We start from the raw sequence: 121,896 nt of genomic DNA on the forward strand, positions 1-121,896 counted from the left end.
TGGCAAGGTCTCATTGCCTGCTGCCAACATGCTGTGTGGTTCAGGCGTTACAGACATAGAGGGGCATCCTGGACGTTGCTACTTCACTGTGGACACTGCTGCTTCATCGTCTTCCAGCCTTGACGTCCTCTTGCTGCGAGAACTCAGCACAGGTGACCGACTCTAGCTGTCTTGTACTCTGCATGAGCCCGTGTTCTGCCCTAGAAGGAGGAGTCCAGCGGAAGTCCTGAGTGGGGCTTCCATACTGCTGGGTGCCAACTGACCAGAGCATCTCTTGGGCCTGGGTTTGAGCATGACTCTTCAGCTCTGAGTCCTTACACTTAGGATTGTTTGCACTTACCCTGAAGGTAGAACCAGAATGAGTTTGCACCTTCAGAGAGGAAATCTGAATATGACTTAATAGCTTTAGACAATAATGTTTCCAATGAGTTTCTATTAAAAAAAAAGCCAGGGCTTTTTAAGATAATGGATCCAGAGGGCCTTCTTTACCTTCTCAAATGCACGTGTGGTAAAGAGTGCTTATAACACTAAGTATTTTTCCCATTTGTTGTCCTTCTTTTATTCCAAGAGCCTCCATGGAATCACGTGTCAGTCCAGGTTGACTAGAGTAACAAATCCAGAGAAATTCAAATATAGGTGTGTAAGAGAGCACTTTATATCAAAGATCAATTGTACATTAAGAAACCATCCCAGCCCAGTCTAGATCAAGTCCATAAGTCCGGTATTAGCCCATATGTCTGATACCAGTCTATAAGTTGCTCTTCAGACTCATGCAACACATGCAATGACATCGAATGCAGGAAGATCACAAGCCAGTGGGTGGAAAGTCTTGTGGATCTAGTGGCGGTGGAAGCATCTCAGCGCCGACTGGGGTCTCTGCGTGGCTTCTCCAGCTTCAGTGCTCTTGCATAGAGCTCCAAAAGTCTTGTCAGCCGGAAGACAAAGCAGAGAGTCTGTGGGTATCTGGCCTCCAGTGAGCTATTTATCTCTGTGGCGCCTTCAAATGAGGTCACCAAACTGACTGACAGACTAGATTCTACCCCTTCACAAGTCGACACCAGATTATGTAACTCCCACACATAAGAAGGTTAGAATTCCTGGTCACTCCTTAAGTAGAGGCAGGCCAGGCAGAGGGGAGCAGGCCAGAGATGAGTCCTGTGTCTGGGCTTGACTGTCCTCTCCTTGGGGTTGTTTCACCTCCATGATGGGCCCATCGAGGGGGAAAAGCAGACAGCCTTTTCCCTCTTAAAAATGAAAACAAATGGCAGCAGATTCTTATACTTAGTGTTTTCCAAGTGCCTTTTGGAGAAATTCTCACATTGGCTACTTAGGCACCGGGAAGTTGAAAGAATGATCCCATTTTCTAAGGGAAAACAAAGGCTCAGAGAAATCAAGTGAAGCATAAGGCAGTTGCTTCTGAGTGGAGAAGCTGAGAGGCCAACCCGATTTCTTGAAGGAGGATTCCGCCCCCCCCCCCCCGCTTTACAGGACCTTGTCTGAGGCCCCTACGGATCATGGCAAGAGGTCGCGCGCCTCTGAGCCTCAGCCAATGCTCCTTTGCATGCCAGTTTCCTTGGAAATGCTCATGCCCATCTGATAAGCTTTTCACCTGCGGGCTGTCAACTGGCTCTCTCAACATGGCCAGGACTGGCAATCATTTTTGATGCCCTACTTTGTAGGGATGTTTGCATTTCCTCCAGGGGGACCCGGGGTGGGGGCAGGAAGGCACAGGAGAAGTCAGGCTTGGTGGGATTGCTTGAGTAACCTAAGGATTTTCTCTGTGTGCATGATGTCCATTTAGCAGGCATGTTGTTTTCCTGGTGTGATAGGGTTTCTGGTGTTGACGGTGCAGGAGGACAGGAGGCAGAGCTGAGGGTGGGGTGGGGGGCGTATCCTGTGAGCAATTGTGTGGGTCTTGCAGCTCTTGGGGGTAAACCCCCAGACCCCTGGGATAGAGGCCCCGCAGGGCGAGCTGAGCACAAGCCCAGCCTGTCCTTTAGACCATCTTTCCTTTATTCCCTCACCCACTTGGAAGAGGCCAAAGAAAAAAAACAACCTGTTTCTTTATTAATGATGCTTTCTGCAGAGTTAGATTAAGCGCTGATTAAAGGAGGATGAATCCAAAGGGTAAATGTAAGTACCTCTCAGTCACTTCTCCAGTTACAGGATTTCCTACGAGATTCTTTGCAGTCATTTTGGCTTCTTTCCCGCTTGCCATCGTCCTCCACACTCTCTCCGCCCAGCTTTGGAGCTGCCCCTCCCTGAAGGGCTCAGATTGCCCAGGGCTGGAGCTCCGGCTCTGCTGAGCTTCGCTGCTCTGTGGAGAACCTCGGGAAGCCTCGCTGGGACCATTGTCTGCAGTGGCCTTTCTCACGGCAGGTAAGTCCTCCGGGTGAGCGGGGAGCCTTGCTCTTCAGTTAGTTCAAGGATGTGACTGCCACTTTGGAACTTGGAAGGCTGGCCTTTTTAAACAGGGTGGAGTAGATGTTTTATAACATTTTTTAAAAAATGAGACTAGATGCACAGTACATGGCTTGGGTGATGGGATCCATCAGGTGGCTCTCCCTTCTTTGAGAGGGCACCACTGGCAACCTGCTAGGTGCTCCCAACCCTGGAGTGTCGGGAATGTGATTTTTCCAGAAGAAAAACAAAAACAAACCAACCAGAAAACCCAACCCTGGTGCTGTCAAGTCAGTTCTGACTCACAGCGACCCTGCGGCACAGAGCGGAACCACTCTCTGAGGTTTCCGAGACTGTAAATCTTTATGGGAACAAACAGACTCATCCTTTCCCCATGGAGTGGCTGGTGGGTTCAAACTGCTGACCTTGTGGTTAACAGCCCAAGGACTGTAGGCCACTACATCACCCATGCTCCTAAGAAGGAATTCAACCCCCTCACCCTCCCCCACCCCCCCACCGGGGTGGTAGCGAGCAGAAAAGACGTCCTCAAATCTCTTCACCATCTGAAATGGTGGTACAGCTGTCAGGTTTTTTTTTTTTCAGAATTCCCAGTGGCCAATTTCCTTAATCAGAAATGGATGGAAGATGGGTTCTTTTCTGAAGAGCTAGCAAATTAATCTGGGATTGGCTTCCAGTATGGATCGATTATGTTAAAGTCTGTTCATGTTCACTAGCTTCTTCTTTTCTTATGGCATCTCTCATAGAGAGGACAAAGAAGAATATTGTGGGTTTTTTTTATGGTCTCCAGCGAGGTACCACCATGGAGACGTTGCGAGGTACCACCATGGAGACATGTAGACCACCACACAAATGAGAGAGAGGACATCCTTGCAGACCTTATTTGCCATTGAGCCATTTAGCTGGGAAGTCAGGGTGGGGCAATGAGATGACTGCGTGTCCGGTAGATGAGTGGGGTGGGGGTGGTGGTAGAAGTGGGGGCTGATGCCCTGAGGCTGTCGCACATTGTTAGGGTGCCACAGACCAGACCTAGCTCCAGCTGGAAGTTGTGGCTTTGTCCTCTCGATTCCTTTCTCCCCACTGCCTTTGGGAGATCAGAGATTTAGGTATTAAGAAGGGTAGGCAGGATTGCATGGAGGTTCAGAGTATGGGCCCTGGAATGGGACTGCTTTGGGTTGAGATCCTGCGGCAATTGGATGACCCTAGACACATCCCTCCATTGCTCTGAGCCCCCAAATAGTCTTTGGTCAATGGGCATCGTATAATAATAACCACTACCTTGCGGAATTTTTCTGGAATGAGGAACCTTGGTGGTGCCGTGAATTAGGCATTGAGCAGCCTAGGAGCCACCCCATGGGAAAAAGATGGGGTTCTCTGTTCCACAGAATGACAGTCTCGGCAACTCTAGATAGGTTCGCGATGAGTCAGAAGCATCTTGATGGCAAGGGGGTTGGTCTTTGTGTTGATCGGAGGTGATTGATGTAAAGCAGCAGGCACTGTGCTAACCCTGTAACTCCAGAGACGGTCACTCCTAGGAAGCTCAGCCATAGCTCTGGAGTTCCACATGGCGCGAGTGGAGCCTTGGTGACACGCCCCAGGTGTGCAGTGGCAAACCTGTTACGGATTCCCCAGGAGCTCCTCTTCCTGGTTGGGGTAAAGCAAAGGGTTCGCGGTGATCAATTTGGCTTCTGGAAACAGGTTATTCTCACTTCCTCGATGAAGAGGCGCAAATCTCAGGCAGGACCTGCCTGCACATCTGGGAAAACTTCCTACTCACATTGATGTGAAATGTTGCCCTGGGAAGCAGTTCTAAATGTTGATGGATCAGAGAATGGTCTGGCATGCATTTCATTAATCACCATTGATTCTGATGCAGGTTTCCAAGGAGCACAATGCCCCCGCTCTTGACACACACACACACACACACACACACACACACACACACACACACACACACATGAAATATTCTGTTCAGCAGAAAGCGTTGGCCTCTTGGCTTGAATATGAAGTCTTTTGACTCATTTTGTGCTGGAAACTGGAGAGACAAGTATGTCTTTGCCGTTAAAAGGTTGTTCTTGGAGCTGAGGGTGGATTTTATCTATGAGGAATAGCTTATTCACGCAACAAATGTTTACTGAGAAGCTGTCGTGAACTGCCGTGTACCCACTGAGCAGGAGCAGGCCCTTGAAGAGCCCACCGTCTGGCAGGAGAGTCATGAGTGTGTTCCAACAGGGATGATCCAGGCTGAAAAGGAAAGTGTCTCAGGGGGTTATGGGAACAGAAGACAAGTAGCCTCAGCTCTGCCCTAAGGCTTCTCAGAGAAGGTGCTTGAAGATCTTCTTCAGTTTGGCAGGATGAACAGAGGCTTGGTAGTCAGAACTGAGATTCTGGTAATGGGAAAGGAGAGAGGCAGGGGGTGGGGGTGGATTTGAAATGTGTTTGGACAGCCAGGTTGAGGGTTGTTGTTTCTCTCTTATTTGCGAATGGATGGATAGGGATATTATTAGCCAAGAGAAGAAATCCTGCCAAGCCGGGTGATGACATTATATTAACCTGATATCACAAATGTGGGGAACATTATCCCAAGACCTCAGAAATAGCAGAGGAAGCTAGAAAAATCCCAATACCACAAAAGAAGGCAGAATAACTCCCCAAATAACCCTACTCTTAGATAAGAAAATGAAGATGTCGAAGAAGGTTTACAGGGTCTAGAGAGAAAATGCTAGTCAAGGAAGGCACACCATGAAAACTTCTGCCCTTGGAGAGGAGTCCACAAATAATTCATTTTAATTCCAGATGGGTCATCCTTTCCAGAAATCCCTTTATCTTACAGGATTGTCCTAAAGGATGTTAATGTCAATGCACCCAACCTTTGATCTAGACTGGGACACAAAACCCTAATGGCTGTCAAATTGATTTCAACTCATAACAGCCCTACAGGATAGAGTAGAAACTGCCCCATAGATTTCCCAAGGCTGTACGTCTTCATGGAATCAGATGCCCTCATCTTTCTTCAGGGCAGTGGCTGGTGAGTTCAAACCACCGACCTTTGGGTCAGCAGCCAACTGCATTTATCACTGGGTTCAGTGATAGAATTCTCTCCTTCCACGCAGGAGATGCAGGTCCATTCATGGTCACTGCAGCTCACAAAGAGCTGCCACGCATCCGGTGACAGGGGCTTGAATGTTGCTATCGGCAGAGTCTCCAGATTCAGACAAACCAGGAAGAGAGGCCTGATGATCTGCTTGTGAAAATTAACCACTGGAAACTCTCTGGCTCACAGTGGTGCCCTCCATAACTGACCATAGGGAATGCCCGAGAGCAGAGGGTTGTGCGTGGAGCCGTCCTGAGTTGGGGTCCACTTGTCAGCAATGAACAACATCATCCTTGTCAAAGTGTTTGAGATACCACACTGCATGCAGAGGTCGGATGTACAATTGTAATGCGTGGCCATGGCAGCTATGTAAAATATATGTGCCAAAAATTGGCCGAAAAGAAATAGATGCAAATGTGAAAACCTGGATGTATTAAGTGGTTTTGGCTTGTTGGGTAATCATTTCCTTCTGTTGTTTTATAAATTTCATTTAATGGATGATTCTTTCAGCCAGGGCCCTGGCAGGAAACAGATGGAATATTCAAATGGGGCATTTGGAGGATATTTTATTAAAGGGGTTCTTGAAAGGTGTGGGCAGAATTTAATAATGGGAACTAATGATTGTGAAGTTCCTGTAGCTAGTGATAGTGGGTGTCATGACCCCCCACATCTGACCCAGCAAGGGGAGGCAGGTGCTACAGAATGAGATAAAGCGCTGTGGGGAGTGGGTTACCGGGCGGGGACTGAGATCTTGAGCGGAAGGATGCAGCCATTGTTTGGGAACTGGAGGCAGAAACTCCTGGCTTCACTCTCCTTCCATCCTCTGGGGCTCCTGCCGGTGTTCCCATTGGACAAACCCAGCCAGACGCCAGGTTCTAAGGGATCTCAGCTGTGGGATCCATGTGGATCAGCTTCAGGGTGCTGAGCTTAGGGGAAGGGTTGGAGAGGTGATCCAGAGGACAAACAGAGCCTGTCTATGCAGCACATGAGGTCCTGTGAATTCATAAATAAGAAACAAGCCTCTGTGCTGCCTCAGTAGATTTACACATATGACCCCTTCCATCCAAGACACCCATCTCTTCTCTCATCAAACGAGTTCTGCTTCCTCATAGCTACCCACTCCTCGGCTCCCACCACATCCGACATTGACCCACAGAGCAACCATCCTCACAAGGCAGTTTCACCCAACACTCATCTGCCTGGTCCTCCACTAACCTGAAGGACCCTCGCCTACCTAGCACCTGACACAGTGTCAGGCACCTAATAACAAAACCTAAGCCAAACCCACGGCCAACAAGTCAATTCTGACTCACAGCACCCCTAGCTGGGTTTCTGAGGCTACCACTCTTATTGGGAGCACACAGTCTCATCTTTCTCTATAGGAGCCCCTAGTGGGTTTGAACTGTCAACCTTGTGATTAGCAACCCCTACCCAACACCGCCACCAGGGCTCCTTCTGGTGCATAATATAAAATCCTTTTAAAGTCAAAGTCACTGCCATTGAGTAGACTCCAGCATAATGGCTTATGAGTTGGGCTGCAAACCACAAGGCCAGCAGTTCAACTACACCAGCCAATCCTTAGGAGAAAGAAGAGGCTTTCTGCTCCCATAAAGTTTGACACTCTCCCCAATCCAACTGGGCCCTTCTACTGTGTGCTCTAGGTTGCTATGAGAGGATGACCCCTAACAAGGCTCAGTCGATATTTGATGAGTGAATGAATCCATGAATAAGGGGAAATCAGATCAAAAGACCTCGATTAAAAAATCATTTTATTGTGGGCTTGTACAGCTCTTATCACAACCCATACAGATATCTATTGTGCTAAGCACATTAGTACACAGGTTGCCATCATTGTTTTCAAAACATTTTCTTTCTACTTGAGCCCTTGGTATCCGTTCCTCATTTTTCTTCCCTTTCCCACCCTCCCTCATTCCTGAACCCTTGATAATTTATAATTTTTTTTCATGTCTCACACTGACCGCTATCTCCCTTCACCCACTTTCTATTGTCCATCCCCCTGGGAGGGGGCCATACATTGATCATTGTGATTGGTTCCCCCTTACTCCACCCTCCCGCCCCTGTTACCCTCCTAGTATCAGTACTCCCTTATTGGTCCTGAGCAGTTTATCTGTCCTGGATTCCCTGTATTGCAAGCTCTTATCTGTACCTGTGTACATGTTCTGGTCCAGCCAGATTTGTCAAAATACTTCTATAAAAGAGTCTAGATTTGAAGTAAGGCCCCAAGAGACTTAATCTTGACTGTTGGTGAACTTCTGAGGAATGCAGAGTTTCTTGTTAGGGAAATAAGATGGCAGCGGTTTTTGTTTTGTTTTCTTAGAGAAATAAGGGCTTTGCTTCTTTTCCTAGATGCATGGTTGTTTTTGTTTTCTTAGCAAGAGCAGCCTGGGTACAGTGCATACTGGGAGCAGCGGGAGCAAAACCATTTCTGACAGGCAGCTCCCAGACTACCTTTCCAAGCCCACCCATCACCTCACCAGCCTGCTCGAGGCTGGCCGCTTCCTAGAGCTTCTGTCACGCAGATAGCACAGCAGACACGCAGGTGGTTATGTTCAGCACAGCGATTCATTTCCTAATCACTCTGTGGACTTTAAGTTCACATCAGGGTCTTTGGGCTGTTGGTGCTTTCCTTGTGGACAGCTGTGTGATTTCTCCTTGTCAGGTAGGAACTTGTGTGTCGCGGGCCAGCCTGACTTAAAATTACAAATCGAGGTCATTCTGTCTTCCAAGAATTTACACACACACACTCACACACACACTCACACACACACTCACACACACACTCTCTCACACACACACACACACACACTCACACATACACACACACAGTACACACATCCACACATACCCATACACACCCTGTATTAGTCAGGATTGACTAGAGAAACAAATCCAGAGACACTCATATGTGTGTAAGAGAGAACTTGACATCCAAGAGCAATTGTACATTAAGAAAACATCCCAGCCCAGTGCAGATCAAGTCCCTCAGTCCGATATTACCCTATATATCAATACCAGTCCATAAATTTCTCTTTAGATGAACACAGTCATGCAATGACACTGAATTCAGGAAGATCGCAGGCCAGTGGGTAGAAAGTCTTGTGGATCCAGTGGTGGTTGAAGCCTCTCAGTGCTGGTGTGGGTCTCCATGTGGCTCCTCCAGCTACAGGGCTCTGGGCTCTATCAGCGTAACTCCATGTGGCTTGTTAACAGAAACGTCTCACAGGGAGTGAGTCTATATCTGGATTCCAGTGAGCTGTTTATCTCTGTTGCGCCTCCAAATGAGGTCATCAAGCTGTGACCTGATTGATAGGCTAGACTCCACCCCTTCACTGTTAATAGTCTTAAGTTGACACCAGATTATGTAACTACCACCCCCACCCCCCACATGCATGTACACACACACACACACACAAGGATAAGGCCATACACATGGGGGGCTTTCTGGGAGACTGTCATGTTTGGATGAGCTGGGCTGGGCAACTGGGTTTTGCGTGCTTTTTCCCATGTGTGTTCTACTCCATCATGAACACCAAAAACAGAGGCCAGGATTTTAAAGCCAGTTATTTGTACTGGATATTCTGAATTGCGGGGTGATTTGAGTCCCTGCAGGATAGTTGTAATTGTTTTATAATGCAGTACAATTCATATGTGCACATAATTCTGAAATTCAAAATAATGTCAGGAAGGGTATACAATGAAAAATAAAATGTGTTCCCCTACACATAGACCCTCGTGTTTAACCATTTCGGCCAGTCCTCTGGTCATTGCGTCTCTTATTCCAAGCCACTTGCATCTATGTCTAGTTCTTGATTTATCTAAAGAGAAGTTGGCTCTGGTGGCACAGTGGTTAAATTGTTTGGCTGTGAACCGAAAGGCCAGTGATGGGAACCATCAGCTATTCTGCGGAGAAAGCTGTGACAGGAAAGGCTGTCTTTGGAAATCCCAGGGAGCAGTTCTACCCTGTCCTGTAGGGTCCATATGAGTTGAAATTGATGGGATGGCTGTAGTTGAAGTAGAAGTTACTGTCCTGTAAGAATGTGGTTTTCTGACTAAAACTCTGTTCCCTTGCCTATATACCCCCCCAGAGTTAGTACATACTCACATGTGGTTCTCTACTTGATATCCTTTATAATTTCAAGTACGAATTTACACCTAAGTTGTTTGGTCCCTCCATTTTCCCTTAGAGTGTTTGACTCTTGAGTGTTTAAGATAACAAAATTGGATCCCCTAAGGGTCGAGATGAGGCTTCTTACTTCCATAAACATGTGCAATCTCAGACACCCACAGGGGTACTTCTTGAGTCGGAAGACACTCAATGATGGTAATGAGTTGAGTTAAAGGGCCCCTCTATGTTTCCCCACCAACTCCGGCTCCTTGCAGAATGTTACAACATTTGCGTCGTATTCTGTGCTTGTGAAACCCCTTCTTGTTGGTTTGGAGGATGATTGTTAAATCTAAAAACAATAGGAAACCCTTCTCATGCAGCGATTTTGTGGCCGTTATTCTAAAATAGCTGATGGGCAGGGTTGGTTGAAGCGCTGCATGGCTAATTGAAAGGTTGATGGTTTTAATTTATTTATCAGTTTCTTTGAGGGAAAAGAGATGTGCCCGTCTGATTCCATGAAGGGGCAAGTCAGCTCTGTCCTACAGTCGCCGTGAGTTGGAACTGACTAGATGGGAATGGGTGGTTCCATTTAGGTTTTACCAAGGCTGTTCCTAGATTTACCCCCTAGAGACCGGGGAAGACTGGTGTGACTGGCTTCTGCTGCTTGCAGAAAAATGTTCTAAATGTTGGAATCAATCAAACTCTCCTTCCTTCTATTCTGATATTGCATCAGCTGCTCATGTACTTTAGTTGGCTTTATATGTGGGCCATGACTTTTTGAAGAACACTTTGTCTTGATGGAGTTCATAATTATAGGCAGTCACCAGGTTACATACACTCTGTAGTTGCAAACCAATTCCATCCTTGTAAAGCTTATTGTATTAAAACTTCATGGTAATACAATAGTTTGTATTAACACTCTCTTTTTTCTAAAACTGTTTTATTGGCATCTATTTTACTTTCTACCACATTGAAAAGAGTTGTACAATCATTTCCACTATCAATTTTAGAACATGCACTTCTTTCTTGTACGCGTGGCCATCAGCTCCCCACATCCCCCCAGCCTTCCGCACCATAACCCCTCAAGAAACCACCAATGCAGCCGCTGCCTCTATAGTTCTACCCATGCTGGGTTTCATAGACACAAAGCTGTAGAAAACAACACACAGGGAAACAAAACAACACCTCACTGCCCTCTACATGACAGCCAGGTCCCTGGTCTTTCGTCAGAGGGGATCCACTGGAGGCTAAATCTGCATGTGGACCCTGCGAATGGATTCGGGGCTTTCACTGCTCTCCACAGCCTTCCCAAACCCGGGTGTTCATTATTTAAGCTCTAATACTCTCCCTCCTTTGAGTTTGGATTTTCATTATTCCCAGTCTTTGGGTCACACAGGCTGGTGTGCTTCTTCTCTGTGGGCCCACTTGATGCCTCACTCAGATGGCTGCTTGTTTGAAAACAAGCCTCTAAGGCCCCAGATGTTATTCTTTATAACAGGGCGCCATTTAGTTTCTTTGCCGCACATTGCTACAGCACCCATATCTCCAGTGATCTCTTCATAAGGGCAAGCATCAAGCAGCACCATGTAATACAAGTAAGAACTGATTTTTCTCATACTGAGGTTATAAGTAAGTGGGAACCTCAAATCCATTCATGTCATCTATGACTTATACATGTCTCTGGTCCACTTTGTTGTTGCCATGGAGTCAGTGCCAGCCCATAGGAACTGTGGCAGTGACGTCATCTGTTGTCAATTCGAGAGTGAAGGGGTGGAGTTCAGCCTGTCAATCAGGTCCCAGCTTGATGACATCATTTGGAAGTACTAAGGAGAGAAATAGCTCGCTGCAGGTGGGACACATGCTCACTCCCTGTGAGGCATGATTGTTGAGAAGACACATGGAGCTACACTAGAGCCCTGGAGCTGAAGGAGTCACATGGAAATGCCTGCCAGCGCTGAGATGCCTCTACCGTCACTGGATCCTTAAGACTTTCCACCCATTGACCTGTGATCTACCCACATTCAGCATTATTGCATGATTGTGTGAGTCTGAAGAGGAATTTATGGACTAGTATTGGACATATGGGCTAATATTGGACCTATGGACTTGATCTGACCTGTACTGGGATATTTTCTTAATGCACATGTACTCTTTGATATAAAACTCTCTCTTCTACACATGTGTGTGTTTATGAATTTGTTTATTGTGTTAGTCCGTGTAGATTAGAGAAACCAATTCATAGAAACTCATATGTATATAAGAGAGTTTTATATAAAGAGTAATTGTACATTAAGAAAGTATCTCAACCCAGTCCAGTCCAAGCCCATAAGTCCCATATTAGCCCATATGTCTGATACCAATCTATAAAGTCCTCTTCAGACTCATGAATACATGCAATGATGCTGAATGTAGGATGATCCCAGACCAGTGGGTAGAAAGTCTTTTGATCTAGTGGCGTTGTAAGCATCTCAGCACTGGCAGGGGTCTCTATGTGGCTTCTCTGGCTTCAGAGGTCTGGTTGCATCAGGGTAGGTCCATGTGGCTTCTCCAGCTCAGGGCATTAGTGTAGTTCCATGTGTCTTGTCAGCTGCAATGTCTCCCAGGGAATGAGCAGCGAGTCTCCCACCTCCAAGGAGGAAAAACCAAATTTCCCAGAATTCTCAGGAGAAGGCCATGCCCACACAGAGGCCTCATTAGCTATGATCTGATTGATAGACTAGACTCCATTCCTTCCCTCTTAATCCTCTCAAGTCCCAAACTGACACCAGATTATGTAACTCCCACATTTCTCTAGTCTAACCCTGACTGGCACAGCAACCTAATGCACAACAGAGCTAAACACTGTCCAGTCCTGAACCATACTCACAAGTTTTCCGATGCTTGAGCCCATTGTTGCAGCCACAATGTCAGTCTATCTCCTTGAGGCCCTGCCTCCTTTTCTCTGCCCTTCTACTTTACCAAACATGAAGTCCATCTCCAGGAACTGATCTCTCCTGACAACATGTCCACAGTATGTAAGATGAAGCCCGGCCATCCTTGCCTCTGCAGGACACTGGTGTACTTCTTCAAAGACAGATCAGTTTGTTCTTTCAGCAGCCCCTGGTGCTTTAAATATTCTTTTCATTGTTTGGGAACATATAGTCAAATAAATATTTTGTAATTTAGTGCCTGAAAAAAATTTCCTTTGGAGACATCAGACAGTGTAAGCCATGAAAAAAAAAAAAGATAAATTATCAAGGATTCATGAGGGACGGAGGGGGAAAATGAGCAACTGATACCAAGGGCTCAAGGAGAAAGCAAATGTTTTGAGAATGATGATGGCAACAAATGTACAAATGTGCTTGACACAATGGATAGATGTGTGGATTGTGGTAAGAGTTGTATGAACTCCCAATAAAATGACTGGAAAAAAAAAAAGAAAGATAAGGGAAACACTTTTCCTTCATACTTCTTTGCCAGTTAGGTGTGGGAAATAATTGTGGTAAGCCAATTTAATTCTTCCATTGTTTTATTTTTTATGCAATGGAATCTATTTCCTATGCAGAAAGATTTCAGGACTAAGTATTTTATGAATAAATTTCACAATAAAGTTTTGCTACATTTCAGATTTCACCAATTGTCATATTGGCCACATTAATTTTCTTAATTATATATGTGAGGGTGTGTGGCCTTAGTTTTTAGGGTCTAGTTTTCATGAGTTTAGTTTCACGAGAGACGATTGGATTCCTCCAGCCTTTGTTTTCGGTTAGTAAGAAAAATTTTGCTAGCTGCGGTTTTATGTTGTCGTTATTTCTGTTGGTAATCTTTATAAAGTCCTGCTCTTTCCTGGGTCAACTTTTGCACTCTTCAACATTACTTTTAAGAGGTGGTTCTTCAGTTATTTATTAGCCCTACAAATTCTATTGTGGTATGGTTTCTTTTTAAAACTATATACTGTGAATTAGGTAAATGTTTACAAAGCAGATCATGAGTTTTACATTCTATTATTCATACATATTTTGTTTCAACTCATCCATCACATTCCCCTCGATGTTCCATCATTTACCCCTCTTTCTCTCTGAGTTCCCTGTTTCTATGTCGCCTTTGTTCTCAGCCTTCTGCTGTTGGGTAAATGCTGCCTTATTGATTGTAAAAGGTTAATCACTAGACCACAGATGGGAGTTCAGTTCCAGGCCGTGAATGGTGATTAAGCCCAAAGACTCGGGGTCCCACTTGTCTCTATCAGACTAATGAACCTGATTTTTAGTTTGGCTCCATTTCCCCCTCCCATTATATCGAGGACCTTCTGATGCAGTGGTTCCCAACCTTCCTAATGCCACGACCCTTTAATACAGGTTCATCCATGTTTGAGGTATTTTGCAGATTTATCATTATTCCACCAGATTCCATCGTGTGCATGTTCCAAAGTTCATTTATCCATTCTTCCATTGCTGGACATTTCGGTCATTTCCACCCCTTTGCTATTGTGGATAGTACTTCAATGGACATGGGTGCACATAGAACTATTCCTGTTGGATTTGCATATCATTAGATTATGTATCAAGTTTAGGCATTGCTGGGTCATACGGTATTTCTATTCCCATCTTTCAGAGGAAGCTCTGTGCACAGTGGCTGTGCTGTTCTACTGTCCCACTGCTGTGCATCTGAGTTTCAGTCCTCCCATGCTCTTCCCAGAACTTTCTGTTTTCCATTTTTTAACTTTGCTATTAATGGTCAGGCGAGGTACTGTTTCATTTTTAAGAGAGTTTGCATCTCTCTAGTGGCTCATGATCACGAGCATTACTTCATATGTTGTTGGCCCCTGGATATCTTCTTTGCTGAAGTATCTCTTCATGTCTTTTCCTTAATATTTCTGTCATTGGAATATTTTCTTAGTGTTCTTTATTAGTACCCATTCTCTTTGCCTAAAACAAAAACAAAAATCCAGGCCAAACATCCCAGGATCAAAACATCCCCACAATCAGAATCCCAGCGGCTCCTTAACAGTGGCATTAGAACTGTTCGTTCCTTATCAAGATGATCAAATCCCAAAGACCGGGTTGTTATGTGAAAATGGCCTTATATGAGAATGGTAGATGATCACATCACCCCATCCCCTCATCTGGACCACGACTGCTAGTCCTTCTAAGCCCCTGCTGAGGTCACCTGTCACCACTGCCTCGCCACCTCCCATGTCATCTCAGGAGTGATCAGCCCTACTGCTGTCCACAAGGGAGAGACATCCAGTCTTCAACTGGGGTGACCCAAGAATTGTCCCCTTTTGTTCTCATCCATGGGGTCCACCCCCTCACCTCCTACCTTGTTTTCAGGAAGGATTGCCCAGACCCATACCTGCAACAATCCTCAAATGCCCTTGGTGGCTTAATTGGGGCCAGCAAAGTTGGGGGCTGGGGTGGGGCTTGGACACCACTGCTCAGACTGGGGTCCCCCATTAGATCCTTGCTCAGCTTTCACTAAACAGACCAGAACCATCTGTCCACCTGTTTCCATGAAAACTGGCAATTTAGAGCATCCTCTGAGGTTGATGGCCAGATCTCCCCTCTGCTCTTGACCTTAAACTGCAGCTGCCTCTGGGCATTCACTCACTGACCCCACTCCTACTCAGATAGCCTTCCCAGCCTGCCTGCACCTGTGTGTGCCTAGAAGTGGGCATCAAGGAAGCATAGGGGTTGCACTGGTGCTGGCCAGGTAACATGGGATCCTGTGAGTCCTGGGAACTCCAGTGCCCAACTGAGAACTCCTCTGGCCACAGTACAGCCTATCACTGCCAGTTCTTAGTGCTTGGGGCTGGGGTCAGACCCCGAGGCCCTACATCCTCCCCAGTCCCCCATAGGGTGGTCCATCTTTCAGACCTGGCTATGTGTCAGTCTGGATAGACTAGAAACAAATTCATAGACACTCATATATGTATAAGAAAGAGCTTTAGCTGATGGTGCCCGGCTATCAAAAGAGATAGTGTCTGGGGTCTTAAAGGCTTGAAGGTGAACAAGCGGCCATCTAGCTCAGAAGCAAATAAGCCCACATGGAAGAAGCACACTGGCCAGTGCGATCACGAGGTGCCCAAGGGACCAGGTATAAGGCATCATGCAAAAAAAAAAAAAGATATAAGTGTGTGTATATATGTATATGTATATGTATATGTATATATATATATAATATTAAATGAAGGGGGAAGTGCAGAGTGGAGACCCAAGGCCCAAGTGTCGACCAATGGAGATCCCCTCATAGAGGGGTTTAGGAGAGGAGATGGGTTAATTAGGGTGTCAGGTAGTATCGATGAAGAACACAGCTTTCCCCCAGATCCTGGATGCTTCCTCCCCCCAACTACCATGATCCGAATTCTACCTTGCAGGGCTGGATAGGACAGAGGCTGTACACTGGTGCATATGAGGGTTGGAGGTACAGGGAATCCAGGGTGGATGATACCTTCAGGACCAAGGGTGTGAGGGACGATGCTGGGAGAGTGGAGGGTGAGTGAGTTGGAAAGGGGGAACTGATTACAAGGATCCACATGTGACCTCTTCCCTGGGAGAGGGACAGCAGAGAAGGGGGGAAGGGAGACTCCGGATAGGGCAAGATATGACAAAATAACGATGTATAAATTACCAAGGGCATATGGGGGAGGGGGGAATGGGGAGGGAGGGGGTAAGAAAAAAGAGGACCTGATGCAAGGGGCTTGAGTGGAGAGCAAATGCCTTGAGAATGATTGGGGCAGGGAATGTATGGATGTGCTTTATACAATTGATGTATGTATATGTATGGATTGTGGTAAGAGTTGTATGAGTCCCTAATAAAATGTAAAAGAAGAAAAGAAAAAAAAATGATTAGGGCAAGGACTGTGCGGATGTGCTTTATACAATTGATGTATGTATATGTATGAACTGTGAAAAGAATTGTACGAGCCCCAATAAATTGTTAAAATAAAAAAAAAGTAAAAAAAGAAAAAAAAAAAGAAGAAAGAGCTTTAGATACAAGAGCAATTGAATTTTGACAAAACGTCCCAGCCCAGTCCAGATCAAGTGCATACGTCTGATATTAGCCCACATGTCCGATGCCAATCTATAAAGTCCTCTTCAGAGCCACCAAACACATGCAATGATGCCAAATGCAGGAGGATCACAGGCCAATGGGTGGGAAGTCTTGTGGATCTAGTGGTGGTGTAAGCATCTCAGTGCTAGTTGGGTCTCTACGTGGCTCCTCCAGCTCAGGGAACTAGCTTAGCTCCATGTTTCTTCTTAGCTGGAATGTCTCCCAGGGAGTGAGCATGTGTCCCACCTCCAACGAGTTATTTATCTCCTTAGTGCCTCCAAATGAGGCCATTAAGTGGAGACCTAATGGGCAGGCTAAACTCTACCCCTTCACTCCTAAGTCTCAAATTGACAACAGATGATGAAACTACCCTAGGCTGCCACTGCCCTCGTGTCAGCCCCTGTGGGCATGCAGAGTCCCTGAGCAGTGCCTTATCTCTGCTGGCCCCACTCCAGCCTCCATTCCTCTCTGCGTAGCCCCTTGGGGGCTTAGGCACACTATCTCCCCTCTCTCCTCCCAGGTGATGAAGTGCTGTGCAGTATGAACATGCTTTCTAAACGCACACGGGGTCCACCGGTCAGGGCGCCATCCAGGGTCCCAGCGTTCACTGCTGCCAGCTGTGCATCCTTAATCCACAAAACAGTTGAATTTTTTAACGATTGTTGTAAATTTGAAATGTCATACCACAAGATAATGAAAAGTAAGCGTATTTATGCAGTAGCCGCCCCTCATCCCCACCCCCACCTCACTTCTCTGAAACCCTTCCTGTAACGTAACACAGGCCTGCTGTTGACCATCAGGATCCACCTAGCATCCTTATGCCGTTGTCCACACAATAGTTCATTCTTATTTTCAATGTCTTTCCTTAGCTCTAGAACCAAATACTGTCCAGCGGAGGTGGCAAACATTTTTCCTGCCAAGAAAGATATCGATAAGGTCAACCTCAGACCAGACTGGTCAAACATTTAATTAACACACACTGAATGTGATGACTAGGCCTGCTGCTCTTTGGTGGGGTTCCTGGGTTTGATGGTTTGGGGGCCTCGTAGAACCCATGGGCCAGATGTGCCCCATCCCTGCTGTTAAGTCTCATGATGTACACACCCATCTTATTTATAAAAATTCTGTCGTGCATGTTTATGAGAAAGAGAAGAAAAGAGAGAAAGAGAGAGGAAGGGAATAATTTAAATCGTTTGGTCCATACCGTCATCCCATTCTTTCCAGTAAAGAGCCTGACGCGACAAAGAGTGTCGTCAATGCTAATGAGTTGTACAAGTAGAAATGATTGTAATGGTCTAAGTTTGGTGATGTATATTTTACCCAAAATAAAGTTTAAGTGAATGTGGGATGGAATATAATTAGTCTACACTCTTCCATTTGGTTTCAGTTGACATATGATGGGGTACTCCCCGTTTTTTCCCCAAACTATGTATTTTAATTTTTTTAACAAAACAACCATTTAATCTTCAAAGTGCCCTCCATTACACTTAATACATTTGTCAAATCTATTATTTAATTCTTGGAAACATTTTTCAAACTCATATTTGGATGGCTGACACTTCCTTCGTTTTTTTCTTCACCTCCTCTATGTTGTCAAATCACTGTCCTTTTATGTCCCTCTGCATTCTCGGAAACAAAAAGAAGTCGCATGGAGTGAGGTCATGTGACAAAGAAGCATTGTTTTTTTTGCCAGAAACTGGTGCACTGAGATAACTGCGTGAGCAGGTTCATGGTTGTGGTGGCAAAACCAGGCCCCTATCTGCCACACATCAGGACTTTTTTATAGCACACTGTTACACAATCTTTTCAGAACCTCTAAATAGAAAGCTTGATTAACAGTCTAACCTGGTGGAACAAACTCCAAATTCACTACAAGTCTACATTTTCATACATTCGCTAAGTTGACGGGCATCCAGAATGAGGTTTGTCATCCATCGATATTTCATTTTTTTTGAAATGAGGAAAATCACTTGTATATTTGAGCTTTTCCCATAGTGCTGTCCTTGTAAGCTGTGTTCAACATCACAGTTTCTGTGGCATTTTTTCCTGAGCAAGAAACAAAATTCCACAGCCGCATGCTATTCCCTTAAATCAGGCATCACAAAAATACGAAAAACTGCTTTTAAAAAAATAGTCACTATGACTAGAAAGAAACTTCCCAGGTGACGCCACTGGGTCTGCTTGATGCTCGCCTAGTGGGAAAAATGCATACTACAGAAGCTCCATCTAGTGCAGCTTTTTTCCACTTTTGGGGAGTGGGTACCCCCTTGCAGATCTCCCCCACCACATGGCATTGATTTCAAATAGCAGCAACCCTTAGGGCAGAGTAGAGCTGCCTCTATGGGTTTCTAAGACTGTAAATATGCAGGGCAGTAGACAACTTCACCTTTTCTTCTGAGGAGCGGATGGTGGTTTTGAACCGGTGACCTGTGGTTAGCAGCACTAGGCATAGCCCGCCATGCCACTAGGGCTCACCTGAGTCTTCAGGTACCGAAAATGGTTTACACTTGATTGCTAACCGATAAAATGGCGATTCCTATACACCCAGCGATACCTCAGAAGGAAAGTCTGGTGATTGCCACCAAATGAATTTCAACCCCTAGCTACCCTACAGAGGATTTCTGAGTCAGTGAGTCTGTCTGAAGCCACAGGCCTTGCAGTTAGCAGCACCACATCCAACCCACAGTGCCTCCACGCTCCTTTCACAGCTGAGAAACAGCCTTTGCCCCATGAGGGGTTGCCATGAGTTTAAGATCAATTTGGGAGAATAGACAGTCACACCAACGTGGTCCCAACCATAGTGCCTCATCCTGTTGGTGTTGGTAGACACACAAGTTGCTCGAGAGCGGCTGAATGCGGATCGGAATCCCCTTCATTCAAGTGCCTCCTAGTTCTCTTCAGTGGTAGGTGCCACAAGCAGTGTGAACTCTCTATGCTAAGCTGCATTTCGCTCCCAACACTTTCCCCATGCTCTTTGTCTCTGTGAGGGACCCAAGCCAGAGCGCTTGGCTCTACACTGTCCCTCAAGTCCCTCTCTTCCCATGGACTGCTTACCCAGGATGTTTCTTAAGTAGCTCCCTAAGTCATCTACTTGACTCCATCCATTCTGCTAGGTCATCTGCAGTCGTTTAATCTGCTGCAGACAATTCCAAGTTCATCTTTCCCGTCTCCTTTCCATCCCACTTCTTCCAAGTTCATCTCCTTCTATCCATTTTAACCAAGACAGAGGGATCTTTGAAAAGACAAAATGTGAAAATGAACCAAAAACCTGCAGTGTTATTCCTATGTAATAATAATAATAATAATAAAATTCAAACCCTTTAGCAGATCTTCGTGGTCTTACCAGAGATTACAGGATCTCGACACTCTTCTTCCGTAAACTAGTTCCTATCTGTCCATTCCACTCCGTGAAGTCTCCATTCCTGGAAAACAGGACCTGTGGGTGGACATCATGTTCTTTCTTACTCAGTTTGTGCTGCTTATTTTCCCTGAAACCATCTGCATACCCTGTTTTTTCTCTTGTCTAACGCTTACTGATCCTTTAGATCTCAGCGTAGACATTAAAGCATCAGGAGGCTATGCTTGATACCCACTTTCTGTCCCCCTCCCCCCTCCCGGGCCGCAGACTGGCATGCTGCCTCTCCTGTCCACAGATCTGGCACACTCTACCTTTCCCTGCTGTGGCATTTGTGCCATTGCATTAGAATTTCATGTCTTTTCTCTGGATGGCACACCTTCATCTCACGTACTTTGGACACGTGGTCATGAGAGAGCAGTCCTTGGAGAAGGACATCATGCTTGGCAAAGTCACGGGGCAGCAAAAAGAAGGACGATCTTCAACAAGATGGATCGACACAGTGGCTGCATGGATAAGGGCTCACACATTAGAACAATTGTGAGGACAGCATAGGACCAGGCAGTGTTTCATTCTGTCGCACACCGGGTTGCTGTGAATCAGAGCCGATTCAGCAGCACCTGACTTCAGCAGCATCATCGTTTTTGTTTTCTCTCTGTCTTCACCACACCAGGTCAGCATAACTGCAGGACCCAGGAGATAGAGATGCCAGCCTTTCACCATAGGGGCTTAGTGCCATAACTAAACCAGGTACTGGGCACATATTAACGCTATGTTGGATGGTTGCTGTTCGGTGCTGTCCAATCAGTTCCAACTCAGAGCACCCCATGTGGTCCAGCACAAAGCACTCCCAGGTTCTGCATCATCCCCACGACTGTGACTCTATAGGAGTCCATTGTTGCAGCCACTCTCAGTGAAGGTCTTCCTCTTACCCTCTGTGATCTCTGGTTTGACAGTTCATTTAGCGTGTAGCACAGTAAAATAACAAAGAACGAGGATGCTTGGTATGGCGGGTAGAACACTACTGGTTTTTCTCACAGTCTAGTTTTAACCCTGGAGTCCCTGCGTGGTGCAGTTAACACACCTTTTTTTGATCATGGATGTCTAAGTCCACCCAGAGGCAGCTCAGAAGGAAGATTTGGCGATGTCATTCCCAAAAATTAGCCATTGAAAACAATTCCAGTCTGACATGCAAGAGCTCGCCAGGAGTCCAAGTTGGCTTGATGACAGCTGTTCGGTTTCTATTCTGGGCTGTTGAGAAGCCCTTGCAGAAAGGGCTGTCAGGGAAAGGGAACTGAGAGCATCTTTCCTTCCTAGACCAGTGACCTGATTAACTTAGGCAAACCCTTTCTTCTTTCTTGGGGTTTTACTTCTGTCACACCTGGATTCTAGAAGTAAGAGTGCAGACATGGGATTACTGAAACATTTTTGCGCTTGTGTGTATGGCTCTTTTGTTTTGATTCAAATACATACGCCATCATGAGGTGTTATCTGGACCGGGTAACAGGCATTAAAGACCCCAAAACAAACAAACAAACAAACAAACAAACAAACAAACAAACAAACAAACAAACAAAACAAAAAACATATTGTTGAGAACAGGGGTGGAGGGTGGGGGGAGAAACCCAAAGTCCATCTGTAGACAATGGGACATGCCCTCACAGAGGGATCACAGGAAAGGGATGAGTCAACCAGGGTGAAGTAAAACATTGATGAAACACACAATATTCTGGTTCCTTGAGGTTTCCTCACCTGCCACTATCATGACCCCAGTCCTTCCTTTCACTTCGGGTTAGATCGGAGCGTGTGCACAGGTGCAGATAACAGAGAAGCGCTCAGGACACATGGAATTCAGGAGCAGGAATGGGAGGAATAGCAATACCAGAAGGGTTGGGGGAATGTGGGGAGGGGAGGGGAGGAAGTGGGAGCTGATCGAAATGATCGACACATAACCATCACCACCACCCCTGCCTGAGGGACGAACAACAGAACCCATGGGGGACAGGAGAAAGCGACTGGTGTAAGATGTGAGAGTAGTAATAATTTATGATTTATCAAGGGGTCACAAGGGTGGGGTGGGGGTGGGAAAGAGGAGCTGATACAAAGGGCTCAATAGAAAGTAAGTGTTTAGAAAGAATGATGGCTACCTATGTTCAAATCTGCTTGATCCAACCGATGTATGACTTTTATATGAGTTGTAAGAGCCCCCAATAAAATGATTTTTTAATTAAAAAAATTAAAAGACAGAATTTTGCTGATCAAACGAGAAAAGATTGTGGGGGAAACTATTGGCCTCTGTGCCTCCCATCCTGGTTGTCTAAGGAACAGCTCAGAATATTCTCTCTGGAGGAGGTTGGGGATTGGGTGGCGGGTTCTCTCACAGTTTCTTCTTGTCTGGGTCCGCAGCAATTTCCTCTGAATCCGGCATATCGGACTTGGCCAATCCCACCTCTACTTCTGACCTAGCAGGAGGGAGAAAGGCCTCTCAGAGGCCAGCACAGGACTGGTGAACATAGACCTGCCAGCCTCAGTCGTATGCAGGAGGAGCCTGTTGGCCATCGGCCACTAGTTGAGTGTTCACTAGTGAAACGGATCTTGCTCGATCTCTTCATGTGAGTGTGTGAAGTGTGTCCCTGTGTACTGTTAGAATGGGCGTGGTCGTTGGCTGGCAATTATGAACCCTGCCTCGACAGAGAGTCTCACATTTATTTATTTAAAATAGTCTTATGTGCATTCACAGTGGAACCCCGGACCTCAACACTAATCCGTTCTAGAAGGAGCATTGAGATGCGATGCAGTCGAGTTCTGAATCAATTTTTCCCATAAGAAATAACTGAAAACGGATTAATCCCTTCTCGAACACCAAATTTTTACCTTAACCTTGCCTTTTTATGCAATATATTGCACAGAAATTTCAAAGTAAATAAGTTCAGAGTTAAATAATATAATGTAAATAAGAAACACAACAGTTAAAAAGTTTTTAACAAGTACAGTGTAGCCCATACTTTGAGATGGATGACGATCTGGATCTGTGGACACGGATGTGGAGAGGAGGTATGGAGGGAGAGTCCTTGTTTAGAAGGGGGATCCCCATTCCATAGAATCAACTGGTAGCTGCTTACTCAGGAGTGTTTTTTACCCTTCTTTGCCTTTTGTACTAGGACCTGGTTGGTTTTCTTTAAAAAAAAAAAAAGAAAGAAAGAAATCTGTTTAATGTGGTCTCTTGGCATTTCCTTAACTGCTTTCTAAAAGGATTTACTAAATTATCATCAACAATATCGATAACATGGTTAATCAGCACCCTTTATTTATTTAGTTAGTTTTTTTTGTTTTCTGGGGGGCTTGTACAATTCTTATCACAATCCATCAATCCATCCATCCATCCATTGTGTCAAGCACATTTGTACATTTGTTGCCATCATCATATTCAAAACATTTTCTTTCTACTTGAGGTCTTGGTATCAGTTTTTCATTTTTTCCCTCCGCCCCCCACCCTCCCTCCGTCATGAACCCTTAATAGTTTATAAATTATTATTATTTTTTAATGTTAATCAGTTCCTTATCATGATGATTCTTTAGAAAAAAGCCTCTTTCTTAGGGCCCATGTTTTTTTTTAATCTAAACACAGTATGAAAAGCCAAAAAACTAAGGAAATTATAGCAAAACGCTTGAAACACAGCCACAAAGACTTAAACGAAGAGTACTAACAATGCCAACTAATGCCTAGTGACCGAAACACAAACTACTTGTGTTTACCAAAATCACGTGTGTCAGGGTTAGACTCTGATGTTTTGTTCAATACTGGGGTTCCTACTGTACTTCACATCTCATACAATGTAATTGTTTGGTCATATTGAGAAGAGTTGTGCATTCAACACCATAATCAATTTCAGAGCATTTTGTTTTTATACCCATTGTCAGCTCCCTACGCCTCCCCAAACTCCCCTGCCATGCCCGTTGGTAATCATCAATCTAGTTACTATCTCTATAGATTTATCCATCCTGAATTTCGTATACAGAAAATCAAAAGAAACAAAACACCCCACCAATATTGATTAGGCAAAACTGAGAAAAACCTCAATAAAAAACCAGCAGATGTTCTCCTGAAGAGATCACTGAAAATATGAGCGCTATGGTGCAGTGTGTTGAAGGAACAAATAGTGCAGTGTGTTGTCAGAACAAATAGTGTCGGGTGCTTGTGTATCTTAAAGGCCTGTCTTGAAAAAGCAGTTATCTGAGTGAGGCCTCAACTAACTCCACAAGGAAGAAGCATAGAAGCCTGTGTGATTGAAGGATTAAAAATAATAAAATCCAAATCTGAAGGAGGGAATGGTGGGGGCTTAAATTGTGAACATCTGTTTGGCAGAAGGTTATGGATGGCAGTGGAAGCCCAAAATCCATTTTCAAGGTTCACACGCAGGTTACGCCTCTGGTGACAACTCTGTGACCATAGACCACGGGTGTGAATCACCTTGCTGTCGTGCAGAGTGCATTGGAAAGTGAATTGTTGCAGGTGCACTTAGGTTAAAATTGAACACCTTCTAATTTGATCTATTTCAAAATTGTTCAAATTTTTAATGTTTCTGCTCTCTTTTATTGAGAGTTTTCTCTGTTCTACTTTGTTATTTTGTATGTTTTTATGTATATGAAATTCTGGACAGGTAAATCGATAGAAACAGTAACTGGATTAATGGTTTCTTGGGGGCATGACAGGATCTTGGGGAGAAATAGGGAGCTAATAACAATGAGAAAAAGAAAAAGAAAAAGGGACATGTTCTAAAATTGGATGTGGTGATGATTGTACAACTCTTCATGATATGATTGAATAATCAAATTGTATGTTATGTGAATCGTATGCCAATAGAACTGTTAGAAAATGAAATAACAACACTCAAAAAGAGAGCAAACAATATTCAAAACGGACAGCACTTTAAAATGACTCAAAGGGGAGGTAAAATAATAGCATTTCAACCTAACTACATCTGATACAATTGACTTTACAATGCTTTCTGATTGGTAGCAAGGCTATTTAGACCCCTGGACTCTGGTCAGAGGCTTCATTCATATGTGGAACCTGGCGTTTGGACTTCCACTGTCGTGCAGAGCCTTCTGTAAACCAGGTGTTCACAATTTAAGCTCTGATACCATTTCTCCCTTCAGATTTGCATTTTATTATTTACAATCCGTGGATTACATGAGCTGGTGTGCTTCTTCCATGTGGAATTAGTTGATGCCTCACTGAGATGACTGCTTGCTTCACGACAACCCTTTAAGACCCCAGGGACAATTTTTTTTCTGCGCCATCTGGTTCCTTCACCACATTTTGCTATGACTTCCTTATTTTCAGTGATCTCTTCATGAAGGTGAGCACCAAGGAGGGCCACTTCATAAGAACTAATTGTTCTTTAATTGGGGGTAGAATTAAGTGCAAGCCCCAAATCCATTCCTACATCTAGGGTTTATATATATCTCTGGTTCACTTTAGACATATTATTATCATTTTATGATAGATTATCAATCATCCCTCTGGCGCAAAAGCAATTCTATTGATAGTGTCATTAATTTAGCCAATGATATAGAATTTAAAACATGGTTGAGGAAAGGAAATTATACAAACACAAGCGGCTAGCTTCAGACTGTCATACTTGAATTGTTGACTCGTACAACCATTGATTTCTTGAGTACATTATTTATACAACCAATGGGAGTTGGTAATAAGGCATACCTTTCAATAACACTAATTCATAAGGACAGACGCATGCCTACCAGACTAAGGGAGCATTAAAATAGTAATTATATGGTAGTCCTAGGCCACCACTCATTCAAAGCAGAAGACAAAGTCAACGAATCTCCAATTCCGTAATTTTAAGATAGCATTCACCTGCTTCTGCTTACACTAGGGTAGTTTCCCTTTAAGTCCAAGGATGTATGTTAGTTCCTTACATCTGCTACAGGTGAGTTTGAGATAAAGCCCAGTTCACTTAGCGGGGTTTCAATTGGAAATCTTTCTGGTGTGGCCTATGAAGGATATTGTGTGCCTCAAAAACAGTCTTAAGACCCAGTAGACGATAGCTGGGTCACCAAGGGCTGGAAAGAAACTAGGTCAAAGGTGTCCATTTAGGAATATAGTAACAGGCACATTCTCCCCTTGGGTGCTATGTAAGTGTCGCTGAGTCTTTTTCCCGACCGGAAGCTGCTCCACTCGGCTTACCCACCAATAGAAGTGTGATCGCCTTTTTGGAGACATACACGCTCCCCTCCCCCATTTTGACTTGACTTTGCAGTAAGGCTCGCTTATCCCTCTGGTAGGAGCGCCTGTTGATTTGGAGCGACCTTAGCACACTGTTATAGGGCAGTAACTGAATGGTCTTCTCCTTCTCCCCACAGCTTGAGGAACTGACTCTAGCAGAGAAGAGCTCTCTTCCGTCAAAGTTATTTCTAAGATGGACACATAGAGGGTGGGGGATATAGGGTCCATGAACGCCAGGCAGCCCCAAACTTGTTGCTTGGGAGACCAGAGTAGAAGAAAATATGACCTGAGGAGAAGTCAACTTTCATCTTAGTTGTGGCGTCATACAATATTTGTCCTTCTGTGATTGACTAGCTCCACTCAGCATAATGGTTTCCCGGTCCATCTAAGTTTCATTGGTTTCATCACTGCTTTTTAAGGGATGTGTAGTATTCCATTGTGTATACGTACCAGTGTCTATTCTTCTATTGATGAGCATTTTGAGCTGGTCCAGCTTCTTGATGAACTGTGCTGCAGTGAACATGGGAGAGCATACGTCTGGCCGTGTCCCGTCTCTTATTTCTTTGGGGTATATGCCTAGCAAAGGTATTGCAAGGTTGTAGTATTTCTATTCCCATTCGAGTGTTGTCCTGTGAAGATTCACACATTTATAGTGCAGAGTTCATAACCCGCTGGGGCCACTAGACCCTCGATTCCTTCCCCTCCTCGACATATTGTGACCACTTGTCTAACAGTTGCAGGTTCTACTTCTGTAGCTCTGTGGACCCAGCCTTATTGCCTATTGTGTTCCCAGTTATTTTAGGCAGCACTATATAGTTTCCACAATGGTTATATGTATTTACAATTCCACCAGCGGTGTATAAATAATTCCAATCTCTCTGCACCCTCTCTGGCATTTATGTTTGCTGTTTTTTTAAATTGACTATCATTAAGGGTGTAAGTTGATATCTCATTGTTTTGATTTCGGTTTCCTGGGAGAATAGTGATCACGGGCATTTGTTAGCCATTCGAGCATTGTCCTTTGAAGATCCATAGTTTAGCTATTGTAACCCACTGCTACGGCCACTAGATTCCCCATTTCTTCCCCTCCTATCCGCACTGTGAACACTTGGCTAGCATTTGCAAGCCCCGCGTCAGTGTACAATGGATTCAGCCTTATTCTCTTGCCGCTTCTTGGGAATCAGTTTGAGAGACAGACTTCTGTCAGCTTATTCCTGATCTCAACTTATCAACTATGCCCAGCTCCTCTTGGAAGCACGCTCTGCTTTGCTTTTGACTGTGCTTAACGCTCCTCCTACGTCCACACTGGTAGTTACCGCTGACCTTCCCCCCAACCAGTGTTGATGCCCTTCAGGGTATCATCCTCCGCGGGGGGAATCCCATGGAAGGCTGCATTCATTCCAGCGTCTGCAAGCTCTCTCAGGAGATGACGTTTGTCTCTGTCCCAAGGGTGAAGATGGACGACAAGTTCTACTCAGTGATCTTCCCAGACGTGCGGAACTTCCGCCCCTTCACTCCCGACTCTCTCGATGCCATTAATAAGCGGATTGCCATCCAGAAGCAGAAAAAGAAGTCTGAAGATAAGACAGCCGTAGAACCAAATCCTCGACCTCAGCTTGACCTCAAGGCCTCCAGGAAGTTGCCCAAACTGTACGGTGACGTTCCCAGTGAGCTCATAGCAAAGCCCCTGGAAGACTTGGACCCCTTCTACAGAAATCATAAGGTATTCCCGTGGGAGGCTGGGTGGCTGTGACCACCTCCTGGTAACTAATGTTACCAGGTTCTTTAAACATAGATCCCTACTTCTTTGCTAGGATACCCGGTTGGCCTGCGGAGACCCGTTTGACCCTTTTGAGCCACCATTCTCTCTCTCTCTGTAATGCACAACTGCTGGAGACAGCAGTTGCAGCTCCTGATCAGAGACGCAGTCCCCTGTGGGGAGAAGGGTAGAAGGCAACAGAGGAAACACGGAAGGGGTTCTGGAAACAGACCTGGGCTGAGAGAAAAGTTGGACTATGGGTGGGTTTAAGTGATTGGCTTTACGACTTTGGAGAAGTCACTTCATTCCTCTCTACTTCCCCGAATCTGTAAAATGAGAGTAAAGCCTAACTGGCCTTCAGCATAAGCCTTCTATGGAAAGTATAGACTTTAAACTTTAGAAACGGTATCCCAGTATCCAGGATACACACCCAAGTATGATCATTTCCTCAGGATCTACACCTCGTGAAACTCCTGGACCATAGCTTTTCTAGGCTTCCAAGTGACAGAATGACGGCTAATGTCCTGAAGCCCTCCTGGTCTTCCTCATGCTGTGACCCTTTCATACAGTTCCTCATGTGGTGGTGACCCCCCAGCCATAACATTATTTTTGTTGCTACTTCATGACTGTCATTTGAATCGGGTGACCCCTGTGAAAGGGTCATTTGGCCCCCAAAGGGGTCGCAACCTACAGGTAGAGAACTGCTGTCCTAGACCAACCTTGACACATAGCAAGCGTTCAATAAGCAACTTCTAATACAATGGTAATCAGATGAGCACATGCAATTTATATCTGAATTCCCACGGGGTTCGCCATGTTAACACCCCGCGTGCAGCTGTTTAGTGGGTATTTTAGTAAAAGTTCCCTAAAGGGCCCTCTGAGAGAGGAAATAGGAGCTTTGGAATCTTTCTGAGAGCCTAGAACTTTGCAGATGGTCCTCAGCAGACCATCCCTTCTCAGAAGGTGGTTCCCATAGGAATGGACAATTCAGCTCTCTAGACGGAGGTCCAGGAGAATGGAGGCTGGGAGACTTGGGGAGGTGTCCTAGGAAGCAGGACATGCTAAGAGCAATTTTTGTGGCACCCATGAAAACTGATCGTCTCAGAGAAAGGTGGCCTGCATTTCATGCCTTTCAATTGGCATAGACTTCACCATGCCAATCCCAATGGGGGTCCCCGTGTCTAGAGGAACGTGGGAATAGGTGGGAGGGACAAGCAAAGGGAAAAGAGAGGATAGAATGAAAATGCTCCAGTATTTTGCCTCCTTTCTTCTCTGCACGCTCCAGAGCCCCAGAGGCTTCTGGGAGGGGCAGTTGTTGGGGGTGAGGGAGAGCTGGAGGCCTCCCTCTCCCTCACAGCTGGTTAGGACAGTACAAGTCAGGGAGCAACTGGGGTGCCATGGATGGTCCTTACCGGACAGGCTGTGCTCCCAGCGTGGCTGGGTGTTCTAAGAGCATCTTCTCGCTGCTGCAGCCTTCCCTTGGTGGCAGAACACAGTACTGGCCTCCACACCCACCATCTCAGATGGCTGGCACTCCCAGCACTCGTGGGCTGGGTGTGGTTGTCCCTAGCCGTCCACTTCCCAGATGAGGATGTTGAAGCGGAGGTAGAGAGAGTGGCTTATGCCAGTCAGCGGCAGGGTTGGGCTTCCAACCCATGGACTCCTGCTACAGTCACAGGTCCCTCCTCTTTAGGAGCTGCCATTTTGGAGAACGCTACAGGAGGCGTGGACGTGTGTCAGCAAGCGGGCAGAATGAGCTACTACCTACCATTTTAATCATAAAAGCCCTGGCAAGGGAAGTTCAATGCACCATTAGTTAAAATATTTAAAGCAGCCAGCAGAAGCATTAAGGAAATATCAAAATCAAAGGGCATGGAAGCAGAAGCAGATCACATCACCTGTTAATCTGGAGTCATTTGCTTATTCTCTGCCCTAAAACGGTCTCTTTCCAAAGGGGGGTCTTGGCTACCCAGCCTCATGGCTTTTCAAGAAGCCTGTGGTCGATACCAGTGTGTCTCAGGGAGACAAAGAAACAGTCCACCCTGGTCCCTTCAGCCGTTTGGCCCCCAGACAGTTCAGCAACTAGCTCAAGGAAGGCTGATGGTTGGCAGTGGCTGAGAGTCTGTCTGGTGCCTCTGTCAGTCAGTGTCTCTGGGTGATAAGGCCTGCTGTTGTTTTTATGTGAGGGCATGCTGGATTCAAAGGTAAGTGGCATTCCTTGCAAATATGAAAGGGGTAGTGGGAGGGAGCTCTCAGGGTTTAAGTCAGAAGCTTGTGAGTAAGACAGCAGGATGTTTCTTTCTCAGAACTCCAGAAGACAAACTACAGGAAATGAGACAGGTTCAGGGCTCCTCAGTGGACACAGCCAGGCCCTTGGGATGAGACAGTGCATCCTTTTGCAGGTTTGCCCCGCCGTTTCACATCCCTGGATCTACCTGCTAAAGACCAATAGAGTCCCCGGTCATTTTGACATGTGAAAACACCTGTATTAGACAGGGTTCTCTAGAGAGATAAAACCAGATCGCTGATAATTTTATATATATATATAGTTAGATATATAAAACACAAGAAATGAACTGTTAAATGATATACAGATAAATATATAATACAAGAAATGAACAGTTAAATTATAAAGCAGTACAAATGGCTCAGTGCAACTCACTCTTGTGAGAGAATTGTGAGACACTAGCAGTCCTTCAAGTCTTGAGGGCCGCCAGGTAGTCCTCTGTAGAGAGAGCTAGGCTGTCCCAGCACAGGCAGCAAGCAGCAAGGCAGGTCACCAACCATCAGCCAGGTCACCAACTGTCAGTCCCCAGCTCCGGAGATGTAAATTCTAATCGTGTGGTCTTAAAGGGACCTCAATTTACAGCGACACAGTCCACAGGCTAGGCGTCCCACAGGTAGTGTGCCCTTTAAATTGAGGCACAGAACAAACAAGGCAAGCCGCACACTGGTCCGATGATTAAAGAGCGAGAGACAAAAAAGGCGAGGCTCACTGAGCCATTTATCTCTCTGCCCTTCAATTAAACCCACTTGTGTTTATCGGCCAGGCTGGCGCAATAAGCTATCACAACACCCACATACGTTTCCACATACTTTCAGTAGGGGCCATATCCTACTCCCCTGCTGGAAGGGAATCAGGAGGCAGAGTTGTCTCTCAGTTTGTAGCAAGAGTGGCGATACCAGAGGGTGGAGGGAAGGTGGGGTAGCAAGGGGGAACTGATTATAAGGATCTACATATAACCTCCTCCCTGGGGGACAGACAACAGAAAAGTGGGTGAAGGGAGGGAGACATAGGACAGTGAAAAACATCACACAATAATAATTTATAAAGTAGCAAGGGTTCAAGGGGGAGTGGGGAGTGGGGAGGGAGGGGGAAAATGAGGAGTTGATACCAAGGGCTAAAGTAGAAAGCAAATGTTTTGAGAATGATGAGGGCAACAAATGTACAAATGCGCTTGACATACAATGGATGGATGTATGGATTATGATAAGAGTTGGATGAGCCCCCAATAAAATTATTTTTTAAAAGAGAACAGGATAGCAAATTCGAGGTGGCGTCCTTCTTAAAGAGCCTCATGTTATAATTGAATAGCAGGCCTGAGGTGTAACAATACAAATTCTGCAGGTTCTGACCCTGCTAATATCCATGCCAAAGGTTTCATTGGTCATCAAACCAAGGTAAACTAATGTAAAACCCACTCAACGTCAAATTTCAGCCTGCCAGCTCTTCAAGTTCTCCTCTCGTCCTTGTCTCCAGAGATCACAGATGCAAACCGTGGAGGACGTGGAGCCACATTAAGGGTTTGCTTGGCTCTGACAATTACTCTACAGCCCTGCTCTCCTGCATTTTCAAGGTTCCCTGCCCCCCACCACCGGGGCCTCCAAAAGCACCCCAGTGGTGAAGAGTCCACACCCCACTACTTACCTTGGGTGGCCTCCAAAGCAGCAGGGTAGGTTGGTCAGAGCAAGAGCTCTCCAAGACAGCTGGAGTTAACATCAGCCAGACCACACTTCAGGCCACAGGGCACTGTGGTGTCTCTAAATGCACTCCCGGTAAATATTGTTTTGTCAATGTATGTCATTTTCTTCCTCTTTTTTTCTCCCCAGACATTTATGGTGCTGAACAAAAAGAAGACCATCTACCGCTTCAGTGCCAAGCGTGCCTTGTTCATTTTTGGACCGTTCAACTCATTCAGAGGTTTAGCCATCAGAGTCTCGGTCCACTCATATCCTTTTACTATGCGGAGACCGCGGGAAGCGTACATAAGCCCTGGGGTGGAGACAGGAGAGGCCAAGTGCTTGGTTAGAGAGTTGGGCCCTGCTGGCTCACAGGGGCTCCTGGACCTGGTGGAGAAGGGATCTGCAGAGCTGGGGTGAGCCTGAGCTCTATCAGCGGCAGAGCAGCAGAGGACAACGAGATGATGTGGAAGGCAGGGAGATACCTTCTGCTACAGGGGTGGGTGACCGAAGCTCCCCGGTTGAGAGCATCACAGGGCAATGGTGGGGGTGGCTCTGAGCGATCCACAATCTGAGACCCTTTTTGGGGAGCAGTCAGGGCCGCCCTGAGACTGAAGTTGGCAGTTAAAGGAGTTGCCTGATACGTGGCAGATGGGGAGCCGCCCTATGTATTTTAGGGTCTTGGCATCATGTTGCAAAATCGAATTTACTTCTTCTGGTTTGCTTTTATAGCAAAGTCTGCACCATCAAGAAACCCATGGGTCTACTTGTACGAGGAAAGCATCAGCCTCTCTCGCTCTCTCTTGCCTTCTCTCTCCCTTGGATGTGAACACCCTCCCCCCACTCCCCGCCTCTGTCCTTGGACCCAGTTATAAGACTCCAGTCATCAATCGGGGAAATGTCATGGTCCAAATGAGAATGGCACCACCAAGCTGGCATATCAAAATAGCTTATCGTACAGATTTGAGTAAGGAATGAAATTGGTTCCAACAGGGTTTGATTTGGAGTTTCGGCCCATCCTTGTCATGACCTGAGCCCGGGGTACCGTATCCAGGGTCATTCTCATTCCCACGTGCTCTCATTCCCACGTGCTCGGAGAGCCTCCTGCCTCTGCTCCAGGTTCTTCTATCCTCACTCAGCCTTCCAATAGCCCACTTCCCCGCACCCCCACCCCCCTGAGTGGAGACTGGGTGAGGATGGAGGCCGGAGCCAGGGACACCCCCGGGTTGGCCTCCTCCAGCCCTGGGCTCTACTAGGACTGTGTCCACGCAGTACTTGGTGAATGTATGAGTGAACGAATGGATGCCTCATCTGCTCCCTGCCCATTCTTTCTCTCGATCCCTTCCTCTCTCGCCCTTTACACTCCAGGACGGCTGAGCAGTTGACGGCTCTCCAATTCAGTGATCACCCTCACTTCTGCGTTTCCCAAAGTGGGCAAGACTACCTCGTGGGGCGCAGGAATGATCCAAGGGGTCTGCAAAATCAGATACCTACACTTCATCCTGGACGATGGGCTAGATTACAAATGCTTTTAACGGCTAACGGGGCCCTAAGTAATCCACCCCCCTACACCCCGAAAAAAGGGCCAGCAGGCCACATATGTTTGGGAATATAGGTTTAGAATGCTCCCTGCCACTCTGCCTCCACCTGTCTTCTTGGGACGGAACCCATTATTCATCTTTCCCTGCATCCCTGTGCATCTCTCTGAATTATGGTCTCTGAGCCTGGCTCACCTACATACCTCTGCAGTCGCCACAAGGAGGGAGGGGGATGTGAACCGAAAGGTGAGCAGTTTGAAACCGCTAGCTGTTCTGTGGGAGAGAGCAGAGGCTTTCCACTCCTGTAAAGTGACAGTCTCAGAGGAAACACCAAGGGGCAGTTCGCTGGGAGCCGAATTGCCCTCACAGCAGGGGGCTTGTCTTCTTCAGCACCTGCTGCTATCCCGGAAGTGAGGCTGAACTCTTCTCCAAAAAGGAGGCTAATGGGTGTCATCCTAAAAGAATAGCTCACCCCCATCCACCCACCAGCCCATATTGATTGTGTGTCAAAATACTGTTTCATGGCAGGTGCTCCGCTAGGCCCCGGACATACAAGAAATGGGTGAACAAGGCATGGCTCCTGCTCCGATAGCCTGTGGCTTGAAGGGGAGACAGATCCAAAGGCAATAGTTTTCTTGTTGAGATTGGATGGGCGGAGAGGCCCTATGTGTTGGAGGCATTCCGTGTGGCCTCCGTGTTTCTATCCTGGGGAGAGAAACGGTTGCCTTTGTGTCCATTCTAACTCACAATGACCCTGTGTGTGCCAATGTCGAAGCATGCTCCAGAGCTGGCAGTGGGTGATTTTGTAGAAAGCAGACGGCCAGGCCTTTCATTTGAGGTGCCTCAGGTGGGTCTGAATGGCAGGGTGGGTCTGAATGGCCAGCCTTTCAGTTCAGAGTCAAGCATGGTGGATTGTTTGCACCATTCACAGACTCTTCTTGGAGTAAAGGCTGTCGAAGTTGGGACCCCAACCAAGGTTGTCAGCTGGTAGCCAGTGAGCCATCTCCTCCAGCTGGTTAGGTGTTATGTTAGGCAAGGTCCCTTAGAGAAACAAAACTAGGATCCAAACAATTATATATATTTATATAGATAGATAGATAACATAAAGAATAAACAATTAATCTATAAAGCAGTACAAGTGGCTCAGTGCAACTCACTCCCATGAGACAGCTGTGAGACACTGGCAGTCCTTCAAGTCTTGAGGGCCACCGGGTAGTCCTCTGTTGAGAAATTCAGGCTTTCCGGGAACAGGCAGCAAACAGCAAGGCAGGTCACCAACAGTCAGCCAGATGACAGGGCCCGAAAGTTCCCAGCTCAAGAGATGTATATTCCAGCAGCGTGGCAAAGCAGGTCTTGAAGGAACCTCAAATTACAGCGACACAGTCCATGGGTTAGGTGTTCCACAGGTAGTGTAGCTCGCAAGCTGAGGCAGAGAGCGAGCTAAGGCAGCTGCACAGTGGCCTGATGATCAAAGAGCAAGATACAAGAAAGGTGAGGGTCACAAAGCCATTGATCTCTCTGCTCTTCAATGAATCCCACATGCGTTCATTGGCCATCTTGGCACAATTAACCTTAACACTCTCAGGTGTATTGTGTTGCACCTACACAGTACTAAAATATTTTCCCACTGCTGGGAGTCCTTCTGTTAGCTTTTCTTGGAAAAGGGAAAAATGGAACCCCTGTTGTCCTGGATGGCAGACACGGGTGTAGTGGGAAGCCACTACCTCCTTCCATGGACACATGCAAGCTCTCCCTCATCACCTCCTTCCCGCCCCACAGATCAAAGCCAGTCCAGTTCACCCATGGATGTGACTCCAAAGACATTTGACTTTGCGATTTTGCACCAAAGACATTTGACTTTGCGATTTTGGTCTTCAAGGATGAAGGGAAGCAGGCCTTATTGAGCATCTCTGAGGCATACAAGAGGCTGGAAGGGGGAGTCTAGGCTGCGGGAGGTTAAAAAAAGATACCAGATGGCAAGATGCGGAGACTTTAAGGAGAACGATCATGCAAAGCTGCAGGTTGGGTGCCCAGATGCGGACACGGACATTTTTGGTGTTAAGCTGTAGTAGGGAAAGGTCCTTTGAGGAGGCAGAGGGAAGGAGGGACAAAGGAGGTGCCACGCCCAAATGGAATATCAGGGGGAGTATGTTGTAGCCTGACCCCACAGGGAACTCTGGAGCAGGGAGTCTATCACAGGGTTGCCCCACCTTGGCACGGGGCCCTCTGTTTGGCAGCCTGTGGCAGTCAGGTACAAGGAAGGGAGTGTGTCGCCGTGTGGGTGAGGTGGTTCCCATTTTGGCGAGGACGTTTGTTAGACGAGGAACAGTGAGCTGCTCCCAGGCAGCACTCCAGTTAGAGAATGAGGTACCTGTGGGGAATGGGATCCCCGTGGCCTCCATTACAATAAGCAACGACACCTGCCACACGAAGGGTATCTGCCTTAACGATGCTGGTCACGCTGTTTAGCATGTTCATCATCTGCACGGTCATCATCAACTGTGTGTTTATGGCCATCGCTCCTGGGAAAGACGCCAGTAGCACATACGCTGAGTAAGTTTTTCTTCACTCACCTGCCCTCCATTCTCAAATAAGAATTATGATGACATTGGAAAGTTTAGATATCGAAAGACGTGACCAACATCCAAGGCTGGCATTTCAGTTTGATTTTTGTATAGTTACCTCTAAAGGCTTCTTAGAATGATATTTGTTTTAATAGCACACGTCCTATGCTATGTCTAGCTTTTACATGGTTATATAGGTTTTAGAGGATTTTTTTGTGCTTATACGGGCTTTATAGGAATTCACTTAATACTTTCTTAAGGGAATAAACCATAATATACTTAATGACTCTAGTATTTTACTACTAAAAAGTAGCATTGCAATAGGCCTCATTTTGCACAGACTAGTTTTTAAATGTATTATTAGCAGTGAGTCTTAAAAATTGGGTTTACTAGGTCAAAAATGTTAACTAAGTAAACATTTCAATGCATTAACAGTGCAGTGACAAATTACTTTTCAAAAGATTTGTACCAACTTACTCTGCCATCAGCAGGGTCTTCTGACAGCCCGTCATACCACGTTCTTGTCAACAGTACATTTTTTCTTCACAAACTCACTGGGTTAGAATATTTGCATTTCTTTAATTTCTAATGGATTTGGACAGTTTTTGATGCTAATTAGTTGTTAATTATGCTTGCACATCTTTGTCTACTTATCAGCCTCTGTGTTTTTCTTTCCTGATCAGTTTGTGTGAATTCTTTGTATAATTAAAATACAAACTGTTAGTCTGCTATTTTCCACCTGGCTTTTGAGATGTGCATGCTAATTTCTTAAGCTCACAGTGTTCCATATTTTGTTAAATAATCTCTGATGTGGTCATGATTTTTCTATTTCAGTATATTTATGGCTTTAATATTTCAGGAATCTATTGAATAATAAGTTGAATAAATAATAAGAGACCATTTATTGAGGTTGATATGACTCCTTTATTTTTTTAATCATTTTATTAGGGGCGCATACAACTCTTATCACAATCTATATATACATCAATTGTGTAAAGCACATTTGTACATTCATTGCCCTCATCATTCTCAAAACATTTACTCTCCACGTAAGCCCCTGGCATCAGCTCCTCATTTCCCCCCTCCCTGCTTTTGCCTCCCTCATGAACCCGTGATAATTTATAAATTATTATTGTGTCATATCTTGCACTGTCCGATGTCTCCCTTCCCCCACTTTTCTGTTGTCCATCCCCCAGGGAGGAGGCTATATGTAGATCCTTGTAATCGGTTCCCCCTTTCCAACCCACCCTCCCTGCACTCTCCCAGGATATGACTCCTTTATAAGACCCCTCAAAAGTATTGAAATACAATCATGTTATTCTGAGGACCTGGTGCACCTGACCCAGGCCATGCATTTTCAACCACTTCATCTGCATGTGAAAGTTGGATATCGTCTAAGGAAGACCAAAGAAGAGCCCATGCACTTGAATTAAGGTGCTGGCAAAGAATATGGGAAGTGCCATGAGGTGCCCAAAGAGCAAACACATCTGTCTTGGAACAAGTACAGCCAGATTGCTTGTTAGCAGCATGTCCTCTGGACATGCTAGGGCAGACAAGTCCCTCGAAAAAAGGCATCATTCTTGGTAAAACAGAGGGGCAGAGAAAATGCTTTCTAGATCTTTCTCTCAATCGAATCTAAATACCATTCTCCTACTTTGCTGAGAAAAGCTTCAGTATCCATGTACTAGTCATTTGGTTGAACCACTCCATCTTATTTCTTCATGTGAATGGAAATGGTCCGTCGTCTTCGAGATAGCGCGGCAGTGTTCTATATGTATTTAATTGGTGATAGTATGTTGGTGAGCTCTTAGGCTCTCACCAGCTCTTGGTTTGCTATTTGTGTAACACAGTTGAGGGCTGTTTGGGCTGGTGATTTTGGCTATTAATGATCCAGTGGCACTGCAGTGAATAGTGGCTGCAGGGTAGATGGATAAGGCTGGGCTAGGTACACATGGTGTGTATCTCCAGATGTGGGACAAGAGGGGAAAACTCAACAAAATGAAAGAGAGAGAAAGAGAACAGTAAAAAATTAAAAAGTGGTAAATGGTAAACCACAGAAAGAAAAAAGAGAACCGAATAACTGAAAAAGGAGGGAAGAGCAACAAGGGAAAGGAAGCAAAAACTGAAATACAAAAACAAAACTAGGGGTAGAGGAAGGAAAGAGGAGGCTCAGCTGGTGACTGAGGTCAGAAGGAATTCTTTTGGGTCAAAGGACAGCTGGGGACAGGGCAGCTGGTTATGGAAGGATTCCCCACCTTTCTGGAGGTGGCCCAAGTGCCAGCACTGCATGTTCTGCTCCTCTAAGAAGAGGGAGTTTATGCACCTCCACATACTGCGTGATGTAGCTGGCACCAGATCCACGAATACAAGGCTCTGGACGCAAGCAGAGCAGGGGTTGTGCATGGGAGTGCGGGCGTGGGAGTGTCACTCGGTGGGTGAGGGTGATGGCAGATCATACCTCTGGTCACCAAGAGGATGTGGAGAACAAAGATTTCCTCCTTTCTTGTCACAGTCTATCAATCTCCCAGGCCGCTGTCTGGATGGAAGGCTGGCTGCAAATTTCAAGATGGCAGCACCTTATCAGGCTAGCTAACAATTCCCTGGTGTCTCTTCTTGGCTGATGGAATTCATTTTCTTCACCTATTTGGCTTACTATCCACTACCCTAGTCTTTCTTCCGAGGACCAGGGTTCCAGGAATCTCATCTCTATCTGGTGGGCAGGTCTATGACGTGTTTGCTGCGCAGGGTCTATATAGCATGTTTCCCTAGTTTGCCTCTGAAAGTCCCTGCAAGTTTTGTTTTGTGTTAAGATGTTATAAGAAGTTATGGTAGATTGTGGAGGGATTCATTTGCTAAAAACCTTAACAATTTTTTCTTTGGTAATTTGCCTTTTGTTATTTAAAAAATTCTTCCAGATGTGTTGCTGTATCCACTCCCTCATGTGTAATTTTGCCCATACATTTTCTGTCTTTATTTTTGGGTGTGTGTCTAGTTTTGCCAAGGGCTTTGGTGATTGCTATATTTTCTAAGCTCTTCTCTTAAATTCAATTTTGAAACAGAATTTGTTTTTCCTTCTACCTTCTTTCTGTCTTACTTTCATTAGGACTTAATGTTCTTTAGGCTGTTAATTTAAATGTTTTCCTCGTTCCTTTTTTGTAAACAGTGAAAACATTGGTAAGGATCATATCGATGAGTACAAGTTTGGTGCTATCCCCTAAGTTTTACTAAGTAGCATTTCAATTTTTAATATTTTCTAAATATCTTTTGCACACCTGGTTTGCCTCTAACTTCTACTCATTTTTTGCAGAGTCAAATGTAAAGGAGATCGACATGTACGATTCCTAATATTATTTTCAGAAAATTCTAAATGTTACACTTCTTCTCCTGCATTAGTCCCCGCTGTGGATAGAGACAACTATCAGGTTCCCAGAAATTGGAAGAGACCCAGGCAGGCTCAGGTGGAGGCAAAAGCCTCGTGCTTCTAGGATGGTTGATCTGACATTTATGGTGTGGGGACAGCAATGGCCTGGATGCCCTGTCTTAACTTGAGGGACTTAGGCAGCGGGTCACAATGCCTTCACACCACAGGTGTGAACATCAGAGCTGGCCACAGGCGGTTTGTGTCTCCAGCATGGAAGGAGTTATTTGAGAACTTCCAGATCTTGGGGACACTGGTCAGGGGACGGACCGTGCCCGCAGGCTGGGGAATAAAAACAGCGTGACCAGGGTGGGGACTCCAGGAAAGAGGGGCCGGTGATCTGTGGAGACTTTCCTCTTGACTCTGGGTCATGCTGAGTTTTCATTATGCTTCTTTGCAAAGTGGTTTCTTTTGTTTTCTTATTTTCCTATAGCTTTAAAACATTTATTAAAAGATCTTTTCACTGGGGCTCTTACGGCTCTGATAACCATCCATCCGTCAATTGTATCAGCCACATTTGTACATAGGCTGCCATCATTATTTTCTGGACATTTACTTTCTATTGAGCCCTTGGTATCAGCTCCTCTTTTTTCCCTCCCTCCCCAACCTTGTGACCCCTTGATAAATTATTATTTTCATATCTTTAAAAAAATCATTTTCTTGGGGGCTTGTACAAGTCTTATCACAATCCATCCATCCATCCATTAGGTCAAGCTCATGTACACATTTGTTGCCATCCTTATTCTCAAAACATTTGCTTTCTGCTTGAGCCTTGGTATCTGCTCCTCATTTTTCCCCCTTCCTCCCCATCTCCCCTCCTTTGTGAACCCTTGATAATTTATAAATTATTATTATTTGGTCATGTATTACACTGTTCAGCATCTCCCTTCACCCACCTTTCTGTTGTTCGTCTCCCTGGAGGGTGTGTGTGTGGTGATGTGTCAATCATTGCGATGGGTTCCCCCTTCCTCCTCTCTTCTGTCCACCTTCTCCCTACCTTCCTGCTATCCCTCCTCTCATTCCTTGTCCTGAGCGATTATCTCTAATCTGTATCTCCGGTCCAGCCCTCAGTGAAAGGCAGGACTGGGGTCATGATAGTGGGGCGGGGGAAGGAGGAAGCCTCAGAAATCGGGTGAGGAATCTTGGCATTTCCTCATACTCCACCCTTTTCCTAGAGGAATGTGTTGAATCCCAGATGCCATTGCTTCTCTTTCAGTGGGCTCCAGCAATTACGGTTGGTACTTGAGGTGTTGGTCAGATATTAGAAATGACCCTTTCTCTGACCTCTGCAAGAAATGAGCAGATTCATCTGTCCTCGAGGACAACTCTCCCTCCTTGGTGGAGTCTTTGTAGGAACGGCCTCTGTCCATGGCTGGGGAGGGACTTGGAATATGTGTCTGTCCTTTCAGGAGGTCATGGGACACCTATGGGAACAGAAACCACGTGGACACTGTCACTAGAAGAAATGGCTGTCCTTTCAGAATGTTGGCCATTCTGTGTGAAGAGATGCTCCTCCCTGTCTACTGCAGCTTCCCTGGGCGCCTTTGTGATCAGGGGACAGAGCCAGGGAAGGGCCTGCTCCTGCAGCAGTGGTTTTCCCTGACCAGCATTTCTGTGAGATACAGTGAATTGTCTCTCCCCATGACGGGAAAGAGTGGCCTCACTGGAAGTTAATTTGCTCTAAGAATCAAAGGCCATCTTCACTACTAAAAGATCCATAAATTACAGCTCTCAAAGAAGAACTCTAGTCTGTAGGAAGCAAACAAGGTCAAGGCTGGGAGCAGGCCAGCAATGTTCCTTCTCCCCTGGTGGCATTTGGATGGGCAGAGGAGGCCTGAAGGTCGGGGTGGGCAGAGGCTGTTGAAAATGTTCTCCTGAAAGGAGCAATTAGTTCACAGGCTAGTGTCTCTTGCCTTTCCTTTTGTTGGAAAGCATATAACCGCCTCCCTGGGGGATGGACAACAGAAAAGTGGGTAAAGGGAGGCATTGGAAAGTGTAAGACATAATAATAATAACTTATAAATTATCAAGGGTTCATGAGGGAGGGAAGGCGGGGGGAGGGGGAAGGGATAAAAACGAGGAGCTGATACCAAGGGCTCAAGTAGAAAGCAAATGTTTTGAGAATGATGATGACAACAAATGTGCACATGTGCTTGACCCAATGGGTGTCTGGATGGATTGTGATAAGAGCTGTACCAGCCCCCAATGAAATAATTTTAAGAGGGAAAGAAAAGGAGCTTCACCCCTTTGTCCATAGGCCTATTCTTCAACAAGTCTAAAGACCGGGACTTGTCTGAGTGGCCTGCCTGTCTGAGCGCTAGTTGACTGGTTATCAGAATATTCAATACCACATTCAAATGGAAGAAGATATCATCCAGGTCAGAAAAGACAGATGGCTCATTGTTTTACTCATCACTTACCACCCTCTTTCTTGTTCCGAATGATGTGCTTTTAGGTATGTCTTCACGGGGATCTATATTTTTGAAGCTTTGATCAAAATATTGGCAAGAGGCTTTGTTCTGGATGAGTTTTCTTTCCTTCGAGATCCCTGGAACTGGCTGGACTCCATTGTCATCGCAACTGCGTAAGAACATTGAAGATATTTGTTGGGGAGACTCGGGATGGGGGGAACCCGTTTGCTTACCCACAGCTGAAGCATGGCCTCATGCTGCCTGTAGCTTTGAGTGCAGCATTGGGTGGTTAGTCCTGAACAGCACCTTGCAGCCAGTTGGCCTGAGGACTTCATGCACAAATCCATTTCTAGACCAACTTTTTCCTTCTCATTCTCCTAGCCATTCCCTCTCTGAATGCTGCCGTGTTGTAAACTCTCGTGTGACCACAGGAGAGCAAAATCTAGCCGTGGTTTTTACCGTCTTTCTTGTAACAATTGCTGCTTTAACAAAAATACCACAAAGAAATGGCTTTACGGAATGTGCATTTCCCCCCTCATAGTTCTGGATGCTAGCCATCCACACTCTGGGCCTGGCTCTTGGGGCAGGTTTTTCTTGGTCTATTTTAGCATCCAGTAGCTGCTGACAGTCTTTAGTGTTCCTTGGTAACTCTCCGCCCCTGTGTGCGTTTCTGTGTCTAGTTTGCTCATTTTATTACTCAGAAGTCATTAGAGTTAGGACCCACCTTACTCTAGTATCAGCTAATTAACATAACAAAGAATCTCCGATTACTAAACAGGGTACTCAACTAGCATGGAGTTGATTCTGACTCATATTAATGCCATAGAAATGCTCTTTAGGATTTCTGAGACCAAATCTTTATGGAAGGAGATCACTTTCATCTTTGGAAGGCCTGGTGGGTTTGAACAGTTGACCTTGTGGTTTGCAGCCTAGCTCTTAACCCATTGCACCACTAGGGAACCCTTATTTATAGGTACCAAAAAGAAAAAAAAATCCAGTATCATTGAGTTGATTTCCATTCATAGCTACCTTATAGAGAATTTCCAAGGCTGTAAATCTTTACAAGAGAAGGATAACTTCATCCTCCCAAGGGGACGGCAGATGGGGGTGAACTTCTGCCTCTGAAAACAGCACAGTTTAATGCTTACCTGACAGTGCCACTAGGGCTCTTTATTTGTAGGCATAGGGGTTAGGATTTCTACATAATTTGGAGAACACAATTCAATCTATAACATCCTTCTAAAGCTCACAGCCCAGAGAGGAAGATAAATGGTTAATGACCATTACGATATGCCCTGGTTATTAAGGACCCTGGTGGCAATTTGGGGTTGGAATTGGGTAACTAACCAAAGGGTCATCTGTTGAACTCACGAGCCAACCCAAGGGAGAAAACAGCCTGTCTGCTCATACCAACTGTCACTGAGTAAAAACTGACCCGATGAGAGTGAGGTTGATTGAGTTTTACGTTGACTGTATAACATGACCCTTCTGCTGAGTTGATTCTGACTCATAGTGACCTGGTGGCACAACAATTGAGCACTTGGTTCCACAACAAAAGGCTGGTAGTTTGAACCTGCCCAGTGGTCGGAGGAGAAAGACCTGGTAGATTTCTCCTGCAGACTGCAGCACGTGGCGAGAGCTAAGATAGGAGATGCGTACGGATTCAGCTGTCAGAATAAGTATGAGGAGTCAGAGTCAAAAAGTCTTTGGTTACTGCAAGGCTGCAAAGAGTTTCTCTCACGTTTTCTTCTGGAAGTTTTCTACTTTTGTCTCTTCTGTTCAAAACCATGGTCTGTTTGGGCTCAATGATTGGCTATGGTGTGAGGTAAGGACTGAAGCTTTCCCTGAAGAAGGGGCACCCATTTGGCATCTGAATGATGAGACAGTCAGCATGAGAGAGGGGAGAAGAGAGTTCTGGAAAGAAGGACGAGCATGCGTAATAGTCCAGCTACCTGTGCAAGAAAAGTAAACCTAACGCGACGAGATGTGGGGCAGACATTGTCTTAAACTCTCTGCATACATGTTTTCCTATTTAGTATTCACGAAAGCTCTCTCTGGGGTAGGTGCTATTAATTTCTGAGTTTTGCACCTGAGGTTCCGTGGCTGGGTGCTCTTGTTGAGATGGCAAGGGAGCAGGCTCTGAGCTGAGATCACTTCTGGGCTGAGCTGCCTAGTGACCATGGAGAGAGAGGCACATCGATGCTGGGAGCATGGTCACGAGTCAGTAATGTTTGGGTTGATGCCTGGGGTCCATGGATGAGCACACAGTCTGGAGTGTTTCACGAACTTCTCATCTAAGGATGAGCCAAGAGCAGGTTCCTATGCGATCCATCACACAGTGAGGACATTGCCAGGTCCTGAGGTTCAGGTGAGCCGGGGAAGGTGAGGTGGGGTGTTGCCTTGATGGTCCCAGGCTTCAGGACCTCCCTGGTGCCCTCTGTGGAGATGTGTGAGGCAGCTGCGGGACTGAGCAGGCCTCAGCTGTCCCTGTGCTCTGTCTTGCAGGTTTGTGTCCTATTGCCCAAAAACCAACATCAGCTTGTCCTCCTTGCGGACCTTTCGGGTGTTCAGAGCTTTGAAAGCAATTTCAGTGGTTTCAGGTAAGTCCCAGTAGCTCTCAACACTAGCTCATGACTGGAAAGAACATCTTTTCATATGTCAGTTGTTCAAGATATCGTCACCTAAGCCAAAAACACTCTGCTTTTCTCCTTTCTTTGACTTGTCAATGAATATTTATTGAGCACCTAATATGTCTAGGCATTGTGCTGGCCACCCACTTGGGATAGATCAGTGCACAGGATCCTGTCCTCATGGAGTTTACCTTCCAGGAGAGGGATGGGAAGACAGACCTTCATCACCAGCTATAATAAATATGTAAATTATGTTGTATGCTAGAAAGTGATATTTTCAATAGAAAAGGAAAATAAGTAGCATATGGGGTATTGTAAGTCCCAGGGGCTGGGGATACATGGTTGTACTTCTAAATAGAATGAAATGGTCATGGAGGGGGAGGCACGTGTCAACATATGACAAAGACTATTCTGGGCAATGGAAACAGGTAGGGAAAAGACTGAGGAATAGAGAGGATGCTGAAGCAGAGGCGGTGACATGCCAGGTGGTAGTGGTAACATTAAACAGCTCAAAGGGAGCCTTGCAGGAATGGGAGAATTTGGGCTTGACCACAAGAGAAATGATATCCATGCAAGAGATTGGACGCTACCTGACCTGACGCAAGCTTTGAAAAGCTGATGTCAAAGAGTCCGTGCAGAAAAAGAATGTTTGGAAACTGATCGTGGTAGCAATTGTACGTTCTACTTGATGTGACTGAACTTTGAAATGATTTATTCATGCAATCCCAACTACTACAACTACTACTAATAGAAAAACCACAAGTTAAACAGAAAAAGGAAGCTGGGTCCGGCAGTGGGATGGATACCTGGTTGTAGTAAGTGTGGAAGCAGGAAGGTCAAGTAGGAGGCATGGTGGCTGCTGAGGAAATGATCTGCTCAGACCTCCTGCTGTGGAGGGCCTAGTACACTGATGGCTCCACCTCAGTCCATCATGGCAAGGCCATGTGCAAACCCATTCCTGCTCGATTCTTCTAATGGAGAACTGTGCTTCAGAGGCTCTCTATACCCGATGGAGATGCTTCTATATCTGTACAGTCGACTGAGATGTTTCTACATCTGTACAGTCGACTGAGATGCTTCTACATCTGTACAGTCGACTGAGATGCTTCTACATCTGTACAGTCGACTGAGATGCTTCTACATCTGTACAGTCGACTGAGATGCTTCTATATCTGTACAGTCGACTGAGATGCTTCTACATCTGTACAGTCGACTGAGATGCTTCTATATCTGTACAGTCGACTGAGATGCTTCTATATCTGTACAGTCGACTGAGATGCTTCTACATCTGTACAGTTGACTGAGATGCTTCTACATCTGTACAGTCGACTGAGATGCTTCTATATCTGTACAGTCGACTGAGATGCTTCTATATCTGTACAGTCGACTGAGATGCTTCTACATCTGTACAGTCGACTGAGATGCTTCTATATCTGTACAGTCGACTGAGATGCTTCTACATCTGTACAGTTGACTGAGATGCTTCTACATCTGTACAGTCGACTGAGATGCTTCTATATCTGTACAGTCGACTGAGATGCTTCTACATCTGTACAGTTGACTGAGATGCTTCTACATCTGTACAGTTGACTGAGATGCTTCTATATCTGTACAGTCGACTGAGATGCTTCTATATCTGTACAGTCGACTGAGATGCTTCTACATCTGTACAGTTGACTGAGATGCTTCTACATCTGTACAGTCGACTGAGATGCTTCTACATCTGTACAGTTGACTGAGATGCTTCTACATCTGTACAGTCGACTGAGATGCTTCTACATCTGTACAGTTGACTGAGATGCTTCTACATCTGTACAGTTGACTGAGATGCTTCTACATCTGTACAGTCGACTGAGATGCTTCTATATCTGTACAGTCGACTGAGATGCTTCTACATCTGTACAGTCGACTGAGATGCTTCTATATCTGTACAGTCGACTGAGATGCTTCTATATCTGTACAGTCGACTGAGATGCTTCTATATCTGTACAGTTGACTGAGATGCTTCTGTATCTGTACTCTTGACTGAGACTCTTCCCATCCAATCTGTCTTTCCTTTCTCAGATGTCAGATCTGCCCTGCACTCCGAATTCTCTCCCTGCGGACTCCCATTCCTCCCCTCTTATTCTTCACAGTTGTTTCCTGAAGCAAATCCCATGCCCATCTAATCTCGTTTGGTTGTCAGCTTTTCAGAAACATCAAGCTGACAAAGGAGATCAATGTTGTCAACCTAACAAGAGGTGGCAGTGCTCTTAGATTAGGTGATGGGAGCAGAGTTGGTGGAAAACGGTCAGATTCGGTACATATTTGAAGGTAGAGAGCATAGGATTTCCCAATTATATTTTTGATGTAACCGAAAGAGAGGTGCCAAGAATGCCACCAAGGCTTTTGGCCTGAGTGACTGCCAAGCTTGAGTCATGATGAACTGAGATGGGGAGACCCAGAAAGGAGCAGGTTTGGGGAGAAGGAATCGAAGCTGGTTTGGGACATGTTGAATTTGAAGTGACTGTTCGACACCTCTGTGGAGTAACCGAGTAGACAATTGGAAACATGAGTCTAGAGCTCCCGGGGACAACCTGGAATGAATGGAGCCATCCATTTAGACATCATGAGCCTACGGAAGGTATGTGGAGTCATTAGACCTGATGAGATTACCCAGGCGTGGAGTGTAGATGGAGAAGAGAGGACACACTTGGGCTCTTCTGAGCACAAGGAAGGGAAGACTGTCTCACGGGGTAGTTGATCATTTTGATGACCACTTCAAAGGCACAGAGTTGGAATGAAAAAGCAGGCCATCAGAATTTTAGGCCTGATGGCTGTCTGGTCTTCCTTGCCCCTTGCCCCTTGTCTGTTGGTAGTGGTGAGTGTGTGGTGTCTCTCCAGCTTCTCATCCTCCTCAGGTCTCAAGGTCATCGCTGGGGCCTTGATTCGCTCGGTGAAGAAGCTTGTGGATGTAATGATTCTGACCTTCTTTTGCCTGAGTATCTTCGCCCTGGTGGGTCAGCAGCTTTTCATGGGCAATCTGAACCAGAGATGTGTCAGGGTGAACTGTACAAATGAAACGATTGCTAGAGATAAAGGTAAGTGCCTCATTGGGTTGACTTTGTTTATCCACACTCAGATGCTCTGCAGATCGGCAGAACAGTCTCCTGGGAGGAAGGGGTGGCCTCGTCATCTGTGGGTTTCCTTGGAGAAGGAAAAGCCCAAAGCCACACCCACATAGGGGCAGCTCTGTTGTCTTCCCATTTAGTGCTCTGTGTTTTGCAGAAGTCTCCTGAATGCCAAAAACTGGCCAAACGGAACCAGCAATGTCCCAGGTACTCCTTGTCAAGTAGTCTCTCCAAGTATCACTTATTTTCTATGTGCCACCCTCTCCACACTGGAGCCTAAAATCTCACATGGCTACACTTGGTTTGTGTGTGTGTTGATTTGTGAACTTCCCATTACCTTTACCTGTTGTGTTAGTCCGGGTCAACTAGAGAAACAAATCCAGGGAGACACTCATATGTGTATAAGAAAGAGCTTTATATCAAAGAGTAATTGTATATTAAGAAAACATCCCAGCCCAGGCCAGTTCAAACCCATAAGTCTGATATTAGCTCATATATCCGATACCAGTCTATAAATTCCCCTTCAAACTGACACAAAACATGCAATGACGCCAAATGCAGGAAGATCACAGGCCAGTGGGTAGAAATTCTCTTGGATCCAGTGGTGGTGGAAGAATCTCAGTGCTGGCATGGGTCTCCACGTGGTTCCCCAGCTCCAGGGTTCTGGCTCCATCAGCATAGCTCCACATGGCTTGTCAACAGGAATGTCCAGCAGAGGGTGTGTGTCTGGTCTCCAGTGAGCTGTTTATCTCCTTAGTGCCTCCAAATGAGGTCATCAAGCTGCGACCTGATTGACAGGTTAGACTCCACCCCTTCACTATGAATAGTCTCAAGTTGACAGCAGATTATGTAATTGCCACACCTGTGTGTGTCTACCCTCTCTGGGTGGTCCCTGGCTGGGCATTACCTATCAAAGAGTAGGTCAGTGGTGGTGGTGCTCACTGCCTCTCCCTCTCATCTCTCCCTTCCCCGGCCTGTTTCCTTTTCCCTTGCTCCTTCTAGAAGACTTAAAGTTCCGCTTTCAGCAACGACTTTGCCCCCAGGAGAGAATGTAGAACCCTTTTGGTCAAGCATGATCTGTCACGTGTGTGTCCTCTCCTTCCTGCAGTGCGTTTGTGTCTGAATGCATGACTTTCTTTTTCCCAGAGGGGTGCATTGAAAAGAAAAAAGGCTCGACGGAAGACAGGATGTGCAGCCTCTGGAATGATCCCAAGTAAGAGGTTTATACTCTCGAGGTGTCTCTCAAGTGGAGCACTTCCAGGCCCTTAGAAATGAACACAAAACGGTTTTTATCTGATGATTTGTGGAAGCAATGACGATCGCCCTCAAGCATTACTTATTGGTTTGAGTGTCTAAACAAGGGCTGGTGGTGGTGTTGAAGCTCTTGGCTGCTAACCGAAATGCCTGCAGTTTGACCTCACAAGCAGCTCCATGGGAGAAAGACATGGCAGTCTGCTTCTATGACTATTGGGTCCTGTTCTACTCTGTCCTATCGCATGGCGATGAGTCAGCGTGGACTTGACAGCAATGGTTCGGGGAACGCTAGTAATTGTGCATGATGACAGAGTCTGAAATATTTCAAGACTTACAAAAATGGCACACAGAGGCACCGAGAGCACACATTGGGGACATTGTGCCAATACATTTGCTCAATGCAGAATTCCCTCAAGCCTGCAATGTGGAAGCAATGCAATGTCCGGAAAACTCAGTAAAGCAAAGGGGACGGATAACAGAAACGTGAGTGAAGGGAGACAACGGAGAGTGTAAGACAGGGAACAACAATGATGATATATAATCAATCAGGGATTCGTGGGGGTGGGAGGGGAGAAAAAGGGGAGCTGATACTAAGGCTTCAAGTAGAAAGAAAATGTTTTGGAAATGATGATGGCAATGTATGCACAAATATGCTTGATACAATGGGTGTGTGGGATGTTGTAAGCGCTGTAAGAGCCCCCAATAAAATGATTAAAGAATTAACAAGCTCAATCAAGCAAAGAGCAATGAAATGCAGTGCGGTTTTGTGGGTTACTCTTCCCTCTTCTGGGATGTCAGGGCTCTTGGCCATGAAAGGGATTCAGGTCAGCGGAGATTCAAGTTTAGTTAATGTGCTGGGCACGCTGATGAAACAGACTCCGTCCATTCCCCAGTAACAAAGAGTAAGCGAAAGCTAACCATGTGCCAAGTTCGTGTCAGGCTTAAGAAATGCAGTTATGAACAAGGCAGCACCTGTCTGTTGAAACTGATGTCTTGATATAAGAAAGAAACTGAACTCATTGCCATCGGGTCAGCGACAAGTCACAGCAACCTTGTCGGACAGACTAGGCTTTCCAAGGCTGGGGTGTGTACAGAATGAGACTGTCCCATCTGCCTCTCGAGGACTGTCTGCTGAGTGCCAATTGCCAACCACTTGAATCGTCGCTGAGGCCTGACCTACACACCACCAGGGCTCTTGTTGAGAGGACATGCCAAGTAGATGCTGACGGGTCGGATGAGTGGTACAGGGGAGAACAGACATATAACAGGGACAGAACCATACTTCCGGACAAGCAGGGGACACATCTAAAACGTCACAGGTTCAGGATAGATCAGACTCACAAGGCATAATGTCTTGGTTTTGATGGGACACAGATGTATTGATATTAACGAGAGACCCAGAAGCTGCCAATATATACCTCTTTGACCCACATGGGGCATGCATGGCGACTGTGCACAAACTCCCAGCAGCCCTGGTCTCCAGCGGGTCTGTTAGGTGCCCTTTTCTCACAGAATCTGTGCTCCAGGAGCAAAGTGTTTGGTCTACGTGCCCTCCCCAAGCTCTAGCTGACCAACACCTAGCGCTTGGCATTCCACATTGGTCCTAGCTGAGCAATGCAGAAGGGTATGGCAGTCTAAGAAGGTCGACCCAAGAGCCTCTTCCCAGATTGGCCCTGGTCTGTTCCGAGACCAGGCTTGGTTTTCACCTTCTGTTCATTGCTCCCTTCCCTAAGGACTCAGTGACCAGGGACTTTACCGCTCAGATCTGAATGATGCAGAAGGAGTTTGAGTAGGTGGGGGAACTGGGAAAATCCTCTCAGCAAGATGGCCAGGATGACGAGCTGGAAGCAGGAGGCATGGTGTGCGTGGTGAGATGCCAAGTCTAGTTGGGCATGTAGGGGACAGGGCCAGACAGGAAGACTAGCGTTGACCCTACAGGGCCTAGTGACCCACCGAGCCCAGAATTTTCATCGCAATCATAGAGGAGATAGGAAATGTGGGCAGGTTTTGATGCAGGAGGATATCCTGGATCCATGACGTGTTTTAAAAGGTCCCTTTGAGTTGGACTTGGTGGTCGTGAGTGTGTCTGGCTGCGGCGTGGAGAATGGGTTGATGGGATCAGGAGATTGTGCAGGGGGCTTGGCCCACTCAGCGGGGAGTTAGGAACCTGGACAGAGACTGTGAAGGGAAAAGGAGGGAGGAAGGACTTTGTAGACTGGAGAAGGGTGTTGGTGTGTGTGTGTATGTGTGTGTATGCGCGCGCGCGCGCAGGCATGTGAGCATTGCCCACGAGAATGTGTCCCTCTTTTGTTGGTGGCCGGTGTGAGAAACAGATGACATCGTTTGCTGATGCGGGAAGATGGGAGGAGGAGGAGGAAGGAGCAGGAGGAAGAGACTTGATCGCCTAAATATGTGGATGAGAAGGAACACCCAGAGGGAGGAGGTTAGGGTGGGTTGGAGTCAGTGGAGAGGGGAAGGCTTAATATTCTTCTATTTTTTTTCCAAAACCATTCTATTGGGAGTTCATACAGACATATCCTTCCAAGGTTCGGGCACATTGAGCAGTGTTGAACAATAGCTACCACAGCCTGCTTCACAGGCTTCTCTTCTTCATGGTAACCAGGTCCCGAGGGAAAAGAAGCACAGTGGTTGATCCACAGCAGGCTCTTGGGGGGTAGTGACCCTGGACTTCAGAGGGTCATGTTGAGATTGGTGGGGAAGGCACACTAATGGCTGCCCTCCTGCTTGGTTACCCTAAAGCAAAGCTAACCCTCCATACCCACTCTCACTGCCATTGAGCCAGTTAGGACCAAGGCAGATCTGCCCCCATGGGTGACTGAGACTGCAACTTTTTATTTTAATCATTTTATTGAGGACTCATACAACTCTTATCACAATCCATACATCCATCCTCTGTCTGCCTTTGCTTTCCTATTTCTGAGGAGAAAAGCTTTCAAACCCCTGAATTCTATTTCTGGCCAAAATAGAAATCACCTGGGAAAGTCAAATAATGATATTAAAGATTCCCTAATTTTCTTAAAGGAAATTACTTTATGATGTGTTGCAGAAAAATGAGGAATGGGTCAGGATAGAGCCAAGAAAAATGTATCCCACCCAGGAGAGCCATGAACACACGTCACAGTGTTTCTCCATCAAAGTGATGGAGAACCTGGAGTGGGCTGAATGGTGATGAAGTGTGTTGGGAGAGAAGACCCAACTTGTTAATCAATAACTGTATCCTTACTCCATAAAGACCAACATTGTTAAACCAAATATCGGTATGAGCACAAGAACCCTATTTAGAAATGTGGAAGTAAAAGAGATAAATGTAGCTGAATTTTGGGGGTGTAAATGTTGGTTTGAAACCACAGGCTTCCCCCCAAGAGAAAGACAAGACTTTGGATGCCCATGAAGAGTGAGAGTCTGGGAAACCCAGAGAGACAGATCTGTTCTGCCCCATAAGGCTGCTGTGAGTCCCAATGGACCCCATGCCAATGAACTTGGAGCTTGGAGATGTTGCTTAGCATCCACGAGTGGCACAAATGGCTAGATGCTTGATTTCTTTTTAAATTCTTATGACTAAACATTTTATTGGGGGGCTCCTACATCTCTTCTAACAATCCATACATCCCTTGTATCAAACACATTTGTACATAGGTTGCCATCATCATTTCAAAACATTTCCTTTCTGCTTGGGCCCTTGGTATCAGCTCCTCTTTTCCCTTCCCTCTCCCACCCTCCCACCCTCAGGGACCCCTGATTAATTATTATTATTTTTATATCTTACACCTTCCACTGTCTCTCTTCGCCCACGTTTCTGTTGTTCGTCCCCCTGGGGTGGGGGACTTTTATATGTCGATCATTGTAGTTGGGTCTCCATTTCTCCCACCTGCCCCATACCCTCATGGTATCGCTACTCCCATTACTGTTCCTGAGGGGTTATCTGTTCAGCCTTCTGTGTGTCTGGAGCTCTTATCTGTACCAGTGTACATGCTCCAGTACACTGTACTGGATTTGTAAGGTAGAACTGGGGTCATGGGAGTGGGGTGGGGGAGGTGGTGGGGAGGAAACACGGAAGAACTAGACTGTAGTTAATAGAGGAGTGTTGTTTGTTCTATCGGTGCTATTCTGCACCCTGGCCGACTCCTTTCTTCCTTGTGACCCCGCTGTGAGGGAGTGTCCAATTGCCTACAGATGGACTTTGAGTCTCCTGTCCAACCCCATCATTTGCATCAAATGCTTGATTTCTAACTGTTCAAACGTACCCACCAGCACCTTGGGGCAAAGGCCTGGCATTCTACTTCTTGACAACTCTATGGCGTGTCACTGTACTCTGAAACACCAATGTCACTGTGCTTTGAGCTCAGCTTGACAGCCACTTGCTTTGAGGTTTTTTTTTTTTTTTTTTTTAAAGATCCTTTAGACAAGTGACTCTGGGAAGGTTGGTTTTCATTGGAGGTCATTTGGGGCCATGTGATATTTTAAAATGATTTATCTGCATCTACTTGTATAAAAAAGAATATGTATTTAGCAATCACTAAAGCACATGCCCTTACAATAGCCTATAAATCGACTGGCCAACATGTGCCGCGGTGTTAGGAGTGTAGACCAGTGCAAAGATAGTCAGTGTCCAGGTGTTTGTAAGAGCAAAAGACTGTTATCAAGGGAAACATAAATATTTATCATCAGCCAACCCACTCACTGAATCATAGGACTGGAAATCACAAAAGGAAAGAGTCTCTCCCATCGGGCTGATACAGAAGGAGCTTCATGTTAGAGTGCTCCATGAAAAAAGCCAGGGATGACCCCCATTTGCATGACAAGAAATATGTATTTACATATAAGCTTCCTTATTCATGGATGACATCTAGAAATTAACAAGCATCGCTGTTAACATGTTGACCCTAGGATGCAGACCTAGCGGGGGAGCGAATGAGAGAGACTTACTATGCACTGTTTTCCTTTTGTTGCTACACTCATTGTCCAGAAAGCAATGGCACTGAATTCTTCAAGGTGCTATTACTAGGCGCTGTTGGGTTAGTGCTGATCCACGGCAGCCCTATGCAGAACAGGAAGAAACACTGCCCGGTCCTACTCCAGCCTCACAATGGTTGTGTGTGAGCCCATTGTTGCAATCCCTGTGTCCACCGTTCCCATTCGATCTATTAGTATGAGTTTATCAATCAATCAGTCTTTGAAAAAGAGTCTTTGAGAGAGAGCCCACTCTAAGGGTTGGGCTGGAAGACTTGGTAGATGGGGAGGGCAGGGGTGAAGTGCTGCTTTAAACACTCTCCTTTCTTAAGGGTTCTGTTGAATGAGCCCAGGACCCTTTGAAGAACAAAAGGGAAGCCGGGCTGTGGAGAAAAATAATTCTTATTCTGGCTTCTTTTTCCCAATATCTAGCTCCTGCTCGGAACAATTTACATGCAAACACACCAAGCACAATCCTGACTATAATTATACAAATTTCGACAACTTTGCTTCGTCTCTACTTGCCATGTTCCGGCTGATGACCCAAGATTCCTGGGAGAGGCTTTATCAACAGGTTATCCACTCACCTGTCTCTTTGTTCTCTGTGACCTATCTTCTTGCTGCTGTTGTTTATGTGTCACCTGCTTTCTTTATGAGTTGAATTCTGTTCCCCACAAATACATGTTTTTGTATATCCCACCTGGAAATGTGATCCATTTGAGAATAGGGTTTTCTTCGTTATGCTAAGGAGGTCGTATCATTTAGTGGCTACATTTTAGCCAATGACTTTTGAGATATGAGTATAAAAAAAGAGCAGGTTAGGTGCAGAAGTGAGAAAGCAAGAAGAGAAGGGGGAAGATAGGAACCTGATCCCACCCCCCGCTCCGCCCTAACTCTTGGAGACCCTCTAGGACAGAGTAGAACTGCCCTTGTGAATTTCCAAGACTGTAACTCTTTACAGGAGTAAAGAGCTCTGTCTTTCTCCCGAGGTCAGTCTGGTGGTTTCGAACTGCTGTCCTTGCAGTTAGCAGCCAATGTGTCACCACTATGCCACCCAGGCTCCTTTCCCAAGGGACAGAGGGACAGTAACAGAAAAGGGACTAGGACCTTCCCCACACAGAGCGAGGAAGTCATTCCCAGCGCCAGAGTCTTGAATCCAGACTTCCAGTCTCCGAAACAATAAAACAATGATGTTCCTTTGGTTAAGTCACCCACTTGTGGTGTTTCTGCCACGACAGCACGGGAGAACTTCAGACATGGACCGTCTGTCCATCAGCCCCACCCCATAGTTGTACTATTGGATTCTGCTTTGGAAGTGCTGTTAGAGACCCCGAGAAATTGGCCAATGGGCTCTCTGGGAGCAAAGTGGGAAACACCAACAGTCTATCTTTATAGAAAGAATGCTTCTCTCTCGATTCCCTTTTGCCTGGAGTCCCACCATCAGAGCTTCCGTGTTCTTAAAACTTTGCTGCCCCTCTATCTTTAAAAAAAATTTTTTTAATGTGAAGATACTGGAGAAAGTAGTACGAGGTATAAGACTTCCATGTGGACCAGAGAGGGTGTCTCCTTACTGAGTGGGTACCAGGAGACCTGAGTGACTGTGGAGGCTACAGGCACTGCTGGGAGTGGCAGAGCAACCTTTCCGTCACAGCTGGGGGTTGTCCCACAGAGAGATCCAGAACTCGGGGGAAGAGCAATCTCTAGCTGCTGTGTCATCTGTGCCCGGATGATGGTCAGGCCTCTTCCTTGCAGACCCTGCACACCACCGGGTTCTACTCGGTCTTCTTTTTCGTGGTGGTCATCTTCCTGGGCTCGTTCTACCTGGTGAACTTAACCCTGGCCGTCGTCACCATGGCTTATGAGGAGCAGAACAGGAATGTTGCTGCTGAGACGGAGGCCAAGGAGAAGATGTTCCAGGAGGCCCAGCAACTGTTAAAGGAGGAGAAGGAGGTAGGCACTGCTGGGGTAAGACAGTGGAGGCTGCTCGGAGGTTGACCTCAGAGGCCGTGGGACCTCTGGGCTCATGGCTGCTGCTGAAGGCTGGCTCCAAGAGCTTTCTCTATGGGTGCTTGTCTGAGAACTTAAATCGCTAGCAGGCTGGCTGTGCCACCGTGTTTCCCCAAGGGGTCTAGGCACAGGACTCTGGGGAACAGGAAACGCTTGGGCTTGATTCTCTTCTTTGACATGGGGAAGCCTGAGCCTTCGAATCCAGTCCCTGGTGAGAGGAGAATCTTGCTTCTGCATCTGAGTCCAGGCTCCGCTCAGCTTGGTGGAAACCAGGGGTGTGTGTGTTCTGGATCTGTGTGCGGGCGGGTTTGGGGAAGCAATCACGTGGGCTCTAGAGATGGCAATCTTGGACGGTCTTTCCCTTCCTGCAATGGGTACTCTACTTGCAGGGCGTTCTAATGCCCGCTACCCACCCCACCCCCGCCCCCATCTCTGTACATTTTCCTAACTCAATGGTCAGATCTTCAGAGCAGGGACTCCGCTTCATCGTCCTTTCTGTTCCCCATAGGGATTTGTTCCCTCGTTCTTCAGACAAACCTTGAACTGAGGGCCTGGGACATAGCTGTGCCAGTGGCTCGGAGGTGGGATAGTGTCCCTACTACTTTCGAGGACCACAATCTCCACGAGAACGACGACAGCCAACAAGGGGACAGGTCCCTACCCTCGGATTAATAATGCCAAAGTCAGCATGTTTCACATTGCATGACAAGCCATCTACATGGCGCGATGATGCCACCAGAGAGAGGACGCCATGCTCGCCAAGGCCAGGGTGGTGGCAGCATTTTAGGGGCAGGCCTCACCTAGTCACCAATTGGTTTTTGTTTACCTTCTAAGGCTCTGGTTGCCATGGGAATTGACAGAAGTTCGCTGACGTCCCTGGAAGTCTCCTCTTTTTCTCCAAAGAAGAGGAAATTCTTTGGTAGCAAAAAAAGGAATTCCTTTATGAAAAAGTCTAGAAACGACCAGCCTTCGGGATCTGATTCAGATGAAGAATCCAAGAAAAAGGTAAGCCTCTGTCTAAGAGTTTGCCCCAGACAAGCTAGCTGGTTATTAAACGGGTAATCACCAGGGCAAGGAGGAAGCAGCATCGACGTGTCCTTCAGCCAGAGAGTGACGGGACCAGATTTAGCGTCAGCCTGGAGGATGCACTGAAGAGGCAGGACTGGAGGAGGATGAGAACGGAAGCAATCATGTTAGAGGGTTTCGCAATCATCTCCATGGGGTGTGGTAATGATTTCAGTGAGGTTCAGGGCAGTGGGGATGAAGAGAAACCCACAGAGGACGGGGTCTTCTATGAAGGTCTCACGCTCATGGCCACTGAGTCGATTTTGACTCCTCTCAATAGGATGGAGCAGACCTGCCCCTGGGGGTTCCTGAGCCTGTACATCTTTGTGGGAGTAGAAAGCCTCCCTTTTTTTCCTTGGGGCACATGGTGGTTTTGAACCGCTGACCTTACAGTTAGCCCAATGCGCAACCCTGCGTGCCATCAAGACCTCTTCTCTATAGAAGGCGAAGAGGGTGAAGGTAATGCAGGTTTAAGGCATGGAGTCCTTGGGTGGCATAAATGGTTAAGCCCTTGGTGACTATTCAAAAGGTTGGAGGTTCCAGCCCACCCAGACACTGCTCAGATGGTCTGCTTCTACAAGATTACAGCCTTGACAACTCTCAGAAGCAGCTCTGCTCTGGATGCCTGGACTCACTACCTGGCCGTCTGGACTCACCAACTAACAACAGAGGTTTAGCTCAGCTGATCCGGTGCAGGGTTGTTTTTTGGTAACAGGAAGGGAACATATTTTGGGAGATGAGGCAGTTCTGATTGACATATGCTACCAAGTAAGATTTCCTGGGAATCCATGCAGGGATATTGAGTAGACAGTTGAATATGTATAAATAAAACTCTTTTCATTTGTTTCTGAGGGGCAGGGAAACCAGTTGATGGGATGTTGATTCTGACTCATGGTAACTGTGTGTGTGTGTGTGTGTGTGTGTGTGTGTGAGAGAGAGAGAGAGAGAGAGAGAGAGAGAATGAGGGTTTCACAGGGTTTTCAATGACTAGTTTTTTAATTGTAGGGATTATTCAGGTCTTACTCCTGAGATGCTTCTAGGTAGATTTGAACCTGAAACCTTTTGGTTTATAGCCAACCATCTTATGAGGGTGTCAACAATGTGTACCACCTGGGTATTATTACCATTAAGGTGGCAAGTGTTGAGACAGGTTTGAATTGTGAAGAAAGAAGTCAGAAGCAAGGACAATATGGAAGAAAGAGGCCTGGTGAGGGTGGCTGGAGGCACTCTGAGGACACGGAATGGGCAGAAGACACATGCATGCCAGAGGATGGGGGTGGGGGCAGAGGGCGACCACAGTGTTAGGAGAGATCTCAGGGTTTGGAGATTTCTTGACGTCACCTAACAGCGTATTTAAGAGATCAGACATAGAAGTATCTTTCAAGTTTCTCTTTGCTCCACAAACAATGAGTGAAGTGTTAGACATCTAACATACAAATGTCATTTCCCTTTCACGGGAACAGGGACTGGCTATGGAAAGCCTAGAGGCTGCGTTCAGATTAGCTTATCACCGAGGCTGCGTTCAGATTAGCTTATCACCGAAGGATCATTCCCTCTGGGCCCTGGCTGGTGAGAACCTTTGGAGAAAGCCCCATTATAGACACCTGAGTTTTCTGGATAGCTGGAGGTTTGTGCCCATTCGTTTCCATCAGGATCAATAAGCCATTGGACAGACCTGAGGAAACGCTTGAGGGTTAGCATATAGATTTTGTGGCATTTATTTTGAGTGCTCTTTATAGTTACTGTTTTTTAAATCTATTTAGGCTGTCACTTTGCTATCTGACTCCAATCCATCTTTCTAAATTTAGAGTAGGCAAATAGATCCATAGTGACAGAAAGTAGATTAGTGGTGGCAGAATAGTAGGTTCCCTGTGGCTGCTAACCTTAAGGTCAGGAGTTTGAAACCACCAGCCTCTTGGCAGGAGAAAGGTGGGGTTTTCTACTCCTGTAGAAAGTTATAGTCTCAGCCACCGACAGGGTCCATTCTACTTTGCCCTGTAGGGTCACTGTGAATCTGAATCAACTTGTTGGCAGTATGGTTGGTTCGGTTAGTTTTGTTTGGTCGGTTGTGTTCCTATATTAAGCGGTGGCTTATTTATTCTTTGTTTTTGGTAAAAAAAATTCATTTTCACGTTGTCTCTTTGTTAACAATGGATATAATGGACAAAGGGAATACGATTTCTATGGGCAGAAAAGAAAAATTGAACCCATTGTTGTTGAGTGGATTCCTACTCATGGTGTCAGATGTGTTACTGAGTCAAACTACTCCATGGGGTGTTCTAGCTTGTCTTTTCAACATTTTTAAAAAAATATTCTTGCTTGTCTTTATGGAGGTAGGTCACCGCTTCGACAGGACTTTCTTCTGTGATGCCTCTGGTTGGATTCGAACCTCTAGCCTCTCAGTTAGTGGTCAAGTGCAACCCATATGTCCCTCCTGGGACTTCAGGGATGCAGATACATGAGAAATAAGACCAGCGAACCATATTTCTCTAATCTACTGAATACAAAATAAGAAAGTCGAGCTTGTGGCATTCTGTGGAGATGAAGTGTGCTGACATGTACAGAGCCCCGAGCCTCCTATTCCATTGAGCACACAAAAGCAGATTGTGAAGTTGCGAGGGGGAGGCAGCCCTTGCCCCTGGGCAGCCTGCCATGTTTTGTTTTACAGCCACACCTCCTAGAGCAAACCAAACGGCTCTCCCAGAATCTGTCAGTGGACCCCTTCGACGAGCACAGTGACCCCTTTCAAAGACAGAGGGCTCTGAGCGCTGTGAGCATTCTCACCATCACCATGCATGGTAAGCCAAATTTCAGCGTCCGTACAGCCGCTCACCAGTCTCCCCATAATCCCTCTACAAAAGGGACCTTTTTGGAATCCATCCGCTCAAACTTCCTGCAAAGTCTGGCTTCCCATGCCTCCTCAGAATGGATTAAACAAAAAGACTTGGTAGAGTGGCCTTTCCTGTGGGTGAGTCTATGTTGAGCCACACACTTGGGTCGTGGAGAGAACTGGCCAGACACCAGGCGATTGGGACTGTGAGCACAGGCCCTTGTGCCCTTTCCAGGCTGTCATAGGCCATTTCAAGGTTGTTATAGAAGATCTAGAACTTTCCAGAGGGTGGCAGATGTCAATCAAAATTAAAGTCAGTCATCTGGCAAGAACTGTGAAGTTCTTACTACATCTGATCAGCTGGATTCACAGCGTGCAACAGGGGTTCACCTAAAGGTTTGGTGTTTAGGGGCCAAACTCAGGACACTGCAACGTTGGGTTGAGTGGATTCCTTGACTTCCTAATCTGCATTTTCAGTAGCAAAACCCAGCTCTGAGATGCTCACTAAAAATGTAAGGATGTTATTTATCTGACCGTCGCATGATAGTTACATGTGGGAAACTCTCTCTTCTGTGCTGCGATGGGTGGGGAAATCATCTGGGCAGCACAAGTCCCTGCTCTTTGATAGGATGGGTCCTCTCGTAAAACAAGCGATGCTGGGGGAGCGGGAGGTAGAAAAGCACTCGGGAAAACAGCAGCTAGAATGGGTCAAGAGGTACACTCTCAAGTACTCTTTCATTGTCCATCTCTAGAACAAGAAAAGTCACAGGAGCCTTGCCTCCCATGTGGGGAAAACCTGGCATCAAAATACCTGATATGGAATTGCAGCCCCCAGTGGATACGCGTGAAGAAGCTGTTGAAAACTGTGATGACTGACCCCTTTACAGAACTAGCCATCACCATCTGCATCATCGTCAACACCATCTTCCTGGCCATGGAGCACAACAAAATGGATCCACACTTTGAGAACATGTTGAATAATGGGAATCAGGTAAGTCTAGGACTTTGAACACAGGAAGCATAGTTCAAGATGTGAATGATGAGTCTTTTCCAATCGACACATGGCGTTAGTGTCCTGGCCTAACCTAGGTCTCACACCCTCTTGAGTGGAGTAGAAGGAGAAAGTGACCTGTGATTTTATTTTCACCCAATTCCTTGCCCTCTTTGGGTGGCAAGACCATGCTGACAAGCTGTCTGGACACTGTGTTGATCCTCTAAGGCAGTGGTTCTCAACTTCCTCATGCCGCGAACCTTGAATACAGTTCTTCATGTTGTGGTGACCCCCCAAACCATAAAATTATTTTCATTGCCACTTCATCACTGTCATTTTACTACTGTGATGAATTGGATGACCCCTGTGAAAGGGTTATTTGACCCTCAAAGGGGTCGCGAACCACAGGTTGAGAACCGCTGGTATAGAGACTGTCTCCCTCTGAGACCACTGGAATGCCTGCAGGCCACTCTCAAGAGCATTTCTCCAGAGGGCCTCAGCTTCCTCAACTCACGCTGCCTTTGCCCCACCCTAGGTGTTCACGGGCATTTTCATCGCAGAGATGTGCCTGAAAATCTTGGCACTGGATCCCTACTACTACTTCCAACGCCACTGGAATGTGTTTGACTGTGTTGTGGCGATTCTGAGTTTTGCCGATGTGATGACCGCCACCAAATGGCCCTTTTTCCGTTCCTTCAGAGTGGTAAGAGCCTTTCTTTTTAAATTAAAAGAAATCATTTTATTGGTGGCTTCCCTAGCTCTTGTCACCATCCATCCATCCATCCATCCATCCATCGGGTCAAGCACATTTATGCATAGATTGCCATCATCATTTTCAAAACATTTTCTTTCTACTTGAGCCCTTGGTATCAGCTCTTCATTTTTGCCCCATCCCTCACCCACCCTGCCTCCCTCCCTCATGAACCCTTGATAATTTATAAATTATTTTAATTTTTCATGTCTTACACTAACCATGGTCTCCCTTCACCCACTTTTCTGTTGTCCATCGCCCAGGGAGGGGGTTGTAGGTAGATCATTGTGATTGGTTCCCCCTTTCTCCCCACACCTTCCCCTTTTCCTCCTGTTATCAACACTCTCATTATTGGTCCTGAGGGGTTTATCTGTCCTGGGTTCCCTGTGTTGCGAGCTATTATCTGTACCAGTGTACATGCTCTGGTCTAGCTGGATTTGTAAGGTAGAATTGGGTTCATGATAGTGGAGGGAGGAAGCATTCAAGAACTACAGGAAAGTTGTGTGTTTTGTCAGTGTTTACTGCATCCTGACTGGGTAGGAGCCTTTCTTATTTTAGTGTGTGATGTAGCTGCTCCTGTAGACAGGAGTCTGGCGTGGGACGAATGGCCATCTCGAACTTGTGTCCATCTCCAGAACCCCAAACCACCTCACTGTGGCCACTCAGTTCTTTAATGACACTGGAAAGCCCAAGGGAGCCTTCGTCTGGGGTGCTCTCCTTCACCCCATGCAAGGATCACCCTCAAGGCCACTGGAGCCAAAGTTGTGAACCTCAGGGTCACGACAAGGGTCTTCCTGCCAGGTGGTCTCATCTCTGAGCTCAGCACAGTTGGTGAAGATCACAGACTCCAGGAGTGGGTCAGGCCACTGCCAGCGGGGGACATCTCCCCACAGCTTGCTGGGCCATATGGCTTCCGTGGCACTAGGTGGAAGGCACCCTGTCAGCCTTTGGGAGGCCTCAGCGTGGGCTGGCATGGAAGAAGGCACAGAGGTGAGGGAAGGACTATCTTTAGTGGGTGTGTTGCTGGGGGGTGGGAGAAGACAGGGCCGGGAATGAGCATGAGGCCAACCAAAGTGTGATGGACCCCGGGAGAGGTGTGGAGAGAGAGTGACAGAGGAGTCACACCTGGTTGGGGAACTGGGACAACGCCGAGCCAAACTTTGTCTGGGGAAAAAAAAGTTATTTAGCTACTTGTTGGGTGGGATCTGGGGTGAGGGGCAGGGAGAGCATGGATTGCGTTTCTGAACCTAGGACACTTGATTCAGGTACCTAGGCATGCATTTTTTTTGGTACCTGAGTGGTGTGTAGTATGATGCTGCTCTATGGAGGTAGGTTGTTGTGGGGGTTGTGAGAGGCCATTGCGTTGCTCAGACTCAGAGCTCTGGCCCACGTACCACAGAAAGAAGCACTGCCCCATCTACCTCGTTCTCACCCTGTTCTTACATCCGAGTCCGTTGTGGCAGCCACTGTGTCCAGTCGACTGGCCGAGGACCTTCCTCTTTTCCCACTTCTCTTGAACTTCACCAAGCCTCATGCCTTTCTCCAGGGACTGGCCTCTCCTGATAATATGTGCACAGTAGATGAGACAAAGTCTCCCCCTCCTCACCTCTAGTGAGCACGCTGATCACACTTCTTTGGAGGCCGGTCAGTTTGTACTGCTTTGGTACGTCAATGTTCTTCGGCAGCTTCGTGATTCAAAGACATCGGTTCTTCTTCGATCTTCCTTAGTCAAGGCGCCACTTTCATATGCATAGGAGGGCATTGTATGTAGAAATTATCAAGGGTGAGGGAGGGAGGGAGGGAGGGAAAAAAGGGGAGGAGCTCAAGGGCTCAAGTGGAAAGCAAATGTTTTGAGAATGATGACCAGTGTGCATGACACCGTGGATGGATGATAATGGATTGTGACAAGAGCTGTATGAGCCCTGTGTTAGTCTGGGTAGACTAGAGAACCAAATCATATGTATATAAGGAAGAGGTTTACATACAAGAGCAATTGTACATTAAGAAAACATTCCAACCCAGTCCAGTCCAAGGCCATGTCTGATATTAGCCCATATGTCCTATACCAATCCATAAAGTCCTCTTCAGACTCACAAAACACATGCAATGAAGCCAAATGCAGGATGACCACAAGCCAGTGGGTAGAAAGTCTTTGGGTCCAGTGGTGTTGTAAGCATGTCAGCGCTGGCAGGGGTCTCTGTGTGGCTTCTCCGGCTCAAGAGGTCTGGTTGCGTCCATGGGGCTTGTCTTCTGCAATGTCTCCCAGGGAGTCGCAGAGAGAAAGAGGTGTCTCTCCTACCTCCAAGGAGGAAGTACCAGATTTTCCAGAATTCTCAGGAGAAGGCCATGCCCCCATGGAAGTCTCATTGGCTATCTCCAGATTACAGCCTAGTCTCCACCCCTATACTCTTAATCCTTAAATTGACACCAGATTAGGTGACTGCCACAAGCCCCCAGTGAAATGATTAAAAAAAAAACAAAAAAAACTCCCTGACTTGGGTCAGGCGCACCTTAGTCCTCAAAAGAACATCAAACTATGGTAGGGTGAGACAAATGGTTCCTCTCGCAACCACTCACCAAGAAGTTGGCAGTTCAAACCCACACACCCAGAGACTCCTCTGCAGAAAAATCTGGTGGTGGACTTCAGAAGGAAAGCAGATCCCACTGAAACGCAGGCGGGGTTCCCGTGAGCAGAGGTTGACTTAGCGGCAGCTGCGTTTCCGCTTTGATGAAAGTTGTGTTAGCCTTGGGGAAAGCAGGCCTGTATTTGCGTTGCCGTTGTTCGAGCTTCTCACAGGCAGCCTCCAAGGTGAAGAATGCTGTGGCCTTGTCTGTTCGAGAGACGAGACCCCCAGCTTCCCCCTTGACTGCACTCATCTCCCTCTGCAGAAACAGGGCGGTTCTTCTCTTCAGGCAAACACTGTTCTGGCCTGCCACCTTTTTGTCCCTATGTTCCTGCTCCTGCAGGTCTGTGCTGTCGGGAGGAGCTGTTCACTGCTCTCAGCAGTTAGTAGAAGCAACACCCAGGAAACAGATGGTTAGATTTGCTCTCATGACATCATCTCCTATAAGACCGGTGAAGTCCCATGGAGGACATTTCTCCGAGAGAAAGGTTGTACTTATCCAGATGGCCTTCTTTCTCCTGGGACAAAGCATCCTATTTCTGTCATCAACATTATGTAGTTTGGATTCAGACGTGTGGCCTGGGTCGTGTCATGGAGGGTGTGGAAAACCTTTCCTGCGAAGGCCCAGAGAAATGTGTTCAGTTTTACAGGTCTGACAGTGGCTGGTGCACCCCCTCAGCTCTGTCATTATGGTGTGCACACACCATACCAAAGAAAGCCAGACACTTGGCCAGCACGTAAGTCCCAACCCATGACAGGTCCATGCGTTGCAGAGTGGAACTGCCCCATAGCGTTCCTTACAGACGCAGAATGGCATGCCTTTCTTCCATAGGACACGAGGTGAGCTCGAACTTCTAACCTTTAAAAGCTGACAGTGGAGCACAAACTGTCTGGGCCAGTCAGGAACCTAACAGAAAACATTATCAGTGGGGTTGTGGTTCCACGGTTCTGTTTTTATGGACCCTGGAACTTTAATGCGATGTGCTTTTCATGGGTCCTGAGATAGTCTTCTTCCTTTGATTCGTTTTCAACCATTTCAAGATATACGAAGCATTCTTATCTTCTAAACTACACACACACACACACACACACACACACACACAAAAGAGAAAAACAGGCAGTAGGCTAGGTTTCATCCTTGGGCTATGGTCTAGTGACTATTGGTCTACTGTACAGATTACGGCAACATTCCTTTTTTCTGTACAAGGCATGCTCAATGTGCAGCAGGATTCCAAAGTCCTTTTCATCTTAAAAAGTTACAATAAATTATTTCCACTTGCACAACAAAACCTTTCACTTATTGGGTGTTAGACTCTGCTAGGGAGTTGATGAGGGAGCCCTGGTGGTATAGGGGTTATGTACTGGGCCATGCATTGGGCTGCTAACATAAGGTCAATGGCATGATAACCGAGCCACTCCCCAGGACAGAGATCACTCTTTCCTCTTCTGTAAACGTATATGGCCTTAGAAACCTTCAGGGGCAGGTCTGCTCTCTCCTTTAGGGTCACTACATGCAAATCAACTTGATGGTGATGGGTAAGGATTTGAACTTGAAAAGATTTTTTTATTGGAAATGCTTGGTTTGGGAACATGTTGGGGTTTCATAACTAGGCAGATGGAATTTGTCCTTCACTGGATTTTCTTCCATTTTTTCTTTGTCTGTTCTTACAGCTGAGGGTCTTCAAGTTAGCCAAATCCTGGCCAACGTTAAACACGCTGATTAAGATCATTGGGCACTCCTTTGGAGCCCTGGGGAACCTGACGGTAGTCCTGGCCATTGTTGTCTTTATTTTCTCAGTAGTTGGCATGCAGTTGTTCGGTGCCAAGTTCAATGCCAACATTTCTAACTGTAGCATGACAAGCTCATGTCACCGACGCTGGCACATGGAAGATTTCTACCATTCCTTCCTGGTGGTGTTCCGAATTCTCTGTGGGGAATGGATCGACAACATGTGGGAATGTTTGCAAGCAACTGACAACTACCTGTGCATCGTTATTTTTCTATTGATCATGGTGATAGGAAAACTTGTGGTGAGTATCTTGGATTTTTAAAAACATATATGTATGCATATTCATATATATACACATATATATGTATATATATATATATAGAGAATAAAAGCATGGACTTCTTTTGTAGCACTTGAAGAATAAAAAATCATTAACTAAAAATGTAATGCCCAAATAATGATCTAAAATCTCCATTTGCATTTGGTTTGAGGAAGTAAAACAAACTTGAGACACATCCTCCTTGTGGCATCGTGATCCCCGTGGCCAATGCCCCAATATGCATCCCACTCCAGATGGCTCTTATAAGATGATCATGTTCTCTTTGCCAGGGATGGGCTATGGCAGGGGCTTCTGGACCCTTGTCTTCATGTCATCATGGAGCTCCTGTCTTGGTTTCAAACCCCCCCCCCCCATATAGATTGTGTAAATTGGCTTGAGTGTGGGTCTTTGTTGGAAGCACAGATACTTACACAGAGGGTAACAGGTCCATAGATGCTCTGGGGTGGAGTGGAGTAGGTGTTGGGTTGTTATCCGAAAGGTCAGTAGTTTGAGACTACCAGCTGCTCTGTGGGAGATAGACGGGCCTGTCTAGTCCCATAGAGTGCCAGCCTTGGGAACCCACAAAGGCAGTTCTACCCTGTCCTGTAGGATCGCTACGGGTTAGCATCAACGCGACGGCAGCGAGTTGAGTTTAATCAGGTGTCTGGGTGACACGAAGCATTTACTCTTGACAAGTTCAAACCTACCCAGAATCTCCTCAGAAGAAAGGCGGGGTGATCTGTTCTGGTAACTATCACAGCCAATGGCTGCTATGTGACATTAGGGGGTCTTCATGAGCCAGAATCACTAGATGGCAACAGGTTTTTGTTTGCTTGTTTTTAATTCGATGACGACCAGTGATGATGAGGATGGCGTGTCACCAGACCGTGTTTTGCATTGTTGTACACGGAGTTATTGTGAATCAAAGCTAACTCAGCAGCACCTAACAGCAACAACAAGGAGCCCTGGTGGTGCAGTGGTTACACGTAGGACTGCTAACTGCAAGGTCAGCAGTTTGAAACCACCATCGCTCCATGGGACAGTGATGAAGTTTTCTACCCCCATACAGAGTTAAAGTCTCAGATGGGTAAAACTTAGGGACAGCAACTGGATTCATCATTCCCTAGGGAAGGTTGGGGGGAGGGCAATGAGTGAAAATCAAGGAGTCTGAGGAAGAAGAAATGTTCTAAAATTGGTTGCATTGATGATTGCTCACCGCTTCTTAATATAATTGTGCTATTGAATTGTATGTGTGAATTATACGTCAATTTAGGTTACTTAAAATATAAAAAAGCAATAAACTCTTGTAAATCCACAGGACTGAGCTGCACTGCCCGTAGGGTTGCTATGAGCTGCAATGGACTTAACGACAGAGTTTGGCTAGAGCGTTTAACGACAATAACAAGTGAGGACATAAAGAAAGGCGACACCCAAAAGCTTCCGAATCAAGTTGGAGCTCTTCTGCACATGTTATCAGTGACACATGATGGCTTCCTTCTGACCCATGTCCCCCTTGTTGACCTGGACTCACGGTGACTCCACTCACGTCAGAATAAAAGCACGCGCCTTAGGACTTTCAATGCCTGATTGGCTAGAATTAGAGAACAAGGTGTTTTTTTTTTTTTTCTTTCTGAGGCACCGCTGTGTGGCCTTGAACCCCCAAGCTCTGGTCAGCAGTGAAGCACATTCACTGTCTGCAGCACCAAGGACACAAACATTAGCCTAAAAACAAACAACCGCACCCCCCTGCCTTCCAGTCAAGTCTGACTCAAAGCAATCCTAGTCTCGAGGGTAGCGCTTTATAGAGCAGAAGGCCACATCTTTCTCCCGTGGAATGGCTGGTGGGTTTGAACCGCGGACCTTGTGATGTGGTTAGCAGCCCAACTCATAACCCGCTCTAACTGGAACTCCTTTGCTTTATCCTAAAAACCAGCTCACTGCCATCAAGTCAGTTTTGACTCATCGTGATGCAGTCAGACAAGGGGGAACTGCCCCTGTCAGTTGTGGAGACTAACTCTTCGCAGGAGTAGAAGCCTTCTTTCTCCCACCGAGCAGCTGGTGGTTTCCGACTGCTGGCCTTGCCAGTTAGCAGCTCAACTCAGAGCCCCTCTCCCAGCAAGCTCATCCTGGTCCTGAAGTACCTAATCAGTGGTGGCTATGGCTATGGACGGAATGACGTCTTCGCCAAAGTTGTGTGAGACTCTCAACTTCATCAATGTAACATGGTGTGGAGATAGGGTCTATGGACCAGGTAATCAAGCTAAGATGAGGTCGGACCAGATTAGGGGGAGCCCTAAATCCAATGACACTCCTCTCTGAAAAGTGTGTTTTTGACATGGTGAGAGTCACAAACAAAGCTGGGTCAACACCAGGGTTGGTATCACCAGTTCAAGAATGCTTGGTGTCACCTCTCCCTCCATGGACTCCCTGTCACACCAGATCCGACAGAACCCTCAGTAGCATTTGCTAACACTTTTATTCACAGCACAGTAAGTAAAATCTATAGATACTTTAAATGTGGTGTTTCTTAGAGAATATGAATAGTAACAACAACACTGCGTTGTGACAATCTTTCAACGAATTACAACAGTATTAGTAATCGAGTGGAGGCTTGAAAATTATTTCTCCTCTCTCTCTAATTATTACCACGGTCACACAAACTTTTTTTTTTGTGGTAAGAAAGTTCACAAGCACTACTTATCACAGGATTGTAGCTAAATACCAGAACACTTGTCAACGTCAGTTCCTATAAAAATGTCAACAGCAGTGAGAGGTAAAGCTTGTGCTTGTAGCGAGGGTAGACAGGACCAAGCGATTTGAAGCATCCTTGTAAAAACCAAAACAGCAACAACAACAAAACCCCACACTGACATTGAGTCACAGCAGACTGGAGAGGGTAGAACTGCCCCTATGGGTTTCTGAGATTGTCCCTTTTTAAAAATCTTCCATTAAAATTTATTTTGGCTAGTCTAATATTTTGTATTTTCTTTTAAAAATCATTTTATTGGAGACTTGTACAACGTTTATCGCAATTCCTACATCAATTGAATCAGGTGTGTTTGTACATATGTTGCCTTCATTCTTTTCTAGACATTTATGTTTAATTTCTATTGAGCCCTTGGTATCAGCGAGACTGCAACTCTTTAGGATGTAAACAGCCCTATACGTGAGCAATAACGATGGTGTGGCCAGAAGACATTACAGCAAATAACTCACTGCCATTCAGTCAATTATGACTCAGAGCGACCCTATAGGACAAAGTAGAGCTACTATTGTGGATTTTGGAGACAGTACTGCTTTGTAAGAGTAGAAAACTTCATCATTCTCCCCAGGAGCAAGCGGCTGGTGGGCTCAAACGGCTGACCGTGCGTGCAGTGAGCAGCCCGATGCTTAACCTCTGTATCGCAAAGTCTTGTCAAAACACATTTAAAAAAACAAAAAAGCTCAAACTCACTGCCATCGAGTCAATTCTGATTTATGATGACCTTAAAGGGCAAGGTAGAACTGCTCCTGTGCGTTTCTGAGACTATAGCTCTTCAGGGGAGTGGAGAGCCTCATCTTTCTCCTGTGGAGCAGCTAGACCTTATGTTAGCAGCCCAATGCTTAACCACTATGCTTCAGAGGCTCCTGCAGAGCACACGAGATGGTTCAAACAGCACATTTATGTAGCGTTTTCTATTCTTGTAGGCCTATCGATACATGTAAGCTGAGCTTATGAAAAATGTTTTGTTGTTATAACTACAGGGATATTTTTATATGAAAAATTTTGACTGAAACATGGCACACAAATGCTCTAGACAGCATTTTTGTGTCTCTCCCGCTGACTGTACAATCTGGTGCCATTCACCACACCCCACTCCATGGGCACCTCCTTCGTGGCACCCCTGAAACCGAGGACTGTTTTGAGAAGGCCGTGGTGATAAAATGGAAGCGTAGGCAAGAAGATGGAAGTCGGAAGCTAGTGGGGTCCCCTGAATTGAAAGCCAGATGTGATTCCATAGAGGAGTTCAGATTGAGTCCACGTGCCTCAGCTCCCCCACAACGCCTCTCAGGGGTCAGAGCAGCAGGACAGAGACGTTCTCCACAAAGTGCGCCATCTCTCCCACGATGCAAACAGAAGACTACCCAGTGTCCGGGGATATCAGATTCCTACCCCTGTGGGAAATATCTCCACAAATGCATGCTCATGTTCCTGCCTGGTCCCCGGGGAGTGTACCTTTCTGCATGTGCCATATGGTGGCCCAAGTCTGATCTACACACACATCGTGCTTAGAGGTAGACAAACTGGATTGGACTGTTTGTACCCACTTCCCTTCACGTGTTCTTTGCCCTTGTCTTGCCGGCGCTGTTTCTTTTTCAGCCCTCGCTCCGTTTATTGTACAGCTGCACGTGGGTGGGAGACAAGGGACTGAGAAGTGTCCTTTGATTCTGTCTGGGGTCTGGGGCAAAGTTGTTCTGCAAGTCAGCTGAGCCTTTTCGTTGGCTAACGGTTCCCATCTTGCTGGCCTCCTTCCAGGTGCTTAACCTCTTCATTGCCTTACTGCTCAACTCCTTCAGCATCGAGGAGCGAGATGGGAACTCGGAAGGAGGGGCTAAGAAGACCAAAGTCCAGCTGGCCCTGGATCGCTTCCACAGGGCCTTTTGCTCCGTGATGCGGACTCTGCGACATTTGTGCTACAAGTGCTGCCGGAGGCAACGCTCAGCCCAACAAAAAGGGGTCACGGGGGATTCCGCTTCTCAGAGCAAAGATATCATTCCCCTGGTCACCGAGCTCAAAAGGGGTCCCGGGACGCTGGAGGCTTTGGGTGCCCCACCCTTGGTACCCAAGGCTGTGGGCGATGGGCAGGAGCGGACCTGGTTGGCCCCGCTTGCTGAGGAAGAATGCGATACAGAGTCTCCTGATGGCAACAATCCACAGACTTCTGTACGGCCCGAGGCTGGAAAACAGGTAGGAAGGTTCATACTGATACTTGGAAGTGGTCCAAACCTGGCATTACTGTGGTGCGGTGGCTGGCTGTCCTGTTCTAGGCACTGGGCAGGGCTAAGATGGGTCTATCAGATGGGGTAGCTGCCCCACAGGCTTTTCAAGGACTGATTTTTTTTCCTTTCAATAAATCATTTTATTGGGGGTGCTGACAGCTTTTATCACAATCCATACACTCATTTATCAAGCACATGGGTACATTGTTGCCATCATCCTTTTCAAAACATTTTACAGTGGCAGTGGGCTTTGTTAGATGAACTCAAACTCAGTCACTGCCCTCAAGCCCATTCCGACTCATGGCACCTCTATAGGACAAGGCAGAACTGCCCCTGTGGGTTTCTGCGTTAGTCCGGTTGACTAGAAACAAATCCAGGGACACTCATATTTATAGGAAACAGTTTTATATCAAGAGCAATTGTATATTAAGAATACATCCCAGCCCAGTTCAGATCAAGTCCAAAAGTCTGATATTAGCCCATAAATCCAATACTAGTCCATTATGTTAGTCTGGGTACATTAGAGAAACAAACCCACAGAAACTCATATGTACGAGAGAATTTTATATAAAGGGTAAGTGTACATTAAGAAAGCATCCCAACCCAGTGCTGCCCAAGCCCATAAGTCCAACATTAGTCCAAGCCCGACACCAATCTACAAAGTCCTCCTCAATCTCATGAAACACACGCAATGATGCCAACTGCGGGAGGAAAGCCGAGTCAGTGAGCGTGTAAGCATCTCAGTGTTGGCAGAGTAAGCAGGGAACTGGCTAACACAGTTGCACCCTGGTCTGACCATCAGAAAACAAGAGACCCAAGAACTAGAAAGGCGAGGCTCACCAAGCTATTTATCTCTCTGACCTTCAATTAATCCCAGATGTGTTTATCAGCCAGGTTGGCACAATAAACCTTAACTATCTCGTCCATAAATCCTTTTTCAGACTCATGCAGTCACATGCAATGATGCAAACTGTAGGAAGATTACAGGCTGGTGAGTGACACTAGATCTTGCGGATCTAGTGGCAATGGAAGTAGCTCAGCACTGGCTGGGGTCTCCCCATGACTCCTTTTGCTCTCTGAGTGTGTCTCTTCAACAGAAAGGTGAAGCAGAGAGTGTGTGTGTGTGTGTGTGTGTCCCACCTCCAGGGAGAAAGAGAGAAAGTTCCCAGAATCCTCATGAGAAGGCCACACCCACAAGGAGGCATCATCAGGCTGTGACCTGATTGACAGGCTAGACTCCACCCCTCCTCTTATTTATGAAGTTGTCATGAAAGTATGTAAGTATCACAGTTTCCTAGGTCGTAGCTCTTTATGGAAGTAGGAAGTCTTGTGGTTTCAAACTGCTCACCTTGTGGTTAGCAGCCCAACGTGTAACCACTACACACACCACCAGGAATACTTTGATTGGGTTAGATTCTCCCTTTTCTAGAGTCAGATTTGGGGGCCTGGTGGTGCTTTCAGGTAAGTCATTGGTCTAATTGCCAACCTGTGTCTCTAACCTAGCAGCCACTCTGTGAGAAAGACGAGGCTATCTGCTTATATAAAACGCTACACAACATCAGAAACCCCAACAGAAAGGTAACTATGAGTCAGATTACAACAGCGGGGCAGTAGGTTGGTTTGAGGGAGAGTGAAAATGTTGCTGTTGTATTCTTTTGTAACAAGCTTCTTTTGCTTGGCGTAGGATTTTGAGATTCATACACAGTGTTGCACCCATGGACATTCATATATAAAGGGGTTTTGGTATGAACATATGTGGCTATTTCTCCCTGATAAATACCTAGGAGTCTGGTAACTTTAGAGTTAATTTTCGACGAGATTTCCAAACTGCTCTCTAAAGTAGTTGTAACATGTTGCAATCCTTCTGGCAGTGGCATGACAGTTCCAGGTCCGCTGCACATCCTTGACGATGTTCACTGTGTCCAACCTTTTTAAAGTTACTCATTGGAGTGGACATGTAGTGGAATTGCACTGTGGTTTGAATCTTCACTCACGGATGAGTAATGATCTCTCTGTTTCATGCGCCTCTTGCCCTGCCATATCTTGTCATTGGTTAAGTGTCCTTTATTCATTTTTGTTGAAGGATTGGGTTTCTTGCTATTGGATTGTAAGAGTTCGTTGAATGTTCTGAAGACGAGGTACTTGCATATTGTGCAAATTTTCTACCAGTCTGTGGCTTGCCTTGTTCTTTTTTCATGGAGTCTTTCTATATGTAGAATTTATTTTTGATGAAGTATCCGAAACCAAATTGGCTGTCATCGCATCAATTCCAATTTATAGCAACCCTGTAGGACAGGACAGGACTTCCCAGGGGTGTTACTCTTTCTGAGACTGATACTCTTTAAGGGAGTAGAACTTCTGGCCTTGTGGTTAGCAGCCCAAGCCATAGCCTACTATGACACCAGACTCCTTAATTAAATATGGTTTATCAACATTCCTTCTTGATTCATGGTTTTGTTTCCATCCTAAGATTTCTTTGTATACCTCAAGGTCACAAAGGTTTTCCTCATGTTTTGTTTTAGAACTAAATATGTTTTAAACCTCAGGCTACAATCCATAATTCCTTTCAATTTGATTTTTGTACACGATGTGAGGCACTTGCACCACTACCTCCCTGGCCCCGGTATGTGCACAGTGATTCGCGTACCATGGGATGAAAAGACTTTTCTCTTCCCAGTGGATCACCTTGGCATTGCTCGCAAAAATCAATCAGTCATCTAGGTCTAGGCCTAATTCTAGACCCTTCATTGTGTTTCACTGATCTGTGTGTTTGAATATCAAGATCACGATGTTTGGTTATTGTAAGTCCTTTGCATTTACCTTTGTATTTTGAAAGCAATTTGTCATTTTTTTCCCACCCAAAATACTGTGTGATCTGATTTGCGTGAAATATCTACAAGAGCCAAATACATAGAGGTCAAAGTTTATTAATAGTTACAAGGGATGAGGAGGAGGGGAAAAGAGATAATCAGTGCTTAGGGAGCATTAAGCTTCTATTAGAAGTGATGGAAAAATTTGTACAGAGAGATGTGATGATTATATAATATAACAAACCTAAATTGGTTGTGCAAAAATGTTGAAATGGCAACGTGTATATTCTTAACAATTGTTTTTTGATGACTAGAATATTGATTGAGATTTCATTGTATTTATGGCTCATTTTATAAATAATAGGCATCTTTTCAGTACGTGGTCTTCTGCCTCATGCGATATGTCTCTCTCCATTTATTTAGATCTTTAATTTCTCTTAGGCAATGCTTTGTAGTTATCAATGTACAAGTCTCAACCTATTTGGCTACAACTCTGAGTAACAATTTTTATGTTATTGTCTTATTTTTAAATATCAAATCCCAGATTTTGTCATTAGTATATAGAAATTCAATGAAATTTCATATATTGACTTTGTGTTACGCAACCCTGGAAAACTGGCATTAGTTCTAATAACCATTTTAGTTTTGTTTTGTAGATTCTTTACAAGTTTCTATGTGTACAATCATTTCATCTGTAGCTAAACATAGTTTTACCTCTGTCTTACACCAGCCTGTTTTCTTTTCCCCTTGCCATATTAAACTAGTCAGGGCCCACAGGATGCCATTGGATAGGCAAGGTGATTCTGGGATTTTGCCTAGCTCTTGATCCCACATAGAAACTGGGCTATCACCATTAAGTAAGATTTGAGTTGAGTAAGCTCCCTTTACTCCTCATTTGTTGAGAGGGTTTGCTTTTTGAATTATGAATATGTATTAAATTTTCTTAAGTAAATTCCAGCATCTTATTAAGATGATCATAGGAGTTTTCATGCTTATTGAGTGTCAAATCACTTTTGCATTCTTTTGATTATCTCTGCTTTGTTATGGTATATTCTCTTCTTACCTATATTTTTTACTCAATTTACATATATATATTCTAAATAACATTTTATTGTATTTTCAGTGAAAGTTACACTGTAAATTAGGCTTCCATTTAACAGTTGCCAAAGAACATGTTTGGGGACGTTGGTTACATTGTCTTATAATCTGGGAGACATCTTCCCTTTATTTCTGTTCTGGGATCTCAGGGCCATCGTCTTTGGGAATACTCCAGTCTCAACTCTGCATTAAGTCTGAACTTCTTGAGAATTTGCATTCTGGTCCACAGTTGCCCCAGTAAAGATCCATTGATGGTGTTCTTGATCAGAATGATTAGTATGGGTATTTGAGTACCATCTAGATCATCTGATCTCAGAGTAGATGAGGTTGTGGTTTATGGAGACCATAAGTCCTGTAGACTAGTTCCTTTTCTGAGACTTTGGTTTCCTTCTTTCTTGCTTACTCCAGCTGTGTAGAGACCGATAATTGTAGCCTAGTTGGCCATTCTCAAGCTTTCAAGGCCAGAGATAATCTTCACTCAACTACATGATTTTCATGTACTCTATTACACCAGTTGACAACGTTGTTACACTTTGTCACAGGTTCCCAAACTTATTTGGCCTACTGCTAATGCTTCCTTTTCAGAATAATAATTAATCGGTGCATCCCTTGGCAATGACGAGCTCTTGCATTATAGCCCATCATTCAGCATAAAGGGCAGGAATCTGCTTTTGCAGCCCCCTCAGATTGTTCCAGCACCCACAAGGGGTGTGATCACCAACTCTGGGAAGCTCTGCCCTGCACTATGGGACTAAAACCTCAATTTCTATAAATGAATCTCATGATGTATTTGGCTGAGTCTGGGAAGTATACATGTTTGTGACCCTTTTAATGGTCAAGATTGTGCGTCATGATTCTCAGTGGTCTGGCAGTTAGGATGTAGCTTCACAGATACGCAATGGTGTAGTCATCCCCCATTTGGGGATTTGATATAATAGAATTCGATATAAGCTATACGTGAGCAGATATCAAGTATGATAAGGCAAGGGAAAAAGGAAACAGGTTGAAAAGGAGTTTCCTTGAGGGTGCTGCCTGCATCCAATGTATGTGGATGTTCTGACAAAGTTCTTTGGCTTTTTGCTCACTCTAGATTCTGCGTCTAGTTCATCATTATCTGACCTTTAGTTCTTGAAACCTTAGCTAAAAGCCTACCATCTTACCTGCTGATTTTGTATTAGCTAGCCTCCACTGCCTGGGAACCAGGAGTTTGCTGTCTGACCTGCCAATCTTGGGCTCATCAGTCCTTACTGGCACCCAGGTCAGGAGACGCTTCCTGATGGACATCTGACTCACATACTTGGGGCTTGCCAGCTTCTAAAACCCCAACTATTTCCTTGAAACAAATCTCCCTTTGTGTGTGTGTGTGTGTATTTCATTGATTTTGCTTCTAGAGAAAACCAGCCAAAGACACCCCTGGTGTGTTTTATTGCATATATGAATATACATGATGCAAACACATATTTATAAGCACATGGATTAGATACAACTGCGTTGTTAGGTGCCTTTGAGTCAGTTCTGACCCATATTAGTTATTTATACAACAGCATGACCACTTCTAGGCCCTGCATCATTCTGACCATCACACTATGTTTGAGCTCACTGTTGTAGCCACTGTAGCTATCTATCTCATTAAGGGTCCTCCTCTGTTTTGCTGACCCTCTACTCTATCAAGCATGATGTCCTTCTCCAGAGACTGGTTCCTCTTGAAAATATGTCCAAAGTATATAAGATCAACTCTCACCATCTTCATTTCTTTTTCTTTTTAAAAATCATTTTATTGGGGGCTCATACAACTCATCACATACATCCACTCTGTCAAATACATTTGTACATTTGTTGCCATCATCATTCTCAAAACATTTTCGTTCTACTTGAGCCCTTTGTATCAGCTCCTCATTTTCCCCTCCCTCCCCAGCCCTCCTTCCTTCCTGAACCCTTGACAATTTATAAATTATTATTATTTTTTCATGTCTTATACTGTCCAATGTTGCCCTTCACCCACTTTTCTATTGTATGTCCCCCTGGGAGGGGGTTATAGGTAGATCGTTGTGATCAGTTCTCCCTTTCTCCTCCCACCTTTCATTTCCCCTCCTGGTATTGCTACTCTCAATATCGGTCCTGAGAGATTTATCTGTTCTGGATTCCCTGTGTTTCCAGCTCGTATCTGTACTCGGGTACATGCTCTGGTCTAGCTGGATTTGTAAGGTAGAATTGGGATCATGTTGGTGGTGGTGTGGGGGAGGAAGCATTAAAGAACTAGAGGAAAGTTGTATGTTTCAATGGTGCTATACTGCATCCTGATTGGCTCATCTCTTTCTTGTGACCCTTCTGTAAGGGGATGTCCAATTGTCCACAGATGGACTTTGGGTCTCCATCCTGCACTCCCCCTCATTCACAATGATAGGACTTTTTGTTCTTTGGTTTTTGGTCTCTGATGACATTGAAACCTCATGATCACACAGGCTAGTGTGCTTCTTCCATGTGGACTTTGTTGCTTCTCAGCTAGATTACTGCTTGTTTATCTTCAAGCCTTTAAGACCCCAGATGCTATATCTTTTGATAGTCAGGCACCATCAGCTTTCTTCACCACATTTGCTTATTGTACCCATTTTGTCTTCAGCGATCCTGTCGGGAAGGTGAGCATCATGGAATGCCAGATTATTAGAACAAAGTGTTCTTGAGTTGAGGGAGTACTTGAGTGGAGTCCCAATGTCCATCTGCTCCCTTACTACTGAACCTATAAGTATATGTACATAGATCTAGTTCCCTATTGTTACATATAATATATTACATATGTACATGCCTGTATTTAGACTTTTATAAATGTCTGTTTGCCTCCTAGTTATTTCCTCTATTTCCTGTTACTTTCCTCTTGTCCCACTATCATATTCGGCCTTGATTCGGGTTTCATTAATTCTTCTCGGTTACACTGCTTTTGCTGAAGCCCTACCAGGTCTCCTACACCCTCCTCACCATCAATTTTGGATCACTTGATGTTCCCTTGTCCCCTGGGTTTGTTAACATCCACTTCCTTTCCCCTGCCTTCCCCTCTCCCTTGTCCCGTATCTACCCCCACCTCCACCCCTGAACTGTCCATCCCATTGTTTTCTCCCCAAGATTGTTTATCCTGCCTATCTTATCTAGATAGGCACACAGCATCAATAATAAGCACAAAGACAAGACAGAGCAAAACAAAGCAACAACAACAAAAAAACCCCAATGACAATAAATAAATAAATGAATAAATAAAAGAAAAGCCTGTAAATAGTTCAAGGTCTGTTTGTTGACCTTTAGGAGTATTTTTGGTCAAATCTGACGGGCTCCCATGCCCTGGCCCCAAAGTCTGTTTTTGGTATTCCCTGGGGATTTCATTGCTTTACTCCCCCTGCTGCTCTGTTGCATGCCCTTAGTGTTTTGCCGAGAGTGGTGGAGTCAGATCAGGCACAGTTCATGCACTGTGCCTCCAGTGTTGTCCCTCAAAGCTAGATAGGTTAGTAAGGGACATCGTGTCTCATGGTGGGGTTGGCCCTATGGTCCTCTCTGTGCATTGGCTGCTCTGAGCAGGAATGTTGTTCTTGGGGCTTGGTGGGCCAGGATGTTTCCCACTCTCTCTCCTTCCCTCTTCATTTGCTCCTGTGTGCTCTAATCAGATATGCCCTTCTCCCTGAGCTGTAGCTTCAGTGCTGTCCTCTGAAGTGCTTTCTTCTAGGGGGGTGGGGAGGGGAGGTGTCCACATAGTTGGGACTGTGGCCGTCCCACACCATCTTTATTTCTAAAGAGCATTCTGGTCATTCTTCTGCTAAGATTTGTTTACTCTTCCAACAATCCACGCTATATGTAAGATTCTTCCTCAACTCCGCAGTTCAAATGCATCAGTTCTTCGGTATTCCTTAATCAATGTCTACATTTGACATGCATATGAGGTGAGCAAATACCATGGCTTTGGCCAAGCGCACCTGAGTCCTCAGAGTGACATGCTTGCTCTTCAACAGTTTAAAGAGCTCTTGTGCAGCGGATTTACTCAGTGCAGTGCATCATTTGACGTCTTGACTGCTGCTTCCAGGAGTGTGGATTGTGGACACAAGCAGGACAAAATCCTTGACAACTGTGTTAGGCAGGGTTCTCTCGAGATATGAAACCAGGACACCTATGATTATATATATTATGTATATAATTCCTTCTACTTGATTTAGGTATTTGACAACCAAGAGTAAGTGTTGGGGAACTTAATTTAACTTGTCAGCAGAAGTTATTTTAGGAAAAAGTGTGTTTCCAACACTTTGATGGAGTATCCCCTCTGCTAAGGAAGACTCTAAGAACTTGGTATTGGGCATGCCCCATTTACTGCATAGATAATAAGTTATAGTTGAACAACAGTGTCTTGTAGTAAATCTTGCCTAGGAGTAAGTAGAAGATCTGTTCAAACCTGAGACACTGTACCTGTGTTATCATACAGGGATTGGTGAGTGGTCTGGTTATCAAGAATTCATGATGTGTCGCTAAATGTTAGATGCTGTCAGGAGGAGAACTTTAGATGAGGTAATCCTCATACCAAAGAGACTCAAGAAACTCACTGCCAGCCAATTAATGCTGACTCAAAGTGATCCTACAAGACAGGTTAGAACTGCCCCACACAGAACACACTAATCTGTGTGAGGCAAGATGATGGTAACAATCCAAAAATGATGAAGGGAAAAGTATCAGAGCTCCAATTGTGCACACCCAACTTGTAGAAAGCTATGGAGGACAGTGGGAACCCATCATCCATCTGCAGAGTATATACCCAGATTAAGCATCTGGCAGATCCCCTCTAGCCATAGGCGACACTCCAACAGCTCTACTATCAGACAGAAATTATTGTAAACTTGATTTTGGTGGATCCAACCATGGTAGAATACGACACTTGGTCCATTGACCTCCCTCTTGACCCAACCTGAATTTGCTCTAGCCTAAAATATTTCTCTTGTGTTCCACAACAGAAATTATTTCCATGGCTTTTAAAATATTGTTGGTGATCTTTTATTTCTTACTCTTGATTTTTATCTTTATATTGTGGTTGTTTTACTCTTCTTTGTTTCTTTTAAAAATTGTTTCTGTTAGCTTTCCCAGTTTATGAAGCCCGGAAGAAATGGATTCACAGGGATAGTAACTGATGCAATGATTTCCCGGCAATTGGGTGTAAGAATGGTGAGGGAAACTGAGGAGCAATCAATGAAAGAGAGAGTGGGGAGGGAGCATTAGAACTGATTGTGATAATGTGTATATAACTCCTTTAAAATGGGATTTAGCTATAGAAGTACATGACATGTGAATATTATGTCATGAAAACTACTTAAAAAAAAAAAAAGAAACCAAACTTTACCATAGGTGAATGAGGGAGAGTTTTTGCTTAGGGGCATTGAACCTGTTTCAATGGTGGTGGGACAATTCTGAGGGGGCTATCAATAATGGTTGTAGAACATGAAAAGTATCATCAATGGCATGAAATTCTACATGTAGAAGTTGTTGAATGGAAGAATGTTTGGTCGTGTATATTTTTTTGCCACAGTTTTAAGAATAATTACACAAATAACACAAAGCACAAAGAAGAATGTTCTAAAATCGGCTGTAGAAATGATTATACTACTCTTCTTGATGTTTGAATTATTGAATTGGATGATATGTGGAAGAAGCACCAATAATACTGTTAAAAAATAAAAAGAATTCATGCTGAAGCTCTACTCGTGACTACTTGCTCAAGGGAAACTTTCTTGGTTGCCTGGGAAACATATATAACTTCAACTATCCAAGGTTTTTTTCTTGAGACTTGGATTCTGTGTCCTTATCATGAAAGATAATATTTCTTCAGGCCATTTTACACTGATACATCTGTGTCAAAGACAAATGTTTTTCCTTAGTTATTTATGGCTGTATAACCAGATAAGAATCCCAAGAACAGGCATCTGTGAAAAATCTGATCTATTTTTATTGAAAGCAGCATAATTCAGGCATTTTACTTTCAATCAAAGATTTGTTTAAATATCTCCTTTACAAATGAGACTGAGACTTGGCACATTCCTCTTGGATATCCTCTCAGATTATGACCGGATTTATTTTGTATTTTGATGTAGTGATATGTTCTATTTTACTTTGTGTGTTTTTTTGTTGTTTCTTGTTTTGCTAAGAAAATCCTTCTGTACACCAAAGGGTCTAAACATTATTTTCCAACTAATTTTTCTAACATTGAGTTGAAAGGACACATGTTAAAATATATTAGATATCCTTTCTTTTACAATATCTGTCAAATTTAATGCCTAAACCATGCTGGGTTGTTTTTGTTTTTTTGACCATGCTGTTTTGTTCATATGGATTTTCAATAAGTTTCAGAATCTACATTTGTGTTAGTCTGGGTAGACTAGAGAAGCAAATTCATAGACACTCATAATGTGTATAGGAAAGAGCTTTATATAAAGAGTAACTATACATTTGGAAAGTATCCCAGCCCGGTCCAGATCAAGTCCATAAGCCCAATATTGACCCATATATCCAGTACTAGTCCATAAAATCCTCTTGAGACTCATGGAGCCATGCAATGATGCCGAATGCAGGAAGATCAAAGGCCATGTGATGGAGAGTCCTGTGGATCCAGTGGTGGTAGAAGCATCTCAGCACTGGCAGGGGTCTCCTTGTGCCTCCTCCAGCTCCCAGGGCTCTGGCTGCATCAGCACAGCTCCATGTGGCTTCTTGTCAGGAATGTCTCTCCAGGAGTGAGTCTTGTGTCCCAGTTCCAGGGAGCAATTTATCTCCTTAGCGTCTCCAAAATGAGGTCATCAAGCTGCAACCTGATTGACAGACTAAACTCCACCCCTTCACTCTTAAGTCTCAAATTGACAGCAGATTATGTCACCACCACAACATCCTATAATCGTTTTCTCAGAATTATTTCAGTGAGTAGGTTTACCAAGAACAGTTTGAAAGGTAAAAAAGAAAAAAGGTTACAATGTCACCAACTATTCTCATGACAAACAAAAGTGCACATAGAATTTAGACTATTTCATCACAAGTGAGGTGCTAACTGCAACATTCATTCCATTTTGGGCTTCTGTGGTAGGTCCATGAACTCCATCAGGAAGCCATGAAGCCTACCAACCTAGAAGTTCAAAGTGTGGAAATTGATGTATTCTCAGACGATGATGATTATCTGACAATTCAGAATCCCCGAAAGGTAATTTTTTCCAGGATGTTTGTCTAAGATAGCCATTAAAGAAAAATATCAGTGCTTAATGTAAAGGAAGCGGAGCAAAGATCTAAGCTAGCGTTTCTCCACGTTGGCACTGATATTTTGCTCAAGAGAATTCCTCATCGCAGGGAGCTGTCATGTGCGTTATGGGATATTGAGTTGTATCCATGGCCTTATCCAGCCAATGCCGATACAACTACCCCTGTTGCGATTCTGGTGGGGAACGACCTTCTTGCCGTTTGTTAAGAACCAGATATTGCCAGAAATGAGGATAGCTGGAAATTATAGTCGCAGGAAATCAGCCTCTCCTTATGAACTGGCTTCCTGATTGAGGCTGGCAGGCTCTCAGAGGTATGGTTTGTAAGAAAGAAGGTACTGTGTCCTCATTTGCCTTTCCTCGGCTAAGGAAGAAAAGTTAGGGATCTGTTCTTGAAGTCAAAGTTGGCCTCAGCACTTAGAAAAGGACCCCATAAGAAGTCTTTTCCCCACACCTTTGCCCAGCTGGATGCCTCTGTCAAGTCTGATCATGAAGATTAGGAACTACCAAGGCCCTGGTGAATGACTGCCCTGTCCTCTGTTCTGATGTGCAGAAGTCTGACACAGCTAGTATGCTATCGGAATGTAGCACCATCGATCCTACGGATCCCTTTAGGAGGCTACCTGAAATGGCCACCAAAAAGCAACCTGAGAGATGTCTGCCCAAAGGTAAGTGGCAGGATTTATGTTCTTCAATCAATGACACTCTGTGGTTTGGGGCAAAGCTGTTCATCTCTTTTTATTGGGGAGGAAAGCAAAGGGCAGCCACTCACATATACTAAGGGACCGATATCAGTTCCAGAAGATGGCAAATTCAGGCAATTCTTGCCTCGGGGCTCAGTCTACATAGTCGAACAATCAGGATAGACACTCCAGGACGCTACCATGTCTGCCACTATGTGTAATCCCCAGCATGGAATTGAGGCCAGATACCAATAGAAAAACTTGACCACAGCGAAGGATTGAGGGGAGCTCTAGACATACTTGCAACCCACCCCTTAGAGCTCCTCTCTGGGAAGCTGGAGGACACGGTGGCCAAGAACATCAGAATAACAGCTCGGCACTAAAATCCTGACCTCTCCACTTGCTAGCTGTGTGCCTTTTTCTAATGTACTTAACTTCTCTGTGCCCAGCGTATAAAATGGTGATAATAACAGTACCTGCTTCAAAGCATTATTGTGAGTGTTAAATGAAAATAGAAAGCACTTTGGAGAGAGTCTGGCACAAAATACGCAACCAATAAATGACTCCCTGAGTGGATGGATAGAATGGCCTTTAGTGTGAGCCCCTGGGTGGTACAAATGATTCAGCAGTTAGCTTCTGCCAGAAGGTTGGTGAAACAAACCAAAGATGCTTCAGAAGACAGGTATAGTGATCTGCTTCTCTAATATCACAGCCTTGAGAACCCTGTGGCGCAGCCTACCCTGCACCCCTGGGATTGCATGAGTCAGAACTGACTTGATAGCAGGTAACCATGGCCTATTTGGTTCGAGAATAGGACCTGGCCCAGGTTATGGACTCAAGAAATGCTGACAAACAGTAAATAAATGACTTAGCAGATGTGTGAATGAATCCAAGCCTCACCCTGTCTCCCTAATTACGGGGCTAGGCTGGGCCCTGAAAGAACACCAAGAAGGGGTTTCACATCCATAGCTCTGGTTGTTTGACAGCCTCAGAGTTGTCCAAGGGAGACAGAGGTCAGATTCAGGATTCCCTGCAGACTACAGTTGTGATTTAACTTTGAACTGGTCCGTGAGTGATGCACAGGATGTCAATGGTGGAGGGGTGAAGAAAAAACAGGGAGGTGTGACTCATGCTGAAGGGTTTTATGCGTTGAGCACCAATGCTCTTTTATGTGTAAACATCTCAATTGATCAATTTTTTCCAAACATGGCTTGGGTAGTCTACACAGCCTATATTCAATCTTAGCTCATTCCCTGAAATTCTTCGAATGTTGTCTGTTTACCATTGCCCCAAATACCCCAAGCAAACAAGTGACACTAGTGAACCACAAAACTTCATTGACATTCAACGGTAAAGATATCTGGCTCATGCACCTGCATGATGTAGCTGATCTAAGCTCTGTTGGTCCTGGAAGCCTCCATCCATATGTGGTTTGACTGAGGACCAACTACCTGGTCTAGCCTGAGTTCAACTGGGCAACTTGACACTGTGGGCTAGCCCAGCGGCACCTTTCTCATGGAGATGATGCAAGAGAGTTTTAGACTGGTACATTGAGATTTCTGCTCCACTTCGCTGACTAGAGAAAGTCAGTGAGCCCAGAGTCAGGGGGTTGGAAAAGAGTCTCCACTTCTTCAGTGGGACAGACTGCAAGACCGCGTGGCAAGGGATGCGCATACAGGTAGGGATGAGCATTGGGGCCAGTGATGTGAAGTGCCCCAGACACTAATGGTCTTGCCGTTGCTGGTTCTTTCAGGCCTGGGTTGCTGCTTTCCATGCTGTGGCGTGGACAAGAGAAAGTCCTCCTGGGTCATATGGTGGAACCTGCGGAAAACCTGCTACCAAATAGTGAAACACAGCTGGTTTGAGAGCTTTATTATCTTTGTGATTCTGCTGAGCAGTGGGGCGCTGGTAAATGGTCAGGGTCTTGTGGGGGTGTTGGGGATGCCGCTGAGGGAACTGCATTTTGGCCTGTTCCTTCATGGGCTGTGAGTGTGGGGAGAGCAGACAGATGTGGAATTGTTGCTACTGGTTCCCCTTAGAGGATGGAGTTTTGCCCAAGCGGCTTCTTGTTTCATTCTCCCCCGACCCAAGGACACTACCTGTAGGGAAGAACTCCTGCAGGTCGGCTCTTGAGTCGAGCCTGTCCATCTACCCTTCACTCTGGAAGGATCCCTAGACATGTTCCCTGTGTCCTACATGTTTCTTACTCTAAATTCCTTCCCCCCCTTTCCTTGGAGGCCATCGTGCTGTGGTCTAAAAGGAAAAATGCTCAGGAGAAAGGGCTACCTAGACCAAATTGGGATCTAGACTAAGTTGACTTGGGTAGATTCCATGACTCATGGTCCCTTGCAAAAGGAGCAAGGAGATGCTACTTTGTGGGCATGACAGCTTGGAACATTCCAGATACAAAAGAGACCAGGGTTGGAAGAAACTCTGAGTGCCTGAGTCTGCATAAGCAGATAGTCCCACCTTCCTTTCTGCTCTCTCTCCTCACCTGGTGGTCCTTCTCCACTTCCCACTCCACATTCCCCCCTGGGGAGAGTGTTTTCTTTCTTAGGAACTACACGCCCCTCTCTCTCCTTCATCCCTTCTGTTTTGTGCCTGCCCCTAAAATGACTGCAACATAGAACTGAACTGTCTAGCTCTGTGATGTTAAGTAAATGGATTTCTAAGTTTTCGCTTATTGATTTCGAATGGTGGAACATTTCACGATAAGACACCACCACATGGGAGGGGCTAAGGAAATGGTCTGTTCTCACATACCCACATGGCGTTTGATACCTACGGGGCCTCCAGGTGAAAGAACACGAGCACATTTGGGGACCCACTTGGGCCTGCATTCCCAATGATCCGTGTATTGGTACTCAAATCAGTACTCACACAAAACCGAAAATCCCTCTGAAACCAGCCCCAGGAACCCCCTGGGTTCATTTGGATTGCTAAACTTTGGTCTAGGGAGTCCATCTAACCTTCTGGTGATTGTGTTTTCACTGACTGACTTGTCTTATTCGAGTGGAAGAGGGTCTTTCATTGATTTCAGAAATGATAAGTGGTGGCTATCAAACCCTGTGCCAGTCAGTGGGCATTGTTTATGGGCCACAGACATATGCCCTAAGCTGGCATGGGATGAAAATATACAATCGGAGAAATAGCTAGGGCACTCAATCTTTCTCATATCATCTTCCATCTGAGAGGCAGGGCAAAGTGGGACTGAAGACAGTGCAGGGAGTTCCAGAAAGATCGAGTCCCCGTTTCACTCTACCATTTACAGAGAAACGAGGACAGGGAATATCGAATGCCTTATAACTGTATGAGCCTATATGGACCAGCAAGATCAACATTACCTAGAGGCTCGGTAGAAATTCAAAGTATTGGATCTACCCCAGCCTTACTAATTAGGATATGCACGGTAAGAGCTGCCTAGGTGATTCAGAGCCCATTTGGACTTGAGAAGCCCTTGTCTAGGCACTTCGAAATCCCAGTGGTGCTCGCTGTGAGTTAAATGTCAGGCTGGCAACTGCAAGGCCAGGGAATTCAAGACAAGACTGCCTGCACCCTAGAGATTTGCAGTCTGCGTGGTCACTAGGAGTTAGAGCCAACTCAATAGCAGCGGCTTCGCTTTTGTCCACTACATAGCAACGGGAGGAAATGGCCCAGTTTAGCCTCAAAATAACAATTACCAGCATCAGCCTGCTCTCTCCCAGTGAGTGAACTCAAATCTTCAGGGCCGGCTTCTTGCTAACTTCTAAAAAGAAGAGCGGAAAGGAGCCTCCCACACCATTCAATTTTATCTATTCCCCAAGGGGCGAGCAGACAGACAAGCCCATGACCTCCAAGAGCTTGGTATCTAGTAGGGAAGACAGATGAAGTCCATAGAATTGTAGGACAGGGTCATAAATAAATATTCCCAGAGCAGCACACTCACATGTGGAGGCTTGTAGAAAGGGCTCCTGTGTTAGTCTCAGTGGACCAGAGAAACAAATTCGTACACACTCACATGTGTATAAGAAAGAGCTTTATATAAAAGAGCAATTGTATTTTGAGAAAACATCCCAGCCCAGTCCAGATCAAGCCTGTATGTCCAATATTAGCCCATATGTCTGATTCCAGTTTATAAATTCCTCTTCAGACTCATGCAACACATGCAACGATGCTGAATGCAGGAAGATCACAGAACAGTGGCTAGAAAGTCTAGTGGAACCAGTGGTGGTGGAAGCATCTCAGCGCTGGCGTGGGTCTCCACCTGGCTCCTCCAGCTACAGGGCTCTGGTTCCACCTGCATAGCAACATGTGTCTTGTCAGCAGGAGGACCAAGCAAAGGGTGTGGGTCTGGCCTCCAGTGAGCGATTTATCTCTGTAGCACATCCAAATGAGACCATTAAACTGCAACATGACTGACAGGCTAAACTCCATCCCTTCACTCTTCATAGTCTCAAGTTGTAGTGTGTGACTGCCACGGGCTCTCATGCAGTGTCGGTACAACAAAGACAGTTTCATATGGAAAATATTAGCTAAGCTGAGATTTAATGAATGGCGAGGAGCTGGCAGAATAGGAGTTAAAAGGCATCCTCCTGTCAAAATTTCACTTTGGAGCTGCAAGCAAGACTATTGAATGCTCTTTCTTTCTTTCTTTCTTTCTTTCTTTCTTTCTTTCTTTCTTTCTTTCTTTTCAAACCAAGGCTGTGGGGTTGTGGCCTTCTCTGTGTCCCCTACAGGAGAGTTGATTTCTTCTGTGTAAATCAATATCTTCAATGTTTGTTCCTGACTTTGTCAGGTCTAGTGGCAGGTGACTTCTGTCCCATGTTTCTTTCTCAATAATTCTTTGAAGTCCAAAAGAACCGTTGAGATTTTCATTGTATAAACCTGGCAGGGGCACTCAGATATTTAGGGAAAGTGAAATATTTAGATGTAGTATGAAAACGTTCACTTGGAGGACCGGAATGCTTCATTTTTGTCGTCACACTTAACAAATGTTAATTTTCAAAGGCATGGAAGATGCAGATTTGACCACCCAGAGAAAAGGAAAAATTCCCAGAAACACACTATCTGTCTAAATGAACACAAGCAAAGAAGAAAAAAATGAACAATATTTTCATAAAAGAAGAGATTACAGAGGCAATAAAAGCAAAACAAAAATAACAAAGAAAAGCCCTGCTGTAGACAGCTTCACTGGAAAAATAGTACCCGCCAGACGGGGAAGAGCTTTCACCCATATTACCCAAACTATGCATATTTCAGAAAGAACCAGCATAATTCTGATGCCAATACCAGGCAAAGGCACCTGCTAAAAAAGAAAATTATAGACAAACACCCCTCACAAATATAGATGCAAAAATTTTTCCATAAAATTCTAGCCAACAGAATTCAACAGCATATCAGAAAAGTATACATTATGACCAAAATGGGACTCAGTACAGACATATACCAGGATGAGCCAACATTAAAAATAAATCAATGTAATTCACCATAAACATAAAACAAAAGAATCTTATGTTTACCCCAATTGACACATTAAAGGCCTTTGATTAAGTTTAGAGCTCATTCCTGATAAAAACTCTCAGAAAAATAGAAATAGAAGGAAAATTCTTCAACATAATAAGAGGCATTCATACAAAACCAGTAGTCAACAGTATAATCACCACAGACTAAATGCATTCCACATGAGAATGGAACCAGACAAGAATGCCCTTTATCACCGCCATTAGTCAACATTGTACTGAAACTCTTATCGAGTGATAAGATAGTGAAATAAAAGACCTTTATCTTGGCAAGAAAGAAGGAAAACTCTTCCCATTCCCAGGTGATATGATCCTACACAGAAAATCCCAAAGAGTAGCACACAAGGTCAACATACAAAATGTCAGTTAGATTCCTCCAATTTATTTGACCCACTGTCGCCTTTTCAGAAAAAAGGATTACTCAACACCCTCTTGGTAATAGAAATATTGGTACTGTGACCGCTCAGAACAGAATAAAGTGTAACTATCTGCTTTTACAGCTCCCCGGGGTCTTTCCAGAATCCCTCAGTGGGCAGTGCCACCTTCTGCTCTACAGCAACAAAGAGAACTTTGAAAAGGAAATCAGGAAAATAATACCAATTATAATCCCCCACTCCCTCAAAAAAGATCAAATACTTAGGAATAAATCTTGCCACAGTTATAAAGGATCTATACACAGAAGACTGCAAAACACTCCTGCAAGAAACCAAGGGAGCTCTACCGCAATGGAAAAATAGCACATGTTCATGAATAGAAAGACTTAACATTACGAATGTGTTATTAAATACTACCCAACACTACAACCCCGATCCAAATTTCAACAGCATTCTTTAACAAGATGAAAAACTAATCGCCAGCTTTATATGGGAAGGAAAGAATCCCTGGGTAAGAAGCATTATTGAAGAAGAACCGAAGTGGGAAGCCTCACACGGCCTGTGTCAGGTTGGGTTATCTAGAGAAGCAAAACCAGCGACATGCATATATGTATAAGAAAAACTTTATATCAAGAACGTATCCCAGTGAATTCCAACTCAAATCCATGGGTCTGATGCTAGCCAAGACCTTTCCAGACTCCTATAACTGAAAGCCGATGGATCCTGATACAGGGAGATCAGAGGGCAGTGAGTGCAAGGTCATATGGGTACAAGATGGGTGGCAACATGGCAGAGTGCCAACAGCTCCTTGGGTCAGTGGCCCACATGGGGCACCTGGAGACACCACTGGAGGCAGAACAGAATCCCAGGAAGGAGGAAGGCAGAGGAGCAGAGAGGGATAGAAGTTCTCACTGCCTCTGTTGTAAAAAGGACCCCTCCCCCACCACCACCACCAAGGAGGCACCATTAGGCTGTGACTTGATTGATAGGTTGGACTACACCTCTACACTTTCACACAGGTGTGAGTTGACATGCAATCTAACTGCCCTATCTCAGAACCTACTGTATACCCTCAATAGTCAAAACAGCCTAGCATTGGTACAAAGACTGAGACATAGACAAATAAAACAAAATTGAGGACCCAGACTTAAATCTAACTACTTAAGGAAAGTTGATTTCAATAAAGGGCTGCAGTCCATTAAATGGGGGAAGAGAAAATCTCTGACAAATGGTACTGGCAACACTGGTTGCCTATCTGTAGAAAAGTAAAGCATGATCCATAACTCACAGCATACACAAAAATAAATCCCCAATGCACTAAAGACCTATTTATAAAACCTGAAACAATTTGTCATGGAAGAAAAAAAAATTTGAGACCACACTGTTTTTAGGTGCCATTGAATTGTTACAACTCACCCTGTGTACAACAGAAAGAAACACTGTCTGGCCCTGTGCCAACCTTGCAATTGTGATGTCTGAGCCCACTCTTGCAGCCACTGTGTCCGTCTATCTCATCAAAGAAGACCTTCAATGCGAGCCAACATTGATGCCTAATAAATAGCATAGAATACCAGATATAAGTAAAAACGTCCAAATAGCAGAAGATGAACTCGATACCTGGAATTTCCTACAAACTACATCTATATCCTTCTCAAAAGACTTCTCCGAAAGAGTACAAAGAGAGTGTTTTGACTTTGGGGTTGATGTGGGTGGGGTGAAGGGTGGGGGATTGGTGATAACATATCCAACAAGGACTAATCATTAAAATTAATAGAAAGCTTCAAGATTTCAACAACAAAAAGACAACTCAATTAAAAAATTTGCAAAGGACATGAATAGGCACTTCACCCAAGAAGACATTCAGGCAGCTAACTTATGTGAAGAGATACTTAACAATTATTGGTCATTAGAGAGATGCAAATCAAAATAGCATTAGATATGATCTCCCGCTGACAACAAAAACAAGGATGAAAACAAAGCATCATGACCACCAAAGCCCAGCAAACAACCAAGGCTGGTGGGAGTGTGACGCACTTAGAACTCTCTCATACTGCTAGTGGGACGGTAAACTGGTACAATGACTGTGACAAATGGTATATGATGCCCTTTTTAAAAAAGTCAAGATAAAGCATGTTAGGCCAGCTGGTGGCACTTGGAAGTCGGGATGTGGTTACCTTTTGCTGTGGATCCAGTGACCCACCTTCACAGGGCCAGAACTGGCCTCAAGGAAAATTTTCAGCTAGCCACAATGGCCGGAAAAGGTGATCGTGGAAAGATGACTGAGCTGGAAGCTAAAATCTGTCATCCGATGGAGTATTACTCTGGTGATTTTAATTTGCCTAGAGACCAATGCTTAAAGGAACAGATCAAACTAGGTGAAGGCGGGGTCCCCCTGGAGATCATGCTGACATTCAACAGGTTAACCCATTAACAACAGTCTTTATGTGATGGTGGACGCACTGGACAAATCAAAGGCAGAGCTTATGGAAATAAGTGAAGGAAAAACGAAAATCAGATCTCCAAGCAAACTCCTTGGTGGAGTGACAGATGAGTATAAAAATGATGTGAAAACAGACCCGTTTGTTTACTGATGCAACCCGGCATGACAGAAAACAATGGTTAGGAGGCAAAGATGAAGTACTAAATAGTCAGATGAGAAGAACATTGCACAGAGCATCTATGGGGTCACTCTTTGCCGTGTTCGAGCGGATAGAATGTGCTAAGAAGTTCATGGAGACCCCTGGCCAGAAGCATAAAAGACACAGAGCGGCTAGTACTTTTCAAGGATGATTATTTTGCCAAAAAAAGACAACAAAAAGCAAAATAAAGCGGAGGTTAAATGACTGCTAAGCAAGAGTACGAAGATAAACGGAAGATGCAGAAATGCAATCTCTAGATGGGCTGCTTGCTGAAGTTTTGGGGTGACAAAGATGGTCCTAGCTGTAGAGAAGGTTTGCGCATACCCTTTGCAAGTCATGGAGGAATCAAAGGGATAGACTCTACCAGAGGAGCAAGAGAGGGCGTCGTTTTATTGAAAGGAGAAAAGCTAATGAAGTACTGGAGACAACCAAAGAGGCAAGTAACCATTGCCGACAATTAAGAAACAGAGAGGTGGCATGGGGGGAGAGGTGGAAAGAGCAGCCCTGAAAACAATCATGGAGGCCTCCCCCCACACTCTCTCCCCCAAGAATCCCCACCCGAACCCAATTTAAAGGAAGAGGAATGGGAAATACAGTGGCCCTGGTCGAGTCAGCCGAAGGAAAGGGACCGTTCCAGTGCAAGAAAACGGAATTGGACCGCAAGGATGAATGTGATGAAAATGGTGGTGCCAGTGAAACCGGCCAGAGAAGCAGCAGACAAAGAAGAGCCTTCCCCCAAACTCCAGCGAGCAGAAAATGGTGCTGGAGACCAGTAGTGCAATCCACCACTTGAACATTCTTTTTTTGCAAACTCAAGATAATGTATCTGGGCACTCTAGTCTGTTTCCAAACTCTTTGGCATGCCATGCTGTCCCCATAAAGCGATCGTGTTTGCTGTGAGCATTAGTGTAAATGGATAAGGCTCCTGGTGGGAGCTGCATAAGATGTGGTGGAAGATGATGGGCTTTGGGGTTAGCTGGATCTAGAGTGTAGACCAAAGAATGTGGACTTGATACTACTGGCCATGAAGGGCCATTCAGTAGACTTGCAAGCATGTAGGAGGATGGGAGATGGCGTGTGGTTCTGGAAAATCGTATAGTTGAGAAGAGGTGCAAGGTTTAGAAAGTCCGGGAGATGATGTGGTGAGTCTGGAGGCAGGGTGATTCATTCACAAGGTGCTTCTATATTTCAGATGGAGCCCTGGTTGTGTAGGGTTTATGCATTGGACTGCGATCCCCGTGGTTGGTGGTTTAAAAACAGCAGCAGCTCTTTTGGATAAAGGCTGGGCTTTCTACTCCTGTAAACAGTTAACAGTCTTGGAAACCCAACAAGGTTGTGTGTGTCTGTGTGTGTGTGTGGGGGGGGGGGAGTGTGTCACCATGAGCCGGCAGTGAGAGTCTATGTTCCAGAGGAGTTGTGATGGAAATCTGGGGAGCTATAGCAACACAGGTGTGCAGAAAAGAGTGGTCCTTCTTCTGTTTCAATTACTCAAGGAGCACATCCCAGGCTTAATAAGTCCAGGCTTAATATCTATTGAAGCGAACCCTTAATTACTACGAGAGATTCTACTTAATTCATATACAGAAAAGCCGAGGGAAACCAAAGACAGCAAGTTCTATGCAAGTATCCAACTTGGTCTGAAGCTCTGCTTTTATCATTTCAGGTGTTTGAAGATATTCACCTTTCAGAACGGCCCCAAATCCAAACATTACTTAATTGTACTGACCTTATTTTCACAAATATTTTTATCCTGGAGATGGTTCTGAAATGGGTGGCCTTTGGATTTGGAAAGTATTTCACCAGCGCTTGGTGTTGGCTGGATTTCATCATTGTGATTGTAAGTTTCCCATCTGTGGGCCATGTGGGTTGGGGCAGGGAATGGAGAGAAGAGGAAAGTGGGGGGGGGGTCATTCAAGAGTTGCTTTTCCTAGGTGTCTCATATCTGTACCCTTTCGACATATTTTTCTTGCTCATGTCTATGTAAGTACATATCACTGATCCAACAGGAACACAACCCTCTATGGCATGCACCCTGATACACGGCCCTTTCTGTGTGCCTGAACCAGCCCCCTTCCACTGGAGCCACCCATCCACTTTACTCCATAGCATTGCTTATGTCTGCTGCAAATATAGACTATCTTTGAGTACCCTCCATTCTCCCTCACCTTCTACTTTACTCCCCCTGCCCAACATAAGCTATCTCAAAGAAAGTTAGGGGACAACAGGTTGGGCTGGCCCAATCTTGACTGTCAAGCAACATAATTGGTCACAGATGCAGTCTTTGCTCTGCACGGCAATGTTCCCAGTGGAGCAGTGCTGCGCACAGTGCTTTGTACAGCCGAGGGGCAGTCAAAAGGTGGAAGACCCTTGAGGAGCTGGATTGACCCAGTGGCTGCAACTAGGACCTCAGATGTAACAACAATTGCAAGGGTAGCTCAGGAGCAGGGAGTGTTTTGTTCTGTTGGATGTCGGGGTGCTATCATTGGAATAGACTCAACTTCACACCGGACAATCACAGCTTAAAACTTCAACTACTTTACTGACAAGGAAGCCTGAAGCTTCGGCGGGGGGCGGGGGGGGGGAAGAGGGAGAGGAGGAGGTGGGGAGATCAGCAACTTGTTTGCGGCCACACACCTAGGGAAGTTGGGATTCATACTTCAGTTCGGATGATGCTCAAGTGAATAATAGCCATGCTACTATTGTTGTTTTTGCCCTTGAGTGTTCACTTGTTGTCCGTGTGATTCTGGCCCCTGGCAGCCCATGGGTTGCAGAGTAGAATTGCTCAGTAGGGTTTGCAAGGCCTTTCAGAAGTAGATGGCCAAGTTAGTCTTCTGAGACACCTCTGGCTGGGTTCACACTGTCCAACTTTGGCCAGTAGTTCAGTGCTTAATCTTTGTGACCCTCAGGTACTCTGAATACTGGGCCACATTTAATAACTTCTTATCTGGGCCAAGAATTCTTCCAGGTGCTTCACAGTCATTGTCTCTTGTAGTTATCACAGGTACCCTATGTCATAGGTATTATTGTTTCTCCCATTTTTGGAGGAAGAATTTAAGTCATAGTGAAGCTAAGAAACATGTTTGAGATTAACCAGCAAGAAATTATGGAGGTGATAGGATCGCTGAAGACAAATGGGTGCATAAGCAAATGTGGCAAAGAAAGCTGATGGTGCCCGGCTATCAAAAGAGATAGTGTCTGGGGTCTTATAGCTCAGACACAAAAAAGCCCACATGGAAGAAGCACACCAGCCAGTGCGATCATGAGGTGCTAAAGGGACCAGGTATAAGGCATCATGGAAAAAAAGAGATATATATGTATATATGTGTGTATATATATATATACCATATTGAGTGAAGGGGGATGAGCAGAGTGGAGACCCAAGGCTCAAGTGTCAGCCACTGGAGATCCCCTCATAGAGGGGTTTAGGAGAGGAGATGGGTCAGTCAGGGTGCGAGGTAATACTGATGAAGAACACAGCTTTCCCCCAGATCCTGGATGCTTCCTCCCCCGAACTACCATGATCCAAATTCTACCTTGCAGGACTGGATAGGGCAGAGATTGTACACTGGTGCATATGGGGGCTGGAGGCACAGGGAATCCAGGGTGGATGATACCTTCAGGACCAAGGGTGTGAGGGGCGATGCTGGAAGAGTGGAGGGTGAGTGGGTTGGAAATGGGGAACTGATTAAAAGGATCCACATGTGGCCTCCTCCCTGGGAGATGGACGGCAGAGAAGGTGGGGGGAAGGGAGACTCTGGATAGGGCAAGATGTGACAAAATAGCAATCTATAAATTATCAAGGGCACATGAGGAAGGGGGGAGCGGGGAGGGAGGGGAAAAAAAAGAGGACCTGATGCAAAGGGCTTAAGTGGAGAGCAAATGCTTTGAGAATGATTGGGGCAGGGAATGTGCGGATGTGCTTTATACAATTGATGTATGTATATGTATGGATTGTGATAAGAGTTGTGTGAGCCCCTAATAAAATGTTAAAAAAAAAAAAGAAGTTATGGAGGTGAGAGGCAAACCCAGTCGGTCTCGTTCCCAAGCCCTTGATTTCAGCAAAGGTTCCCTTTCTTCCTTTTCTTCTTCTTATGGGATAATGAGCTAGACTCTGTCCCTGCTGTGAAAGAAAGTAGATGTAACAATATATGAGCACAAGTCATGCTGCTGGCAAACCCCACTGAAGAACTAAAATCCAATAAAACCACACTAACAGCCACCAAGTCGATGCTGACTCATAGCTATCTTATAGGAGAGGGTAGAACTACCCCCTGTAAGTTTCTGAGACTTTAACTCTTTACAAAAATAGAAAGTCCTGTCTTTAAAAAGCCCTGCCTTTCTTCCAAGGAGTGGCTAGTGGCTTCGAACTACTGACTTTGTGCTTAGCAACCAATGTTATCAGTGCCATGGGAATTCCAGAAATCAAGGAAAGAAATAGAAATATACACATTTCTCCATTCTATCAACTGCCAGAGTACAAACACTCCGTGATCTCCAGTCATTATCTAATTAGATCATTGTGGAAATCTGTAAGTAGAAAAATGATTATTTTCTCCATTTTTAGGGGCTGGTGGTTTAGTAGGAAAAAGCCTAGACTGACAGATCTCTTTCTGAAAACCTGTAAGCAAAACACTCTCCTGACATTAGTTTTTATCAGGATAAAAATGAGGATGTGACTGGAAACTGCTCAAATATAAAATGACAAGCATACCTCTAGCAAGAACTATAAAAAAATGCAAAAGCAGTTCAAAACCACACTTGAAAAAAAAGCACCAGGTCCAGATGATCTTACAGGCAAGTTTTATCAAATTTCCAAAGAACAATTAATCTCGATATTGTCCAAATTGTTACAAAGAGGAAAAAATTGAAAAAGTTGAGTAAGAGAGTATCAACTTTCCTTAAAAAAGAATAGAATAAGAAAGCAAGATGATTTTTCAATCTTTTTATGAATATGGATATGAATATCTTAAATAAAATGTAAGAAAATGGTATCTAATAGTTTGTTTTAAAATGCATCACAACTAAATGAGCTTATCTGAGGAATTCAAAGACTTGTTGGTGTAGTGGTGTGGTAAAGAATGTGGGTGCTTTTAATTGTGAATGCTTCATCTTCACCTCCAAGTTTGGTGGAACAGAAACCAGGAATGTAGTTTCAGGTGAAAGGATATAACTATCCCTTTGAAACTCTTCTTCCCCACCAAGTGGAGGGCGCAGTGATTTGTGAAAACCAGGAAAACTGCTTGGCGTTGCCATAATTTTACCCCTGGCTAAAACCCCAAACAGAAGGAATGTTTATTGAAAACTGTTTAAATAACTCCCTCAACAAATAATGCTATTTCAAAAATACCTATTTAAAAAACAGTAGAGTATGAAAATCATCAAGACAAACCGATCTTGAATTGATAATTTTTAAAAATTAATGACACATTTTAAAATGTTTTGTTATACTGTCACATTAACTCAATTCACGGGCAAATGTTTTGTTAGTGCACTGGAGTTGGTATGAGTTACTGTGAGATGTCCTTAGGTAATAAGGACCGCTGATGTCCGCTTGTCAAGAGTTTCATAACTCACAGCCTGTACAGCTGAGAAACTCTCCTCCCAAGTCCAGCCTCTGAAGACTTTATAAGCAATAAGAATAGCTACAGGTCTATGAAACATAGTCTTGGACTTCAGCGCAGCCTGCTGTTAGGTTCTCAGTTAGTGCACTGACAGTACTTAGCTTTCCAAACCTGTGTCTGGGGAGCAGTTTGCTGGGAGAGAAAATTGCAGTCCATTCCCCCAGAATCAGCTGTTTGAGTAAGGGAAGTGCTAGCAACCAAACAACTTATTTATTTCTTTTATTTTGATCTAATCTTAAACTTACGCAAAGATGAAAGAAATAACTCTCTTTGCATACTGACCCATTGTTAACATGCTCACCCATTTACTCTGTCATTTTCTTCCTTCTTGTATTTTCCCCTCAATTGACTTGAAGCCAAGTTGCAGACATCCTACCTCTTTGTTCCTAAACATTTCAATGGATATTTCCTAAAACCAAGGACTCCCCTCCCACCCCTGCCCTGCAACACACACACACACACACACACACACACACACACACACACACACTCACTCACTCACAAGAATTATCAAGGTTAGGAAACAACATTTCATCAACACAAAAATTCACAATTCGTTTTCAAATTTCATCAGCTCCTCACAACTAGATCCCCTAATAGCTATTTTTTCCCTTCCAAATCAGGGTTCCATCCAGGATTCCACACCAATGATCACACCTCTGTGGTCTCCTTGGCTAGAGGACAGTTCATGTATCTTTCATGAACCAAGTCAGGCAAATGCATCGGCCTCTCCCTTGGTGGTTTGAAGCTTGGCAGACCAGGAGTCCCACGGAGCTCTGCCTGCGCTCCCCTCAGCCAGGTCTGAGAGTCTAATGTATGTGGATAGGCCATAGGAACACCACAGGCTCTCCCTTCCCAGAAGGAGGCTCTGAAGCCCCATCACGCGCAGCATTGGGTGTGCCGTCAGGTGCGCTACCTGTGACTTCTCTTTCTGTCAGATCTCTGTGACCAGTCTCATCAACTTAAAGGAGTTAAAATCTTTCCGGACTCTGCGAGCTCTGAGGCCCCTCCGAGCGCTGTCCCAATTTGAAGGAATGAAGGTATGTCCTTCGGGTGGACAGGAAAAAGCCCAGCGGTGAGGGAAAAATATTAGCTCTTCTGATAGATTAGGATGGGGTTTCCTTAGATTGCCAAGATTACTTCTGGGCTTCTCACCCAGCCTGGTGCTTAGAATTTGGGAGATGGAGGGAAATCTCATTTACGGTCAACCCAAAAAGTTTCTGTGCCACCCAGCATGGGCTCTGGCTCCCACTTAGAATCTTAAGGTGGGGGTACCCTATAGCCTTCTTTCTAGGACGTTTCTCAAGGTATCCTCAGTGGTGACAGAGAGGACACACTATGGAGAACACAGGGGCTCATGTTGCTGAGAGAACTGGGTTGCCCTGTCGCAGGCCTTAGAGAAGGAAGACCTTGCCGGGAGAAGCCCAGCTCTCCACAGGGAGCCAGCTCAGGGAGGTCAACAGCCAGGCTGCTCCAACATACCCTCTTGAAATATTTCTCTTCCATTTTTGTTTCCTTAAGGTGGTGGTCAATGCTCTCATAGGCGCTATTCCTGCCATCCTGAATGTTTTGCTTGTCTGCCTTATTTTCTGGCTCATATTTTGTATTATGGGAGTAAATCTTTTTTCTGGCAAATTTGAACGATGTCTTAACGGAACAGAAATTGCAAGTTTTGACAGAATTTTCAACAAAACATACTGTGAGAATCATAGTTACCCCTGGGAGAACCTCAGAGTCAACTTTGACAACGTGGGAATGGCTTACCTTGCTCTTCTGCAAGTGGTAAGTGTCGTTGGCATGTTTGTCTACTCAGAGAAAACTTTCAAGAACTCTGAGTAATCTCTCAGCTAATACAAATGCAACAACTCCATTGAGATCATCCTGGTATGGAAGCCAATGCCATCTAGAACGGTTCCCCACTGAGCCTCAACCCCCCGCTACTCCCCTTTAACATCAGTACCCCTCACTATTCTACAAGCCATCTTGCTCCCTGGGCTCAGCCAGAAAGCCTGAGCTGCTCCGTCATCCATTTAGAATGGCTCCCAGTTAAAAGTGAGTCCCAGGCCAAACCACAGTGCCCCAGATCTTGGACGGACAGTGCAAACAGATGTGACTTTAGGGAAGAGCAGACAAGACTTAATCCAGGAAGCAGAGCAGCAGGTCCAAAGCATTGCCAGTCATTTTTGAAGTGGAAATTTAGTGTGTTTTCAGATATATATTTTAACCTTGTGCAAATGAAGCAGAAGAAAAAGGGTCCCAAGATGCTCCACCCTTTAGCTCCTTCACTACGTACGCTCTTTCATTTGAGCACTCTTTCTTGGAAAGGTGGATAGCATCTTAAATTTGTCTCCCCACTGGGCATGGCTCGGTTTGCATGGCGTGTGCCGGTTGGCAGCAACCCTACAATGATGCCTGTGTTTCCTTGCTTTTGTTACAGGCAACGTTTAAGGGATGGATGGAAATTATGTATGCAGCCGTGGACTCCAGAGGGGTGAGTCTGTCTGGCACCATATTACAGAGTGCCTCGGTCACATCGTGGACAGTTCAAAACGTCCTGCATCACAGGGCCAGTGGTCAGTTTCCTTTCCTCAGACTAAAACACCACAAATAACACCTCTCAGTTGAAAGGTTCTTATGCAGCTTTGAGATAGTATCCCATATTTTCTAGACACCCTAGTATTTTCTAGAGCCCAAACCCCTTTCTCCATGATGATGAGGGGAGCCACTCACGAAGGAGAGAGAGCTAAAAGCAACAATTACAGGGGGTCTTGATGCTTCTTTATTTCACCGTTCCTCCAAATGAGTGGGCAGGCAGAAGCTAAATTGGAAAGGGACTTGCTATGGGAAACCTTCAGACTAGACGGAATCTGAGGAAGAGAGAGCCTCACATGGCCCAGTGTCCCCGGAGTCTACTGGGAGTTCTCATGACTGCTAGCTGTTGGATTCTAGCTACATAGAAAGTGACCATGGGTTTAGCATGTGGGGAGAATACTCAGCAATCGCAACAATTTCTATGTCCCGGTGGATAAAACTAAAGGATATAAAAAGGGAGTTGGCCAAAGCCATGGCATGAGCACATGGTTGAGTCAAGAATAGTAACAGGATTGCTCATTTTCCCCCCTATCTGGACACAGATGGGTGTTTGTGTGTGTGTTTGTTGAAGAATCTGTAGGGCTGATTCTAGCACCGCAGTGTTCCATGATAGGAGCACCCTGGTAGCCTTTTTGGTTACGGACTGGGCTGCTGGCTGCAGGCTCAGCAGTTTAAAGCCACCAGCTACTCTGCAGGAGAAAGAAGACGCTTTCTACTCCCCAAAGCAGTCACAGTCTTGGAAACCCACAGGGGCAGTTCTACCCTCTCCTACAAGGTCACTATGAGCTGGAACGGACTTAATGGCAGAATTTGGTTTCGGGATGTTCAGTACATGACTAGAGATACTTTGTAACACAGGAAATATTTTACAATTATTTGTGTGCTCGTTGCTTTGGTCTTTTTGAGTACATGAGTTCCACCCGAGTTTGTTTTCGGTACCAATCTACCTCGAGGAGGAGATGGGAGGTGGGGAGGAGATCTTACCCAGATGGCTGGGAGAAGAGGTATGTGGCTTACCCAGGCTCCCAGAGGGTGTGGGAGGAGGTGTGTCGAGCGTTCTTGCCTTGATGTTGGTCCTGGGATGTGCTTACAGGGGCATCCTGCTTCTAGCATGATGACTCCTGTCTATGTATGGAGTCACAGGGCATCCCGCTGGTCTCAAATACTGAAACTGTGATTGGTGATACTATGAGCCATACTGCATCTCAGCTGATTGGTGATATTCTGAGCCGTACTACATATCAGCATCTCCTGATCTCAAAGGCAAACGTTTCTCTCTCCTTTTTTATTCTTGGCCATGTCCTTCGCAAAGCCTCTAATGAAGCAACCTACTCCCGCTCCTTGCTATGTGGCCCACTGTGTCTTTCAGCTTCATGCTCAAGCTATATGGGAACTGAAGCAAGTCCAAGAGACTCTGCTACTCTAGCCTCCTGACTAAGTCTATCTGCCTGGAATATTCCAAGACCTTCCCACCATGATCATATCCTCAAACACAAGCAAACAAGCCAACAAAAAACAACCCAGAAGTGGAACAAATAGATATTTTCTATCCTCCGTGTTCCCCCTCTAATCATCCAAAAAGGGAGAATGGCCACATATGTCTCATGTCTCTGATGTCTTTCTGTTTCTTCTTCCCATAATTCCCTGGGGACAAACGAGGTGTATTGTTTGCCTCCTCCTATTCCTATCTGAATCTTCCTCACTCTATCCCTGCAGACTGTTGACATACTAAAAACAAAATGAAACTCACTTCCACAGAGTTGACGCTGACCCGGAGAGGCCCTATAGGACGGCGTAGAACTGCTCCTGTGGGCTTCTGAGATGGTCACTTTCATAGGGGTAGAAAGTCTCATCTTTCTCTCAAGAAACAGCTGGTGGTTTCCAACCAATGACTTTGCAATATGCAGCCCAACTAGTGACCACTACCCCCTGGGGCTTCCTGTTGATACACTACAGAGGGACATAAAGACATCCAGATCTATCTCTATCTCAAGGCAAACACCTAGCTTGAAAGACTCCCACATCATTTTATTTTAAAGGTCAGATGCTGAATATTAATTCTTCCTTTTGGCTACACTCTGTCATAAGGCCCACCCTTGACTCAAACAGGTGGCTACCTCAATTCAACGGGGACTAAGACCAGCTAATCTTCAAGGCAGAAGAGAAAAAACTAATATTTTCTAATTCTTACTGCAAGGACACTACTCTATGTGGCTAAGTGTTGACAAGCAACTATCATAAACATTCGACAGCTGACAGCTCCATCAACGCTCACAGTCTTTGAACGAGCTGAGGGCAGGAGAAGGGAAATCCTTTTTGTCACATCCCACAAAGTGTGTGCGGCTGATGACAAGGTGAAACGCTTGGGCAAATGGCATCTCAGATGCTTTGAGTATCTCTGTGAGCTGAGAGAACTTGATTGCAATCCATCTGTGCCCATTCAGGGGCTTGTGATCGCTCATTCATTTACTCCGCGTATATTGAGAAGCTACAAATCAGAGGGTGCATTAAGTCTTTGCCATCTGGTCCATTTCTACACAAGTAGAACCGAGTTCCACTGAGTTGCCTTCTCCGTAATCTTTATGGGAGCAGAATGCCAGGCCTTTCATGGCAATGCTAGCTTGATCCAAATCACCAACCTTTCAGCCATCAGGCATTTGTGCCACACAGGAATCTGTGCAAACGGATTTAATGCATTTGGGATTTAACAGTAAATAAGACATAACCACAGAGGAGGCCGAGTGGCAGAGCGGGCTACTCAATAGCCTGTTAACTATAAAGTAGGCAGTTCAAACCCAGTAGTTGTGCCATGGGAGAAAAATGAGCCTTTCTGTTCCCAGAAAGATTTAGTTTTGGAAACCCACAGGAGCGATTCTACGCAGACCAACAGGATCTGCTGAGTTGGAATCATCTGGAGGGCAGTGAGCGTGTTTGGACAGAACAGTGAAACTAGGATGGTTGTGGTGGTACAACGTGCCCTTTCTCTACTGGCCTTGCTTCCAGCTGGCCTCCTTCGCTTACTTTCCCATGCAGAGGTCTGAGAGACATCTTTACGGGTCACACGGGATGACGCTACACTCCTCTCTGCACTGTTGAAAACAAAAAGCCCAGCCCGCTCGCCCCCTGTAAGCTGAGCGCAGAAACTCCAAACTTGCTGCAGTGGGCTCGATCCTGATGCATGGTGACCCTATGGAACAGAGTAGAATTGTTCCTGAGTGTTTCCGAGACTGTAACTCTTTTATGGCGGTGGGAAACCTTTTCTTTCTTCCGAGGAGCAACTGTTGGATTTGAACTGCTTACTTAGTAGTTAGCAGCCTAGTAAGTAACCCACTACACCAAGCCAGGTCCCACTGCAAGTTGAGCTAGGGGATGCTGAAAGACACCTCCTTCTAGGGGTCATGGCTGTCTAGGGATGCTAAGTAGTTATGTTGCTGCTGAGAAATACGGCGATCCCCTAGATCAGCCGTTCTCAACCTATGGGTTGCGGCCCCTTTGGGGGGGGGTCGAATGGCCCTTTCACAGGGGTCGCCTGATTCATCACAATAGCAAATGGCAGTGATGAAGTAGCAATGAAAATAATGTTATGGTTGGGGGGGGGGTGTCACCACATGAGGAACTGTATTAAAGGGTCATGGCATTAGGAAGGTTGAGAACCACTGTCCTAGATGCAAAAAAACCCAGACTCACTGCTATCAGTTCCATGCCAATGTATTGCAACCCTATAGGACGGGGTGGGACTGCCCCAGTGGATTTCCAAGGCTGGAACTGTGTTGGGACTAGCAGACCATGTCTTTCTCCCAAAGAGCAACTATTGGTTTACACACTGCAGCTCAACCAGTAGCCACCATGCCAGGAGGGCTGCTCCCTTGATCCTAGAGACGAGGCCGTTAAAAGACAAAAGCAAACAAAACAATCAATAGTAGGAGGGGGGGATCAACAGAGTTGAGCTGATTCAATCTCGTAGGGATCCTATAGGAGAAACTATCCCAGAGAACTGCCCACCCTGGATTGCCAAGGACGCCATCTTTACAGAAGTGGATTTCCACATCTGTCTCTGGTGGAGTGGCTGGTGGATTGAAGCCACCAATTTTTCCAAAGCAGCTGAGCACTTAACCACGGCACCAACAGTTCTGTTTATGTTGAGATATATATAATTCACCGTAATTGTTCTTGTCTCTTGTTTAAAACAATCTCAACAGGCCGACCACCAGCCCAAGTTTGAGGAGAATAAGTACATGTACCTGTACTTCATCGTTTTTATCATCCTTGGCTCATTCTTCACTCTGAATCTCTTTATTGGTGTTATTATTGACAACTTCAACCACCAGCAGAAAAAGATAAGTATATGCAGGTTCTCTTGACTTGGCCGTTTTGTCTCTGCTCTCTGAAAGGCTTGAATGGAATATCATTGTGGTCCAGGTGGTTGTGCAAACTCACCTCTGTTGTCTGCAGCAAAACAAAGAGGGATTCAACAGCTTTGGGCAGGAGAAGCTCCCCAGTGATGAGGCCGACAGGGACTTGAAACCACTTGGGTTGTATTTCATCATAGTTTTTACTCGCTGTCCATGTTACCCTCTTAATCAACGGTCATTGTTACTGTTAATATTAAGGCTGCTTGTAATGGAACCTTAAATGAACCACCACCACTACGATGAACATTCATGACACCGCTGTCTCATATAAAAAGTGCATTCCAGTGGAACTTTCCATTGACTTTAATCATTAATTTTGTGGGAGGCAATTTAAGCACAAGGGTCTGCTAGGTGCCCTAGATTCCTTTGGACTCATTGTGATGCCCTGTGAGCAGAGGAGAAATGCTTAGTAGTCACATTTTACTATTGTTGCAAGTGTATTTTGTTATTCAGGGTAAATAAATAAATACACTAATAAATTAATAAATTCTCTTTCAGCAAATGTTCTTCCTGACCCCCAACACCTAAGCCTTGGCAGAGCTTTGAAACCTAGTTGGAAAGATGGTTGGAGAAAAGGCAACTCTAGGGGGAAATTTTTCTTGCCTTATGTGTCAGACGTGGTTGACTAGAGAAACAAATGCAATCACATCCCTGTATTTGTAAGAAAGAGTTTTATATCAAGATGTCATTATATATCAAGAAAACATCCCAGTCCAGTCCAACTCAAGTTCATAAATCCAATACGAGACCATAAGTCCCTCTTCAGACTCATGCAGTCACAAGCAATGATGCAGAATGCAGGAAGATCACAGGTTGGTGGGTGCAAGGTCATGTGGCCCCAATGGCAATAGACGCATCCCTGGGCTCTGGTAGCAATCAGAGTCAGACAGCAGGAAGGTGAAGGCAGAGAAAGAGGGGAGATTCCTTATGAGACTTATAAGGGGACTCTCCTTATGAGAAGGTCATGCCCACAAGGAGGCACCATCAGGCTGTGACCTGATTGACAGGTTGAATACCAAGCCTACACTTTTATAAATCTTCCAGTTGACATGAAATTATGTTAAATGATTCAAGCTTTTAAAAATGTGTTGTCAAACTACCTTCCAGTTATGCTGTACTGGGTACTCTCCTGCAGGTTATGGGAATAGTTGCTTACTATCTTCTCATTATCATGAGGTTCATAACTTTTTTTTTCATAGTTTGGTGGGTAAAAGCACCAAATTGCCACATTTTATTTTCAATTAATTGATCATTAATGAGATTCCTCAGTTTTCACAGGTTGATGACCATTAGTATTTTTCTCTTAAGAAGTATCTTTTCATAATCTTCAGGTATTTTTAAAAAATTAATTTTTTATTGTAAATGTATACAGGAACCCTGGTGGTATCATGCATGGTTCAGTTCTCAACTGTTAACCAGAAGTTGGTAGTTTGAACCCACCAGCCACTCTGCAGGAGCAAGATGTGGCTGTCGGCTTCTGTAAAGATGGCAACCTTAGGAGACCTTTGGGTGGTTCTATTCTGTCCTGTTGGAGTTCATTCCCAGGGACTTCAAAAAAGTTTATTGAAAAAACAGCATTATCTTTGAAAAATTTCATTATCTTTTAATTCCATTTTCCACACGTATTTTGAAGGTCCCTTGTGTGTGTATATATACATTTATAAATGTAAACTCACTGTCATTGAGTCAATTCTGACTCCTGGTGACTCTATAAGAGGGCAGGGTAGAGCTGACTGTGAGTTTCTAAGACTGTAACTCTTTTTTGGAGTTGAAAGTCATGTCTTTGTCCATGGATGGACTGGTGGTTTAGAACCGCTGACCTTGTGGTTAGCAGCCCAAGTGATAACCCAGTCAGATTGGCACCATAAACTAACTACCTCAGGTTATTTCTGCTTTTTATAATGAAAGCATTTCTCAATCTCAAAAATCGGGAAACAAAATACTCACCTCTGATTTTCCTAATTGTTTTATGGTATGTATGTATGTATATATATATATATGTATGATATATATATCTATATATACATATATATCCTGCTGGACTCATGTAATACATCTGCAACACACCTCAATGCCAAGCTCCCTGGGAGAGTCACTCACTGTCCTTGAGCACCTACCTGGCTGCTGCTGCTCAGGAGTGTGCTATTCAGTCATCCTTGAAACATGCAGCTTGATTGCAATCAGCACCTGCACTTTGGATGTCAGCCCTTGGGAGTTTAGATTTAGCCTTCCATTGGAAATCATTGTTTTACTTGATCCACCTCACAGTTTGGTTTGGTTTGGGGTTTAGTCTTCATTATGCAAATTTCAGACATGCACAAGTCTAAAGTACCCATCATCCCACACAATATTTATCGACTTAAGAACATCGTTGTTTCCTCTATGCTCCTACACTACACAGACACCTGGTTAAAAAATAAAACAACAGCTTATAGACATCGCATTTCATCTAGAAGTATTACTTATAAAAACTTCTCTTTTAAAGACAGAACCACAATTCCACATCACACGTTAAAAAAATCAACACTAATTCTTTAATGTCAGTAACTACCTGGTTAGTGTTCCCACAGTTTCATTTTTAAAGCGATTTACTCATTTATAATGATGTCCTGGTGGCATGGTGGTTATTCGTTGCACTGGAAACTATGAGGTTAGCTGCTCAAAACCACCAGTAGCTCCTCAGAGGGAAAGATGAGGCTTTCTATTCACATGAAGAGTTACAGTCTTGGGAACCCACAGGGACAGTTCTATACTGTCCTATAAGGTTGCCATGAATCAGAATTGACTCCATAGCAGTGAGTTTGGTTTTTCAGTTTTTATTTATTTATATTGAAAGTTTTTTTGTTTTGTTTTGAAATCAGGGTTTAAGTCAGGTCCTCCCGTTTCACCGCTTCCTTGTTCTCTGGTATGAAAGGTGGCCCAGGATCAGACACTACCTTTGCTATGTCCAATGAGGGATCAGACAATACCTTTGCTATGTCAGATGAGGGATCAGACACTACCTTTGCTATGTTCGATGAGGGATCAGACAATACCTTTGCTCTGTCCGATGAGGGATCAGACAATACCTTTGCTATGTCAGAGAAGGAATTAGACAATACCTTTGCTATATCAGATGAGGGATCAGACACGACCTTTGCTATGTCCGATGAGGGATCAGACAATACCTTTGCTATGTCCGATGAGGGATCAGACAATACCTTTGCTCTGTCCGATGAGGGCTCAGACAATAATACCTTTGCTATGTCCGATGAGGAATTGGCCTTTTCTCTTACGAGTGCTGCTCTCTTTAGCAGAGAATAGTGTTTTGAGACCACAACCTCGGTTTTCACTTCAGTGCACAAAGCTCCTTCAAATTCAAGACCAAAAGTAAATTTGCTTGTGGAAATATGCAGACTGACCATTTAAATTCAGGACTGCATGGTTTTTTTGCCCTCTCTAGATCTTAAGACGTCTCTTCTTTTCCACACTGAGAAAGCTCATTGCCAAGGACAGATGGCATGATAGAATTTGCACAGCGAGTTCGTTTTCTTTTGTCCACAAAGTGTGAAACACAGTCTCGGTACAACAATGTTAATCCCATCATGAAAATCAGGGTCGCTGAAGACAGTTGTCACGGCTGCGCATCTCAAGAGGACCTGCTTCATTCCTCGGGCTCTTATTTTGTAGTCCCTACTGGTGGTGTAAAGTCACACTCCAATCCTTCTCTACAAGGAAGTCCTGGGACACAATGTATCAAGGAGGACTTGGTTTTTCCCTAGGAAGTCCTGGGACACAATGTATCAAGGAGGACTTGGTTTTTCCCTAGGAAGTCCTGGGACACAATGTATCAAGGAGGACTTGGTTTTTCCCTAGGAAGTCCTGGGACACAATGTATCAAGGAGGACTTGGTTTTTCCCTAGGAAGTCCTGGTTGAGACAGACCGTTTCCACACGGACAGGTTCTGTTTCCTCTGGAGAGTCTCAGACGCGTGCAGGGTACCTCTGTGCCATCTCAGGGGTGGGGTGACAGCGTAGAACTGGTCCAGAGGTTTGTCCATTCTGACATCTTCTGGAAGTCCCGTTCTAGAGATGAGCCAAGATCTTTAGGCCAGCCGTGACGGTAGGGCTGACTTCCTACCTTCTTTCTCTTCTTTAACGCTCTTGATTTTCAGGACTTGGAGAGTTCTCGTTTGGGTAAGTTCCGCTATCCATCATTTTAAAAGAAAGATGGGTTTATCTGGTGTTTCTGGATACCGTGTCCCTGAATTTCCAGAAACTAAAACCCTTGCTCATTGTGAAACAATTTTTTCTCACTCAGTAGTAAAAATATTTACAGCTCTATATTTTTTAACCTGTTGAGAATGACTCCAGATAGATTTTATGAAATGTTGATAGTAGGGTTTCCTTTTTTTATGGAGAATTTCAGTTGACATTTTATGAAATTTGGGTCTAAATAATTAAGAGTCTATGTATGTTTGGGAAAAATTAATTTAATCTTTGTTTCTGTTACTCAAAGTGAAATGCAAACAATAAGAGTAATTTTATTTCTCTGCTTTAGACCCTGTTTCCCTTCAGCAACCCCTGGAGTCTAGCCTCTTTCCCCTTCCATCCACAATTCAAGAATTGTTAGTACAAATGTCTTGCAGCTTTAAAATTGTTTCCTCAAATTCAGAACATCTGTAAACCAAAAATTAAAGTTATGAATTCTCTCTCATGTTTTCCCTATACTTAGGTGGCCAAGACATTTTTCTGACAGAAGAACAGAAGAAATACTATAATGCAATGAAAAAGCTAGGATCCAAGAAACCTGAACGACCCATTCCAAGACCTCTGGTGAGAGTAATGGAGTCAGAATGACTCCTGTTTTTCTTCTTTTATAATCATTCTATTGGGGCTCATACAACTCTTATCACAATCCATATATCCATCCATTGGGTCAAGCACATTTGTACATTTGTTGCCATCACCATTCTCAAAACATATGCTTTCTACTTGAGCCTTTGGTATCAGCTCCTCAGTTTTCCCCTCTTCCCCTGCCCCCTTCCCTCATGAACCCTTGATAATTTATAAATTATTATTATCTTTTCATGTCTTACACTGTCTGATGTCTCCCTTCACCCACTTTTCTATTGTCTATCCCCCAGGGAGAGGGTTATATACAGATCCCTGTGATTGGTCCCCCTTTCCACCACACCTTCCCTCCACCCTCCTGGTATCGCCACTCTCACCACTGGTCCTGAAGGGATCATCCGTCCTGGATTCCCTGTGTTTCCAGTTCCTATGTGTACCAGTGTACATCCTCTGGTCTAGCCAGATTTGTAAGGTAGACTTGGGATCGTGATAGTGGTGGTGGTGGGGGAGAAGAAAGCATTAAAGAACTAGAGGAAAATTGTGAGTCTCATCATTGCTATACTTCCTTTAAAATGCAGGCATATCTAAGAACTCAGTGCCCAAATGTGCTGGCCCTTCTCATACCCTTAGGAAAATAAGACATTCACATTCAGCAACAAGGCCTTGGGCAATCTCTTCAGTTTGCTTTCTCAGTGAGCAGGCACTGGGCACAGAGTTTTCATTCATTGCAGTGGTGTGAACTTCACAGTTGGTTTGAATTTCATGTCACCCAAAAGTTAAGTATAGTTGTAAGTTTTTTTTAACCACTAGAGTTTTCAAGTGTGAGGCTGGCCTCATGCACCCTCATTGGTGCTTCACAGAATCAATGACAAACTTGCTACCTCAGGAGTCAGCAAAGTTACTCAATTAAGGACTAGGCAGGGGAGCAGCTGAGCCTCTGTGGGGTCTGTGACCTCTTGCCATCGTGCCATAGAAAAGGGGCCACAATGGGCGGGGCTGTGTTCCGATGTCATTTTAAAAAATGAACACTGAAAGGTGGCATTTGTGTAATTTTCACATATCAGAAAAGAATATTCTGTTTTGAATATTTTTGAGCCACTAGAAGAATTGAAAGGTCATTCTTGGCTCATGGGATGGTAAACAGGAGGAGTGCCAGATGTGGTCTGTGCGCCTGGGTTGATTGACCCCTGTTTTTCATGCATCCTGCCTTCCCAAGTACTAATGGCAATGCCACCCAGTGGACAAAGTGTCCCCAGTGTTTCTCTGTTGCCTACAGTGTATTTGAGGGTCTGGGGTGCTGTCTAGATGAGAAAGTAGCACAGCAGGCCCACAAAGAAGCACAGTTGTTAGTCTTAACAACTGAGTCTGAAAGGCTTCTAAGGCAGGGAGGGCTGAGGAAAAGTAGCATGGAAGAGATTTGAGATTTGAATGTTTGGATATTTTTACTCTGGACACAAGACCCAACGTGATCCACTGCCCTCATCTACCACCACTGCTGTGGAGTCATCCCCATTCAGAGACTCTAGGATGGAGGAGACCTGCCCTTAGGGCTCTGCAGGCTGTAGATACTTGCAGAAGTGGACTGACACTTCTTTCTTCCTGGGAGTAGAAAGTGGGTTTGAACCACTGATCTTTCAGTTAGCCATCCAGCACTTAACCACTGTGCCACCAGGCTCTCAAGATGATCCCCAGTCGGCTTAGTGTACTTCTGGATTGCCCGTGCTCAGAGCAGAACCTGGCATTCTGTGTGCTCTTGGGAGTTATGATTGGTCAAATGTGTTGAAAATGTCGTAGGGCACAGCCAATGGGCTATTCCTGTAGGAGAGGTGATGGTGTTGCACTAAACACGTCTGTAAATATCGGGACCAGAGGTTTAGGATTTACCCTGTACATAGTGGGGGATTTTTGACCGGGAGCTAATGATTATATTATATTTGTGGAATTTGAATCTGCCAACAGCCTGTGGGACTCCACTTGACCTAAGCTAAGCCTAGTTTTTCAGTACCAGTCTCACTTTCCGATAGTAATCTCACTTTCGAGTTCTGATTTGAACTTGAGCCACCAAAGAAGAGAAAGGGTTTTTTGTGGACACGTGCAGCCCAGCTTGTTACCAGAATGCCACCAGGACTCTTTTTGTTTGGTAGGGAGAAGGTCTGGTTATTCTGAACTGGCAAGTGGAGTCTTGGCAGTATTAGTTCTATTTTGCCCAAACTAGTTACATGAGTGGGTGGTCTCTGCACTGATATCAAAGCCAACCTGCAGGGAAAGATGAACTATGGAGAGCAGCCTTCTCCTGTCCTCCTTAACTCCAATGTGAGCGACTACTTCATCTCAGGAAAACATCCGCCACCACATCAAAATTCTGTTGTTCATAAGAATTTTCATGTTTTTTTGATGAATTAATGCAACCAGCCCAAATAGCTTATAACCAGTTACCGAATTCAGTGTCAAGGAGATTTGGGAGTGGATACTGAGACTCCACAAGAATGGCTTGTCCTTTAGAAGGGTCCTGTGCCTTGTTGAAGAAAAGGTTCTAATTGTAGCAGAGAACATTTTCTGCTATATTCATGTGATTGCATATATGTGATTGCATTTTTATGACTCAAAATAATCTATGATTTCTTTTTCTCCCCCGCTTCAGAACAAATGCCAAGCGTTCGCGTTTGACCTGGTCACCAGCCAGGTCTTTGACATCCTCATCATAAGTCTCATTGCCCTCAACATGGTTAGCATGATGGCCGAAACAGCTGACCAAAGCGAAGACATGACAAAAATCCTTGAGAATCTCAACCTGGCTTTTGTGGTTATCTTTACAGTAGAGTGTCTCATCAAAATCTTTGCTCTGAGGCAGTACTACTTCACCAATGGCTGGAATTTATTTGATTGTGTGGTCGTGGTTCTTTCTATTGTTAGTAAGTACAGTCGGCAGACAGAGGGTCTTCAAACCTGTAGCTAGAAGTAAACTTGTAAATCACCCAAGTCGTGTAGATTATGCATGTCCATATAATCCCCCAAGCTGCGTATTTGCACTTAGCACAGGAGATGGTTATAGAAGGCAATGTGAAATGATTGCATTCACTAATGAGAAGTTGCCAGGAGATATAGTGTAATTGACATAGTTAAATCAGTATGTGGACCGTCCAGTCAATGGAGATAGAAAAGAAAAATTTAAGATGACTTGAAAGTGTTTTTTGGGGGTGTGTGTGTGACCCAATTTACCCAAGTAATTGAGGCAATTTCACCTTTCTGATGCAACTGTAAGCCCTAAGGAACATTTTCTATAGTTTTGAGGGGTTTGGCCTTTCTTGCCCCATGTGGTTTCTTGGTTCACAATCCTGGTGGGAGGTAGACCACAGTTGTCCCGGACACCGTTGGTGCCTTCCCTCACCTCCTGCCCAGAGTCCCGGAGCCCACCCTGGATTGGGCTTCTTAGGCCTACGGACAAATGGGGCTTCCTCTTTTCTCCATACTCCAATTAATTTAACCCATAGTGTGAACTATGTTTGCCTGCATGTCTCTGACACCTTCATTAACAGCGGCACGATGTAATCAGTGCATTTTCCTAACCAGAGGCAGAAGCAACTAGGAAATAAATGTATGGAAGAATTGGAGTGGGGAAAGAGATTTCCTTACAGGATCCACTGACACACCCAGCAAGGTTGAATATTAATTTCTGCGTGGCTCATCCAGGCGTCCTTTGAGTTTCTGAAATCTGGTTTCAATGAAACCGTTCATGTCACTTTGGTAATTGTGTAAAGCGGCCCAGGAGCCCTTCTTGAGGTGCAAAAGAACAATGGAAGCCGATAGGACAAGTGGAAGCTCTAGAGGACTCTCAGAAAGGAAGGATGCATTCGACAGCAATGCCAGATTAAAATGTTTTGACTTCTTTTGCTGGCCACAATGAAGCTATTTCCGAGAGCAAGAACATGGTGCCACTGGTATTCTGCTCTGGTTTCCCAGTGATCACATTTACATAGATAACGTTTAGTAATTGATTCTTCCGTGTGCTTAGAGTCAAGTCGAATTTCAACCCTGACTAGTCAATGCCAATCACAAGTTCTCGTGAAAGCGAGAGTGGAAATCCAAGGTAGAAAATGGCAGTCAGATGAGTCTGGGGCAAGACTCTCAGAGAGCTCCTTCCTCCTTCGTCCAGAGAGTAGCCCATTCATTTCACTGTTGAGCCCAATTCCAGCTGAACTATCGGTAGCATGTCTTTTGTGAACATCTGCTAGGTCATGAGAGTTACACATGCCATGTAGCATTTTTCTCCCATGGATGAGAACAACCACCCATTGAGCCAAGTCCTGCTCACCAGGATGAGCAGCTTTCCCTAGTAGATCTCTCACCCAACACTTACTTACTCGTGGTGTTTCTCTGAGCTCTGTCCCGAGCCCTGAGAGAAATACATAATGAGTGTAGATCCAAGTTGGCATCTCCCTAGGAGTTAGGAGTCCAGTTCAGATTTATTGGTCACCCCATGTGTCAGAGTAGAACTGTGTCCCGTAGAATTTTAGTGGTTGATTTTTACAAGTAAATCACCAGGCCTCTCAATTGAAGCGCCTCTGGTTAGACTCAAACTTTCAACCTTGCAGGGAGCAACAAGGGTGTTAATCACGTGTGCCACTCTGGCACTCCTTAGTCACTTTACAGAAAAATATAAGAAAAGTAACTGAATGCCAAATCACATGTTACACAGCAAGCGTGAGATCAGAGAAAGGACAGACTACCATGGATAGAATTAGTGAGAGAAATATTGATGGAGGAATTGGGACTTAAAGGACAGACCTCCAGCAGTTCTTGCCAAATCACCCCCTTAATAAATTCCATATCTTACTAAAATTGGCTGCCTAATCGACGCGTGAGTCAAGCCTCTTTGGTACCCTTGAGCAGGCAATGAGATATGTCATCAGCTAGTTCTCTTTAGTCATTAGGTGATGGCAGATACACTTTTGCTGCCCACACTGTAATGACCCCAAATGACCTTCGAGGGCACTCACAGCAAGAACAAGGCCATGTCTACACAAGGCAAACATGTTCCAGCCACTCTGTAATATTTGGGCCAAAATGTGAGTTGTTTAAAATCCTTGTATCACTTGTCTGCAGAGTAAGCAATAAGGGATCAAGGTGACATTTTAGGCCAAATATTCGGTTCTTTGAAGAAACCTCCACTCGAGATTCCCTTTTGGGGTATCAGCAAAAATAGGGTCACAATCTTCTTGAGTATAGACCTTGGGAGCCCCTGGAATGAGTATATTTACAAATATAAGTGATCTGCAGTCCAAAATCGCGTGTTCCCACATCACCAGGCCTTCCCACCCTTACCCACCATGGGCTCATCAAATAAGCTGTCTCTGCCTATGGCAGGGGAGTGTTCAAATTCTTCCAGACTGTATGAACATGTTCCTTTCTAAAGGTCTTTGGAAGTAAACCAAGAAACCCCAAACTCACTGCCACTGACTTGTTTCCAACTCACCTACAGGACAGGGTAGAATTTGCCCCTGTGGGTTTCCGAGACTGTAGCTCTTTACAGGAGTAGAAAGACTCCTCTTTCTCCCATGAAGTGGCTGGTGGTTTTGAACTGCTGCCCTAAGTGTTAGCAGTTCAACTCATAACCCACTACACACCAGGACTCCCTTCTTTGGAAATAGGGGGTCCCACAGTTTCTATTTTCAGCCCCTGCTGACACCCAATGATAGAAGCAAAAATACCTCCTGTATCTTGTTTTTTATTCTATATGATGAATTACCATAGAAGCCTATTTTTTAACCCCAGGAGAGACATGACGTACCCAATATAGATCATGCACATCACGTTCTTAAGACATAGACAATCTCTTTCATAAACCACCTGTTTCCCTTCTGGCCTCTCTTTCTTTTCCTTTCCCCCCAATATTTGAGACACTCTGAGGCCCTCTCACCTCTTCTGAGGTGACCTCCCATCTTCTGAGAAGGGGGAGCTTCTGTCAATGGCACAGTCGAGCACAGATCAAGCTAAGTGACTCACACCGAAGCGAACTTTTCAAGTCTAATCAAAATCATTCTCAACGACCAAAATGGGGTCACCTTTGGGAATTCTTATCCCAGTGAAGGCAAAGACCTAGGGTGCCCCTGCCATTAGTAAAGAGCATCCTTGATTTTGTGTAGGAGGGACCAAATATGGAGGGCAGTTGGCCTCGCCAGGCTCTCCGGGGTCTGGCAGCAGTGCACCTGTGGGGAGCTCACGGAGCCTTCTCTTTCTCCTAAGGTACCATGATTTCTGTCTTGGAACACCACAACAGCATCCCCTTCCCCCCCACGCTCTTCAGGATCGTGCGCTTGGCTCGGATAGGCCGGATCCTGAGACTCGTCCGGGCGGCACGAGGCATCCGGACTCTGCTTTTCGCTCTGATGATGTCCCTGCCTTCCCTATTCAACATTGGTCTCCTGCTCTTTCTGGTCATGTTCATTTATGCCATTTTTGGCATCAGCAATTTTTCCAGGGTGCGGCCCGAGTCGGGCATCGACGACATGTTCAACTTCCGCACCTTTGCCAGCAGCATGCTGTGCCTCTTCCAGATCACCACGTCGGCGGGCTGGGACACCCTCCTCAGCCCCATGCTGGTAACCAACAGCTCGTGCGACCCTGCTGTGGACGACTGCTACCTCTCCGCCAAAGCCATAACCTACTTCGTCAGTTACATCATCATCTCCTTCCTCATTGTGGTCAACATGTACATCGCTGTGATCTTAGAGAACTTCAACACCGCCACCGAGGAAAGCGAGGACCCGCTGAGCGAAGACGACTTCGAGATATTCTACGAAGTCTGGGAAAAGTTTGATCCCAAAGCCACGCAGTTCATCAAATATTCTGCCCTTTCCGACTTTGCGGATGCCCTGCCTGAGCCTTTACGTGTGCCAAAGCCAAACAGGTTTCAGTTTCTGGTCATGGACTTGCCCATGGTGAGTGGGAATCGCCTGCACTGTATGGATATTCTCTTTGCATTCACCACGAGAGTGCTTGGTGAATCCGACGGCCTGGATGGCATGAAGGCCATGATGGAGGAGAAGTTCATGGAAGCCAACCCTTTCAGGAAGTTATACGAGCCCATTGTCACCACCACCAAGAGGAAAGAAGAGGAAAGGTGTGCCGCCGTGATCCAGAAGGCCTTTCGGAAGTACCTGGGGAAGATGCCCAAGTGTGACTTGGAAGAGGGGCCTCGCCCATCACTGCAGTCATTCTGCAATGGAGACTTGTCCAGCGCTGGGGTGACTGTAGGCAAGGTCCACTGCGACTGAGCCCCTGGCCTCCACCCCTACCTCACAGCCCCACGGCCTTGACTCCAGCCTCTCCATCTCGGCGTATAAACTATCCGTGGATTCGCTGAACGAGCCATTCCATTTTCCCCAGTTAAAATCAATAAGTGATACTTTAATGTTTATTTCAAATGAGGCGTGCAGAGGTATGAGATCAGGCTGTTCAGCTGCTCAGCACAGGTACTATAATAAAGAAGACACTGTAAAGAATTGTGGAGAATACATGTATGCCAGGATTGTAACACTTTTCAAATTATGTCAAACCAAAAGAACAAACAGAGACAAAACACACTGAGAGTTTTAAATTGTATTTTTTCCCATATGTTTCTAGGTATATTACCCAATCATCATGCGTGATATTTTTACCTATATAAAGATGTGGCCTATCACATATGGGTCTTTTGCATGTTAAATAAAAATTCAAACGCTGCTAATAAACAAATAGCTTACTGCAGACTTTTTTTTTAAGCAACATTACATATTTGGGTTGCTTTCATACCTAAGGGCATGATCTTGAAGTTTAAAAGATGCTGCCCTATCTTTTACCACCTACACTCTGTGTTAGGAATATTTGGGAGGGAAATGCAACTTCCTGTTTCAGCTGGTGTCCTAGTACATCCCTGTGAGTGTTCAGTGCTGGTGTGAGCAGTGGTGTACTCTTGGTGCTCGGCTGGGAATTACAGCTCACAGACAGAGGGATGAAGCCAAGTGGGTTAGGGTGGGAGGAAGTTCCAAATCAACTGCCACCCCCTGGAGAAAGACTAGCCTTCCCACTTCTGTAAAGAATTAGTCTCAGAACCCCACAGGGGCCATTCTACCCAGTCCTGTAGGGTCCCCATGAATGAGGGGGTCACAGGGAGGTGCTGAGTTGAGGTGTTTACTGATTTCCATGGTGAAAATACTTTCCTCCTGACTGATGTCAAACTACCAACACGATGTCACGGGACAAGGAGCTGGGGGGAAAGATGCTCACAATGGCTTCTCCCAGACTGGCCAGAGCCAACAGAAAAGTCTTACCTGAGCCTCACTTGATCCTGCTTAGAATGTCTGCTTGGGTGAGGACACCTAGGTCACAGATGAGGCAGGTAAGAGACGTAATTGGCTCGGGAGGGATCCTGGCCATTGGATGTGAGCCCTCAACTCTGTTCTGGGTACATTGCTCTCAAAGAAACGCACATCTGTGAAACAAAGCCTGGAGAACAACTCAGTCTTATCCAAAGGGCCTGGCCCCAGAAGTCACCCCGATCTTCCTAAAAACTAGAGGTGTCAATAGTGGTCCAGGGGTAGACTCCATGCCCTCCATGCTAGAAAGCCAGGCTTGATTCCTGGTGAAGACATTTCAAAGGCAGCTGCTACTGGTCTGTCGGGGGAGGTTTGCCTGTGTCTATGACGCTGAAGGGGTTTCAGTGGAGCTTCCAGACTAACGCAGACTAGGATGAAGGGGCAGGTGATCTACTTCTGAAATCCAGGCAGAAAATCCAGTGGACCGCTCCCCCCGCCCCCAATCTGGTCCTCTTGGACACGGGTGCAGGCTCCAGGGATTGATGGGGGCACCTGAAAACAACACAGGTCAAACACAGCCTTTACTCTGCCAGAAACTAGACTGGGACCAAGCCCGTAGGTGGCATGATGCAGGTGGATGGAGAAGGGTGAAAGCGTTCTTCCCCCCTCTATTAATTTCCTAGGGCTGCGACACACACAAACTACAACATGTACACAAAAGGGAGACCTGGGGCCAGAGTGGTTCCACGCTCGGCTCCTCACCACAGACCAGCAGTCCCAAAGCACCAGCCGCTTCTTGGGAGAAAGATGGGGCTGTAATCCCCTAGCAAGTTACCATCTCAGAAACCCGCAGGGGCAGTTCTACTCTGTCCTCTGGGGTCACCCCGAATCGTCTAAGACTTGAGAGTAGGGAGTTTGGAGTTGCAGTGGGGATGGCGCAACAAGAATCAGGCTCTGGTCAGTTCAGGGGTGGTTGGGCTGTTGGCGGCGGAGTTGATGTTGACCCATGGCTACCTTACTGTTGACAGAGCTGAATGGCTCTCTTTGGGGTTGTTAGACTATGCGGAGGAGTGCTGGTGGCACAGTGGTACAGCGCTCGGCTGCTGGCTGAGATGTCTGGGGTTCAGCCGCTCAGACCTGCTCATCTGCCCTCATGACATTGACCACCTGCAAACCCGCCCGGGAAGTTATGCTCTGTGACATGGAATTGCTATGGTGACGACACACTTCCAGCACAGACACAACCATCTTCCCTGGAGCTTCAGGCACCTTGGAAGCGCCGACCTTTGGTTAGCCTCCGAGTGCCTTAGCATTTGGCTACCAGGGCTCCTTCCCACAGTGCTTGGTGAGGCCAGGCTCCCCCCAGAGACTCTGTGGGAGGATGCTCCCATGCCTTTGCCAGCTGCGGCGAGGCTTCTAGTGATCCTGGGCTTTGGCAATTGACTTGAAGCTCTGCCTTCATCTTCACTGTGTCTCTCCTCCTCCTAATGTGAAGATTCTGGTTACATAGGATCTGGACCCATGCTCATCCACTTTGGCCTCATCCTCACTTGACGACATCAGCAAAGACCTTATTTCCGAGCAAGGTTCCATTTCATAGGTACGGGGGATTTGAAACTCCACATCTTTTTATTGGGAGTCGCCAGACAAGATCAGAAGTGCTAATTTAGGGTGGATGGAAGGGCAGTCCAAAGTCTGTGGCAGGCTGAAGTGATTGGTCACACACGTCCAGGTGCCAATTGTGATCTGATGTATGCCTGAGTAGGGCCTGAGCTTTGTGAGCCTTGCAGACAGCCTGACTCTCCGCAGTGCTGAGAGCAACAGTGACACAGCAAACAGAGACACAACAAACAATAGCTGATATTTATTTAGTGGTTGCTGGTGGTCTGGCAAAGAAGCCGTGGTGGTCTTGTCAGGTAAGCATTGGGCTGTTAACTGCAAGGTTGGAGGTTCGAACTCACCGCTAGCTGCTTGAGAAAAAGATGAGGCTCTCTGCTTCTGTAAATGTTTAGAGGCTCCAAAATCCTATAGAGAAGTGGTTCTCAACCTGTGGGTTGTGAGTCCTTTGGGGGTCAAACGACCCTTTCACAGTGGTCACCTGACTCATAATAGTAGCAAAATTACAGTGACGAAGGAGCAATGAAATAATTTTATGTTCCTCCCCCCAACTACCATGATCCGAATTCTACCTTGCAGGGCTGGATATGGCAGAGGTTGTACACTGGTACATATGAGGGCTGGAGGCACAGGGAATCCAGGGTGGATGATACCTTCAGGACCAAGGGTGTGAGGGGCGATGCTGGGAGAGTGGAGGGCGAGTGGGTTGGAAAGGGGGAACTGATTACAAGGATCCACATATGACCTCCTCCCTGGGAGAGGGACGGCAGAGAAGGAGGGGGAGGGAGACTCCGGATAGGGCAAGATATGACAAAATCACGATGTATAAATTACCAAGGGCACATCAGGGAGGGGGGAGCGGGGAGGGAGGGGAAAAAAAAGAGGACCTGATGCAAAGGGCTTAAGTGGAGAGCAAATGCTCTGAGAATGATTGGGGCAGGGAATGTATGGATGTGCTTTATACAATTGATGTATGTATATGTATGGATTGTGATAAGAGCTGTATAAGTCCCTAATAAAATGTAAAAAAAGAAAAGAGGAGAAAAAAAAAGAAAAGAAATAATTTTATGGTTGGGTGTTACCACCACATGAGGAACTGTATGCAAGGGTCACGGCATTAGGAAGGTTGAGAACCACTGCCATAGAGGATCACTATGAATCTGAATCAACTCAATGGCTGTGAGTAACTTGCAACGTAATTTTAAAATTTGTAATTATTGATTAATGTATGTCCCCATGACTATCCTGGAACATAACTCCATGAAGAAAGGATCCTGGGCACTGATCTATCCCAAGTGGGTGGCCAGCACAATGCCTAGACATGTTAGGTGCTCAATAAATATTCATCGACAAGTCAAAGAAAGGAGAAAAGCATAGAGTGTTTTTGGCTTAGGTGACGATATCTTGAACAACTGACATATGAAAAGACGTTCTTTCCAGTCATGAGCTAGTGTTGAGAGCTACTGGGACTTACCTGAAACCACTGAAATTGCTTTCAAAGCTCTGAACACCCGAAAGGTTCGCAAGGAGGACAAGCTGATGTTGGTTTTCGGGCAATAGGACACAAACCTGCAAGACAGAGCACAGGGACAGCTGAGGCCTGCTCAGTCCTGCAGCTGCCTCACACATCTCCACAGAGCCAACAGGGAGGTCCTGAAGCCTGGGACCATCAAGGCAACACCCCACCTCACCTTCCCCGGCTCACCTGAACCTCAGGACCTGGCAATGTCCTCACTGTGTGATGGATCGCATAGGAGCCTGCTCTTGGCTCATCCTTAGACATGGGCATAGATGAGAAGTCCGTGAAACACTCCAGACTGTGTGCTCATCCATGGACCCCAGGCATCAACCCAAACATTACTGACTCGTGACCATGCTCCCAGCATCGATGTGCTTCTCTCTCCATGGTCACTAGGCAGCTCAGCCCAGAAGTGATCTCAGCTCAGAGCCTGCTCCTTTGCCATCTCAACAAGAGCACCCAGCCACGGAGCCTCAGGTGCAAAACTCAGAAATTAATAGCACCTACCCCAGAGAGCTTTCGTGAATACTAAATAGGAAAACATGTATGCAGAGAGTTTAAGACAATGTCTGCCCCACATCTCGTCGCGTTAGGTTTACTTTTCTTGCACAGGTAGCTGGACTATTACGCATGCTCGTCCTTTCTTTCCAGAACTCTCTTCTCCCCTCTCTCATGCTGACTGTCTCATCATTCAGATGCCAAATGGGTGCCCCTTCTTCAGGGAAAGCTTCAGTCCTTACCTCACACCATAGCCAATCATTGAGCCCAAACAGACCACGGTTTTGAACAGAGGAGACAGAAGTAAAAACTTCTAGAAGAAAACGTGAGAGAAACTCTTTGAGACCTTGCAGTAACCAAAGACTTCTAAGACTCTTGGACTCACCTTACTTATTCTGGCAGCTGAATCCGTACCAACCTCCTATCTTAGCTCTCGCCACGTGCTGCAGTTGTTAGGTAGAGTTGGGTAGATTTCTACTACAGCAACCCCGTGTGACAGGGAAGAACTGCCCAATAGGGTTTTCTAGTTTAACTTTTACAAAAGTAGATTTGCAGGTCTTTCACCTAGAGATGGAGCTGCTGGGTGGATTCAAACCACAACCTTTAGGTTTGTAACTAAGCACTTATCCCTTGTGCCACTAGGTGGCTGCGAATCAGGATCAACTTAACAACAGGCTTATGTCATATCACTATCATCAAGTCAAAGCCAGCTCATGGTGACCCTCCTTATAGGACAGGGTAGAACTGCCTCTGTGGGTTTCTGAGACTGTAACTGAGGAAAAAGCTTTGTCTTACTCCCATAAAGCAGTCCGCGGCTTTGAACTGCTGGCCTTGCAGTTGGTAGCCCTATGTATAACCACTATACCATACAGTAAACCCCAAACCAAACCAAATTTAATGCTATTGAGCCAATCCATTTCTACTTGTACAAAGCCTACGGGGGTGGGGGTGTGAAACTATACATCTTTC

At 45.4% G+C, this 121,896-nt stretch overlaps 1 protein-coding gene and 1 pseudogene across 1 annotated transcript; both read left to right on the forward strand.

The window, feature by feature from the left end:
- Positions 1 to 27,728: 27,728 nt before the first annotated feature.
- On the forward strand, positions 27,729 to 116,273 carry SCN11A (sodium voltage-gated channel alpha subunit 11). The gene is made up of 26 exons (XM_075555583.1): positions 27,729 to 27,995; positions 32,142 to 32,260; positions 35,990 to 36,082; positions 41,967 to 42,095; positions 44,428 to 44,522; positions 47,453 to 47,632; positions 48,809 to 48,875; positions 54,320 to 54,461; positions 55,640 to 55,837; positions 56,729 to 56,899; positions 59,628 to 59,757; positions 60,542 to 60,780; positions 61,316 to 61,483; positions 65,827 to 66,186; positions 70,721 to 71,152; positions 82,183 to 82,296; positions 82,902 to 83,016; positions 84,785 to 84,939; positions 93,206 to 93,379; positions 98,102 to 98,203; positions 98,685 to 98,945; positions 99,601 to 99,654; positions 103,955 to 104,096; positions 108,881 to 108,981; positions 111,641 to 111,911; positions 115,243 to 116,273. The coding sequence occupies exons 1-26, from the start codon at positions 27,729 to 27,731 to the stop codon at positions 116,271 to 116,273; spliced, it is 5,310 nt and encodes a 1,769-aa protein (XP_075411698.1).
- On the forward strand, positions 91,152 to 92,318 carry LOC142454210 (lupus La protein homolog pseudogene; annotated as a pseudogene).
- Positions 116,274 to 121,896: the final 5,623 nt, after the last annotated feature.

This window comes from Tenrec ecaudatus, chromosome 8 (assembly GCF_050624435.1).
Source record: "Tenrec ecaudatus isolate mTenEca1 chromosome 8, mTenEca1.hap1, whole genome shotgun sequence".
In the NCBI taxonomy this organism is placed as follows: domain Eukaryota; kingdom Metazoa; phylum Chordata; class Mammalia; order Afrosoricida; family Tenrecidae; genus Tenrec; species Tenrec ecaudatus.

What these genes read in the sequence shown, in the direction of transcription:
- SCN11A (XM_075555583.1), top strand. Translation starts at nt 27,729, where the DNA reads ATGGACGACAAGTTCTACTCAGTGATCTTCCCAGACGTGCGGAACTTC. An exon ending in CCCAATTTGAAGGAATGAAG is followed by an intron (nt 98,204 to 98,684) that starts GTATGTCCTTCG and finishes TGTTTCCTTAAG; the next exon opens with GTGGTGGTCAATGCTCTCAT. An exon ending in CAGCCGTGGACTCCAGAGGG is followed by an intron (nt 99,655 to 103,954) that starts GTGAGTCTGTCT and finishes CAATCTCAACAG; the next exon opens with GCCGACCACCAGCCCAAGTT.